Source organism: Gymnogyps californianus, chromosome 1 (assembly GCF_018139145.2).
Source record: "Gymnogyps californianus isolate 813 chromosome 1, ASM1813914v2, whole genome shotgun sequence".
NCBI lineage: Eukaryota > Metazoa > Chordata > Aves > Accipitriformes > Cathartidae > Gymnogyps > Gymnogyps californianus.
In genome coordinates, this window is record NC_059471.1 from 133,494,136 (window position 1) to 133,616,031 (window position 121,896).

General features: G+C 39.4%; 1 protein-coding gene across 1 annotated transcript; it reads left to right on the plus strand.

Annotated features, from left to right (window-relative positions):
- The first annotated feature begins 50,406 nt into the window (after positions 1-50,406).
- Positions 50,407-121,544, plus strand: PRMT8 (protein arginine methyltransferase 8). The gene is made up of 11 exons (XM_050911277.1): positions 50,407-50,505; positions 51,141-51,553; positions 87,757-87,942; positions 94,045-94,200; positions 100,192-100,255; positions 103,811-103,953; positions 104,344-104,431; positions 108,023-108,138; positions 115,055-115,205; positions 118,142-118,263; positions 120,105-121,544. The coding sequence occupies exons 2-11, from the start codon at positions 51,479-51,481 to the stop codon at positions 120,186-120,188; spliced, it is 1,185 nt and encodes a 394-aa protein (XP_050767234.1). The 5' UTR covers positions 50,407-50,505; positions 51,141-51,478; the 3' UTR covers positions 120,189-121,544.
- Positions 121,545-121,896: the final 352 nt, after the last annotated feature.

The following is a 121,896-nucleotide window of genomic DNA, read 5'->3' on the forward strand; positions in this document are numbered from 1 at the left end:
ATGTACTTGAATTTTTACATACCTGCTCACAGGTACGTTAACTGTGCACAGCTGCAGTTCTTCTGGGGAACTGCAAGAGGCATTGTGTCTCAGGAAACAAAAAGTTGCACTGTCAAGGCACAAGATTTGCAGCCAACAGTGACCAGCAACAATAAACTTTAACTATGAAGAATAATAATAAAAAAACCCAAACAACCCAAACCAACAAGCCAAAACCAAAACATAAAGAGCTACTGGATTTCTAAGTTGTTTCTTTGATTAACAGTGGCTTAGGGAGAAAAAAAAAAAGCTCACCTTCACAGACACCCCTGAAAGGTTTAAGAAACAGAACTAAGAAAGAGTTAAAAGAGACAAAGCCTATGTGTTTCTGGATGAAAGTCATCTTTCATCCAGGATGAGAGACAGAAAGAATGAGAGACATCTAGGAAATTCCCCTTTGAGAAAGTCATTCTTTAGCTGTTTAATCTGAGGCTTCTTGCACCTCCCTTTCAAGCATCTGGTACTGGCCTTAAGGCCAGTCTACTACTTCTGTGTTACCCTTAGCATGTGACAAACTCAGTGTCTGCTTGGCTGTATGTTTGGAAAGAATGGGAAGAAACATGCATTTTATTCCTGTATCTTCCCAATTACAGCAGAAATAAACTGTCTTTACTGACACCCTACATGTCAAACTATGAGTTAAGGACAAACAAATGCCAAGCGTATTTTGCTGCAAAATTGTATTTATTCTTGCCATATTTATCTGGATATGCCATGTTCAGTTTCCAGTGAAGGAAGATGAAAACCATGATGTTGCACTTCAGATCCATTAACCCAGGGGATGTTTAGAAAACACCTGTTCTTTGATCCCCTCCAAAAGCTCCGCATGTCACTGTGTCGTCGTGGTTTAACCCCAGTCAGCAGCCAAGCACCACACAGCTGCTCCCTCACTCCCTGTCCCCCTCCCCCTCCCCCCCCCCCCCCCAGTGGCATGGGGAGGAGAATCAGGAAAGAAGGTGGAACTCATGCGTTGAGATAAGAGCAGTTTAATAACTACAGTAAAATATAATATTAACAACAATAATAATGAAATATAATAATAATAGTAATGAAAAGGAATATAACAAAACAAAAAAAAAAGGGGGGGGGGAACCCCAGTGATGCACAATGCAATTGCTCACCACCTGCTGACCGATGCCAGAGCCGTGACCCGCCCCTCCCGGCCAACTCCCCCTGTTTATATACTGGGCATGACATTCCATGGTATGGTAATACCCCTTTGGCTAGTTCACGTCAGCTGCCCTGGCTATGCTCCCTCCCAGCTTCTTGCACACCTGCTTGCTGGCAGAGCATGGGAAACTGAAAAGTCCTTGGCTTAAGATAAGCGCTACTTAGCAACAACTAAAACATCAGCGTGTTATCAACATCATTCTCACACTAAATCCAAAACACAGCACTGTACCAGCTACTAAGAGGAGAGTTAACTCTGTCCCAGCCAAAACCAGGACACACTGATGAGATTATTTTATGATCTCCAGAATCACATGCTCTCTAGCAGTGGCAGTTTGCAATTGTCCAGCCACATAGGATTAAATGCATTCACCAAAAACAGGAGGATCCTTTTGTGCCTTAGGTTTTCTTGCCAAGTGAAACAGAGAGACCTCACTAAAATTCATTTTCAGCACATCACTAATGAAATATTTGCCTGGTAGCTCCAATATTTGTTTTTTAATAGCTAGTTTCTGAAGCCAAGATAACTACCATACTTTTTATGCAGGGTTGTGCGTTGAGACTATGCTTCCATATCTTTGGCAACGTATGTTTCCCCATGTGTATTGATGTAGCTTTTTATCCCATGCTGCTGCTTCCTTCATTCAGGATGGTATGTTTAAAAATGAAAATTTGAGAATAGCTATTTCCTTCCTCTAAACCCTGCAGCATATAAACTAGACTGAAAGGGCCATGTGGCTGATTTCCACACTCTCCTTGTGCTATAATTCAGAAGTACCAGGAAAGAATGTTACTGCAAGAAGAATCTGTATCCACATGCTCTCCTTTCTTCCTGTTTGGTATTATGTTCCAGTCTTGATAGGGTAAGAGAGGGGTGCAGCAAGCAAAAATATGTTTGCCACAAGCTTCTTTGATAAAAGTCTGAGAAGGTCCCAAGCTTAATTTTTTGCCTTGAGTGTCACTTCATTGCTCTGTGTAGTTCAGCAGAGACCAGAAGCCACCCCTTACTTCCAAGACGTAGGGGCTGACTATTACTTTTCACACTTGGGCAATTCTTAATCAGGGCAGAGTGAGGTGCAAAGAGACAGGGGATCAGAGAAGTAGCATTTTAATGTAAACACTGGAGATAGGTGTAAGGTGATGGAAAAGCAAACCCCATTACTGTGTAATTTCCTCAGCTATTTATTTGCTTTTCTTTTGATTTTTATATATGAAAATCATGGAAGGTATATCCCAGCTCTAACCTGCTATACTTCTTGAAAAAGTTCCAGCCCAGGATCCAAATAAATGCCTGCAGTGCCTTTCCCACTAAAGGTTGAGTTCCGCACACCGAACAGTTGTGCAGTTGTGCCTTGTGGTCTGCAAGGTCCTGTCATCAGCTACTGTTTGTGAGCAGTCCTATTTAGGATAGTGGTTGGGGGTTACAGGTTCACGTGTGGAGGCAGATGTGGAATCTCAGCAGGCTGAAAGGGACAGCAAGGCTGCCCTGGCAATGGCAGTAGCAGAAGGGAAGCTGCTGTGGTCATTTTGCTATACAAAAACTGATTTTTTTTTTAAATAGAAAAGTTTTTGCCAACAAATTGGAACAGGAGCAGGGTGAGTGGGAGGCAGGGAAGTGGCAGAGGACTAGTATGGCATGAAGAGGAGAGGAGAATGAGGAAGCTGATATGTTCAGGCAGCAAAACAGGTCTGCCCAGAGCCCATGTCATTACTCTCCTTCCTTGTTTTCCTGATAGGGATGCATTTGGGCCCAGCTTTGTCTTAGCAGCCCTGGGAGGGGATCTCCGTATTCTCTGGGGCACTGACTGAGTGCTGTCAGTTTCATGAGATGACCCAGCCCTTCTGTTTGCTGTTGTGCCCCAGGTGGTGCTGCCCACCCCAGCTATGCCTTCCTCTCCTGGCAGTATCCCCACCAACGCCCTGTGCCCCTCAGCTCCCTCACTTCTGCAGTGAGGAACATTTTCCCATCCCCTCACTAGCTCTTTGGCCTGGGCCAAGGACTAAGGCCTACCCTGTCCTTTGCTCTCGCAACTTCTCCCTAGCCAGTCTATTCCCATACCTGCCCTCAGAAGCATTCACAGTTTTAACAGTCCAGTTTCTCAGAAGTGGTCTTGAAAAGGATGGGTAGCCCCTGGATGCTTTCTTTTCCTTGCAGTCTGCCTTTTCAATGTTGCCTCCCCACTTCCCTGTGTATATATCCCTTGGTTTTGGCCCTACTGCATGCACTGTAACTGCAAGCATCCTCTTGTCAATGGCTAAGAATGACTGCAAACTCCCCATGCTCCCCGAAGTGCCAGTGTGCTGGCAGTACCTCAGCAACATTTGGTAAAAAGCCAGTTTCAAAATGGCATCAATACTGCCTTGGACATTTATTGGCTTTATCATAAATATTTTGGCTGTTGAGAATTGGAAGGCCCTGTTAGAAATTAAAGGTTATGCCTAAGGGTCAGCTCTGTCAGGAAGAGTTTGTGAAGCCCAGATTCCTACAAGTCAAAATAAACAAGGAACCTTATAGTACTGGCCCTTGCATTGCTCTGTGAATACTCACAGAGTTATGCTTGATTTGCATCAGCCTCAGAACCAGGCTTACAGTCTTAGAAAGCATGGGATAGTCCTTATGTGTGAAAGGAATGACATACTGCAGTCTTCAGAGACAAGCACAGTTCTTTCTTATTAACTTCAGTGGTGGAAAATGACCCTGTTGGTATTATTTTGTCATTTAAAAATAGGCTAATTTAAGAAATAACTTTCTGGTAATATTTTTCTCGCCATTTAAGTAATTAATTGTTTGCAAGCTTTGAAAACAAAGAAACATCACATCAAACCATTTCCTTGCTGATGTTTGTAAGGATGTTTTTCAGCAAAGGCGCAAGTAACACAGGCCATGGTCCTGCAGGAAGCATCTGTTCAGTTCAGACCCTGCAAGGGCACTGAACAAGCAAGGGAGTGGCATTGCGGGTACAGAAGTGGGCCACAAAAATGGTCAGAGGGATGGAACACCTCTCCTATGAGGAAAGGCTGAGAGAGTTGGGGTTGTTCAGCCTGGAGCAGAGAAGGCTCCAGGTAGACCTTATTGTGGCCTTTCAATACTTAAAGGGAGCTTATAAGAAAGACGGGGACAGACTTTTTAGTAGGGCCTGTTGCGATAGGACAAGGGGTAATGGTTTTAAACTAAAAGAGGGTAGATTTAGACCAGGTTTAAGGAAGAAATTTTTTACAGTGAGGGTGGTGAAACACTGGAACAGGTTGCCCAGAGAAGTGCTAGATGCTCCATCCCTGGAAATATTCAAGGTCAGGTTGGACAGGGCTCTGAGCAACCTGATCTAGTTGAAGATGTCCCTGCTCATTGCAGGGGGGGTTGGACTAGATGATCTTTAAAGGTCCCTTCCAACCCAAACTATTCTATGATTCTATGATTTTCAGAATTGGAGCAAAAGCCTGGTGACATAGGAGGCAAGGTCATGACACCAATATACAGGCCCGTCAAGTGCTCAGAATGAACTGATGAGAAATAATATTTTTAAAAGGTGACATTTTCTTTGAGTTAGAAACATTTTGAATTTTACTAAGAGCTGGGATACATTGCCAATTTGATTTTTCAGGATAATGGTTCCCCTTTGTCTGAAGAAAATATATACCTGAGCTTGATGTCTCCTCTTGCCACACCTTTACCTGGCTTTTCTCCAAATTGTGTTGATGGCCCTTCGAACAGAAGAATTCTGGTATTCTCCAGTACATAGCTCCAAAAGCTCTGATGGATTTGCCATGGTGTCAGGTCCCCCATGTTTCTGGCCAACCTATGCACCTGGATACAGTGATGATACTCCTTTTTTGAGTCCAAAGGATGTGGTTCTTGCTCTGTCGTTACGGGCATTGATAAATCTGTTGGGCTTTTCTTAAGAATCTTCAGTTTGCAGCAATGGGTTGCAAAAAGAATCAAAAGCAAGAGACAAGGGGGGACAGCATGAATGTCCTGTGGATACAGGAATGTTACAGAGTGGGAATGTCTAGCATTGTTGGGAATCTGCTGAGGCTGCAGGCCTTGTCTGTCTCTGAGCATCTCCTGCTTTCACTTATGGTTCCTTCCCCAGCTCATTCTCAATGAAGTCAGGGTGATTAAAGGTAAAATAAATGAGTGTAAAAGACTGTAGACTGCATGACTCATTCTAAGCAAAGTTTGTTTTATTAAGGGCAGTAAATGTATTTTTAAAGCTGTTTTTGAGGTGCTGTGTGTTAAAATTAGAGCTCTGTGTCTGGTCTGTCAGCAGAATAATTAGTGATTCGTCAAAGCTGTTTAAAACACTGGCTTATCACAATAAGTGACTGCTTCCACATTGGTCTTAAGGTGAAGTTTCCCCTAAAGCAGAAGGAGCTACGTGAAGCTCTGTGCACCACATAGGCATTTTGGTTGTGTCTACCTGTAAGCATATGAACAGTCTTTTTACCTACATTTGTAAGTCCAGCATGGATTTAAACTAATTTTCAAGTCCAGATTTGTCTAACATGCATATTGCACACATAAGCACACTTCAGACTTACACCCAGTTCTGTAAATGTTTGGAGGGTGTGCTGGCTTTGGCTGGGAAAGAGTTAATTTTCTTCATAGTAGCTGGTATGGGGCTACGTCTGGGATTTGTGCTGAAAACAGTGTTGATAATACAGGGATGTTTTCATTATTGCTGGGCAGTGCTTACACAGAGTCAAGGCCTTTTCTGCCTCTCACACCACCCTACCAGTGAGCAGGCTGGGGGTGCACAAGAAGTTGGGAGAGGACACAGCCGGGACAGCTGACCCCAACTGACCAAAGGGATATTCCATACCATATGATGTCACGCTCAGCAATAAAAAGCTGGGAGAAGAAGAAGGAAGGCGGGGACATTCGGAGTGATGGTGTTTGTCTTCCCAAGTAACCGTTACATGTGATGGAGCCCTGCTTTCCTGGAGATGGCTGAACATCTGCGTGCTGATGGGAAGTAGTGAATGAATTCCTTGTTTTGCTTTGCTTGCGTGCATGGCTTTTGCTTTATCTATTAAACTGTCTTTATCTCAACCCACGAGTTTTCTCACTTTTACTCTCCTGATTCTCTCCCCCATTCCATGGAGGGGAGTAAGCAAGTGGCTGCATGGTGCTTAGTTGCCGGCTGGGGTTAAACCACGACAGAGGGGGAGTGAGTCTGATCATACTCAGGATCCTGTTGTCAGTCATGTGGCCTGCATACTTGAGGTATAGCAGATCTCAAGCTTGTTTCTTATTAGGAAGAGTATAGATTGCTTGGATGTGAGTTGCACCCAGACATGTAGACAGGAAGTATATTGGTCACTTCTCAGCTATTCTTCATCTCAAAGAGTACATGTAGTAATAAAAGGCTTTTGCTGATTTGGAAGTTTTTTGACAGCTCATTCCACTGTCTTTGGCCATCCCTTGGCAATGGATGAATTTCACCTTATAGTTCAAGCTTTGGGGAGCTTTTTCTTTTTTTCTTGTGGTATTAAAACCAAGCTGCATATGCATCTTTTGTAGAGCAACTTAGCTAATTTAGGTATAAAGTTGGGAATGCAGTATGATACAATTTTATTCAAAGGTCTTTTTGTTGGTCTTTATTGTCATTCATAGCCTTCCTGTTTTAAGGTTATGTTTTCCAAAGCCTGTTCCCATCTGTGAATAAATAGGAAGGGAATATCTGTTTGGATACGTACCTGTGTAGGCTGCAACACTTTGAGGAGGTTATACTTCACAGTATCACATAAACAATTGTTTGTCCATTAATAATCTTAGAAGTACCTCAGGGTGATGAAGAGTAAAATCCTAACTTTATATAGCAAATGATATGTACATTTTTAACATGTGCTGAGCTCACATGCAGCTTGTTCCATAAGACTCAAATTCACTGCTGTGTTAATGGGACCATATAAGCCCTGCAAAAAATGCTCATATATAGCTATTTGCTATAAAGTTAAGTAGGCATTTAAGCAGGTTCTTTGGAGTCAGTGCTGTGGCATCTGAGAAAGGTGATACTTCATTCTCTGTGTACTTCTCATGGAGTCTTTGCTCTTTGCTTGCTGTGAGGGTACCTAGGAAGCTGCCATTTTGCATTTCTGTTAAGATGAATGATGTTGCAGAACAAATCAGCACAGTTCATCTGTGCACACTTTTCTTTATTTATCTTTGCCTGAATTGTTGTTTTTCATCCTTTGAGACAAAATGGGTCTAAGGGAAGAAATACATATTTTGGGCTTTCAAGAACAGGTAACAGGCATTCTAACTTAGTTGATTGAATTGTTTACATTGAGCCAGCTGAAGCTAGCCATAGTTACTTTTGGCTTCATGCAGTATGAGATTCAGTCCATAACAGTAGTGGAATTTGAATAATTTGAATGTGAACCTCTCTGACACTTCCTTTTTTTTTTTTAATTCCAGTAGTTTGTTCTTACTCCACCCTAATCAGAAAGGGCAGTCAGACTCTTGGAATACAGTCAGATGAAAAGGCAGGAGACTTCTGAAAACTGTCTCTTCAGTCTGTATCCATCCCTTTTCCTTCCAAATAATTTCTGTTGTTTCTTATATTTGCTCTTTTCAGTCAAGACACTTGACTTGGAAGGAATTTAGATAATTGATCCCATGATGCCAATCAAAGAAGTCCAGCTGCGGATTCCCATGGTGCTGCAGCACCATGGGGAGATAGCATTTTATAGTCCTAGTTTGAAGTCACACCTGCTAGAATATTTTTTATTTGTACAGCAGTATACTTCCTCACTTCTGCCAAACTTGATGCTTTGCAGCCCTGGTCTCCCTGATGCTGAGAAACACTGAAGACAGTTCGCCTGCTTTACAGTGTGTCCTGGTTTTGGCTGGGACAGAGTTAACTCTCCTCTTAGTAGCTGGTACAGTGCTGTGTTTTGGATTTAGTGTGAGAATGATGTTGATAACACGCTGATGTTTTAGTTGTTGCTAAGTAGTACTTATCTTAAGCCAAGGACTTTTCAGTTTCCCATGCTCTGCCAGCAAGCAGGTGTGCAAGAAGCTGGGAGGGAGCATAGCCGGGGCAGCTGACGTGAACTAGCCAAAGGGGTATTACCATACCATGGAATGTCATGCCCAGTATATAAACAGGGGGGAGTTGGCCGGGAGGCGCGGATCACAGCTCAGGAAAGAACTGGGCATTGGTCAGCGGGTGGTGAGCAATTGCATTGTGCTTCACTAGTTTTTTTTCTTTCCTGCCCCCTTCCTTTTTTTGTTATATTCCTTTTCATTACTATTATTATTATATTTCATTATTATTATTGTTAGTATTATATTTTACTTTTTTTCTTTCCTTTCCTCCTCCTCACCCCACTGTGAGGGGGGAGGGGGAAGCGGCTGCATGGTGCTTAGCTGCTGACTGGGGTTAAACCACGACACAGTGCTTCCTCATGTAGGAAGCTGAACTTTGGATAGAAAAGGTCATGTTTAGAAAGAGAAGGAAGAATGAGAGGTAATAGGGAACAGATGCAAGAATAGTGGCATTTCAGTCTGCCTTTTGTCACCCTTGCTTGTATACCACAAGTTTTCCGCTCTGCAATGAGCTGGAATGAACCTGCACAAAAAGAAAGGAAGAATATTTAGGATGACTTGCTCTTACTCAGTCTTACCAAACCCATCCCTGACCTCCCTACAAAGCATTGGCTGATCATCTGTGTCCAAGAGGATACTGAAAATCCAGGCTTGGCCTTCAAGGTTGCTGAGTGTTAGATATATTTTTTAACTTCCTTTTGTTCCTGTACTTTTCATAACCGTTATTTTTCAGTTCAGTGCCTCTAAACAAAAGTAGAGTTCACGAGCTAGTACAGAATCCCTTTGTGGTTCCAGTCTTAAGACCACTGAATTGTAAATTGCCCACTTGACCATAGTGGGGCCAGAATTGCATGGTTTGTGTTTAAATAAAAAAAGGTACAAAGAAACAGAAACCAGAGAAAGAGATTCTTCTGCCTGCTTCTCTGCTCACCCATTTATCTTGACAGTCAGGGTTTAACATAGCCTAAGAGGAAAAAAATTGTATGGTCCTTTATTAAGTTATTGCCAGCTTGTATTTGCAGCCGACCTTTATCACCACTTCCTATTTGCTTCGCGCACCAGTATTATTAGCCTTAATTAACTTTATTATTGTGAAAGCAGCTAAAAGCATGAACCAGGTCAGGACTCTTTTCTTCCTAGGTACCGTGGATCAGATTCTTGAAGAAAATTAAATGCCTGATTTAAGCAAGTACTTCCTATTAGAAATTGTTTATATACATGAAAAAACCAGAAGAAATATTGTGTAATATGTTAAATATAAAACTAAAGGGATAATACTAGAAACAGTGAGATGGAAGCAGCTAAGTAGGAAGTAGATGGTTGATACATTACTGGATCTGTCTTAGTTGAAGCACATAGTAAATAACTGTTCTTGAATAAAGGCATACGGTTTGATTTTTTTGTTTGAACAAATCTGTAGGGTTTTTATTTAAAAAAGAAAAATACAGAAAATGGGGTGAAAAAATATTAGGAGTTATATTATAATGCTTTAATAATAATATGCAACAACTGACCTGAAGTTAGATGTGTCTATTATAAATAATAAATAAATACAGCACTTAAATTAATATAATGTATTTATTATTTTTGTGGTGAGGTTCTAGTGATTGTTCCTTAGCAGGAGCATCCCTAAAGTATCCCAACCAACCAATCAAAACATGGCCTTGGATGAAAAAACCTTCTCACTCAAACACTGCTTTGATGCAGTGCATCAAAGAGCTGGTGACCAAATGCAGCTGTGCGGAATGTTGTGATAGAAGAATATATGTTTGCTGTGTGAATATGATTATGAGTATGTAATGAAAGACTGAAAATAAGAGTTTGCATTGAGAAGAGAAAGAAACAACAATAAAGTAGTTTGGAGTTTAGCCTTTTAATAAACGTTGGACATATTGTTCTGTTTTCTTTCCCATTCTCTTTAGGGAAAGGAGTGCAGGAAATCTTGCATTATATTTCTGCTCTTGGCACTTCTTGTTTGATCTGCAGCGGTCACAGAACTGCAGGGTTCCTCAGTTTGTCTGTAAAACGATGCTAATATTCCTTGAGTAGGCTAGGACTATTGATCTACTGGGATTATTTTCAGATCTCATAAATTTACATATGAAATATTGTCTGCGTATTATGGTGTCCTTTTATTTCTTAGCATTGTACCAAACCTGACTAGCCTGACAAATAAGCCAGCAGTCTGCTTATAAGTTCTGCCAAATTTTTATTTTTATTCTTTCCTTTTCCAGAGATCTTTATACGTGTGATTCCTAATAGCTAGAGACACGGTAAACCTTTACTGGATTGTTTCCTTTTGGAGATTATAGTTTGATTGTAGTGAAAGTCAAGTTTTGCAGCAAATTGAAAATATACAGAATATAGGACTGAATATATATTATTCTAATGTAACTTCTTGAAGGTCTATTGACTGAAAGGCAGCTTTCATAAAGCCATATACATAACTCATTGTAACCTGTGCAGGGGTATTTTCTAGCAGCAACTGGGTAGCTTTTTATACTGCTTTTATGTACTTCTGTTGGTTAAAACAACATACTTTTTGTGTACCTCTATTGATGTTGATATCTGTTGATACACTTTGATGCCAGTGCCTGTGTTTTGGTATTCCTGCCTATTAAGTATTCATTACTTGACCCAGTAAGGTTGTAATATTATCCCTCAAAAACTGAGTTACAGTCAGCTACCATAAATCTGTTCATGATCTTCAGAATATGAATATATTCAACCAGCAGTTTCAGCCAGCAGACTTTAATGAGTCATATGCTTTGGTCTACTTTTTATGGTTGTATAAGGTATATTAATCAACAATGCATGCATGTTTAGAAAATACTAGGCTCAGTCAGGCTTTGCTTTGAGATTTTAATTTTTGACATTGCTTTGATGATTTTAACATCATTTGGTATAGAGAGCGGTTTGCTCATCATAGTCTGATGATTTGCTTATGATTTAATCAAGCACTGAATTCAGAGAGGAATGTGACTTCATCTGGCTCCCCTGAGAGACACTACCATTTTTAAAGAGATAGGGGGCAGTCAGTAATCCAGGAACATGAAAGCTTTGCAATCATGTTGCTTATATTTAAATTTATTGTAAATAAGTTCCTTATTTGAAGTATTTGTGCTAAGGGTGATTATGAAATCAATGGTGAATAAGGGACTGCCTTTCCCATTTATGAAGCCTTAATGAGACCCTGGACCACTCTTGCAACATCCAGCACTGCAGAGTATCAAGACAGTGGCAAGGTGGTCCTCTGACAAACTTCATATGCCATTTGAGGAGCTGGTAGTGCAAGGTGTCTGCTTAGAAGAGATTAGATTAGAATTTCAGTGACTAGTGTTAGAGAGAAAAGCACTCTGGCCTGACTGGTATAGAGAGGAAGGTGCCTTAACCTGAAAGATCCTACAAGAATTTACAATATCAGTATACAAGTTTTTTAAAACTTTTTCAAAGTATTGGGAAAGGATTTTTTGTGTTTACTTGAAATGTAAGAGTAATATGAGGTTGTTCATACAAAATCAATGGTAATCTCTGCATATAGAGCTAGCTAGATGATACATTGGTGATGAAAATGAAATTGACTTTATAAGGTTTTTGTTTAAAGAGGTTGCAAAGTAGAGTTGGCTTTATGGCTGTTCATCAGTTGCCAGTGTAGCTTCTAGGTTCCTTATTTAGTATCCTATGTAACATTTAATCTATGCCCAGTTTCCATTACACATAGCAGCTAAAAGTCCAGACATCATTGATCATTTTTTAATGACCTCATTCCAGAAGTAATTTTCTGGCTAATTATCACTACTTTGACTTCAGCTATCAGGTGTGATCTTACTAAAATTGCTATCTTGCCAAGATAAACAAGACCAAAAGGTACTTTTCTAATTCTTATGAACAAGCTGTGACATGTAAATTGTTATACTGCCCACACGGTGCTCCTCTGACTGAGATTAACATTCCATAACAGAGTCTGCAGAAGTGGATGGGCATAATTTTTAGTCACTTTGTCTCATAGTCTACCATATTGTCTTAAAACATAGCTTAAAATGGATTTGTGTTACAATACCAGACCACAAACATGAGTGTCTGAGGCTCATAACTATCCTGGTTACTCTACAAAGGACATGAGAATCTCTGGGAATCTGTAGTAACTAGCAAATAGAGAGTAGTAATATCTTGGAACAACCAGTAAAAGTGAATCAGTCTTGGGTGTCAATTGAATTGGAACAGTCAACTCCCAGTGAACACACTTAGGCATTTTGCAATTTTACCTTATAAACTTTCAAACTTGAAAGTAAAAGAAAACCTGGTTGAAAAAAAAATCAAAATCTTCAAAATAGTCAATTTTTTATAGGTTGTATATTATATTTGAAAGCAATATGGACATTCTCTCTTAGGTAGAATAGTGTAATTTTTCTGCTGAAAATGTGATACATTTGGCTAGTCTATTTAATTGTTGTCAATTATTACCTCCAACTGGCATCATTATGTTGTATTATTATTAAGAGCCTGTCAGGTAGACAGTCTACTCTGAGAAATGTCTACATGAAAATGGCATCTTCTTACTGAATGGACTTGTTCCCTGTGTATATTCAGAGATTCATTTCCTCCCTTTAGTTACTGAAACACCTCTTTTTGCTAGTTTTTATCTCTGTTTCTCCTTCAAAGCCTGAAGAGAGCAATGAGAGCACTTGGAGAGAGTGATGATATGCTTTCTTTCACATTATCTGTCTTTTTGACCTAGTAGACAATCATTTACAGCAGAAACTCAATAGAATTCCCTGGCAGTTGTTACAAGAACATGACTGAGGTGGTACATTTACATAGATGCCAGTAACTTCCTAATTTATTCTGCAGAACTTTGTTGCTCGTGGCAATAGGAAGGAAACTCATTTTGGCTCAGATTCCAGATTGTATTTCAAGGTATGACAGCTAAACTGTAAGCAAAAATTTTTTTGACTATCCTTTCACCTGAAGCTTAAGCTTGGTACTTCATAAAATTGTTTGTGCAATTAGAATACAACAAAACTTTATGAGCTATAGGTCAAACAATCAATTGTTGTTAATATTGTTTAATATATCATACTACCAATACACGTAGCCTTTTACAGAGTACAAGAGAGAACTCCTTACCTTTACATCCCATTCTGGTTGGGAATGGTAAAAGTAAAAGAAGAACACTTTACAAGTCTTTTCACAAGAATGACACATATTCAGACAGCTGACTCTTGGACAGGTCTAGCAGTGGAATCTGCCCATTCCTTTCCTGCCTTTATTACCTTCTAGTAGACATAAAGAAGTGCAACGGTCCCTTTTTTTGTTCAAACTTCATGATTCACACCTGAAAACTTACTCGCATATAGTGAATTTTCTATACCTTGTGGTGAAAACAGTGGTCCATCTGTGAGAAAGCAGTGTGCTGACAGGGAATAGCTATCTGTAACTGTCGGTGTTGGCACTTTAGATTATAAGAGTCTCTGAGCCCTGTAAGGAGTGTCTTTGCAGTTTACTTAACTATGACCAACAAAAGAATGAGACAGAAAATCAGCAGAACAAAAAACAAGAGCAGTAGTGGCAAGTACTAGGATTTTGAACATGATGACTGACAATATGAGGAGGTTGTAGAATATGGGACAGTAGCAAGGAATAGAGGTCTTTTCCCTGTGATCTCTCTTCAGAGAAAATGTCTCTTTTCCACCATAGTTTCTATGTAAGTTTGTATCAGAACTGCTCCTGATAGGGAGCTGAAACAACACATGTTGCTTCTCAAAGGGTCAACAATGAGCAGTTGACCATTCTTAGGTGTGTGATATTCAGCTTGGTGCTGCCTTCATCACTCAAAAAATTGATACTTGTTTATCTCAAGACTTCCTTGGATGAGCTATTATGTGAAGATGGCAACAGGTTGACTAGAGAAAGACTGAGCTTTCTTAGCATCTTAGATGCCTTCTAGTCAGTATTCAAACTTGAATGTGTTGAGAGAAAGCAGTTCTTAGTGTCAGTGAATGGTTTACATGGGACTGAAGATCTAGGCCAAGAATCCAGCTGACAGTGTTAGATTTGACATAGAATAACACAAATCAGACATGAAAAACCCTAAAACATGAGGATGTTCACTCCATGTCCACAATGTTACAGCATTGTTCTCTACAGTATACTTCCTATTAATGTTTTCAGTACTAGTGACCAGTATTTATTGACTTGCAAGGATTTTTAGTAGTGGATAAGATTGCCATTGTTTACTCATCTCTGCCAAATCCCAAAGGTTGGTGATTGCAGCTATGCTCTTTTTTTTTTTTTTTTAAAGTTATTCCTATGATGTGCAGAGCTTAGTTTTATCATGTTATTAATTAAATGTCTTCAGTTACTCAGAAACACCCCAGTAGTCTGTAGCATTTTGTAAATGCATTCTGTACGTTGAACACATCCTGCTTTCATACCCCTTCTGGTGAATACAAGCCCTAATGTTTCCCAGTTCAGTCCCTGTAAAATGAAAACAGTTTCTAAGGTAGTCGATTAGAAAGAATCTTAAAGTAGGAAAAAGACAGCAGTTGCATTTTTAGGACAGCAATGTATTTAGGTTTTTTTCTGTTTCTTTTCCGTTTCTTTTTCTTTTTTTTTTTTTTTTTTTGGTTGGTTTGGTTTTACTAGAGAGGTAGTATATCTTCAAAGATAAATGTAATCAAGCTAAAGAACAACATTTTGTTAAACTTCAGCCTCTTTCTGTATGGATTTTAAACAGAACTATAACAACACTGAATGGCTGCAAGGTAAAGCAGACCCTAACTCTCACTGCCCTGTTTTTATTGTCTAAGCTGAGTGCTATGAAATTAGTAAATGCTTGGTGCTGACAGTGAAAAACTGATTAAAATCATCACCCTTTTTTATTTCCCCTAATTCATCTTAGGGTTATATTAAAATGATCAGATTCTGTTTTGATTATGGTATCGGAATCATATTTGTTGTTCTTACCCTGCTTCTGTAGCTGTCTCCATTCAACAATATTTAGTGGCCTTACATGTTGTTGGCAGTTTACTGTTTAGTTATGAGATGTTTATTAGCCCTGTCCTGTACAATTTGGATCTATTTTCCTCAACTAGAATATCCTCTGAGTTCACAAATTATATTTTTTGTTTAAAAGTCTATAACATAGCAGGTATAAGACATTTTTATTAAAATGTATTATGGTCTTAATGGTCCCTCTATGTATATGCGCTCTTTTTACATGGCCTGAAAACTTCAGCAGTGACAGAATATACCATGCTACATAGGATATTAAAAAAAAAAAAGAATGGATTGGATTCTTAGCTTCTGGTATAAATCACCATATCTGCAATGACATCAGTACTGCTGTTCCAGTTTACATCACTGAAGCTCTGACCAATGGTCTTTTAAAATATGTTTAAAGGTAAATTCAGACACATTTTATGTGAGAGCTTTTTAATACAGGTAGTTCATCTTCACCCACTTTGACCCATATAATTTAATTTCCTTATGGATTATATCCAAATGTCAAACATTCTTTTTAAGAATTACTGGATGGATCTGTTTGGTTTCACTAATCAGGATAGATACATCGTTGCTTACCATGCATTTCTGTACATTTGTTTTATTTCTCATAGCAGGGAAGAAAGACATATTGTTATTTTAGACTCAAATAATTCTTCATTTATCACTTATCCTTGCAATAGTTTTCATTTAGAAGTCCACAAATAAGCAGGCTTACTTTCTTTTTATTGTCTCAGTTTTCATTGATTTGTACTTATTTAAAATGTATACTCTCAATTGCCAGCACAGAGCAGTTTTGGAGCTAGTCAAGGAGTTGACGAAGGCTTGCTAGTAATATGTGTTGATAAATCTAGAATTGCATAAAAATTGAAAATACTAACAATATTATTCTCAAAATGCCAAATGCAGATGCTTGGCATTCTAAGTTTCAGTACAGACAATAGTCTGTATCTATATTTGGTTAAGTCTGTATCCCATGACACTAGCTCCCTTAGGATTGACAACTCAGCAAACAAAGCACCCATGACAGAAAAAGGTGATGTTAATGCCTTAATTAAGGTTTTGTAACTCACAATGGTAAGTAGGGAGATGAAAGCAGATAATTTTTAAGAGCTTCCTATATGATTTGTTGGAGCTTTAAAAATGCCACATACAACACATTTTTGACCATATGCAGCTGACTGGAATTACTAAGCAAGGGAAAGGAGGCTTTCAGTTGTTGTTATCTAGGTTTAGCTACAGCAGATTTCCATGGCATAATTCCTCTCATGCCAATACTGCAGTGAAACTCTTTTGACCATAATGAATTTAATCTTGATGTCAGTGAGAAGAAAATTAGGCCCATAATTAGGAGGCAACACTTGCCCCCTAAAGCAAAACATTTTAGTGCTGACCTGACAATCCTATTGGAATAACTGAACATTTTTGATATTGCACGCTGAATATCCTCTAAAACAAAGAGGAATCATTTAGTATTAAACTGCTTTTCTAGTAGGGTCTTTAAAATAATGAGATGATCTATCTCATGTCAGAATCAAGTAACTACTGCAGAAATGGTTGTGGTAGCATCCCTGAAAATCCTTAAAACCCCTTACCATCCTTGCTGCACAGCAAGCAAAGTAGAGCATCTGTGTGTTCCTCATTATTTCAGTACAAAAGTGGAAAGATCCAGAGCTGGATGCAAGGCTTCCTCGGCAGGGGAGGCAAAAATGTTTTCCCTGTATTTAAAGGTTCAGTAGAGCTTCCCAACTAGCCATGGTACTTTTGAGGTAAATGTTGCATTTGCTTTAAAGATGACTATTTCTGGAAACCTCACTGAAATTTTCTGAAACTTTCTTTACTGTTTAAATTACAATATTTTTGGCTATAGCTTTCTTTGAAAGAGTTAGCTGTACTGCAATGTTGAGGGAGAGCGGGTTGTTTGGTTTTTAGATTTGCTTTTGGGTGAGGTTTTTTTGTTGGTAGGAAAAAAGCATAGGGAAATTAATACTGTTTTTTGAAAATAATTCCTGAGTTAAAAATGTGCATGAACAACTAGATTGTATTTGCTGATTTTGAAAAATGAAAAAAAAACCTTGATATTTCATATTTCAATCAAAGATATGGTTGTCAATTTCATAAACTTCAGCTCTTTCCTGTTTACTTCTCTCCTCCGCCAGCATTATTTGAGCAAAAACAGTTTATGAGGCTTCTCTCTATTTTTTTGCATATAAACAGAGGTTTGGTCCATGCACTGTATGTTAGCCGCAGTTAGGAAATTGCCTTTATTAAAGTTTGAGGTTTATGTCTTAAGTGCCACTTAGTCAAGTATTCAGAGTTCATGATGTTAATGGGATTCCTATTCCCAGCTCTGTCATTTTGCCTCCAACCCATCACTCTGAACACAAAATTTGCTTTTTTTTTTTTAGCTCTCAGAAGCAGTATTTTCAGATACTCTTTATTTGCTCTATTTGACCTCAGTTCTGACTTATGCAGATGTTTTTGTCTGAAAGATTCAAAATTTGTTCACCTTCCATGTTAGCCTACGTCCTGCTACCAGAACTTTGTGTAAGTTGGATATTTTCCTCTTGCTATATTATGTAACATGGACCACTTCCACTTGCAGTCTACACCTTTTGACTTTTAACTTATGCATTTCAGATGCTGCTCTCATCTGGTTGTGGCCACTTTCTGTCACATTTCCCTCCATAGCATCTCCACAGTAGTACATTTCCTAGAAATCCCTCTTTTATGTCCTGAATTCCTTGGCCTTTTTCTTTCTGCTGTTAATTTTCTCCCTAACATCGCTACTTCAGATAGTGTAATTGTTTTGATCATGTCTCTCCCATCCTTCCCATTCTGCCCACTTCCCTCTTCTTCAAAACATCCAGTTCACACTTTTTGTGTTCATGCCTAGATCCTTCTCTATCCTGCTTTGAGTGCATCTATGTTGCAATCGAAAGGTGTGTTTGCAAAATGTGCCAACCTGCACAACCTTCTCGGGTGCACAGAGCAGGAATGTAGGTAGGAGGCCAGTACTGCAGAAAGGGCCCAAATACAATGTGCAGTTATTTGGCTTACACAAGGCCTCAGCCACTGGGGCCTATTACACCCTGAATGTTTTGGGCCTGGCTGCTGGTAATGATCCAAGTCTCAGTGTGTGTGTGTTCCTGACCGTGGAGTGAAATTTGGCTCTGATTCATACATTATGCTAGACTTATTTTTGAGGTTAAGTGGTACATAGGCTTTCTCTAGGATTATGCAGTTTTCTGAACAGGTTTTCATCTCGTGAGACTCTTCAGCTGGAAGATGGAAGCACTTTACTCATGTTGTCTTTATTTTGAACTGGGAAATAATCAATAACATCAGAAATTATATTGTCCATTTTTTTTCTTCTTCGTGATGGGGCAAGATTTGGAGTGGGACTTTCTGTGCGTTTTATCAGGAGGAGTAGCTTGGGATGGCAATAGAGAATTTTAATGAGGCTAATCAATCCCAAACCATCTTTTCTAAAATTTAATACATTTGCACTGAATTGAAAAACTTCACATGTCAGTTTGGGAAGGCTACAAGACTGAATGGAGAATAATGGAGAGAATCAAGGGCTGAATCTCTATAGTTCACATTGCATAGGTAATTGGAGTACTTATATCTTATCCAGTTTTTAGTTAAATATGAGAGTACAATCTGAATGTAAGTACCTTGCTGAGATGTCCATTCTAGATCTTTTCTGTAAATATATACCTTTGTATAATATTACAAACAGTGAAGGATGTTTGAGAATCTGGAGAAAGTCTCTTTAACAGCTATACCGCCAACCAAAGAATTTAGTTTGCTGGAGGTCAGTTGCATTCAAGCCAACAAATAACAGAAAGAGATTGAGAATTAGTTTATGTCTGCATATGTTTAGGTTTGACTGAAAACAGTGGTAAAACCCCATGACTTTTAGGAAAGTCAGTATTTTACATGCAGATTTTAAGACCAGGAGGAACCAATAAGATCTTTTCTGGCCTACTCCACAATGCAGACTGTAAAATATAATTCCATAATATTTGCACTGAATCCATGTTCTGGTCGCTCTTACAAGTATACTTGGTTGAAACTTGCAAAGCAATTTAACTGTTGCACAAGAATGAATAACATCTAGACCCCTGGCTGAATTGTGTGGGCTCTGCAAGGAGACAGGACAGGAATAAAAATTTGTAAAGGCATATTTTTGTCTTTGAGGTAAATAGATCTGACTCTGAATAAACATAGCAATCAAATCTGTTGAGTAGGAAGGTGCAATTTTTATGTAATCATTTTTGGAACAGAACTTCCAATATTCCATACAGTTATCCAGTTTTTAGTTAAATAAGTGAGTACAATCTGATTTTAAATACCTTTCTGAGATGTCCATTTTAAATCTTTATTGTAAAATAATACATTCACCTTTCCCACTTGACCTTTTGTGCTGGTTTCGGGTGGGATAGAGTTAATTTTCTTCCTAGTAGCTGGTATAGTGCAGTGTTTTGGATTTGATAGGAAAATAACATTGATAAAACACTGATGGTTTTAGTTGTTGCTAAGTAGTGTTTATACTAAGACAAGGATTTTTCAGCTTCTCATGCCCAGCCAGCAAGAAGGCTGGAGGGGCACAAGAAGTTGGGAGGGGACACAGCCAGGACAGCTGACCCAAACTGGCCGCACAGATATTCCATACCATATAATGTCATGCCCAGTATATAGTGGGGGGAGTTGGCCGGGAGGGGTGGATCGCTGCTTGGGAACTACCTGGGCATTGGTTGGCGAGTTGCAAGAGCAATTGCATTGTGCATCACTTGTTTTGTATATTCTAATTCTTTTAGTATTATTATTGTCATTTTATTATTATTATGATCATTATCATTATTTTTCCTTCCTTTCTGTCCTATTAAACTGTCTTTATCTCAACCCACAAGTTTTTTTTTCTTTTCAATTCTCTCCCCCATCCCACTGGGTGGGGGGAGTGAGCGAGCAGCTGTATGGTGCTCAGTTGCCAGCTGGGGTTAAACCACGACACCTTTCAATTTAAGCCTGAGTGCTCTCCTGGTCTTTCCTTGTTCTCACAGCAGCAGTTTAAATTTTATTGTCACCTTTTGAGGGTTTCACTACTTCAGCACTGTCATCTCTTCTTAGGCATTTCTCAAGACTATGTATCTCCTGATTCTAATGTGAAGTATATATCTTTCTTTTTTGTTTATCACTTTATTCGGCTTGCTGTCTGTTTTTTGTTTGCCCACTGGAAATGCATGTTGTCTTTCAAACAACACATAACTCATGTTATGCAGAAGAACAAACTGTCATTGAGATTGAGAGCATTGCGTTCTTAACTTACTCTTTGCACTTGCCTTCACTACTGTTTGTGTGCCTTAGATCAGAAGTTAAAAATCTGAGTGTACCACTACATGCAGATTCTTCTTCTTTCCCACTACATTTGACAGGTAGCAACTGTTTATGTTTACCTTTGGGCATTTATTTTGTTCAAGCATACAGCTTTCAATAAAATATTATATTCCACTTCTGAATCTGCTTGTCCAACTCATTTCTCTACACTTGGTTAACTTCACCTGTTTTCTATTAACTGCAGCATTAACTGATTTTACATGGTCTAATTTGCACAAACTGTTAATGGAGTTATAGCTTGCCCCTCACAAAATTCAACATAAAACACCTGTCTGCAACTTCTAGACCACTTTCAGGCTCTCACATGGACTCCAATCAATTTTATTATTTTTTTCCTTACTCCTAAATTTGCCAATACATGCAGTAATACCTGGGTGAATTTTCTTTAAAGTTTTCTGAAAGTGCAATTCTTATAAGGACTCGAAAGATCCTTTGTTCTGTAGTCGGTGACTTTCAGCACAGATACCAATTTTAACACCTCCTACCTTCACTATAAACAGCCCAAATCTTTCTTGTACCACATATCACATCAGGATTTTAAAAAAATCTCAAAATCTTAGTGGTTTAGAGTTAGCAAAAATGTTAACATTTTCCCAGCATTTGTTTTCCAGAAAATTCTCCCAAAGGTTTGGTTTTGTTTTGGTTTGGTTTTTGGTGTGAAATTTCTAAGCGATACAGTGAATTTGTTTTTAGCCAATGTCTCTCGTGCAGGATAACAGTGCCAGTGGAAAGGAAGGGAGAACGACAGTATATTGCAATCAACACACAGTAGTTTATTGTACAGCAAATTCTGGTTTTTTTCTAGTGTAGTTTTCCTGAAAAAAGCCGCCAACCCTCCCACACACACACACACACCCCCCACCACCTTGTCTTATATCAACCTTTGAAGTGTAGGAGCTGCCTTGCTCAGAGATAAGGTATCTCTGCTTGTTGGTAATGTTTCCCAATATGAGCTGACATCTCTATATGCTTTAAAGCTTCTGCAAGAACTCAGATGGTGCTAAACATCCAGACGAGGAGGGAGTGGTGATGTTGAGGCAGAGAGCGATATTGCAGACATGGAAGCAGGGAAGCATAGGATAAAGAACTGAGGAAACATAGCAGTGCAAGGTGGGGGTGAATATGGTTAATTCCTGTTTTGGGTGAGATGAGTGGCAGTGACAGGAACATGGGATTGGATTTCTGATTTGGAGGTGTAAGGATATATGATGAAAGGGTTTGGGATTGATAGGATGGGAGATGTAGGATCACCCTATGTTTCAGGTCAAATTTCTACTTCTCCCCTCTCAAAGAGACATAAAATAGAGGATCATCTGTAAGATCACCTTATAGTCAGCAGTATGTTTTCTTTGTAGTATGGTGGTGTACATTTCTCAGGAATGCTCTGGTCACTCCAAAATAGCATATATATCGGACATTTCTAGAGGCATGCAGTAAAAATGATGGGAAGTTGAGAAGCATAGGCTGAATATTTCTATGTGAGAAGCAGTTAACCTGCTAGACCCACTTGGCTTAGAAGAGGAAGTCATAGAAGTGGTTTTGAAAGCTACAGTATTTAATACAATAAGCATGGAAGGCGGCTTTGGGAGGATTCTTGTTTTCATGATAAAATTTCAGTAGCACAGCTAACTGATTTAACTAACTAGTATTTGTGAGTCTCCTTATCCAAGCATATGTGCTATACCAAGAATATTTGGTACAAGAACATAATGCAGGATTGGGAACAGTTATGAAAGAAATACTGGTGTTGAGGAGGAGGAAATAACTAAAAATGTACTGTTGTGGTTTAACCCTCGTAGGCAGCTAAGCACCACACAGCCACTCACTCACTCCCCTGTGGTGGGATGGGGGAGACAATCGGAAGGGTAAAAGTGTGAAAACTCATGGGTTGAGATAAAGACAGTTGAATAGCTAAAGCAAAAGCTGCATGCACAAGCAAAGCAAAAATAAGGCATTCATTCACTACTTCCCATCAACAGGCAGATGTTTTGCCATTTCCAGAAAAGCAGGGCTTCATCACACATAATGGTTACTTGGGAAGACAAATGCCATAACTCTGAACCTCCTCCCTTCCTCCTTCTTTCCCCCAGCTTTTATTGCTGAGCATGACATCATATGGCATGGAACATCCCTTTGGTCAGATGGGGTCAGCTGTCCTGGCTGTGTCCTCTCCCAACGTCTTGCACGCCCCCAGCTGACTTGCTGGCAGGGCTGTGTGAGAAACAGAAAAGGCCTTGATGCTGTGTAAGCACTGTGCAGTAAGAATGAAAACAGTGGTGTACTATCAACGCTGTGTTTGGTCACAAATCCAAAGCATAGCACCAGATGACCTGCTATGAAGAAAATGAACTCTGTCTCAGCCAAAACCAGTGCAATGAGTACTGATAATTCTTTTAGTCCTATTAGTTGTTCATGGAACATCTGCAAATAATAAATATTCATAAAAATCATGGACTTTTCTTCTGGCAGTTCCTCAAGAATGAAATTCTTCTCCCATGCAGAAAGGAGACTGAGCTGATCAGATTCTGCATTTTTAGCAGAATGAGATACTAACGGTTGAACAAACCTAGTCTACTGCTTGCTGATATCAAAGGAAACTACTATATTGTACCTCAGAGCCCTTTGGATAATGATACCTTTAGAGACATTGGCTAGTTGCAGATGGTTCATTTTATTTAGAATGTAGAAATAAAAGGCATTCATTTAAATGCAAATTTGCCACTATGTCCTATGGTATCTCCTCTCACTGAACAGTGTTGTGGCATACATTTAGTATGACTGGAAAAATACTGTCCTGGTTTCAGCTGGGATAGAGTTAATTTTCTTCCTAGTAGCTGGTATAGTGCAGTGTTTTGGATTTGATAGGAAAATAACATTGATAAAACACTGATGTTTTTAGTTGTTGCTAAGTAGTGTTTATACTAAGACAAGGATTTTTCAGCTTCTCATGCCCAGCCAGCAAGAAGGCTGGAGGGGCACAAGAAGTTGGGAGGGGACACAGCCAGGACAGCTGACCCAAACTGGCCACACAGATATTCCATACCATATGATGTCATGCCCAGTATATAAAGTGGGGGGAGTTGGCCGGGAGGGGCAGATCGCTGCTCGGGGACTGGCTGAGCATCAGTCAGTGGCTGGTGAGCAATTGCATTGTGCATCACTTGTCTTTCTTGGGTTATATTTCACTCTCTTTTTGTTATCTTCCTTTCCATTACTATTATTAATACTATATTTTATTTTTTATTTCAATTATTAAACTGTTCTTATCTCAACCCATGAGTTTTACTTGTTTTCGATTCTCCTCGCCATCCCACGGCGGGGGGGGTGGGGGTGGGGAGGAGTGAGCAAGAGGCTGCATCGTGCTTAGTTGCTGGCTGGGGTTAAACCACAACAAATACTTACGCTCATGTATGACTATCTCTCTTTTCCTACAGTAAAGTGCAAGAGCTGTTAACCATCATGGTTCAGGACAAACAACAACCAACTGCCAAGGAGAAATCTTGCTTTATAACCTGTTGACATACTGATGTATGAGTAGGGGATATAGGTCTGGCTTAATGCTTTAATTAAAAACAGAACACCAGACTATTAGCTTTTTGCTAATGTCCATGAAAAATTCATGCATGTTCTCTCCATTTTTCTTGACTGATGCAAAGGTTTCCAAAAGATGATAACCAAATTTAATATTTCATGACAGTTAATTTGTAACTTTTCAATGTCCCACCTTCTAGCATTGTTGCTTCCAAGCAATGTCATGAGTCTGATTGCTATAACAAATATTAACAAGATGACACCGAGTCATTTGTTTCTCTGTTTATGTGGTGTCAGGACTGCAGAATGAATCCCTGAACCTCAGGTTATTTTGACATTTATGCTTTCAAGGCTGGTATCAATGTGTCTGGGATTTTTGTTCTGTCAGTTTGGCCTGTATTGGGTTTTTTGTTTGTTTTGTTTTGCTTTATTTTTCCTTTGAAACAGTAATTGGGATAAGACAGCTAACAGCTTTAGGACAGGTATGCTCAGTATCTTGTGTGATGTCAATATTGGTTCTAACTTCATTTTTCTCTTTCTGTATTTTACAAAAAATAGGATAAGAATATAAGAAATCATGCCAACTTCATTATGAAATGTGTCTAGTATGTGGTGGCTTGGGTTCTAACAGTCACTCTTACTATGAAGTGTTTATTTTGCTTATTTATTTAGTGTGATTTAGTTTCAATCACATGAGATTCCTTAGTTCTTGAACAAATTAAACACTTAGTCCTGCAGTTAAATCTAAACATACCACTTTAGTCAAAGCTATACTGGGCCTTGAAGTTAAGCATATGTTTAAGAACTTCACAGAATAATAGCCCTTAATTGTGTAAGAAATAATGCTTTGGAAAATGCTGTTCAAAAGTACATTATTTCATCCCCTTCCCTTTATATCATATTTCAAGCATATATTCAATTTGCTGTCCACAAAACCTTTTAGGTATCATTTGGCATTATTGTTTCCCTGGTTTCTTTGTCCATGGAGTATTTGTAAGCTATAATGCTATTTAGAAAATGCCCCAGCCCTGCTCTGAGAAATGAAGAATATAGAATGCAATAAATCATACCCTAATTAAAATTCAAGCTGTTAAAATTAGCTAGATGTCTCCAAGTTCCCCAGTTTTCCCTCCTTCTGCTTTTTTTTCTCTACTGTAACATCCTTTTCTTTAACCTGTGAAGTCCTGTTGTTGTTTGATTTTGCAAGCCATGTCCTTGGGGATTTTTGATGTAAAAGCTCTAAATTCCCTTTTCCAAATCAGTAGCAAGTGTAATAAATAAAGCAGTGCTTGGCACCAAACCTATGCTCCCCCATTAGAGATTTTTCCCTCTGTAACACTCTTCAGTCTGGATTAGAAAGACCATGGGCACTGTAGTAACTTCCTAGGTTCTCCCTCTCCCTGCTAAGTATAAAAAGAACTCTCTTTCCTCTGCCAGCAAGTGTGCCTTTGGACTCTCTTCCAGTCTGTCATGCACCTGTTTAAAATAATCAGTGAGGGAGTGGCACATGCTTTATAAAACGCTCACTGTATTAGCACCTAAGCAAGCTACGCTTTACATCAGTGTACCTGTTTATGCTTATTATTTATTCTAAATTATTATTTAGGAAGATCAGATGAGATTAGTGCACATTGTCCCCAGAGAAGAGAAAGCCCATGCTCTGAAGAATTTACAGTCAAAATAGATAAACCAAAGTGGGGAACAAAAGAACTCTTTTTTAGCATGTGAACACAAAGGCACATGTAGAATCCACGTACAAGGTCCACATCTCCAGCTCATTTTCCTATTTTGTAGAGCACAATGTGTCACATTGTGTCAATCTATGGCAGTGTTGTCATTGCTCTGAACACAAGATCATATATCAACCAAGATATAGACTTCACCATTATTTTACAGGTACCTGTTTGCTTAATTAAGTGTCAAGTGTGTGGTTGTAATAAACTATTTTATGTCAGGACAAAACAGATCAAAGTGGAGTGCTTTTGCAGTGTGGATGATTTCAATGCACTCATCTTGTGATTAAGGTTTGTAGATCAAAGTCTTTTCACTTAACAGTGGCAAAAACTGGGGAGAGATCCAGTTTGATTGCAAAATGCAGCAGGATCAAAAATTCAAGAGGTAACATTGCTGTCCATGTTTGCTGTAAATGTTGCTTTTCAGGGAAAGGAAAAATTATTGCAAAACCTGATATTTTGACAGCTAATTAAGCTACAGAGGCAAGAAAATCCAATAAGAATTCTATCATTTAACAAACAAATTTATTCTACCACCACAGAGTCTTTGAATTGCTGGAGCATATATATTGGTTCTTGAAAACCATCTTGAAAGTGAAGCATCTTCAGTAATAAAACATGCAGATCTGTCTATGATAAATTCTAACAGCCCTGCAAGGCGCCGCTTTGCATCTTTTAGCTGTTATCAGCCTATGAAAATGCAGTCTTGGGCTATGCTCCTATCATAGCTAGAAGACCTCCTTTGCTCATCTGACTTTGGATGAAGTACAGCACCTGGTTCCATGTCTTGGAAGGCTGGGTCCCAAAGATCTTGCCTATCTTTCTTAAGAACTTAAAACATATGTAATTAGGGTAATGACTTCACGAAACTTCAGTCAGTCATGAGTTGAAGAACTCATGATAAAAGAAGGATGTGGAGAAACTTGAAAAGGGTCCAGCAGAGGGCTGCCACAATGGTGCGGGGCCTAGACCACATGATCTACAAAGGGGAGTTGAAAGAGCTGATGTTTAGTCTGGCAAAAAGAAGACAAAAAAACAGTATGTAGCAACCCATAAGAACTGGGATGGGATAACAAAGATGATGACACCAGATTACTTTTCTCAATAGTGCCAGACAACAAGAGGTAACAGCCAAAAAAACTGTGGCTGGGGAAATTGAGATCAAACATTAGGCAGAATACTTTCACCAGGAGGTTAGTACAGGACTGGAACAAATAACCCAGAAAAATGGTGACATTTACCTCCATTGAGGTTTTCAAGTGTCAATAGTGAATAGTTAAGTGTCAAAAGGGCACAGTTAACCTGATCTAGTGTTAGCGATAGTCCCGATCTGAGTGGAATTGTTGGGCTAGAGACCTCCAGAAGTAATTCCAAACAACTCTTCTTCTTCTTGTCCAGTAGATGTGATGTCAACTAACCACTATCTTCAGTGAATTTTTTTTTATGTAAGGGAAGACTTATAACTTTCCTCCTTAGTTTTTTCTTTCCCAGATGAAACAATCCAAATTCCTTTGGTCTTCCCTTTTAGGACAGGTTTTCTCAAACTCTTGGTCACTTTTATAGTTTATCTTTGAACTTTCTACAGTTGATTTACCATTTTTTGAAGTCTGATGACCAAAAATGGTCACGTCAGGGCTGCAATCTCAGTAGCACCTCATCAGGTGAAAAATGAATTCCCATGTTTTCCTTATAATTCAGACAGTATTGCATTTTGGAATTATTTTGCCTTTTTTTGCAAGTGTCAAATTAAGGACTCAAGTTTAGCTTGTAAAACTTTGCACTGTAACTGGCTATTTCCTACTTAGTTTTTACATTTGTTTCTTCTTCTGAGCTGTAAATAACTTGTCCTTTTCTTTTTTGGAATTGCATTTTCTTGATATCAGAGTACAATTTTGTAAGATCATTTTGAATTCAGAGTCTATTCTCTAAAATGTGTATATACACTTCCTAAGAGGCAAACGCTGCCAGTGCATTTTCTATTTCAAAATGAAATGTTAAATAGAACTGGATCCAATACAGATGAACGCAGTATACCTTTAGATTGACAACAGATCACTGGTAAAATGTTCTTTGAGTCTGATTGTTTTCAACCAGTTTCCCAAGTATAATCTACTTTCAAAATAAGCTCAAAATCTGTATAAACTTCTAAGAAATGTGCATGAAGATGTGTCTGTGTGAATAGACAAGATAGTTAGAAATGTCATTACTGTGACTGGTAAATCCATCCTTCTGTCTGCTTACAGGAATCTACATTTCTGTGGAGGGAAAATTTAAATTATTCATACATTTTAAAATTGCTGTGTGTAGGCAAAGAGTAGTAGAGTCACCGTGAAATACACAAAAATAAAAATTGTAAATGCAATTACTTGTTTCTTATTTAGTTTTATTTATTCTGTGTAGTATTTCTGATTTCAGAAATGGATATGAATTACATGGGGAACATTCTGCAAAATTAGCACCTGCAAGTCAGTCCTTCTGGGAAGGTATTTGATCTTTCATATGTTAACAAGTCATTTTATAGGCAAAGCTCAAAACCATGCTTGTATATTTTACACGTGTCATGCACACAGTAGTTCATGTATTTATTAGCACACAGAGTTTGGAAAGGTAATTTAACTGCTTATGGTTGTGAACACTGCCATTTTTGTCTTCATTGTCTTTTCACAGTATCATGTAGTGGGGAATTCCTGTTCTGTTACATGTTTTGTATTCTGTGAGGTCTCCTTTTTGGAACTCCAGTCATTGTAAGTCATTTCTGTTTCACTGTAAGGTCAGAGCCTACTTTGAACAGTATTTTCTTACTTTGATGACTGCTTCTTTGTTCTAATATGCTTGGTCAAAACTATCAAGTATGCACTATCAAGTATGGCTGATACAGCTATTGCTGCTTCTTGAAAGATAATATTGTGAAAACAACTAGTGTAGTACTACTAGTTCAAATAGTAGTAGTTGAACCCTCTTAAACTTAGTGCTCAGATTCTCATTGAAATGCTTAGAATACTTCTGCTGATTTTAATGGGATTTTGTGTGATAAGAATAATTGGCAGTAATACTGCAATATTTCCATCAATAAGCACCATTTGATCATGCATATGAATAAGACCAGAGAAGAAAACAGATTATGTGGAACTTCTCTCCTAAGTGTCTTTGTCAGCATTATGAAAATGTGGTTTTTTTCTTAAGACATTGATAAAGACCATCACTATCACCTGCCCTTGCTCTTACCCTTTTTTAAAACTGATTCATATTTTCTGTATTAATCTGTGAGAGAGATTATCTAGTAGACACAGCTTTTCTCAAATTTTGATCATTTACATTTCCTCTCCTTTTTCCAATTGTGTAAATCTTTGTTGCTACTACAACAATGGGGACTTGGATGAAGTATATTGAGAAAACAATGAAAATCCAGATTCTGATTTTCCTGGGCCAGAATAAATCCTAAATTGTCCAGTAAAATATCAGGATTATCCTAATATAGATGGGTAGAATCTAGTGTCTTTTTTTATTTAATGCTTTTTGTTGTGATATGTAATTTGCTCTTCTGACAGGAAAAAATCATAGGAAAAAGAACTTAGATGCACATATAAATAAGAATAAGGAAGTGGAGACAGCATCATATTACCTGATAGCCTAAGGACAACAACATGTTCCGTTTATCACAGGAAGTTCTCAGACTTAGCTGTAAGGCTATAAATTGGATAAGTATTAAAGAACTGTATTTTAAGTATTAGAAAGAGATAAGGAATTTGAGCACATCTTTTAGTACTAGTGCTATTTTTGACCAGTTTTGACCCTTTTGTGGGGAAATGCCCGTTTCTCCATTATTAAAGTGGAAGCTAACCTAAACCTAATTTTCATCTGCAGTGAAGTTTGTCTAGTTCTTTGGACTCATGATGCTATTAAACAATTTGTAAGGATAGAAGCCACATCAGACATTGTCGTACAAGTATTACAAGAGTATTACAAGAACCGCCACCTTTCTTTAGATACAGTTTCTCAGCAAGTCTCTTTCCCCTTGATACACCAACTGGAACATCGTTTGCTAATTATAGCCAATTTCCTTCCTATTTGTCTTGTATCTGACTGGCAGATGCATGCACATGAGCATCATGCTCCCTGTCAAATTCTCATTGGCTTAGCTGGTGCTTCATTCATTCTGATCAAACAGATTTTTGCCAGACAGACACAGTTTTGACTACTTTGGCCCACTAGTGTCATACACCATATTAAGTGTATCTATGCTTGGATGTGCAACGTGGACCCTATTGCACTGCAAAACATGGAATTGACTTAATTTTCTTTTTTTTGCAAATTTTTGAGGTTTGGGTTATATCTTTGGGCTTTTTTATTGCTCTTGCATTGCAAAAGCTGTCTTGCTAACTAATCTACATGAGTTAGTGCAGACCTGTTTGCTTTCTCTTCATTTGCAAACCACACATGGAAACTACCTGAAGGCAATGCCTTTGAAAATGTTAATGTTTCATAAGGTCCTCCATCAAAGTCAAATGCCACAGAATTAAACTGAAGTGATTGCTGAGGGAGTCATTTATTTGACTCCAGAAACTGGATGCTAGTGGACATGCAATCCACTTTGGTAAGGTTTTACCTTAATACTTTACCAAAAACATGAGCAACATTTCTATTCTTGCAGTTACTGTATTCCAAGTTTCTTTCAAATTATACACTTTCTTACCTTCTTCATTCCTTCTGGCCTGTATTCCATCCTGACTGGTGCCTGGATCTGGATTCATACATTTATGTGTATTGTTTATATACATTCCCTTAACCTTCTGATGTCACTCTTTAGATTTTAAATTACATGTTGTCTGAGGTTAAACAAATTTAAAATAAGCAGCCAAAGGTTTTCTTAGTCCTAAAATTATTAACCTAGCATATCTTTAATATTCAGCTATCAGGGACCATCTATTAGTTACTACCGAGCAGCCTGTAGTTCCCTTCTTGCCCTTGTTGAAGATAATAGTGGCATTTACTTTCTTCTAGTTCTCAGGAATCTCTCTTGGTTGACATGACCTTTCCATTTCAGGAATGAACTCTGAAGAAAAAAAATCTTCCCATACTTATCTACTACATTTTGAATATTGAGAAGCTTTATTTCATTTTCTCCAAATGAAAGAATTAGATTGTAAGAGATAAACAGTCTTTAATCTTTAACTTGTATATCAAATATTCAGCTTTGCTAGGTGCTCTACCTGCTGTAAAGATGAACTTACTCAGCTCTAAAATTTTTTGTGTTAGAAGGACTGTTCTAGAAAAAGCAAGAAAGCTCTCTGTTTGAAGCAGGGAATTTTTTTTCCATTGAAAGCCAAAGAGGTTCATGGGAAATCTCTGAGCCCGTTTTATTAGAAGAAGCAAAAAAAAGACTCAAGGTTGCAGTATTCACATGACCTAGGGTATTAACCAGGATCTAGAGTTTCTTATTTTAGTGAGGTTTTCAATTTTAATAACAGTATTTTTTTCTGGTTATTCTATGTACTAATAAATTTGTGGTATGAGAATCTAACACAGATCTCTTCAGTGGACCACCTACTTCATCTGACTGAAAGAGGAGGAGCAGAAAGGATTGGAAGAAACTGCTGCTGCTTCCTGTGCTCTAGACATAGATAATATAGAGCATTATGATCATGGCTAGAACTGCCATTCAGAGGGACCTCAGCAGACTGGAGAAATTACACAAGCCTCATTAAGGCATATGCGAAGTCCTCCATCTGTGACTGAAGAATCCTGTGCAGCAATACATGCTGGGAGCTGACACGATAGAATGCAACTTTGCAAAAAATGAGCTGGTGACCTTGGGGATTCTGCAATTTGCTTTTGTGTAGAAGGTGACCAAGGACATAGCAGGGCTGTGTTAGCAACAATGTAGCAAGCAGGTCAAGGGAAGTGTTTATTCCTGTCTATTCCACAGTTGTGTGACCACATCTGGAGTACTGTGTTCAGTTTGGGGCTCCACATTGGAAGAGTCATTGACATACTGGAGCAAGTCCAGTGGTGGGTGATTGAGATGGTCAGGGGACTGAAGCTTCTGGCATACAGAGAGAGGCTGAGAGATTTAGATTTCTTCAGTCTTAAGACAAGAAGGCTCAGGGGACGTGTTATTGCACCTACGTACCTAATAGGGAGGTACAGAGAAGTTGGAAGCAGACTTTCTTACAGGTGCATGAGACATTAGCTGGAACATGAGAAATTCTAATTAGATGGCAAGAAATCTTTTCCTCTATGAGGTAGTCAAATACTGGAAGATGTTGCCCCGAAACATTGTGGAATTCCTGGAGATTCTAAGAATTTGTGTGGATAAAGACCTAAGCAAGCTGATTTAACTTCATAGCTGGATCTAACTTTGCTTTGAACAGGAGTTCCTAACAGCTGACCTCAGAATCATAGAATCATAGAATGGTTTGGGTTGGAAGGGACCTTCAAAGATCATGTAGTCCAACACCCCTGCCATGGGCAGGGACATCTTTCACTAGATCAGGTGTTCAAAGTCCCATCCAACCTGACTTTGAACACTTCCAACAATGGGGCATCCACAACTTCAACAGCCTTCAGAGATGTCTTTCAATTTACATTATTGTCCGATCCTGTTTCTACATAGTATTCTGATTAGCATGTGGAAGGCCACTGTAGCATGCAAAAGTTCCCAGGCTGCTCGCTCTACCTGCCTGCCCCACTCTCTGCCTCTACAGAGTGAGAGCCCACTGGAGTCTACTGCAGCAGATCAAGAAACCACATTATTATTGTGTGTCAGGGTTCTCAGTGCATCACCAGGCTCAATTTGCCCTGACCAGCTTGTAACTTTCTCTGTAATCTTGACAGCATTTTCCCCACCATCTGTTAGCTCAGACCATCTTCAGCCATGATCTGAGCACCATGGATCCTAGTCCCTAGGCTAGACAGGAGCCTAGGGCTATCCCACAGCTTTAGAATGACCTCCAAAACCTGCAGAAGGCTGTGGCCTATAAGCAGGTCACAGCCATATAGATTGTATGCTTATACCTGCTTATAGGCCACAGCCATATAGACTTTTTTGATACCACCTTCAGCCGCAGTGACCCCAGCGCCCACCATAGCTCCCAAAACCCTTCACTAGGGTGATGGCAAGGGGATATATTTGTCAGATATGGCTGATCTTTGCCACTTCTCTGGGGACTACCTGACAGATGTTAGTCACTCAGCAGTAATAACCTCTTCACTGTCAGGGATGGCCCTGGCTTGGGTCACCCTGTATGATCACAGAGGGTCACATACACCCTGTGCATCACAATGATCCAAGGCCCTGAAGGCTTACTAAGTTCTCTGCAGTTCTTTAGAGACTGCATCCACATGGCCATTATTGACAGTGCCTTGCTAGAGCCCTGACTGAGAACAAGTTGGCCTCTACCTACTCAGTCCAATTCACTAAGTGGATTGTGTAAATGTGGGTGCCTGTTGATACACTGTATTGATTTTGGCTGAAACAGAGTTAATTATCTTCGTAGTAGCTCATATGGTGCTATGCTTTGGATTTGTGACCAAAACAGTATTGATAATACACCAAAGTTTTCATTATTGCTGAACAGTGCTTACACAGCATCAAGGCCTTTTCTGTTTCTCACACAGCCCTGCCAGCAAGTCGGCTGGGGGCATGCAAGACGTTGGGAGAGGACACAGCCAGGACAGCTGACCCCATCTGACCAAAGGGATGTTCCATGCCATATGATGTCATGCTCAGCAATAAAAGCTGGGGGAAAGAAGGAGGAAGGGAGGAGGTTCAGAGTTATGGCATTTGTCTTCCCAAGTAACCATTATGTGTGATGAAGCCCTGCTTTTCTGGAAATGGCAAAACATCTGCCTGTTGATGGGAAGTAGTGAATGAATGCCTTATTTTTGCTTTGCTTGTGCATGCAGCTTTTGCTTTACCCCCTTTCTTTTTCCCCTTTCTTTTCAATTTTTTTCTTACTCATCAGGCCTGTGATGAGTAAGAACCATCTTTTGATTCCCATGCATTTTGCTTTTTGTACAGTGTGAAAAAAGTCTTTTGTATCTACAGTTGTTTTAAAGACTCACAATCAAAGCTTTGTAAAGGGAACTTAGTGTACATCCAAATCAGACAATTTTTTTCTGAGAAAACTTTAGCCTTTGAAGAAGGAACAAATTTCTCTTTTCCAAGTATAGCCACTTGTGTAATGAATGGTGCTTGCCTTTGGTTAAGTAGTCAAATGTTAGAACAGAGGTAACTTTAAGAATGAAAGGACACATATTCATTGAAGTGTTATGAAAAGTAAAGACTAGGAGGGAAATGCAAGTAAAATGTGATTATGTTCATTTCAGCTATCTAAAATGTATTTGTAATTGCAGAGACAAATTTATGTAGCAGATAACCTTAGGTAAATATATCTCTAATTATCTATTTTTATTAATGTCTCAGAAAAAAATTTATATACCTGCTGTAATGATCCTGACCGGGAGACTGCTATACATTGAGAAATCCACATAACAGTTACCTGAATAGGCCAGGTTTGTGCTGTGCTGTGCTGCACATACAGTGCGGCCTTCAGGCTTGTGTTGTACTGCACAAATTCCTTGGACGCAGGATAAACTCAGTACTGGCTACTACGCCACCTGCATGGCCTTGCTTTTATCTAAATGTACAGCAAGAAGTTCTCATGTGAACATCCTTCAGGAATATAGTTGTTTTCTTATAAGAAAATATGTAATAGCTTGAAAGACCAAAAAGGAGGTATCGCTCTCGATGGATGGAATCTGAGTAGCGTGCCGTGGGGAAGAAATCCATCTGGGATTTGTCTAACACTGTATGAATGCAGGATGTCCAGCATCTGAAGGGATGCAAGATATACTTGCTATCTCTATTCCTCTTTATATTCTGTCTTATGAAAACAGCCATTTTAGTAAGCCATTTGCTGTTGGGCCTTTCTTACTGAGATCCAGAAAGAACCACCTCTCTCTCACTTCACCACCCCACAGGTGCAGAACATCTGCCTTGTTAATCATACATTATAGAAAAAGAACCATTCCTAAAGACCATGAACTTCAAAGGTTTTAAAAAGGCACCAACAGCTTTTGTATAATTTTTCAGCATCTCACAGTGATATGGTCTCCTTTTCCTCTTGGACCTGTGTTTTGTTATGTCTTTTGTGTCACTAGTGAAGGGTAGTGACCAACACTTATTTTAGCCTAGGATGTTTCAGGTATTTTTATAAGCACAACAAAAATCTATGAGATATACAGGGTGACTGGAAGTACCCTCAATCAGTTACACCTTCTGAGAGGAGTGGGGATTTGCAGAAATACCCTGCAGAATTATGCTCTTAGAATTTTGGGGATCCTCTGAACATTCATTAACTTTGTGAGATCACTGTCTCACTGGAGTGTCTACCAGCGTGGTCCACATCAAATAACATTGTTACTGTAAATTCGGTCGCAAAAGAATAACCCTCTAAGACTTAGTTTGAAGTTTTAGAAGGCAGGCGTTCTTTATTACAGCGCTGGATGCACGGGGGATCGCTCCACCTAATGTGCATGCCACATACAAAAATTACAGAGTTTATATCCAGTTATCTAATTAACAACAATTAGTAAAAACACACCTAAGTTTATACTTATTGGCTAGTGATAAACATTTCACTCATTACTGGTCAGTCATATTTAAATTAACTCCGCTTGCGATGTAGATTAGCACGCATGCTCCTTACAGCGGGGGGGGGGGGGGGGGGGGGGGGGGGCGAGTTTCTTCGGTCTTGAATTGAGTTGATGGTTGTGCTTCCCCCTGCCATTTTTACCTTTCCCCTGGTTATGAAGGACTTCTCTGGGTTTTGGCTCATTTTGTAATTTAGTCAGCAGAGCCGGGGGTACAATACTGATATTGAGGAACATCTTGCCATTTTATCACATATTGTTACTTGCTGAAGCCTACATAGTTTCTAAGTACAAGGACATCCTTCCTCTTATCTACTGAATAGGACAATGCATGTCTTATTTGGTAGCCTAGTATTTGGCAGACAACACTTAATTACTAAATAGAGTTTAGTTATGGTATCAACGTCAGCAGTCCAATTTTAGTTGCTTCTGAAAAACTTTGGAGAGTGAATCATAAAGGTTAAGACATATTAAATAGAATTGCTAGTCAGACACTGTAGAAATACTTCATAGATCTTTTGTATGCTCTTTATTTGAAATCTTACCACATAAGTATGTGTTCTGTCTCTCAAGAGCTAGAATTTAAAGTTATGTCCCTCATGCCTCTCTCATATTGTTAGTCCAAAAAGATAAGCACAAAAAGTACTTTACTTTTGTACTTCATTGCATTGCTGTCTTTGTGAAACCTGACTTTGGTCTAAATCGATTCAGTCTAAATTCTGTCAATAACAAGAGATTTTTGCCTCCAGACCTTTAGTAAAAATCTCCTTTGAAATCAATTACTGCAAATCCTGTGATTTTACTTTAGGAAAAACAGAGCACTCATCACTTCCCATTGGCCATATCCCAAACTTGTTGTTCAGCTCAAGGTACTCTGAAAAGACAGAATCCAGTGTCTCAAAAATTGTTAATGTTACTTCCTTTAATTAGTCTTGCTTTTGTACTTTCAATAAATAAATCATGATTCCTATTTTTAAAAAAAAGAAAAACCCAGTAAGTAATATAAAATAATAGAAATTATATTGTTTTGACATTATTTTTTGCTTACCAGAAGCATCTCAATATCTGAGTAAAAATTTGAAGAAAAAAAGGGAAGCAGTTGCTGAAGAAAAAAAAAAAAGATGTGTTTGGAGAAAGTTCTTGTTAAAAATACTGACTTGCTAGAGCTTTATGGAATTACATGAAGATGGAAGACTTTGGGTTTTGATGCATTGACTTTAGCAAGGATTGCATAAGCTCAGACACTTTCCAGAAACTTTCAAGGCAGCCTGCAAAACAGCTTCATTCAAATGCACTGAGATCTAAATAAGCATGAAAATTCTGGTACGTTACAAAAAGCAAGTTAGATATGTCATTCTGTAACTTTTTAAGATCATTAGTTATGCATGATTACATAAGTTTGTGTTAATTAATGACTGTATAAGACCAAATGCCTAAGAATTTCCAAATAGAAGTGCTTAATGAAAGACTTAGATTGTATATATTTTCTAACTGGGATCACTGGCACAGCACTTTGATTAGATGGTTTTACTTCTGGATATCAATACATTAACATCTTTCTAGCACTTCTTGTTCCTAGATATCGAAGAGTGTCCTTAAGACACAATCAAGAAGATTCTTGACTCTTAATCTAAAATTTTATTACCCTTGGGGGAGAAATTTTGGTGCATCTCAAAGAAATTTTAAAAGATAATGGCTTCAGAATTCCTAAATGCATCAAAATTGAATCTGTAAAAAGAAATAATAACAAAAAACAAAACCCCCAAATATGTGGAAGAGACTCAACTAATGAAGATAACATCAGAGGCTTCTCACAGTAGAGTATGTTTTTCAGTTGAACAGTTGCTTACTTCTTGATGATACTTTCACATTCCTAACAAAACTGGAGGAACTATCAAAAGAAAAAATGGGGTCCTTAGCCTCATTTTCTTTCCTGTCCTCATGTTCATGTCCAAACATGCATATGACAGTTAACTCTGACACTTCATGCATTACAAAAGAAAAAGAACTGACAAACAAACTATGTAGGAATGCTGAACGCCAAGATAAAATCTATAGCTAATACGTGTAATGCAGTGTTCAAAAAGGACTGCCATACAAAGCCAATGATTATCCCAACACATTTATTGTAAATGCAGAGAATGGAGAGGAGTTGAAATGAAGACTATGTGCCTTTAATGAAAAAAATTACTGAATAACTATTAAAATGGAAGTCACAGTGAACAAAATGCTTCTGGATTTTCCCTAGTGAGAGACACTTTACAAAGCAGGTGTCAAAAAAGCATAGGAGGTTTTGTATATCAAAGTAATTGTCCCTCTTAATTATGAGACTCCCTCAGAACTCTCGGCAAGTCAAGCAAAAGCATGCTTATATCAAAATCAGCTGGCTGTTTTAAGTGGATTTTAGAACTTGGTCATGTACTGGCCTGACAGCTCTGGAGGCTGAAATCATTCAATAGTAAAGAAGGAAGCAGCTATGCAGACTTTCCTACCTCCCTCCTGCAAAAGTATCTTGTTTCTATTCTGTCAGAGCTCTCTCAAGATAGTTCCATTTACTCTCTCAGCCTGTTTCATCCAAGGTCTTTCTGATAACAACTCAAGGTTTAGTCCTGCCACCACACAGAGTCATGCTGCACTTAAGCACGTGACTTAAGTAGGGAGTAGGGAGTGCTAAGTTTGCCGCTGAGATAATCAGTTGTGTTCTTGAAAATAAAGCAATATGCAATTTCTGAAAACATGCAAATGGATTTTTATCTGCTTTTACTCTGTGAGTGATTACTGTTTGACACTTAGATAAGAATCATGTCTTAAATTTAAATGTAGTCTGTGTTCCTGTGCAAACCCTGGATTCCAGCTCAGAATTTGTGTCCCCACAGATTTATCAGGGGCTTGCACACGGAATTTTATTGGCCTTTTTCCAGCTTCCCAAAGAAAGCCTAAAGCCATTCTTAATTTTAAACAGCTTCAACCAATTGTAACACAGTTTTTCTATCTAGCATTGCTGCTGATTCACAGCTACAAATGGTCAAATCTAGTTCATGTAAGAATTGCAACATCAGCATAAATAGGCTCACATAAATCACCTTTGGAAATACCTTAGTGAGATCTGTAAGAGAAGACTGTTTCATCTTGGTTTGCAGAATAGAATAAATTAAATCCAGATAAATGAAACAACTCATTTTGAGTGTGTCTAAAATATCTGGAAGAAGGAAACCTTGATTCACATGATCTTATTGTTAATTTTTTACTGTTTAGCTACTTTCTTCTATAAGGATGGTTTCTTCCTAGGTTTGTACAATACAGTCCTTTCTTTCACTAGTCAAGAAGTCACATTGTCTCTGTAAATTTGCGAAAGCAATCATGCATTAAAACATGATTGTTAAAGCACTCAGATCAGATTCTTTCATCATTTTTACTGTCTTTAGAAATGGTAAATTTCCTATTTGGTAGATGAAAATTTTTTTTATTCATCATATACGTTAAGCAACATATTGAAAAGAAATGGAATTCAATTCAAAATTCAAAGAAAGGATTTTAATTGATTTTATGCTTGAGTGAAGCTGCTGTAAAGATGTTGGCTATATAATAATAAAGTAGTTTATCAAATTACCTGCACTGAAAAGGAATCCTTTAGTAAGAAAGATAACTATTAGCTATAGTTACAGAATAGAAATACATTGATTTAGATCACCACGCCTGATCTAATGGAAAAGAAAAACTAGGTTTGTTTTGGGGTTGTTTTTTTGTGAACAACATCTGTCAGTTTTTCCATTTTGGATAAATCAAACGTTAAGCAGCCCTAGATGAACCAACTCAAATGAAGTGACTGTACTTTCTGTATCTAGAGGATATAGAACTAGTTGCCAAAGGCAACTGATAGATTGATGGGTACAGGAGAAACCTGAACAGAAGACAGTGAGACACATGAATAGTGCATTTGCAGTTGATGTATTCTACACAGAATCTGATAATTCACTGGCTTTGATGGATTTTTATGAGGTTGTGAGAAGCTCTATCTCATTTTTAAAACATTCATAAGCAGAACATAATACTCATGAAGAATGATTAATTTCAGAGTTTATTTTTAGGGGCAAATTCTCAGAGTAAATCTGGAAAAATTATGATCAAAGCTCAATTTGCCTAGCTACACCTGAAGAGAAAATACATTTTCCAATGGCATTGAAAGCCAAACATTATTTGGATTATATAATTTCAACCTCTTTTTTTTCCTGACAGAAACCTAATATTTAACTTTTGGCTTTTATGGTTTAGGTTTTTACAATTAAAAGAGTTACATTTTCAGAGATGCACATATAGTCAATAGCAAAAGTTCCTGTTGTCAAAAAGAGAGCCCATCCCAACATGTTTTCCCAAGGAAAGTGATTTTCAATCAATGACTTTGTTTTCTCAAAGAAAAAAGGTTTCTCTGATTCACGTTAGTTAATGCCTGCACATTTGGAGTCACAAACAGTTACTAACAACAGTAGTTCTCCAGGTAACAAAGTGCTTAGATTTATGACTGACAGCATATCCTGGGATTAGACTTTTTAAAGCAAAGGAGTACATGCATATGAAAAGGCTACCCTTTTTGGAGATGTACGGAACTTGGCATTATATGAGATGAAAAACTCTGGAAACTAGTTTTTGTGGAGTTTGAGGCCTCTGACAGAAGAATCTGCTAACTATTGCTTTGTCAGTTCAAGAGATTCCTGTCTGTAACTCTCCCTCTTGGCCATTACCCTACTAGCATCTGACATGGGAGTAAGCGTGATGAAAGGGAACATGAGCCTTGATATTAACCACTTCAGTGGAAAACCTTGTAGCTTAGCATACTCTGCCAAGAAAAGTGGTTTAGTCTAAAATATCACGCTGTGAACTGGAGAGTTTGAGAAACGGACATGTGTTGTCTTCTTTTTATTCCGTGGTTGAATGAAAAGTTTCTAGCAGCAAGGACAGAAGGCAGTTGGGTAATGCTATATACTCCTTTAGAAAGGAAACACCAGAGCTTGCTTATGAAGACCCAGGTTCTTAACCAAGCTGTCACTGGATGTCTCTTTGCATTGTGAGGTTCTGCAGTAACTTGAAAAAGTAAAGTAATCTATTATGGTTTTGTCTAGCTTCTCCTTTTCCTTAGCTGATGATTTTTATGGCATGTAGGTTAATTAATTTTATTATTTTCTGGGTGTTTAATATGTTAGATTGCACTTCCATTCTTTAAACAGAACTCAGACAAATAAAGCTGTGATCAGTGGTTTTGAAAGCAAAGAAATATATACTTGGACTAGGAACAAGCAGAGTGCTTTGAAATTTTTCTGAGATTCGCTTATATATGACAAAGTAGGGTGTGTCTAATTTGATTAGATCATTTGTGTTAATAAATTACTGTTCCTTTGGGGTCATGTGCTTTCTCTTATGGAATGATCTGATGAAAACTTGTACTCTTGAAAAAGACCATAATAAGTTGCATCTGCAAAAGCAGGTTGTGTTCAATCACCAGCTGTAGAAGTCATCCCATTGACAGTGATGCACAAACCATGTTTGTATTCATAATCCTCACAGACTCCAAAAGTATGATTCTCTCCACAAAAAAAATGCCTTGTCTTAGACATTCTTTAGCATATTTATTCAGATGAAAAACTAAGTGAGTTTTGGTGGGTTGGCCTGTTTTTTCTTTCAGAACCAAGAATTTAAATTTCACCTTGAAATCAAAGATGCAAATTTACAATAATGCTGAAGTTATATTGGGTTTTAGTTGGGTTTAAAATAGCCCAAAGCATTAATGAATCTTTCTGATAGAGAGGCTTGAGGGATGTCAGGAGCTGAGAATCTGATAGTCTCCTGTGTGCATTGTATCTGTGCCTTATGTATCACAGTCTCATTCTTTCCTGCAACATCCTCAAGAAGAATATGCTGCATAAGAGCCATTTTTAGATAGCCATTTCTAGAGCAGAACTGCATATTAATATGTTATTTAAAATTCCTGTTTGCTCACTTACCTGCAGTGAGTGATGATTTCTGACAGGTAAGTAAAATATCATTACTTTCTTTTAATTTTCTTTTTTCCATGAAAAAAAGGGAGGGGAGTGGGTTTTGTCCCAACCTACAGCATTCCATGTGTGCTCAAAGTGAGACAGCAGTGAGACCCTTCTAAGTGCACTGCAAAGCAAGTATTCAAACTGTGGGAAGAAAAAGCGTTCCTTAGCACCTAACAGACAGTGACAGTATTGGCTAAACTTCCTCTGCTGAAATCATAAAGTCAGATCTACAAGTTACAAGGTTCAAAGACCTGGGAAGAACAACCATCAATATGTCATCTCAATCCCATGAAAGCATAAACATTGAGAGAAATTTCACTTATAGCTTCCCAGCTCATTGGACTAGCATTGGTTGCCAAAACTTTATCATTAGCAGTAGAGTGTAGAACCCTTAGAGTCTAGAATTCTTCTCTGCCATGTCTGTATTTTCCTTTGGGGCAGATTTTTCTGCATGGTTCTTATTTAAGGAGCAAATCTCATTCAAATGGAGATTAAGATACAGAAAGAAAGTACTGTAATGGTGTGGGAAGGAAACCTAAGAGGCTCTGAAACGAAACATGATAAGGAGTCTCAGAGTTGCTTAGTTTTCATTACCTTGGTTATATTCTTCATTATCCTTGATTATGTTTGTAGGAAAGGGGTTAATGGATTCAGTCAAATTCAAAAGTAAGTCTATTTTATGAGGTGTTGCAAAACATCCTTACGTAACCAATATTCACTGCCTAAAAGACTGCATTAAGATGTGTAATCCTGAAACAGAGTAAGCATTCTCACCTTCCTCTAGTGGAAGGCTTTTGTAGCCCTACCTCTTATTAGCTCCAATGATAGCGATTCCTCAGGAGTGGTGTATGTGAAACATTCTGGGGCTGTCTGGCCTGTGCTTTGTACCTTTAGCTCAAGGGATTTGAGAATCAGGCCCTTCATGTTTAATTAGGATTGCTGCATTTGTCTTTTTTTTATTTACAATTCACTGTTAAAATCAACATTTATTTTTGATTGAAGTAGTTCATCTTTAATATCTGTTCAAGGTCAGCCTACCCACACTCATCTGCCTTTGGAGCAGAAATTGTAGCAGGTGACAGAGGTTTTGCGTGGAAGAAGGGGAGCTTGGAGAAAGGAAGGGAGCAGATGCTGACACCGAGCAGAAAATACCTAGCAGGTCTTAAAGAGAAGTGGCAGGGCTGAAGGGAGTGAAAATTGAGCTGCACCAACATTTAGCAATTAAAACCATATCCTACTGACTTAGATTTAATCAAGAAAAAGATCATAGTAATAGAATTAACACAAATAATACTATTTGGCATGGTACAGCTCTACTTTGCAGTGCATGCGGCATGATGAGTAGAGTTAATTTTTCATTGGTTTTGGGAATGTGATGTTCTCTTGTTAAGGTGCAAACTGACTTTTCATCAGTTCTGTGATTGAATTCAGCTATAGTGGTCTGGTATTATTCCCTGGGGTAAATATACAGTGACATTACTTAACATACATTGGCAACAGAATGTGCCTAGTTGTGAAAATGCAAATCCTGAGTTTTAAGACGTCAATATGGAATATCAACTGCAACCTGGCAAATAAAACTCCTAAATCTTAATTGGTGAGATTGGTAGATTTTTTATTCTGTCATAGGAACTGATAACTCTTTTTACTTGGAAACTTTTGAAACTGAAATCTTCTACAACAAAAAGCCAAATTTTAAAAAGTTTTGTGTCGAGAAACCAAAGAAGATAAAATATAGTTAAGAGTGATATTGGAGTCTCTCTCTTTATTAGTCATATTTTAACAGATAGATACTCTCCGTGGTATTCTATAGCAGTTTGTTAGATGACCAGAACAGTTTGAAACATACTTATCATTCCACTGTCCATACTTTTGTTTTTACCTACATTCTGCACTTCACTGTATGTGGACAAGAAGACAAAGGTGATTTATTTAATTGGCCTTGTGGTCAGTGGATCTGATGCTCACTAGAGTCTCACTAACAAACCTGTTACATCATTCTTGCACCATGATAGATTAGGAGAAGATTAAGCCCATATCCTTAAACTGTTTTTTTAAGCCTCAGTTCAGAAGAACCTTGCCAGGAAGAACGCTTAGGCACATAAATTAAATGGGACCAAAGCTTAACGTTAAAGTGTGAACTTAATGGGTTTTTTGGATCCCAGATATTCCTAATACTCAAAGGTATTTAGAAATTCATTCACATACACACTTAAAAATGAACTATTTCCATTTCTTTTTCTGTTTATTTCTGTTTCATAAACACCATTTGTCTATACTACTGTCTACCAAATATGAGTTTTTGTGCCACACTAAGCTCAGTGGACTAGTGTTCTGTCATGAATTTGTGATGCAAGTAAAAAAATTTTAAGCTCGAAGCCACTAATAATATTTGTTATGTAACAAGAAGATTCAGTGAAATAAAGAAGCACTTAGCAGCTAATGATGCAAGAATCATAGAACCACAGAAGCAGTGAATGGAATGAACCTTATACGAAGAGTATAATCTTCTCTTTTCAAGGCTTCAGGAGTAATATGGAAGAGAAAGCAAAAAGACAGATGGCTATTTGCCAGACCTGACAGAGCCATCTAAGTGATTTTCATATATCTTCCAGAATCACACAGAATCACTGAGGTTGGAAAAGACCTCTGGAAATCGTCCAGTCCAACCCCACACTCAAAGGATTGTCAACTAAAGCAAGTTGCTTGCGGCCATTTATAATCAGGTTTTGAATACGTCTAAGGAAGAAGACTCGAAAATGTCTTCGGGCACCCTCACAGTAAAAAAGGATTTTTTCTTATGTTTTTATGTCCTGTATTTCAATTTGTGCCCATTTCCTCTCATCCTTTTGCTAGGTACCACTGAGAAGAGTCTGGCTCCATCTTCTTTACCCCCTCCCTCATCAAGCGCTCTCAGCCTATCTTCATATGAGAGAGCTCTCCAGTTACTTAATAATTTTTGTGGCCCTTCAGCAGACTCACTCCAGTATATCCATGTTTTTCTTACATTATATTTCCATATTTCCATTATATATCCATGTTTTTCTTACATTATATTTCTTACATTATATGCATAATATTATGCAAATATTTTGCATAATATTTCTCAGGCTCTTCATAACTTGAAGATGACTTTGCTATCAAACTTCAGAGGTATTTTGTTGTCTGTTCTGAGTGCATGTGATTTGTAATGGTTCAAAAAGTTAGGTGGGAATTGTGAACAAGGTTGTATTATCACTTATGCAGGTCAGCGTCTAACATACTATGATATTACGCCCATTTATCTCTGCCATTGGAGTAATCTCAATTCTCAATAGCCTGCTTAGCTCCTCTAATCCATAGAGGATTGGAGACCCACTTTGGTGGCCTTTATAGAAGTCGTCAGAATAGCACTTTCTTCCACCTGACCCAGTTACAACGTTTCAAGAGTTTAGCACACACAATGAAAAAAAATGTGGAACAGGAACATTTTGGTTAAATTTAGATTAAGTTTTCAGGTTTTTGACTGCAAAATAGAGTTTCTGTTGTTAAATAAAACGAAGTCTACAACCTTAGAAAAATATAAAAATTCTGGTGATGAATCTGCAAGGGACAAGATAGTTCTCTGGTGTTTCATTATCTGTAAGCACAGCTAAGGGTTCAGTTCATGACAAGGTTTCTATAATTTAACACTGAATTATCTGAGTCCTGGACATACATTCTTGGCTTGTGGCAGTGGGTATCTCAGATCAGTTTAGCTTCTGATAAACCCTTCCTCACTCAAACCCAGCATCAATGGTTGAAAACTGCAGTGATTCCCAGGAGATGATACATGGGGAAAAAAAGTTAATGAGGAAAGCTAAAGGACCAGGAAGGAACAGCATAAATAAAATAAGATGTTTAAATCCACAGTGTCAATTAGAATTCACTTCAGAATCTTCAGAATTAACATGGGCAAATTGCAGGAAATAGGAGAAATATTTGAACTACTGGCATTTTTTGAGAGACATAGTGGGGATAGAAGACGCATGAAGAGGTTGGAGAGATTGCCAAACATAATGTATGTTTGGAGGCAAAGGAAATCACTGTGACTTTCTGACCAATAATATTACCTTCAATAACAGGTAAAGAACTAACATCACTTAAAACCAGTAAATTTCTCAAGATTGCAGAAGAAAAAAAAGAAAAAAATTATGAGAACTAGTTAGCCTTAGCTCATCAGTTATGGCAGTTTTTCACTTAAAGGGCAAAAATCACAGCTGTTATCAATTCGTACAGTGCTATTAACTTGAAGGAACAATGCAAGGTGATACTACAAAAGGATCCTGCCCCATGTCTTCGTTTGATCAGATAACAAACAAAATTTGGTGGGGATTTTGGAGCAGGAATAAATTTTTGCTACAGTATTTTCTCATCCAGCTAAGAAGTAGATTTATAGCCCAATGGTTGCTCCCAGTCTCTGTGTAAAGCCCTTCCCCACTTTTCTAAACAAACAACAAGGAAGAAAGACACCTGATGCCCAGTCTTTCTGCTGAAGTCTGAGGTCAAACAGAAGGACAGAAGTCTTTTCCAGGCTGATTATGCCCTGTCTTCTTCCTTTCATCAAGATGCAAGGTATTAAGGTGAAATTTCCTTATGGCCTGTTTAATCTTCCTTATGACCTGTGAATAAGTGACTGGCGAAGAGATGGCCAAAGCTGCAGAAATGGGAGTGGCAGGAGGGCTTGGAAGACGCAATGGAAGGACTCTGTTTCATGATACAGAACACTCCAGTGTAATAAATTTAACAATTTAACATTGATCCAGGCCATATGAATATTATCTGTGACACAAAGTGCTATTCTATTTTACCTTCTCCTGTCTTCAGCATTTTCATCGCTGCTTTTCTTTGCCTATTATGGCTACCCTAGGCTTCCCTATGCAGAACTTTGTTACACATTTTTTCACCTTCTCTGCCAGTCCTCTTCTGCCAGTCCTCCACCTGACCTCCTTCCTTATTCATATTTTCTCTTACTCTCCTTATTCATCCTTATATTTGCTGTCCATTGTTCGACTGGAGCACTGCTATTGCCTCCTACTTGAAATGATGCCAAATTGTCAATATTTGAAGTAAGTCTCACCTACTTCAACTGGAATCATCACTGCAACAACTTCATTCCATCTTCTTCCCCAAAATAATTTTTGGGGAGAAAGTTTTTATCAGAGGAAAAAGATGTTCTCCTGTTCATGTATGTCCTTAGCTTCATCTTTAGCAGATCCCATATTTCACTGATGTGAAATTGCACAGATGTGCAATTGAAAAAAAAAAAAGGCTTTCCTTGATGTATAAAGCACAAAGAAAGGTTAGGCTTTTTTATATGGAGGAACACTTCTTTTGCTAATATTGAATCCGAACTTCCCAAGCCACAACTTGCAGATGTTGCCCTTTTTCATATCATCTGACTGTACCAAGAGGAGTTTGGCTCATCTTAGTTACAATCCTTAAAGCTAGTCATAAGCCACTATTGGGGGTCCCTTGACCTCTTCTTCACCAAACCCAAGAAGCCCAGCTCTCCTCGGAGGTTAGTGCCCTAAGAGACCATCATAGTAGTCTTTCACTGAATCATCTCCAATGTATCCATCTCCCTCTTGAACCAGGGGACCCAGCACTGGACACAGAATCAAAGATGTGGACTCACCAGTGCCAAGTAGAGACAAAATCATAATTCCCTAACTCTACTGGCCACTTTCCATTTAATGTAGATAATTATACAGTTTGCCTTTTATGCAGTGAGAAAGCATGATGAGTCATATTCAACCTAGCTCCACCCTCACCCTATAACCCCCAGATGCTTTCCATCAGGGCTGCTACACAATTTCTCAGTCTGTACTGACGCACAGGATTATCCCACCTCAAATGCAGACATTTGGATTTCATCCAAGCTAATGACAAAGCTGGCAATAAGTTTGAATCTTCTGAGGGCCGGTATGGTATTATTGCCACATTCAGCAAGTAGCAAAGCAGCCTCAACCACAGCTGCTACTATTGGAAATCTGAAGTAATAAATGCTTCCCTTTCCATTTTCTCTTCAGCACCACCCTACTCCATTTGTAATGCTTTGTGACCTTCACATGTACTTATACATGATATATTTAAATTCAGAAGATGCTTTTGACATCTCCTGGCTCTGTTACAAATGCACTTTTACTACCATGACATTTTCTTCATGACAGTACTCTTTTTCTTGAAATCTAACAAAACAGAGGATCAGAAATATGTTCCCAAGCTCAGTTCCAACGGCCAGCTATCACCCCTAGGTAACCACAGATGTCAGCAGGATTTGTACTTACACGTCTGAGGGCAGAATTTGTCCCCTAAACAGCATGAAAGCTCATATTCCTCTAGTTCAGTGTTCCTGTGAATTTCAGCATCAACAGGAACTTGCATTGAGGCCCATATTCAAACTGAAGGACTGGCCAAGCATCTGTGTGTGTGCACAGACATCTGTATGTGTAAACACGCTGCTTTCAGCCTCTTAACTGATATTGCTAATTGATTCTTGCAAGGAGTAACTTCTATCCATGACTGATTAAAAAAAGTCCTGAAGGACAAATTATTTTCCCTTTGGAATAAAACAGATTAGAGCAAATGGTGTGTGTTTTCAAAGCAGTTTCCTCAATCACATATGGAACATAAAAGGAGGAGTGAGGACACCAACCATCTGGCAGATTTCCAAAGGAGTTCAGGACCAAAACATTCATCCTTATGCTGGAAACCATAAGACTGGAAGATTTTCCTGGTATCTGTAAAAGCATCAGCACCACGTTCAAGGATGAGCAGTCAGGTATCATCTGTGTTGACAAAGAGGTGGAGGAGGACAAGAACAGGTTGCCAGGGCAAGTCATGCAGTATCTGAAGCAGAAGGAAGGGTATATTAAATCTCTGCCTGCCAGTTTTGCCAGTTGCTGAGTGCTTTTGAAAATCTGATGCCTCATTTAGCTGACTAAAGAGTGATTGAGCTGTACCAGAAATACAGACCCAGCTGTCAGAGAAAACTGGAAAATATGTCCTGGAGTAGTTTTGAAAAATCTATTCTTTTTCTCTATATAGAACACTGGTTTATTTTAAAATATTTAATTAGGCTAAGTTTAGCTGTGTGTATCACCTGAAAATAGAGAAGACACACTAAAACTGTGTAGGTTAGCCCAAATGCATGCTGACTGAAACTTCGTGCACTTACTAACCACCAGATATTTATGACATATAACAGAGAACAACATTGTGACAAAGGTTGCAGAGACATTAAATTTTTATTTGCAGATTTTTTTTTTCCTTATCACTCCATCTAGAAATCAAAGTACTTAATGAGAGTTCCATAGCCCAAGACTGTGAGGGGAGCTTTGGAATACTCTAAAATAGCTTCTACCAGGATTGGCTATAAGGGTTTTCGTGTTTGAAGGGTTTTATGATCTTCAAGATCTCTATGAATGTCCCAAAGAAAAGAGGGAATGGCCAGCTTCCACTTCTGTCATTATTTGAGCCTCATGCCTAGAAGGTGTGAAATAAAATTCTGCTTTATAAACAAAGGAGGTGTGGATGATTATTGAAAAAATTAGCAGTGGTGTGGAGCTAATGAAAGAACTTGAGGTGTTAGAATAAATGTAATCTGAAAGGAGTAGCAGGAAATCAGAGGCTTGTGAAGAATTGCATCATCAAATGGCTCTGCAAAGTATCTCACAGAGGTCCAGTCTCAAGCTGTATGGCATGTGTGTCTATAACATACTCTCACATTCTGAAAGCTTTTCATATGGTACCATTATGCCCTACATGGCACACTCATTGTCACTTGATATTTCAGCATACCACACACCTTCTGCTTCCTTGAGTTGCTTACTTCCACGTGATTTATTACAAATCCCTAAAATCTATTGCATATCTACTGATCTGTTTCTGAACAAGAATTTGTGAGGGTCATTCAAGTAAAAGGGAGAAATTGGTTATTTAATTTTCTTGGCCCCACCTCCTCATCCCCGTGGGGTAGGAGAATAATTTTGCTCTCTGCTTTTTAATTCACATTCTGTATCTCCATTCCCCCACCCCCAGGAATATTTCAGCCTCCTGTGTGTCCAGGGACCTCCTGTTGTTTTGGCAGTACTTCATGGTATGTCAGTATTCCAGAGGTCAGCTGAGGAAAACTCTTATTAAAAGACATTAAAATAGGCTGCAGGGGACAAACATTCAAAACCCCAGACCTATCATAATCTGTTACTGATGTAGCATCTGAGCTGGCTATGTGCTTAAAATATGCATCAAAAGTAATCTTTCAAACCTCTTCTTCAGGTCTTCATTGGCACCCCCAGAGGAAATTATTTCAAACTGTTCAGAGAGCAGCAATCCTGTTCTGGTCCTTGAAAACCTTCAAGCAACACACACCCACACACTAGCATTATTTTCTCACCTCCTCCGTATAAAAACAAAACAGAAACGTGAGAACAGTGGGCTGGAGATGGAGCTGCAGAAAGTGAAGTTGGAAGGATTAATTATGTAATACGCCCCCTCTCCCGCCCTTACCCACAGCAACACGAGTGAGGTAAACCTAATCCTCCCAGCTGACAACCTAGAACTAGAAAGTACCCGGAGGAGTGAAAGCAAGACAAGTGTGTGGTGAAGGTGGCAATGCACTCCCACAAAGGAAGATGTCATCAGGAAAAGGCTAAAAAGAAATTCAAAACACCTTTGCCCCTTCTCTCCCCAGAAAGACCTCTCCCTCCGCCCCTTCCCCCCACCCCTTTTCAGCAGGAGCTGCATCCGGATCGGGACTATATTTCTACAGTTCACGGCTATCTGACGGAGCGTGGATCCTGCTGAGAAACTTGAAGTAAAACGGAAGCTGGGAGCACACACACAAGAAGATATATTAAGAAAGCAGGTTTGCTACTTAACTGGAGGAAAGAAGCTGGAGCAGACTTCTTCGGTTGCTCTCTAAGAGCCTTGCTGAGAGTCCTTGCAAAGAAAAGTGTCGCTGATTCAAAGGAAGAGGAGGGATGGGGAAGAAAAAAAATTGTGCATGTCTGTGTGAGAGGGAGACAACGTGTGTGTGCGTACGTGTGAATGCATGCTTGTGTGTGAGAGGGTGTAGGCGATGTGGGGGGGAGCTTGATATAATGGTTTTTTCTACGAAAGACATGTGAATGCAATTCCTAGAGAAGGGCACCAAGCTCTGCCCAAGAGCAGAAGGGGTGGGGAGAGGGGAAGGGGAGAGGGGAGAGGGGAGAGGCAAGAGAAAGGAAGGAGGAGGGAGGAGGAGGAGGGATTGCTATTTCAGAAGACATTCATAGAAAGAGGGTGGGAAATTCTGTGACCATCTTTAAAGGAAGTTTCCTGGGACCTAGAGAGAAAGAAAGAAAAGCCCAAAGAAGGAAAATAAAGGGCTATGATTTCCTTGTCCTGTTGCTTTGTCTCTGGCTCCTTCTGCCTCTGGAAGAGTAGCCACAGGACACAAAGATGCCCAGCTGGTCACTGCACGCCCAAGTTCAGTTTAGCTGGTGCTTCTCTTCTGTTTAGCCCGACTGCTTTCTCTGAAGGGGAGGACTCGCAGCTCGACAGCCTTTTAGTTTAACCTGAAGAGTGTGTGCCGCCTCTCTTTGCCCATCCCAAGAGCTCGCTGGAGGTGGAGGAGAGGAGAGAAAGAGGAGGACTTGAAAGTGCCCGAGGAGCTCCCGATGCTAAGAGGAGACAAACATTCCTGTGGACGACGCAGAAAGGACAAAGCTGACTGATTCATTGCTGCTTTCCATATTTTTTTTTTCTCCCTATCCTTTGGCGCAGAGCAGTGTTTGGAGAGCTTTGAAAACACAAAACAAAACACCAGCCCCGAAGCCCCAACCCCTTGGCTAGCTCTTATGGGAATGAAACACTCCTCCCGCTGCCTGCTCCTGAGGAGGAAAATGGCGGAGAACGCTGCCGACAGCACCGAGGTAAGGATGCGAGGTAGAGCCCGGCGCCCGAGCTCCCCCAGCCCCGAGCATAGGTCCCTTAGCAGAAGCAGCAGTAAGTGCAGATAAACTTTCCTGGCTCCTTCGGCTAGCCCCTGCCTCCGTTGCTGCCGATTTCCTGCATGCGCCCCCCCCGTTCCCCCTAGGCAGACAACTTTGCATCCCGCTGAACCCTCCTGTCGCCCGGGCTGCTTCCCGGAAGCCGCCGCTTTACGGCTGGTTCCCCGAGAAGTTGGGTGGGCCGGCGCGGGCCGGGTGGAGCTGAGGCTCTGTGCGGGGTACGGGGGACTGGAGGAGGGGAGGTGTGTGCGGCGGTAAGGAAGGAAGGCGGTTATTTGTGTGTTGGAGGAGGCCGAAAGGGACAACGAAGGTCTCTTGCGACAGCACCTTGGCCAGCTCTGAGTGCTTTTCGCCTAGAAGAACGCCGTGGAGCCTTTGCTAAGGATTGTTTGGGAGACTTTAGGAGTATCCGCGTGTCTGCGGCATCCTGGATACTACCAAGCGGAGCTGCTCGAGGCAGGGGCGGCGGGCAGGAGGATCATTCCCCCTTGCGCCTGGCTGGCCTGAGCAGTGCCGAGAATAGCTTTGCATTGCCTTTGGGCCGAGAGGGTACCCTGCGAGCTCTCAGGTTTTCTGCAATAAATCCGCTCACCCCCACACACCCCGTTACCTTCGGTTTCCTCAACATTGGGGTTGAGCAGCCCTTGTTTACTTGTCTAGGGCTGTCTTGACCTCACTGAGACTTCTCAACGGATACAGCAGCGTGTGAAGTCTCAGATCTGGAAAAGCAGAAGGAAGCACGGTGCAGTCCCAGCTTCTCTGGGAGCATGTGAGAAGGAGACAGGCGAAAGTGCGAGTGTGTGCCAAACTCCCCGTTTCTATTAATAGACTGTGCCTAGCACTCTGACTGAACACTTAACACATGGTTAAGCGATATGCAGCACAGCCATGTACAGACCCCCAAGGACATTGCACCCCAACCAACTTCAACAGCTTTGCCCTTACATGCACGGGCGGCACTGACCCTCCTCCCTAGTTGCCCTGCAGAGGTAATAAAGAACAAAAGCACCACTTCAGTGTGAGTGAGCACGTGACTATTCCCTCTATTCGTTCAATGTCTCTGCCAAATGTCTGCTCCTTTCATATAGTCCGCCCAGTAGGTGTCCTGATCCCTCATGAATTCCACATTTCTCTTCCTAATGGTGTTCTCTGCTTAACCTTCATAAATATGCCTCCTTTGCTATGCCAGATGAAGAGCAGAATTTTCTTAAATGAATGTGATGTAAGCAGTAAATCAAAGAACATGCCTGCTACTGCATTACAACCCCATAGAGTACTGTTTGCAGAAGAGGCATCTATAAATAGCAAGAAGTCTGGCTGCACATCTGTAAACTGTCGTAGTACTGACAGCACATACTGCATTAAAGGTCCCAGGATCCTGGGCAGTATTGCAAGGAGAAATGTACAAGCACAGCCAGTTCCTTTCAAAGCCGTTTTTCAATGGAAATTGTCTTTAGACAGGGAAAATAGGTGAGAGGAGCTCTTTAAATATTCCTCTTCTATTTCAATTCACTATTAGTACATTTTTGTTGTTTAACCGCCTTTGTCTTCCTGCTTGTGCAATACTGCACAGACTGCAATGTCATTTTATGAAGAAGGCTTTCTTAACAACAACAGTTTCATTCCAATGCTGCATACAGGTTAGGAGAATATTAGAATGCTGTGCTTCCTCTCCTCAGAGTATCCATCAGTGACAGATTTGTGAAATGAGAGAAAATATTGCAGATTAGGCATATCCTGCTGCGCTTCTACCTTAAGAAAATCAGAAGGGATGCGTTCATAACACTTGCCAAGATATTTTCTATTTTATTAATTTTTATATTTGTGATGTTAAGATCTCTTATGTACTGAGAGAAGTAGTCTGCATATGTGCAGACTTAGAAGTGCACCAAGCAAAATATGCCAAGACCTTTGAAGGTCTTTCACTCGTCAAGCATCTATATTTAGCAAAGTGGTATGATACTAGTTTGACCTTCAAACCTGTATTTCTCTAACTTTCTCCTGAAGTTAGCAAATGTTGTGTGACAGAAGGAATACAGGACAAAGCATCTCACTTTTGGACTTATCACAGTGTCAGAGAAAATTAGGAATTGGTATAAATTTGCTTCATTTGAAACCAGTGGGGTAGCGGTAACACACATGATTTGATACTCACTAAATTTCTGAAGTACTTTGCCATGGTGATAGGCATGATGTAAAAAATGTCAGCTATAATGAGATGAAGAGTTAAAACATTTAACAAATGGTCAAAATGCCCCACTTCCAAATCATTCCAAAAACCTTCTGGTTCTTACTCAGATTGATTTGAGCCAATTACTTATGTTACAGCTTCATAGTGTATATATATATATATTTTAAATCTACCACAACTAAGAGCATTAATCAAACTTTTGGTCAAATATGGCAAGTATACTGTTTCAGTAGTAAGGCAGTTTAAAAAAATACATTAAGACAAAGAACATGGACACTGTATGAGAAACTTTTTATTCCCTTAACTACCCTCTGATGACCATAGTGCTAGCTCATTAGCCTAAAGAGCTTGAAGAAAGGATGACAACAAGTACAAATAAGGGAAAACCAAAGCTACAGTAAGACAATACGCACTGTTTCCTCAAACAAGAATACAATAGAGTAGAAAAGCAATAGCTCACTAGCATTACTTTCTAGTCGAGGAAGACACCTCGTGTTACCAGGAAACTTACAGAAGTGTGCTCCCATGGTACCAGATTGTACAGACATTTACATTACCAGTATCCCTATAGCCTTATATCTTGATACAAAACATAGATGAGTGAGTGGAAGTGTTGCCACAGGTGCTGTTGGATCTTGGATCAGGCTCAGAATAGTTTTGTAATTTTATTGTGCTGATAACAGCCTGATACCAGTCTATCTGCCAGAGATTAAGTGGAAGCAGGGGGGTTTTTATGTGTTTATAGCAGCCTGAGAGTACACAGTGCTTTGTATAAAAAAAAAAGTCAAGGGGAATAAAACCATAAGTCTTTTCTATTTAGAGCCTCACTGAAGGCCATAGGGGTCCCACTAACAGGAAGCTTGCTAGAGTGGTTTTGGATCCTTGTTTGGAGTGCACAGGGAAAAAAGATTCAGAAAATCTTTATTCCCCTTGGCCATCCCATGAACTTTAAGAGAAGTTCCATTGGAACAAAAGCTGTAGAATCTGTCCTCAAGATATAAAAATGAACCTCTGTATCTTTAGTCATGAAAGAAGATTTGTCTAAATAAAACAGGACTGTTTGCATAAATAACAGATCCAGAATTGAGTTATCCACAAATAATTAAAGGCACTCAGACAGAAAACAAAGTGAAAGAGAAACTGTTCTTTGTAGAACATATGCACAAAGATTCTGCAAAATTCATGGTGCTGACCTGCTGTAGATTTCGATTTCTGGGTCTTTTTATTTTAAGTGTATTAAATGGAAGCCATATTAATAGTAGGCCTGATATCAGTGATGGGAAACAAATTGAAAGAAGTGAGATTTCAGAAGCAGTGTGCCTGAATGTAGCTTGTGAACCTATGCCAGGTGAAGGGAATAGAATCATAGAATCATAGAAGAGTTTGGATTGGAAGGGACCTTTAAAGGTCATCTAGTCCAACCCCCCTGCAATAAGCAGGGACATCTTCAACTATATCAGGTTGCTCAGAGCCCTGTCCAACCTGACCTTGAACGTTTCCAGGGATGGGGCACCTAGCACTTCTCTGGGCAACCTGTTCCAGTGTTTCACCACCCTCACTGTAAAAAATTTCTTCCTTAAACCTGGTCTAAATCTACCCTCTTTTAGTTTAAAACCATTACCCCTTGTCCTATCGCAACAGGCCCTACTAAAAAGTCTGTCCCCGTCTTTCTTATAAGCCCTCTTTAAGTACTGAAAGGCTGCAATAAGCACAAAGTGCTGCAATAGCACAAAGTGCCAGGGTTTATGTGCACATCCAACAGACATACGCATCTACACGTAACAGGTTAGTCACTGACTGAAACAATTCTAGAACCTGAAACTGGGCTGGTTTTGTACAATGCAATTGCACAGTAACTTCATAAAAGGCAGTTCTTATGCTGAAGACTTCACAGTGTCTGTGGAGAGAAAATATCCCTGTTTAATTGCTAAGAATAGAGACATTAGGTAATTTATTAATAGTAGCAAAATAGAGTCGTCCTGAATGTCCTATTATACAAAGCTTGGGTTTTGGTTAGGAAAAAAAAATTCTTTTCAGGATTTGGGGTAACAGGCATAATAGACGTGCTTCCCCATACAGATGAATATAACTGGAGCAGTATCATGAGATCCAGGTCTGTGAAAGTAACTGCTCTGTTATCAGAAGTGGTGAGATTACAATATCCTATCTGCATGAAATCCAGCCATACCACTACTGAGGGGAGAAGAGATTATAAAATCTGTTGAAATCATGACCTTCTGTTTGTGATTCATGAGTAGGAAGAGGGGTTTCTCCTTAATAAGTTATCAAAGTACAAATGAACAGAAGCAGAGCAAGAGTGTGCCTAACAGAGAAGAGTGGACTGAATTTATTCATTAAACGTAAGTTTTGTTCCTGGCTATTACACTGGATGATCTTGGAGATATAATTTAGTTCCTCTGAGCTTTCCCATTCATACTGTTGAATTCAGTGATTTATTGGTGAAAGGTGCTGTAGAAGATTATTGTTTGGTGTTATTAAATTTCTTAGAACAGCATATATGAATGAACATTAATGAGTGGGTGATGTTTACCCAAGGGAGAAATAGCGCTGCTATGTGGTGTACTTCTTAGGCTAACAGAAGTCACAACAGATTTGGCATGGTGTCAGATAGCTAGCTGAAGAAGCAGCTTATGACATACCTTTCAGCCTTACTGAGTGGTGTGCCACATGCTTATGTCACATAACTTTGAACTGGAAAAGTTGTGATAGCTAGTGTGTGCAAGTAGTATAGGTGAGGTATAGAGACCAGACCAGTGGCCCATGCTCTAAATGTTTTGCACTGCTGACAAGGCAGTCAGAAAGCTGACCCATGATGTCAGTGAAAGAATCTTTCACTGTGGGTGTAGTCAAATCCCTAAGAGCTATAGAGGCAGCTCTGAGTTAAAGCAGGGAGTATTCCACTTCACCACATTTTGATCCTGTACAATGCTCCTACTAGGACTAAGCAGGCAGTTCTAATATAGTCATGGGGGCTTTTTTGGTTTCTAGCCAATTCAGGAGTGGGGGAGCAGAAATATGGCTCTGAGCCATCTTCTCCTACCAACTTCAGCTGTGCAGAACATTAATTTAGCTCAGCTGAAGCTCTCAGTGTAGTTAAATGCATTCCATTCTTTTCTCAAATTCAATACTAAAAATTCAAGACCTTGACCATAATATTTTGGCCCCGTTGAAGAAATAACTTTTGGTTGGCATTAATAATATAAATAGGATCAAAAAACATTTATGCTTAAGTAAAGAATAACAGCAGTCACGCAAAGCAGAATTTCCAGATAAACATATCTTTGCGTGGATCGTCGTCTGCCCAGCATAGGGTTGTTCTAATGATGAACAGCATTTTAGTATCAAGAAGACTGGTATTTTTTAGAAAGGGTATGGTTCATCTTGGTGACATCATGGGCCAGCTCATATTGTGTCATTGTGGCAATGCTAAAAGAGAGGCTCCCTGCTAGTGAGCACTTTGCACAGAAGTTGCCATAATGACTCTTTTTTCCAATCTTAGTCTGTGAAAAGCACCAAGAGAGTGTGAGAGCACTCAGAGAAGAGTGCAAGAAATTCTGTAGATGACCACCTTTGTAATTGTTCTGCCTCCACGCTGAAAGTGAGCTTAGCAAGACTGACTCGCGTGCCTTCCAGAGCTTCACCCTCAGCCTGACTGTGAAAGATGAAGGCTTGTGCCCTTACTGGTACAGGCAGAGCAGAGAAATACATAAAGGTAAAAAAGCATTGAGCCTAATCTTTTCATAAGATTTTGCCTCAGCCTTTCTGAGTTTGCAACAAAGTTCAGTCCATTGACAAATGAGGTGATGAACACCTAAAGGGGGTGAATGATGAAACTGGTTGCTCCTACCTCTGATTCCACAGAGAATCCTGCTGTTTGCTGTCTTGCTCACTAGCTTTAATGCCAGCTTTATTTTGATCTAGAGTTTAGGATAAAATGGGATTGTCCTTTCCATAATTTTCTTTCTTCTTTGGGAATAACCTCTAAACAACAGAAACAAGAAGCACTCATCTCAAGGAAGCAAAGAGGAGATTGCCCACTAAGTGGCTGAGTTGATGACCACAAGGGTGTCTTCACCATGCCATAATGGAGCAATTGCTGACTAATCACAGCCTACCTGGCTCTTTCCTGTGTTCTTGAACAGGTACTGACTGGCTCCATGGAGTCTCTTGACATGCTATTGCTTTCAAGCTATTGCACGGGAGCTGAGACAACTTTCTCACTTCACAGTGACTGTGACAGGATGAGCACTATTTCACTCTTAGTATTTCCATTTTAAACTGAGATTTAAGAGGTGTAGAAAGATGAAGGATGATGGCTTTATTTATTTCTTATAAGCTAGGTTTTTCACGTCCCAGTTGTGAAAAATCTATCTCAAAAAATCCAAATTTTAAAAGGTAAAATTTTGTCCTTTCCATAATCTGCATATTTCTAAAAATAGAAACTCAGTTTGAAAATCTGGAATAGAAAATCTATTCATCTTCATTTTTTTGCATCAACAATTTGAAGATTTAGAGACCAGACTTGGAAATAAGGCAGACTCACTTGAAGAAGCACTCACTGCCAAGTTTGCTTTTCTGAAAACTCCGTTAAGTGCAGAAATTAAAGGTAATTTTGCTTTGTATCTTGAGTGTGAAAAGTTAGGTGATCATAAATAAAATCTCAATGTCTTCGCTTCCCAAAATGAAGAGAATGTTTCAGTAACAAAACATTTGCAAGGAAATTATGGTGGGAATAAAATGTTTAGCTAAAATTTTAGACAGAGACACAATAAAGAAGGTGAGGAGAATACTATTCTCCCTCACTTAAAATATCCTGTCCTGCAGTTAAGACATGCTCTTGGAAGTTTGCGTGTATTGAGGACTGCATTGCACCTGGGTCTTCTCCTCCCAGAGTGAATTATTGTTTAAAAAGGGGCATTACCACCTTTTCTAGCCATTATTCACAGAAAAGGAGTTCCTTAAGCTTTTCTGAGAAAGGATGGGGAAAAAAAACAACTTTGGAAGAGGGGGCATGGAGGTGTGTGTTTTCTAAGACATGATTTTATACCACTGTCCTCCTCAGCTTTTCCTAGTGGCAAACTCTTCATCATAGTGCAGTTGGCAAGCTTCACATTCAGCGTACTGTTTGGTCTGGACCATACACTTAAGTTCCTAGTGCTCTTCTTGTCCTGTCCAAGGGTCCAAGTATATCTGAACCATTCTGTCACAGTTCCTCCTCCCCTTTTTAAAAGAAAAAGTAGCATTTCCCTCTCTTGCAACAGTACCATCAAAGTAAACATATACTGGTTGGGAAGCTGTGGTATATAGTGGTCTCCAAGGATTAGTGTTGAAGTGTTCCTTCAGTGCCCATAATGCACACTTGGGGTCACATATGGCCTCGCAGTTCTTCTGTCCTTCTTGTCCTTTTCCGGCCATACAGCTTATGTTTCATCACTTCTAATAGCACCAGAAAGCTCAAACCCAGCCTCAGAGCCTAGAATAATGTGTGACCAAGCCAGGGCCTTCCAACAACAATCCACCAGTCCAAACTTATTTCTGTTGTGGACCTTAATTTCTCACTTAGAAAGGAGAAGAGGAGACCCTGCCATCTGTTCCAGTTTCTAGTTGCATCCTTGTACTATTCATCAATCCATTGCCCTGAAGCTTGACCCCAGCTTGGGATGAAGACCAGCTCCTGATTTTCTTTTCCTTAGTCACAAATAGGGAAGTAATTAACCCTTCCCATAACTCCTTCTGAACTACTGCTATTTGAGGACCATATACCTCATGATTGTGCCCTATATTAGACATTACCCTGTCTGAAGTGCAGGATACGTACTTGGTTTTTTTTTTACTCTAATCTCAGTTACATTGTGATATATCAGGAGTAACGCCACTGAGTCCTTTATAAATAGGGATCACACTCAGTGGCATTGCAGAAACACAGACGTGTTGGTTAGAAAGGACTTCTATAGAACCTCTCATGCAACCTCACACTCAGGGTAGAACAGTCACCCGCATTAGATCGTGTTGGCCATTGCTGTGTCTAGCCAAGTCTTGAAAATCTCCCAAGCACAGAGATTCCGCTACCTTTCTAGGCAACCTCTTCCAGTGCTGCACAGACCTCTCAGTGAAAAAGATTTTCTCATTGTCCTATCTGAACCTTCCAAACTGCAAGCTGTGATCTTTGCACCTCGTCATCTCATGTGCCGCTATTGAGAAGAGTTTGCCTCCATATTCTTTTTGACTATCTTTCAAGTACTTACAGGCTGCTATTAGATTGTCCCTTAGCCTCCTTTGCCACAAATCAAACAAGTTCAGCACACGCTTATCTCTTCTTACAGATCATCTTCTCAGGCCCATGACCATTGTATTGTATAGCATCTTGCTTACCTCCTTTTAACTTAAAAGCTCTGCAGAAATGTTATGAGAATGGAAAGGAAGAATATTTTCTTAACTGGAAGAACTTTATAGCAGAAGACTGACTGATTAAATGCACATGGCCAGGTAGTGTCAATAAAGTGTATTCTGCAGAAATCCCTTGTTGCTGAGCCCAGCTGTGTATTTGGCATGTTTTACTTTGGTATTTTGGGTTAGTTGTTTCTTATTTATTTCCCCTAGAAAGAGAGAGGTCAAATCTGAAAAGCAGCACTGCTTCTTACCCACAGTTTGCATCTTGTGTAACTGTACACCTGGAACAGCTGTTTCAGAAGGAAATCAAATGAGATAAGTGTTAGCCACATCATAATATAGTTGCCTCCTTAGGAGTCACAGTGTTTTAAACTTAATTAGAAGTAGCTGAGTTTACAGGCAGCAGGGGGTATTCAACAATTGTTAGGGATGCTCTGCCTATTGTATTGTTGAGCCTTAAAAAAAGGTAAAGGCCATCATTACCCTTTCAGTTCTGTTGGCTTTGATATAACCCACTAGATCCTCTGCAAACCTGAAGCAGACCAAGGGTGTGAAATAATAAAACTGAGGTACAAGAACAGTTATTGGGCAGAGAAGACAAAAAAGGGAACATATTTTATTGTGCAAGAAAGTATGTTGCAGACTAAAATTTCAGCTAAATCTTTTTCAGCTCTGTGTAAGTTTGATGATCTCTTAGGTTTCTGGGATTAGAAGTGGCAAACGTGAAGTTGCCCTCAAGTAAAAGCCCTGTTGTGGAAAATACTATATTTAGTCATGAAACAGAATGTGCTTTGTAAATTTATGGGAGGTCAAAGGTCATAATGAAATTATTTTGTGAAGGTGGAAAAGAAAAGGAAGGAGGGAAGGGAGGAGAGAGGGAAGGAGGAAAGAAAGGCAGACAGTAAAGTGGGTGGGCAGGTGGACAGGGAGGGAAGAAGGGAGGGAGGGAGAGAAGAAGGGAGGAAGGGAGGGAGGGAGGGTGAAAAGGAAGGGAAGGAAGGAAGGAGGGAGGAGGGCAGGAAGGAAAGACAGGGAAATATAGTCAACATCCAGAGAGGCTGCTCATCTCCATAAAAGCAGAAACAGTAGAAATACATAAATTTGCTGTCAAAAAGTCACAGAATCACACTGTGACTCCTGAAGCCTGGTCTTACCAGTAGAGACCAAGGTGAAGAACACACTGTGTACCTTGGCCTTTTCCACATCCTTTGTCACCAGGGCCCCTGCCCCATTTAGCGATGGGCCCACATTTTCCCTAGCCTCACTTTTGGTGCCTGTGTACTTGCAGAATATTTCTTATTGAGCTTTGTTGTCCCATTGTCGGATTCAACAAATGTCAGGAATCAAGGAGCTGTAGGTGGAGGTAGCAGGAGGCCATCAGGAGAGTGAATCAATTCACCCTTTTACAGCTTGTAAATAAGGAAATAATAGAGGTTTTTGCAGCAACTGGTAAGGTCTAATGCAAGCCTCAATTTCTCTGTAAGAAAGAGAGAATAAAAAAAAAGTTGACTGTTTTTTGACTACATTAGTCAGTCATGGAATGAGATAGTATGTAGTTCTAGCCCTGTGATTCACCCCAACCAACCATGAATGAGGAAGGAACATAACACAGAAAAAACACAAGACTGTTTTTAATTAGTTATCAAGGTGGGTGTATTGAAGCTTCCTTGAAATCCTCCATTGACATTTGCTTTTACCAGCATTGTCTCACAAATAGTTAATCAATGGTTAATCTCACAAATAACTGACTTACCATACTGTGAGAGAGAGAGACTCTGTCAGTGAAAGCTCTTCACCCACTCTCATACCCTTGCACACACACATACTGTTTTCTGAGACCCACCCCAAACACCACTCCAATGAGTAGAGCCAGGAGAAAATGCGACACTCCTCACTAGTCTCTGTGTCAGGATCTTGAGCGGCAGCTCAGCTCCAACTCACCACAGTTCCACCTCAGGCACTCACATTGGCTCTCACCTCATGTTTGATCACAGTCACATTGTCATTGCTGAACTTCACATATTACTGAGAAGATCATTTTCCTAGCTTGCTGTTTTAACTACATTACCCTTCTATTAATATCTAATTTGCTGAATCTTTATATTCTATTAAATCAAAAAGCTGATTGTCATTTTCAAGGCCATTTGAAGCATGTGTCGTGCTACCTATCATTTCTCATTCAGTACCAAGAGGTTAATTCAAACCACTAGTGCCAAACTCCATCTCACACTTCTTAGATTTTTCAAACATACTTTAATGAATTATAATACTAGTACTGTGACAGTGTGTATACAGTTTTAATAAAGGTTAGCCTAGAACTTGTAAAACTAGGCCAATCCAAAATTGGGTTTATGTTTCTGTTTTCTCTGTATTTGACATTCAATTTCTGTCCTGCTTTTCTAAGAGAATTTTTTTTTAAGCAGATAAACTTAATGGGAGACAAAGATAGATAAGGATTTTAAGCAAAGAAGGTGCTTTCACTTATTACTGCAAGATTTTCAGGAAAATGTGAAACTATTCTTCTAGGATTTTTTTTTAATAGAAAACATGCTTTCACGTAGCCTCAATACGATTATTTTATTGAAGAAAAAAGTCTCTGTGCCATCTTTCTATCTGATAGGTCTGTTCCTTTCTCAACAGAAAGCCAATAATGCTTCTTAGTTCTCATAGAATATGTCTTTGTCACTTTGTAAAATGGAAGGCAAAAGTATTTATGCTTGCAAGATCTATTTCCACCAGGTAAAACTGAGTATTCTAACCATGCCTACTGGAAACAAAGGCATTCTGATCTGAAGACAGGTTTACCCTCATGTAAATGCACTGGTTTCAGCAGAATTATTTATGATTTATATAGATTCAAAACCAGCTCACATCTATACATAAAATTGTATTAGAAAGGATGAATCACCAGTGGTTTTGCTCAAGAATAGAGTTTTCATCATTCTGTTTCATGATTGTATAAAAATGTTAGGAGTATACTTTCGCATATCCCTTTCTTAACTGTATTTAAAAGATGGGTCTGAAATAGCAAAAGCTTATTCTCTTGTTAACACAAAGCTATACAAGCCTGATTTATATCAACATGACTATCAAAAACTGCTTTTGAAATACACTATGTAGATATCTTTTTAACAGGTGTAGTTCAGAACCTATTGGAGTTAACATAAATTGCTGAAGATCTTTGAACACTTCAGTAAATGTTCTATTAATAATGCAAGAAATGCTGAACACACTGGTTTGCTCATGTGTGTCAGTAGCACTCAGCATGATTATTTATTGTAGAATCAAGTTCCATACTGGCAGAATATTTAAAAACACTCCTCATCCACCTTGTATAATATGGAACAAAAGTAATTCCACTGGAACTAGTGGGATTACCTGTGTTCTGAATGTTAGATACATATCCAAGTTTCTTAAGTAACTGCTGAAAACACACTGAAGTCAATTGTGGTATTTGCAGCCCTCTTGAGAACAAATATGCCACCCAAACCTGGAGTTGATGGGTTATTAATCTCAGTCTCTTACAATGAAATTTCTCAGACTAGGTAAACCGAAACCAAATAATGTTTAACAACCAAATATGAGCAAATGCACTTCATTAGGCTAAATTTACAGAGTACATAAGGACATATATGTTGTCCTTGCTATAAATGAGGACTAGTCAGTCTCAAAGTACACACAATTGCCTTTACCATCTGAAGAAAGATTAATATTTTTTTGTCCATTACTAAGCAGACTTATGAGAAGTTTTCCTTTACCAGGGTTTTTTAAACTTGAGATTTAAGTTTAATTAGCTCCTTCAATGCACTTACAAAATACCATCACCATTAAAAAAACATTCATATCCAGTGTAGTTCCAGAGCCTGGCAATTAATGAATTACCAACAAGATATCCAGTCACACTGACATAAGTTTCTACTCGCAAATTGAGAAAGTTACTCTACTCCCCATCTTAGAACTAAAATGCAAATGCAATACACAACACTAGTTCTGAAAGAGCAAGACTATGCTATTTAATAATTCAATAACTGCCTTAACATTGTGATCATTTGTCATTTCAGCCACACAGAAAAGTATGCAGTTCTTTAAACACACATTAATATGCTTACTTACAAAATTACTTATCATGTGTATGTGTCTTTATACATATACATATACACATACATATACACACAGTTTTATATTTACATAAATTCAAACTGCACATTATGCTGTGACTTTCATTTCTTTGTGCACCCAGGTTGTCAGTGTTATTAAAACTATGTCAGAGAAGACGCTACTGTGCCAATGTGGGCTCATATACTGTAAAATGATAAAATCTTGGTTAAAGTCTTATACCACATCAAATGTTTATATACATATATAAAAACATATAGTTTTTATATATAAACATAGTTTGACAGACAAACTCTATGTTTAAAAAGGCAGTTTGACAGAAAAGTCCTAGCTTTTCATTCAGTAACATCCTTTATATTCACTGTCTTCCTCTGTATGGGTGTTCTGACAAAATTCAGTTTAGTTGTGGAGAATTACAGGAAGATAGAGCCTTCCATTTCAAGTTGAAATAACACGCTCACATTTCAGATATAGTGCTAACAAAGCTATAAAGTAAGTTTAAATTCAACTAACTTGATGAGCTGTTAGGAATATAAATTCCCAATTCAGAAAGGGAGTATTTAAAAATATTTGTCTGTTTCCGTTTAGATCGCTTCCAATCATACACACCTTTGATTCAGCAATTAAATATAACTGGTCTTGTTTTCTTAAATTCTGTAACACCTACACATCTCAGAGGTCAGAGAACAAGACAGCACACTTGCAAGTCAGACCAACTCAATTAAAATGCATAAAATGCAGTTTAGTTACTTTCACAGAGGTCATTGATTTGAACATTTTTGCCAGTAAGAATACATTGAGAAATATGTAGAAGCCTGGTTCTCAAAAATATTTTTTCTTCAAAATCTCTTCAGAAATTTAGGCACTGTTACTATCATTCCCTCTGAGTCACTCTGTTCAAGCACCTTTCACAATGCCCAGAGAATCTCTTGTAGGCAGAATATATTCAACTCAAAAGTACAAAGCAATTATTTATTGTCTAACATATCAAAGGCAGTTATGATTAACAAGTTATTAGGTAAAGCACTAATATGCTTATCATTGCCAACATAAGACACACAAAGAGTCTTTGCCGGCCAGGTAATCATGAAGCAAGTGGTGAAGGGTCAGATTCTGCTGCTGCTGGGGATGTTCATATTGTTTCATGTTGCTTCATGTTCATGCTTCATGTTGCTGTTGCCATCTTTAGAGTCGTTTAGCATGTTATATCTCTTCACGTTACTGTTTTTCTTCCTGAATCCTTGAACTTTAAGTTTTTATTTCACCTTATTTTATCTTTCATGGCTCTATGCTACAGGCTTTGTCAAAGCTCTCTCTTACAATTTAGGATTTTTCTCAAGAGTCTGAGCCAGGGTTACACATCTGGGCAGTTGATCATTGCTAGGCCTTGAATCACACTGCTGAACCCCTAGGAGGAGGAGTTGGAGGCTACAGAGAGTGGGATGCAGCAACTAGGAAGACACTGAGCTGAATGGGTACTTCTGAAAACCGTAGGTGTAAATTTCTGAATACTTCTTTGCCTACAGCTCGGCCCACCTCCTTCAGCCGCTCCGGCCCAGGACCTCTCCTACCTGGCCACTGGAGCCCAGCCTGGTGTCCCAGGGACCCAGAGCCTCTGCCCAGGCTGAGGGACATGGTTGACACTTTCCTGTTTGCAGGTTCAACCGGTGACAAGGCTGTGCAGGTATCCCAGACACACACACACACATGCACGCACACACACAGAGGACACCGACATGGCCAGTCACACAGGCTGCCACAGAAAAGGCACTGCCTTCAACAGCACCTACATACAGGACTCACATAAAAGACAATCCACAGACAGCCAAGCCCCCGCTTCTTCTTCAGTGGGCAGAGGCAGAAGGTTACTAGTTGTGCTGGTTTTGGCTGCGGTAGAGTTAATTTTCTTCATAGTAGCTAGTATGGGGCTATGTTTTGGATTTGTGCTGAAAACAGTGTTGATAATACAGGGATGTTTTAGTTATTGGTGAGCAGTGCTTACACAGAGTCAAGGCCTTTTCTGCCCCTCGCACCACCCCACCAGTGAGTAGGCTGGGGGTGCACAAGAAGTTGGGATGGGACACAGCCGGGACAGCTGTCCCCAACTGACCAAAGGGATATTCCATACCATATGACATCATGCTCAGCATATAAAGCTGGGGGAAGAAGGAGGAAAGGGGGGACGTTCGGAGTGACGGCGTTTGTCTTCCCAAATAACTGTTACGCGTGATGGAGCCCTGCTTTCCTGGAGATGGCTGAACGATGGGAAGATGGGAATATGGGCTGCCGATGGGAAGTGGTGAATAAATTCCTTGATTTGCTTTGCTTGCACGCATGACTTTTGCTTTACCCATTAAACTGTCTATCTCAACCCATGAGTTTTCTCATTTTTACTCTTCTGATTCTCTCCCCCATCCCATCGGGGGGGAGTGAGCAAGTGGCTGCGTGGTGCTCAGTTGCCAGCTGGGGTTAAACCATGACACTAGTGCAGACACACACACGCCACTGTCCAGGTTCACAAGCACACACACATTTGCAGATCCCTTAATTACCAGCATGGCCCCTCTGCCCACCCAGCACCCCCACCTGGATCCTGGGCCCCCTTACCTGTCCCACAGGGTCCCTGACTTGCTGGGTGGTCCAGCTTGGTGCTCACTGCAAACATGCAACACTTACACACTCGTCCCTCATGCACTCCACACTCACAAGTCCCCCTGGGCATACCAGCATGGACCCCCTGCCTGGGGGACCCTGGCCCAGACTCTAGGCCCCTCCTAGTCACCGGCTAGTCCAGCTTAAAGTTTGCTGGTGAATATGCATGTGCATCCCAGGCACACCAGAATTGGGGAAGACACAGACTCTCCCCCTGCACCAGACCCATGGTCCTGCTGCAGTGGTGCTGAGCTCCTTGCTCACCTCGCTAATGCTGTCCCCCCAACAGCTGGCTTTGGGAACAGACACTGTTCCCGCCCCTGTGGCTGGGGACTCAAGATGCCCACTGGCTCCAGTAGCTGACACGGAGACCCCGCTCGCTCCAGTTGCTGTCACCACAGGCCAGGGGTGCCCACCCCCCCCCATCTGACCCCAGGAGCTGGCACCAAATTCCCCTCACGCACAGGCACAGGTCTCACCAGTAGCTGGCACCCAGTCCTTGCACCACACATTCACAGGGGACAGACAGTGAGCACATGCAGAGAGATGCTTAAGGAAAAGATTTAATAAAAAGATATAAGAAGCTAGGACAGACTGCAGTGATCAGGCAAAGGGCTCGGCCAGACAAGCGTACTGACCAGCCCTGTTTTACAGCCAACCGGCCCCTCTTCCACGTCTTTCTGTCTACCCCACTTTGTTCCCTCCTGCTCCCCCTTCCCCTGTGCATCCCCTGCCCCATGGGTCTGTACAGCTCTGTTCATTCCCGCACCACTCACAGTCCGGGGTCCCCTGGTATGCAACATTATCAGTTGCAAAGTCCAGGCTGATCTTCGTGGAAGTGGCACCTGTGGTTTCTTGATAGCCCATCAGTTAGTGTGAGTGGTGAGGTTTGTTTCTTGCCATTGTCTCCATGTTTGTTTTGTCAGGTCTGTGTCTTAGTGTATTTTGTTTCTGGTTTCCAGCTTCTCCCCTTAGTTTGCCAACTGACAGGTCCCCAGTCAGATAACCTCACTGGAATAAACTTTCTCACACTCTCACATGCCCTTATCAATTGATGTGACTGACCAGGTTTGGTTCTCATCACTGCCTCCATTATCATGTCAGTCAGGTTTGTGTGTCCATATGTGCTTGTTCATGGCTTCCTCCTTTTCTTATTGCCCCTGTTGCATTGGAAAAGGTCTTCGACCAGATATACCCTTAAAGGAGCGACACTCTCCTTCCACATACTCTTCCACATACCTTTGAAATCTTGGCCCTCATCTTAGCTACAGTGTATGCCTGTACTTGCTTAGACATTTATTCTAGTTCTGCACAGATATTTTGTATAGGTTAAATCTAGGGATTTTGAAAGGTTTATCTGGGGTTATACTACAACTGGAATGGCCAAGTGAATCCTATATTTTTGAATGATGATTGTTCTGCACACCACACACATTTGTGTAATTTAAACCAAGTCTGGGACTTGTAGTATAATTTAAACTTGTAGTATAATTTAAACCAAATCTGTAGTTCATTTAAACCAAGTCTGGGACTTATTGTGCATATTGTACAGTAAGTTTGATGGCTCACAAATGCGCTGGATTTAGCACATACAAACCACAATTGTCTTTGAGCAGGTCTGACATTTCCTGAAATATATGCTATTTCTGTCTAATCATAGACAAATATGATAACCCTATGTTAAGTGGCTTAAGACTCTAAACGATACTGAAATACTTCAGATAACTATAGATCCACTAAGAGATGAATGGAAAAAACAGTTGTACCTTGTAGATTAACTGTGCCAAATACAGATAATGTATTAAGTCACTAAAATCTTAAAAAACAAGGTATCTTCATTTAGCATAAGATATGCTTCATTTAGGATCTCAATGTAATAGTAATCATGAAGTCGCTGTTATGATCTTCATTATGTATGATCAAGACCTATCTTTCTTGGAAGCCAAAGTTATCCCTACATAAACCCATGACCAGTACAATCTTGCAAGGACAGAAATAAATGCTACAAGTACCTAGTTATGGTGACAATTTTCAACAGGATTTAGCAATTCTGAATTGTACTGTGTCCACAGAGTACCTTTTGTATAAAGAATGAGAACAGTTCTCTAGCAGCTAGTTTCTCCTAAGTCATTAGCAATACATTTTCCTATAAGATATGTCATGATAATGAACATCAATATTAATATTCTATAAAGCACCATTTATATTTTTCGTGCCGTATGTTATATTTAGGGCCTTTTGACTGCATCTGACATTTTTCATTACTTGCAGACTTTTCAGAGGTGTGAAAGTCTAATCCCTATTAAAAACACAGAGGCCACTGGGGGTCAGTTTCTCTTAAAAGCCACTACCACGCTCAGCTCCACTAAGGGGGATTGTGTATAGGAAGAGTGAAATAACAACAGAGAATTAATATTTTTGCCAGAAAGAGGAAATCTGGTATGTGATTCCTGTTTCTACCCATTTCCTTGTTTGGTGATCTCAAATCATGAGGAAAAATAAAACCAGAAAATAGCTCCAACACTGATTTTACATCCAAATAAATTTGAATAAGCAAATCAAGGCTGGAGAAATGGGCTGACAGGAACCCCATGAAGTTCAACAAGGGGAAGTGCAAAGTCCTGCACCTGGGGAGGAACGACCCCATGCACCAATATATGCTGGGGGGCACCCAGCTGGAAAGCAGCTTGGCAGAAAAGGACCTGGGCATCCTGGTGGACACCAGGTTGAACAGGACTCAGCAATGTGCCCTTGCTGCAAAGAAGGCTAATGGTATCCTCGGCTGCATTAGACAGAGTATTGGCAGCAGGCTGAGGAAAGTGATCCTTTCCCTTTATTCAGCACTGGGGAGGCCACACCTGGAGTTCTGTGTCCAATTCTGGGCTCCTCAGTACAAGAGAGACATGGACATACGGGAGAGAGTCCAACAAAGATGATTAAGGAACTGGAGTATCGCTCATATGAGGAAAGGCTGAGAGAGCTGGGAATGTTTAGCCTAGAGAAGAAAAGGGTGAGGGGGATCTTATTAATGTATGTAAATACCTGAAGGGAGGTTGCAAAGAGGATGGAGGCAGGCTCTTTTCTGTGGTGCCCAGTGACAGGACAAGAGGCAATGGGCACAAACTGAAACACGGGAGGTTCCATCTGAACACCAGGAAATACTTTTTTACTGTGAGGATGACTGAGCACTGGCACGTGTTGCCCAGGGAAGTTGTGGAGTCTCCCTGCTTGGAGATATTCAAAAGCCATCTGGACATAGCCCTGGGCAACTGTCCTGAGGTGGCCCTGCTTGAAAAGGGGGGTTGGACCAGATGACTTCCAGAGGTCCCTTCCAACCTCAACTGCTCTGTGATTCTGTGAAATCAAACACAAGATATAAATAAAATTGGAAATCTAAGAGCTTTATATATATATTTTATGCATTCCATTATTTTTCTTTCCTTGGTTGATATTTAAAAAATCCAGTACATTTAGAAATCTGTAACAAAGGAACACAGTCCCTGGGTTTCCTCAAACATTCAGCCCTGTGAAATGCTGAGTATGTTCATATATCTATTGACTATGTTTTCTTTTATACCTGATGAACTGAGGTCTCAATAAAATGAAAAGAACAAATGATTTATTACAGTCACTGGATTGTGCAGTCTGCACAATCCAGAACAAAGGCAATCAAGACAATTAATTGGTTAATGTACTTGCCAACAATTCTGTATTTAGCTTTTATCACTTCGCATTAGTTTAAGTCTTTTAACTGCTGGATATGACTTCACTATCTCTGACACCAACTTAAGATCAAAATCCTAGTTAATCATCTGATTTTAGTGAGAAATCCTAGGTTGAATAAAGATAGTATTATTTATTTGGACCTTTTTAAGGAGGTAGGGGAGATGCTGTTGTCAGTTTCCTTTGTTCTTCCTTCATCTTTTAATCACTTAGATCCTTCTTCATGCTATGGTCTTCAAAAGAAAGCTTATTGTTTGTGATATACAATTTGTGTCAGTTGTGCTGCTGGTGGCAGTACAGTGCATTCCTCTAACTCGCATCTTGCTTCAGAATTCTGCTGAAAATTACTGTGTTGTCAGTAAAAGGAGAAAAATAAGCACTGTTTTTCATTTGGTGCTTAATGGTTTTACCTCCAGTGATTCAGTGTCTCAGGAAAACCCAATTTTACAAGCCTTTTGCAATGCTTAAGTTCCCGAAAAGGTTCAAGAGTTATTCAAGTCACTCTTTTGGGATCTTGTTTTCCATGCTATTTTAACAAATACACACAACTCATTGGTTAGGGTCCTGATGTTCTCTATCATTGGATCAACAAATCTTTATTATTTTCTATTGTTATTATTTTACTTTAAATGGGTGAACTAGGATCTGGATTCTGCTCACATAAATTCAAATGCTTTAACAAGGTGTCTGAGTTCGTGGCCTACTTGTCCTGTCTAATCAACAGAGACAAACACCTCTGAATGGCAAGTCTGCCCATCTCAAACCTGAATCATACTTTAAAGAAGCCTCTTTCTTTCTATTGATCCTAGACAGAGCCTAGGGTGGCTCAGCTGCCAACCTTCAGTAATATTAACAGACCAAACACTGTTTTTTCATTTGTATGACAGTCCTGAAAACATATTCTCCTCATTCATAGTCCTATGGAAAAATCTCATTTTTTCTGTGTTTTTCACATTTTCAGAATCTTCTTCCTGTCAGAAATCTCTCCCTCCCCATTAATTCTGAATGTGCAGCCAGTTCAGAAGTGAGAGCTGATGCTTCTTCTCCTCTGTCCCACTCAGCTGCCAATCATTCCATGAACAGGAGAAATATTTAAAGAAACAGGATCCCAAGAAGGTTGGTGTGTTCCAAAAAGGAAAAAAAAAAACACTCTTCCGTGTCAATAAAACCTTGAATCACCTTGAATCTTCTCCCACTCTCCATGTTAATTTATTGTAGCTTCCACAATCACCACTAGACAAACTGGGAAAAAGGTTTCTTTCTTGGGAATGAGGTATAAGTAGTACTGGAGTGAGCCAAATGCTGTTCTTGTGGTTCTGAGATTCATGAATCAGCTTTGGCAGATCTGAATTCAGTGACATGGCCAGCAGCAGGCTATAGGGAAACACTATTTTTGCTTCTATTATTTTTCTCTCTTCTAGGTTTTTTTTCCTGTTTCTTCAATCATTTTAATGTTCAGAAAACTAGCAAGCAAAACTTTCAGTCCTGTCCTTTGACTCACGGTTATCTTAGACAATGCACAGATTTTGATGGAAATTTTTTTTTTGGCCCATCCACCAGCAATATCAAAAGGCAAGAGAAACTGAAGGCCTGTTCCACCATTGGAACACAGATGGGGTTGATGCAATAAAGAATTTTGCATTGCTGTACATCATGCTGTTCCCATACTGTGGCTAAAGAACAGTAATGCAAACCTTGTATGTGGAAAGGTGATAAGACTGGCTAAAAAAAGACACTGAATTTGCATCGATGCATTCCTTTTATAGGCCTTTCAATACCTGGAAACTTCTACTCAGTGTTTTCAAGGTTTCTTCACAAGTGTGAATAGTAAAAACCTTTCTAAAGCTGAGATTCACTCTAAGCTTTTCAGGTTAAGAAAAGTCACATGAATCAGTGAAAATCACAGGTCAGAAGCACTTTAATTAGCTAATATCAGTCTTCATGCTAATCAACCTATTTACACAGCATCAATGCAAGATTAATTTGAACAGAAGCCCAGTTATACAGATCTTCCTACTGTCAGTTACATTTTCTGCTCATGTCGTATCTACTAATTTCCTTTTTGCTCTACAGTTCTTCTAAGTGAAGACACTTCTTCAGTCTGTAGTGATTCTACTGCAATCATTTGAATTACTTCTCTATTACTGCATAAGTAAAGGGAAAGATTAATCACTCCTGCACATACACGCAAGTCTTGCTGCCCATGTGTTCTTGTGAATGCACTAGGCAGAGCCAAAGCTTTTCACAAGAAGGGAGAATCAGGACCCACACAGGATGTCAACAGAAAAGCATGAAAGGGTGTGTGGCAGCTACAGAAATGGGGTCGCAGAATACAGGCTGCCCTTGCATGCCTGAGACCTGCAGGAAGGATTCAGCTTCAGCTGACACTGTGTGGTGCAAGTAGCAGTTGCTTGTTGCAAAGAGGCACTGACAACTGTCAGGAAAGTCACCGGTTGGATTTTGTGGACAAAGCATTCTACATTGTGTCCATAAATCAGGCAAGGATTTCCATTCAGTCTTAGCCAAGCATGCGCTCACTTTCAGCACACAATAACATACGCTGCCTTATGAATCAGCATCAATGGAAGTGCCGAGACAAAACACCCAACCCCTTATGAAAATGGCAACAGCAAGAAAGGGAAGGCAAATGGTAACAGCAAAAACCAGGATGGAGACAGCCCCTTAAATGAATAGCAATGGAGGTGGTTCAGGGTAGACTGTGATATTTTAACTAACCTGAAACCATTCAGTACAAAATTCATACATTCTCACTCCAAGGTAAACCTGGAGAGGGAAGAGAAGATGTACTCTTCATTGTAAATCTCGAGGGGAAGTGTCTTCCAGAACTTCCAGGTGCCCAAGAGAGAACAGAGTCAGAACTTTCCTCCCACCATACATTTAACCATGCTTGTGAGGCAGAAGAGCTACTATTTTTGTTTTAGCAGCTAGGGCTCCTGAGCACAAGTTAAAGACTTTCTGCCAGTTTTCTCCCCGATGATTTGTTCTGTGTTGGGCCTTTTACATCTGATAAAAATAAAGCTTTGAATGTCCTCACAAGAGTTTTATTGGAATGATTACAAATGAAAATACTAGTTGCAGATAGGTGTTAGAGTCCAATACTCTCTTGACCAGTTTCTTTTAGATATTCCATGCATGGAGGGTGTAACATTAAATATCAAATGTCTTATTAATATATTATTTGAAGACAGTTGATGTTGCATGGGATTTCTGATTTAGTAGAGTGGTACAAAATACACTGAAAACACAATACAAAGGGAAGTTACACTTTGCAAAACATAGAAATTGCAATTGCAGTTCAATCATAATACCAATGTGATTCCCATTACTGGTTGTTGTAATATGCTCACTGTCATGACACTGGGTGTCCCCAGTCACCAGGAAGGAATACGTGAGTTGAAGGCAGCTCAAGACCATTGCTCTCATTGAAATTATTCTGTTAGTTTTTCAACTTTTATACTTTATGTTGGGCTAAGCCATGTAATCACTTCCACCATGCAAGTCTGGCTAACTCAGGGAGACATTCGTGCTCTTTTAATGACCTCAGGGAGAAACATTTAAACCACCAGTTGATCCACTCAATTGTTGATAGCCACTTATCTGAAACAAAGGCCACCATCCAGTCCTCTTTGTGTTGAGATAAAGTCAGCTTCTTTGCAACAGCTGTGGTCAGTCACACTCTGCCTTATTTTCTGAGTTTCATGGGCACATCGCCCTTGAAGGCTCTAGTGAGCCATCTTCCATTTTAGGGATTGATTCAGAGAGTCACATTCCACTTCCAGGGGTGTAGTCAGTCACAAGAGGATGCAATTCTCTCATAACCCATGCTAAGAGATGGCTGACTCCTTCAACATCACACAGTGAGATGGACTTAAAATCAACACAGAGGACAAAAAAACTGCCAGCCTGGTTATGACAGGTGATCAAGAAAAAATCTGTGCTATAACATATTAAGACCCAGTGAGCTACAGCTCCAAAAGAAGTGTCTTTGCTCTGTGCAGGGAAACAGACAATAGTCTGTCAATTTTGCTAATTGACAAATGAAAATGCCAAATGTGGGACTTCTGTTCAATGTTGGTGCCTGTTTACTGGTAGCTCTGAAGTGGCACTGAACTGTGTAAATCAATGTGCTGATTTTCTTTGGCACTTCAGCTCAGGAACTGCCATTTCTCAGTCTGTTCTCCTTTCTGTCCTCATTTATCCTGCGGAGGTTAAAAAGTAATAAAGGATAAACCTGGATACTTCTTAGGTAGAGACCTCCTCTAGAGCTGAACTACATCTGAAACTACACTGAAGTGTAGATCAAAAGCTTGGCTAGGACATGGAGTAGGTGATCAACTGGAGATTTTTTTCCCCTCTACCATCCTAAAGCTCAGTAAAGCCTACAGCATATAATGTCTTCCTAGAACTGTTGTGAAACATCTGAAGCTCAGTGAGAGGCAGAGAAAATGACTGGGATATCAGATGCAAAGTGACTTTCAGGGATCAGTGCATTAGAAATTTGCACTAGAGGAGGGCTTCCATTAAATTTTCTGCTAATTTAAGAAAATAATTTTTACAAATAGAATACTCTCGTCATTTTTGTTAATAATGAGCCTCTAAAAATAGCAGAGCTCTACTTTTTCATGTGGATTTCAGCTTACTGCCTGATACTGAGAAAGGCCTAAAATTAACTGGTTTTATAGTTGATTAGCACTTTCTGGTTCTTGTTCCCTGTCACTTGAGTCAGTCAAGATGATGATGGGGTGGGGAAGAGGCCGTCCAGTAGTACAGCTACTTCCCCTACAATAAACACATCATGAGCATTGATAATGGGGGCTGTAGCCCTGCCCCCTTTCTCAACAGATATTCATGCACTTGCCAGGGTGATGTAAAGTACCTTTAAAGTACCAAGCTATTTTTGTTTCCTTTCCATTTTGTGTCCATCTTGAGGAGTTTCTCATAAGGGGGTATATCACTTGTTATTTATTTGTACATCACTAGAACCATGATTCTGTTCAGCAAGGCAGGCACTTATGCAGCAGCAATGATAATAGCAACCAATAAGAAAATCACCATGGCAAGTTCACACTTCTCTGGCTTTGTAGCTTCATAACTCTTTATGCGATGATCTGCAACAAACTCTTTCTCTTCACTGTGTTCAACTTTGATATTTTCAGTACAGGCTCCTGTAATTTCTGTTGCTATTTCTACAACAAGCTGTGCCTTGTGATGTGAGGCATTTTAAAGTAATCTGGCACATGAATATCTCTCTTCACTTGGAGATGAATAAAAACCATCAGTCACGTTTACATTTCTGCTCACTGCTTCCAGATAACAGTAGCATGTCTTCCCTGGCTTATAGTTGATCACAAAATGAAAACAACTGCTAACAGAGCTAGGGTTTCATGCCTCAGAAAATGACCTTGTCCTTAAATTTTTTTTTTTTTTTTCCACAAAAAGAGCTGAATTGCCTAGTCATCCCTGAAATACAACTAACTACTATCTGTTAACAGGCCCCTAAAATTCTGACTATAGATCCCTATGCACCATTCATGGCTTCATAGCCATGATGATAAATAGTCTGAAATTCAGAATTTATGTGGAGTTACATCAGCTTACCTGGGTGACCCACCACACATTATGGAGGCTTCTTTTATAGGGCCTTGCACGCTGAATGTTGGACTGCAGAGAAGTGAAGGGACAGTCTTTTTATTCATCAGTGCAGTCTATCTACACTGTGAGCTATACTGTAGAAAAGAAGTATGAAGGTGACACTGATGAGTCCCCTCTGATGCACATAGAAGGGAGAGGGCCAACAAGGGCAGAACAGTGAGAAACCTAGATCCTCCTCCCAGCTAGTTCAAGTTTGTGCAAAGGCAGTCCTAGAAAACTGCCTCATTATTTACCAAGCCCCACATTACACGAGGAAAAGGAACTGAATCATGACTTGCTAAATAACAATACAGGCTTTGAGCTACTCCCAGGGAAACATAGCATGGAACAATTTCTTCATCCTATTTGATTGCAAAGTGACAAATCTACCTAAGCAGTAGAGAACATTACTCACCAGGAACCTTGAACTATCAGTGTTCATGTGCACACAGGAAGAACTATTACCCTTGTTCTTGCTACTGCCTCATAGTACCCAGGTGCCCTAGAACTAGTGCTGGATTGACAGGACTTGAAGACTCCACTCAGACAGCCACACATAAATCTGAGGGTTTCCATCCCAGCTCAAAAAATGAGGCAAGACTGGTGCTATTTGACTACTTGTATTGCAGAATACAAGGGGAAGAGAAAGACTGTTCCAGCAATATGACACCTTTGCATCCTTCTCACTCTGCCATGCCAAACCTGAATGGGAGTTGGAAGTGGTAGTGTGAGTTTGGCCTCTGAACACCATAGCTGAGTGTTACTTGTTGTTGGTATAGAAGTGCTTGCCCGATCAGGCCAGATGGGACATTAAAATATCAATATCAGTGCAAGTAGTAAGCATTTAATGTTAACAATTGTCACTACCAAACATAGAGGTGACTCTGCAATGAATGCCCAGGAATGAAATTGATATGGTTTATTTTTAGATTCCTTGAGTTTGTGACCAATATTTTAAAATCAGCTGGAAGACCTGATGCATTTTATTTATTAATGCAGAGATATTTATTCCCCTTGTCCAACTCCCTGAAAGGCAAATCAGAAATAAAATTACACTAAACTTGGAAAAGCTCTTTATTTCCCAGAGGCTATAGCCTAATTCAAATGGAAAATTCTGCTATCAGCTTTTCCTCTTTTGTCACTTTCAACAATAGACAGGCAATAGACATACCTCAAACCTTCCCTCTGAACTACCACAAAATCTAAGCCTCTAATAGCCCTGCCAGAACAACAGGCTGTTTCTCCTTCTTATATCTGTGCATCTTGATTGCTTTTGTTCTAGAGTTTTGGATGTAGTACTGCAAAGAGAAGAGATCTGTCAAAACTGCTGAAAACCAGAAATCTCAGAAGGAAATTCTGTTGCAGGAAAACATACAACATAGTTTATACCTACTGCTTTTTTTCCTGGATAATTGAATGGAAGAGAAGGAAAAGTATTCCATGGTGATCAGTCAATTTAAGTGCTCCCTGGTCTTTAATGGCTATTTTAGGTATTAGGTGCACTTCAAATTTTGATAGAAGTAATATTAGTTATGTAACATATGGCTGGCAATAACATTCTTAGCTCTCACAATTGACCTCAGTTTTTAATTTTAAATTCCCATGATGATATCAGAATTTCAGCCAGTCAACACTGATAGCCTGAGGACCAGCTGTTAAGGCAACTTCCTGTTTTTCACTACTGGAATGTCTCAGCTTCTACCAAATGAATGAAGAATGATGAAATTAAATTAAGTTCTCACCTTCTTTAGTCAAAAAAGGAGAGGCTTAAAACAATAGGAAGGTAGGAAGGATTTTTTTTTTCATCATTTGGTTTTATTTGCCTTTCATGAATCCTTAAAAGGGATGGGATCCCCCAGTGGAAAGCAGGAACTTGAAGTGTTACCACGTCAGACGTAGCTGTAAATATGTACAAAACCAGAAGCTGCAACCTGAGAGAGCTGCTGGCCTTGTGAGGCTGCTGGTTGCAGTTTGTGCTGCTCTGTGATCTACACACCAGAGTCAACTTTTCCGACTGAATTCTGGAACAGGAGGAAGGCTGCTGTAACATACAACAACTAAAAAGCCCATACTTCTTAGCAAAGCACCAAATTCAGAAGAGCTCTATTAGAAAGCATGCTATTCCTAACTGTCCTGATATATGGTACTGAGCCAGAAAAAGGCTGAGAAGTCTGGAATGTCTCTCAGAAACACCGTAGACCTGATGGTCCAGCCTTTATTTCTCAGCCTGCCAGATTTACTTATAGGTGTCAATCTTGTGTCAAAATAACCAGCGTGCTTGAGTATATCCACCTCTTCCATTCCTGATTACACTGAAGAATGGAAACAAAATCACAGAAGATCTAGCCACAGAACATCACAGCTTGCCTCCTTCATGAGTTTTAAAATTCTCCTCTATTTAATTCTCCACTTTTCAGATTCTCAACTCATGTGACAGAGACCATTACACTGTAACAAATCCATATGCTGTATATTTGGAGGGAATAGCATGGTTATATGTGGAGATTCGTTTCCAGATGATTGATTGCAGTAACTTAGTCTCTACCTCATGAAATGAAGAATGAATTTAGCCGTCTGCCAGCTGTACTTCACTTTTAATATTATCCAGCAGAGGGCAACGGTTCTAAAACATGATTCCCCACTGAGCCGAAGCTGCGAAACTCTCTGACTTCAATAGAAGGAGGTTTGAGACTTCAGCCAGCACTTGAGAAACTCCTCACCGTGCAACTTAGCTCACTCCTCACGAGGCTTAAGGGGCTTCAAACAGATGGGCAACAGCGTCTAATGATAGACCATCTGCTCTACACAACAGAGTATAGGTGAAAGCACAAGGCATTACTCCAGCTGTTCCTTGTAACGGGGATCTTGTAAACCGAGAAGGTGTTGCAGTTAAATCTGTGACAAAAAATCTAGAACAATAATAGGCAGTAGGTCTATCACATGCCAAAGATAATCAAAATGCAACCTTCTCCTAAAGAAAGGTACCTCTCAGCACTTTTTAAATAACACTTTGCTATCCTTTCATGATGTGTTTTGCAAAGAGTAAATTTCAGTTAATAGTAATACATTTCTCTCATATTTCCTTCTGTTCTATGCTGAACTAGGACTGTTCATGCCCTGTACTGGACCTTGTACTCTACACGCATTGCAAAATCTCCATCTTTATAAAAAGGAACACACCTTCAATTAAACGTCAACATCCATAACTGCAATTTGTCACCTGTTTTTTGCTGCTGTACCCAAGCTGCACTGTAATGTGCAGTAAGCAGTCAAGAGGGCAGGTTGGATGAAGAGCATTTTTATTACCTGCACTGACACACAGAATGGTCTAGAACTGCTCAGACTTTTATCACTCCCATCCTTACATTCTGCCATCTCATTTCCTGTCATTTCAGTCCAATTCTGTTACATGTAGCTTCAAAAGCTTTTCATTCCAGAGTGTCTTGTCCTCGTGTTCTTCTCATAGTGTGCATTCTTTAATCTCATGAAAACAGGTTCTGTTCCTATTGTGTGTACAAATCTATAAACCCAAATTTATAACCCACCCCATAATCTACACTAGGCTCAGGTTTATAAGTTTATCCTGCCATTGCCACCTGTATCATCTCCTGCATAGTACAAATATAACTGTCCATGACTTACTATCATAGAATAATATGGGTGGAAGGGACCTCTGGAGGTCATCTAGTCCAGCATCCAGCTCAGATAAAAGATAACTTTTAAAGCTAGAGCAGGCTGCTAAGGACCTTCTCCAGCTGAGTTTTGCAATCTACAAGGTTGGAGACCCCACAGATACTCTAAGCATTTGTTTCAATGCTTAACCTCTGTTAGGGGGAAGAATTATTCCCTTATACCCAACTGGAAATTTGCTTGCTTAATTTGTGACCTGTCACTAAGAAGATTCTGGCTTTTCCCCAATACATACTCACCATTAAGAATCTTGACAGTATATAGTACCCTGGGTCAGATCCTCAAAGGTATCACAGTTCCTATCTTGTATTTACATTTAGATATCTGAATTCCTTTTTAACTTTCAAACAAGAAACAAATTTGCAAACCTCTGTGATCTTTGCATTCCTTCTTGCTACTCGGTGTTATTTCTGCTGCAGCCTAAATAGGCCAACCATGCCTTTATCATACTGAAGACCTTCTTGCATCTTTTACTTTGACTTTTTGAGGATTTGGACACTTAGTGTATAATCAAGTTCCTTGTATGACTGCTCAGTCTCAGGTGTTCTGGACAGAGACTTTATTCTAAAGCAAAAAATAGAGCCTCGGATTTCAGAACATGCCTCAGTGTTTTCACAATATTTTTACTATCACCATTACCTTAGGGATAACATGTAGCAAATGTAATGTACTCTAAGCTATACTTGTCTGTAAAGGACAATGAATTTCCTGCTGATAATGAATGCACACGTTTTTCTACGACAGGTTGATCTGGCATTTCAGACACTCCATGTAGAAAGTTCAGAGCAGTGCTTGACTTCAAAGTGGCTGAAAAAGGAGTAGCTTCAAAGCAAGCAGTTTTAAGAATCAGTTCTTTCTCCCAATTTTCTTACAGTCTGTCTGGCTAGATTTGCAGTATTAGAGTTTAGAGAGATTTGCAGTTGCATTGAACTCATCTGCAATTTAAAAGAAACTGAACCTAGTTTTTCTCAAGCAGAAAATAGATTTATAGCTGCTGAGGAACTGGCTATTTCATCCTGATTTTGAGAAATATCACAGCATAAAGCTTCCACTAAGAAAAACAAAATGTACAATGAAAGGCAAACATTCTTTACTGGTCTTTGATGGCCCTACTTCCTGAAAACATGTACCTAATGCAGACATATATAACATCCTTGTCTCCAAGCAGTAATGTCTGTCTGCGGTTGAATGTTTGTCTCATCTGGTCTCTGTTGGAACCCCTTGATTTCTGGCCATTTTACACTCCTTGTGAACTTCACGTCCTTAGCATAAAAGTTTTTCCATGAGTGGAGAAGCTAATGAAACCTTGTTTCCTGCAAGTATGTGCTTTTTATCCCATCATCTCCCAACTTAGTTCTGAGCTCTGCCTAGACTTCTTCCTACGTCTTCATTACTGATCATACAGTATGGTTAGTCTGGAGACTACACATTACACATGTAACACAAACCAGTTGTTAGCTTAATAAATCTAGAGCAAGTAGAAGGAATGACAACTGAATCTGGCTGCTTCAATTTCAATGGATCATCAAATTGGCTGTCCTTCTACCTAATTTCTGATTTTCAAGAAATGTATAGGAATACGAATGTGTTGATATTTCCACTCTTCTTTCAAATTAGACGGGGTTGGACAACCTCAAGATGCTGTGGCAGCTTCATTTCCTCAGAAAATCAGATTAAAACTTCTCTTCTCAGATAACGGACCAGACTCTTTGCTCAATCCAAAGATCACTTAAGATATGCTCCCACAATCCTGGGAAAAAGATTTATTTCAAAATGATACAAGATAAAGAAGTCAAGGGAAGTTTTAGCCTATACCATTGTGTAATGACTTCCAAGAAGCTGTTCTAGAAGTAAGCCTAAATTTTGGCAGGAGGATACCAAATACCTCTTATATTTGGCTATGCCTTTATCTCTGCAGCAGGAAGAAGCTGTATTATTGGAACTGCTATGGTGACGGCATATCAGGTGATAATCTCTTGCATGCTAAAGGTGTAGATTATTAAACTCACACTAATGAAAATGGTGCTAGGCATATTCTATTCTAGTAGTTCTGACACAGAAAGCTATCTGGCCCAAGAAATAAGTAAAATCAACGTTTAGATACGATAAAATAATTTGTTTAAAAATAAGAAAATGCTGAAATTGAATCATATTAAACTAGAATTCCATTCTTAGTGAGTGTAGTCTCTTAATGAAAGGGTAGGCATTTCCAGACAGAAGATACTGTTAACCTTTTCAATGCTATAAAAATGTCATAAATAACTAAGAATTTGTCAAGGAGAAAACACTGCAGCTTGAACAACAGTTTTACAAGGATTGGAATTTTAACCTCCAGCCCTGTGTCTCCAAAGTAATATCAAGAAATGAACACTGAAATTCAAGTTTATTTTTACTCTACACACCTCAGCTTTTGTCACAAGCCTCCTAAAAAATGAGTTGTGCATATTTCACCATCTTGCGTCTCTGTAGGCAAATGGATATATCTGAAAGGCTCAAATTTTCAAGATAGCCTATGATTTTTGAATACCCAGTTCTCTCTTGTATTGTGGGAATTGTACATCCAGATAGCCTCCTAAGTCCAGGTTGACTTAGGTCCAGTTTTCAAGAAAGAAGGATTTCAACAGTTTCCATTGATGCACATGGACAGCTCCACATTATCTGAAAGTCACATCCATCACTGAAGTGTGTTTTAGAAACCTATGTCAAGATGTTCAGATGTGAGATTTTGAGAAATGAATGAGAGCTATGAATCTTGCCTTTTGTAAGAATTCAAAGCTTTTAAAGAAGCGGTCCTGTGCTAATACCTTTGATGCATCTATAATCTACCATCCTTGTCCACAAAGAGGAAAGAAACTGTATTTAATTTTTAAAAGTAGGAAAATATTTCCATAATTTCCTTTGACTTAAGTGTTGAAATGGTACAGAGCAGCAGGACCGAGCAATGGTAGAAAAACTCCCATAGCAATGGTGGAAAAAGATTGCTTCTCAGATCCTTCAGACCCTCCAACTCTATCTTCAGTAGCAAATGGGAGATGGAAAAATAGAGGGCTGCACGTTTAGCACAGTGATAAATGGATTCTGAGGCAGCTGCTTGCATTCTTTCAAACTTCATCTGCATTAGCAGCGGCCAGTGTTCTGGAACTGTGTGCAGCTGGCTGGAATCCATATTTGTAATAAACATGGTTTATTCAGAAAGAATTTGTTAGATTCTTTTCATTGATGTGAGATTTACCCCCAGCCCAGATGCTTTCCCTTTTCAGGAGTTACTCAAAAGCTGAGTTGTTTCTGACAGGTAGGGTATATATGTGCTAAGCTTCTAAATTGTATCAAGGATTCTTTTCAGTTCTGGAAAGAATACAGGAGGCTGTCTTTCCTTGATAGCTTTTCTCTTGGAGGCATGTTTTCTCCTAAAGCAGTTATACCATATCCCTAAAAGATTAGCTGTTTCTAGTTTAGCAAGCACAGAGCTGTACCCCTGAAGACTTTATTGTTTCTGATACAAATAATAGCTTTCATTACATTTCTTTATTTTGTAAGTGTCCACTGTGTTTATATGTTTTCCCCAGGTATTTGTTGTCATAGGACATGAGTTACTCTTGACTGAAATTGTTCACAGTGTCTATAGCAAATCTATGACAGAGGGATTTGCTGAACCCCACTCACAAAATTATTCTTGTAATTGTGACCTTGCCTTGGAGTTTCAGAATTACAGTGCTACACACAGAAATTATAGCAGTGGGTATTACAGATTGTCGTGGTTTAACCCCAGCCAGCAGCTAAGCACAAAGCAGCCGCTCCCTTACTCCCAACCCCCTCCCCGCTCCCAGTGGGATCGGAGAATCGGGAAAGAAGGTAAAACTTGCGGGTTGAGATAAGAACGGTTTAATAACTAAAGTAAAACTTAATACTAACACTAGTAATAATGAAATATAATAATAATAATAATAATAATAATAATAATAATAGTAATGAAAAGGAATATAACAAAAAAAGAAGAGGGGGAAAAAAAGGAAAAAAAACCCAGTGATGCACAATGCAATTGCTCACCACCCGCTGACCGATGCCAGAGCTGCGATCCGCCCCTCCCGGCCAGCTCCCCCCTGTTTATATACTGGGCATGACGTTCCATGGCATGGAATACCCCTTTGGCTAGTTCGGGTCAGCTGCCCCGGCTATGCTCCCTCCCAGCTTCTTGCACACCTGCTTGCTGGCAGAGCATGGGAAAGTGTCCTGGTTTCGGCTGGGACAGAGTTAACTCTCTTCTTAGTAGCTGGTACAGTGCTGTGTTTTGGATTTGGTGTGAGAATGATGTTGATAACACGCTGATGTTTTAGTTGTTGCTAAGTAGCGCTTATCTTAAACCAAGGACTTTTCAGTTTCCCATGCTCTGCCAGCAAGCAGGTGTGCAAGAAGCTGGGAGGGAGCATAGCCGGGGCAGCTGACCTGAACTAGCCAAAGGGGTATTCCATGCCATGGAACGTCATGCCCAGTATATAAACAGGGGGGAGCTGGCCGGGAGGGGCGGATCGCAGCTCTGACATCGGTCAGCGGGTGGTGAGCAATTGCATTGTGCATCACTGGTTTTTTTCTTTCCCCCCTCCCCTTCTTTTTTTTGTTATATTCCTTTTCATTACTATTATTATTATATTTCATTATTACTAGTGTTAGTATTATATTTTACTTTAGTTATTAAACTGCTCTTATCTCAACCCATGAGTTTTACTTTTTTTTTTCTTTCCTCCTCCTCACCCCACTGGGAGGGGGAAGGGGGAAACGGCTGCATGGTGCTTAGTTGCTGGCTGGGGTTAAACCACAACAGAAACTGAAAAAGTCCTTAAGATAAGCGCTACTTAGCAACAACTAAAACATCAGCATGTTATCAACATTATTCTCACACTAAATCCAAAACACAGCACTGTACCAGCTACTAAGAAGAGAACCAGGATAAGATGCTGCAAAAAATTACATTGTTTTAATTTGAAAAGTCTGTGTTGTGTTAACATGCCTAAAACAGAAATGAAGTAGCTGATTTAAGGTCCCTGTGACAGAGTGCTGCTGGCTGAGATCACCACTCCTATCCGGTTTTCTGTTACCTCTTCTGCATAAGGCTATGATACCCATAGCACAGGATGGACAGTACATGATCTAATAGTATTCACAGCCTAACATTGTTACACAACCACCATCAACACATTTTACTACAGGCTGCTTGGCTACAAACTAAGACAGTTGAGAAGCAGACCTAATGGGCTTCTACTTCTGCTACATGGGATATCTACTCTCTGGCAGAGATGTAGATGGACAATTGAAAGCAGTAAGTCTTCAGGTTTTTTAGATAAACCTGAAAAGTACTGTGAGTCAAAGGTCTAATACTGCCTCAGTAGCTGAGTAAAAGTTATCTTGCCACTCCTTGGCTGTAGCAGAATTCAGCTGTCTTGCAGACTATGAGATAACAATGTTAATTCTTTTACAGCAAAAAAAATCATTCAGACAGCTTTCCTAGCCTGAGTTGCTGAATTTCATTCTGTATCTTTAGTCAGAATAAGCCTTGTTCTGATAACCCTGTCTAGACAAATTCCATGCAGCCAGGAGCAGAACTGATACTGCCTGAGATCCAGACAGAAGATTTAAGACTAGTCTCTTTTCCTGTAGAAAATGCTTTCTATTGTACAGCAAGCCACATTTGAATTTGTAGTTTGACAGCAATAGAAATACTAATACCTCTTTGGTTTCATTTACAAAAACTGACAGATCTTCTGTCCAGTAGGTAGCTTTTGAGTATTTGACTGTGATGTACTATCTTGTGTCTGGAGACCGTCTCACCTAAGACAGGAACAGAAAGAAGAGTTCAGTGACTGTTATATTTACATATTTTGTTTGTAAAATGATGCAGAGGACAAGATTTAGGAGAAAAGTGTAAGACCTGACAGAGTTCATATTGAATTAAAACAAAATTCTGAACATCTACAGTTTAAGTCTTCATAATCCAGCAGACAAATACAGAAAGGACTACAGGGCAAAGTAACTGCAAAAATTTGATAGTGTGTACACCAATGGAGAAAAATGTTAGGATATAACCTCAAGTATGTAATTAAAAGTATCAGGATTAAATTTGGAAGGGTTGAATATTACAAGCAACACCTTGACAGAATGAGCTGTCAAGGTGTTGCTTGCAATGAACAGGCGGTGAAATAGTCTTTTAAGAGAAATGACTGCAGATGGACATTTTACAACTAGACAGGACAGAAATACAAATACCAGTTGGGAACAATTGTATTCTGCGTGGGAGGTGAACTAGGTGAGGTGATAAAGTCAAAAACATCAAAAATAGAAAACACATATAAATAAAGCACTTCTGGATCTTTGGGGATGAAAGGTGTTACAGGAACATAAGCCACTAGTATTCATTTTTCACAGACGGACCAAAGACACCATCGAAAGATGACACATTTAAATCTTCAAATGAACAAAGGAAAAAAAAGTGGTCTTTTTTTTTATTATTGAAGCAAACTGAACTAGGCTAATTGATGCTATTCATAGAGACTACAAGGGATTGATGTCTCGCAGTATCAGGCTATAGAAGATAGAGTGAACTTTATGAAAGTACCTAGGAGAGGCTCAGGCAAATCTGGTCCCCACTGGGAAACTACTAAATCTGAAAATAAAAAAGAAGTACAAGAGGAGGTGACATATTTTAAGTAGGATTGACCTTCTAAACATATGAAGTTGTTGACCCATAATTTGCAGGTGACTTAGTGCATATGTGAAGCTGTAGCGTCTTGCTCAGTCTTTCTCAGTTTTCAGCATTTTTCTTCATGTCAAGGATGAAAAGTGTAGATATACTTATGGACCAGACCATGGTCTGTGTCTCATGTTTGTGAAATATTCTGTCTTCTCTCTTAGATGCTACAAGTGTCAAATCTGAGTCAAGGGGGTGTGAGCATTCTGGCTCTATTGAAATGTTGGTGTTGGAGATGCAATACTCAAGGAAAAATTAAGTGCAGTGAGCCAGAGGGCGTTGGTAACACATAACTCCTGCATTTCCCAACGACAGGAAACTAACTTAAGGGATCACATATTCCACACAGCTCCCTACAGTGCTATCTGGACATGCTGAGAGACTTTCAGATAGTGTCAGGGACTTTGAGATATTGTGAGCATTCTCAGACCTACCTCATCAATACAGCCAGGCACATTATCTGACAATTAAGAATTTATTGTGAATCCCGTCCTTCTTGTTGGCAATACTGTGTTCAGAATCCTTTGATTATGAGCTCTTCTTTGCAGGGGAACTATTTATTTATTACAACTTACCTCCCAACAAAGCTGTGGCACTTTGACAGAAAAAGACACTAAAGGAGAAAACCTATCTCTCAACTGCCTTGTGTCAATGTTTGGAGTCACCCACTTCAGTCAACACCAATAATTTACCATTGCTTTGCACTGATGTAGGTATCTGCAGAGGAACATCAAGGAAAAAGCCATTAAGGAAACTTTCCAAGACAGACCAAATAAGTTAGAGAGTCAGGAACAGAAGGCAGCCTAAATTTCACTTATGATACCCCAGGTGTATCTTTGGTACTTTGGTCTTACTATCTCCTAGCTAGTTACAATAATATCACTATGCTAGACAGAAAGAGAAATGTTTTCTTTTAATGATGCCTCTTAACAATATTCCATGTTCTCCCAGGTTTGCCCCAGCCCAGCCCAGCCTCCTCAGCCTACTGTTGTTCCAAAGCCAGTTCAATCTGTCATACATGTCCCATTGCAACCAAGCTGCCCAGGCCGAGGGAAGATGGCAAAGCTCATCAATCCAGAAGAGATGACATCCAGGGATTATTATTTTGATTCCTATGCTCACTTTGGAATTCATGAGGTAATAGTTAATTTTATTTCAGCAATTATTACATAATAATAATATAAAAAATAATAATAATAATGTTTTCTTTGATTTATTAGTTATTTATCCCCCTCCCACTTGCTCATGATTATATTCCTCTGCTTTTCCTCAGAATATTGTATAATCTGGTTAAGTGCCAAAGATATCACCCACTTCTCTAGAGACCTGTACTCAAAACCTCTGTCCCACTTAGATCCTTGCATATGAGTTCTCCACAGAGCTTATATTAGCTATCTGTACAGTGGTGATCTTCACAAGTGCATCAATTTAGTGCATTTATGAGGGCTGCAAACTAACCCAACCATACATGGCAACTACCTTAGTGCTAAGTTAGTTAGGTCTTTTGTTCTCTTGCATATTTGAGCACAGATGCCAGCAGAACAGCTACTCAACTGACATGAGAAGCCAAGTAATTTCTTGACTCCTGGCATGTTACTTGAATGCACAGGCTGCATTAATGGGAACATATAGCCCAATAGCCTCCAGTAAATACACTCCTGGAAAGAATTCAAAATACACAGTGGACCATATTTACTATCAAAAAGTTGACTGTAGACTAATTCTAAAGAAGACACTAATATCTTATATTTACGTGACCCAAGAGGATGGAAACTTAAAGACTAGGATGCAAAAAGGCCAACAATGTGAAATCAGTGGCACTTTTCACAAACCACATCGCAAACAGCATCTATTTCCATTACTCTAGTAATTGTTTGTGGGGCATATACATAAACAGATTTCTATCTGCCAGTTACATCTTGCCAGTGTAGCATTCAGAAGTTCAATCCAAGAATGGAAGAAGATAGAGGAACAATTGAGTGGGAAGGAGACCTAAGAGAAATATTGAAGACACATCAGAGACCTCAAATCAGATTGAGCTCCTGATGGAAGGATGCAGCTCTGTAGTTCTCAGGGAGTGCAGGGAGTACCTGGGGCGTCTTGCTGAGGCTGGGAAGTGGGAGGTTGCCTCCTTGCCTGCAGGAGGTGTGCACTGGTAGAGGATCTGTGTCAACAAGTAAAGGAGCTGCTAGAGGAGGTTGGCAGACTTTACAGCATCAGGGACATGAGGAAGAGACTGACTGGATCTTCTCCAAGATCCTGAAGGTACAAGAGCCTAAATCCCCAACAGTACTGAAAGGAGGGGCAGTCAGAGTCTGTACTTATCAGGTTTGGAAGTGGAGAATCGTCTGATGGTGAAGGCTGGAAACTTGTGACTTCTGGCAACAGGACAAAGGCTCCTGATCCACCTGCAGATCTCTAGCCACAGAATAGGTTCAGTGCCTTCATTGTAGATGAGGGGCAGGAAGTTCTGTCCAATGAAGCATCAGAGCCAGCTGGCCCTGAGTCATGCAGAAGCATTGGGAGGAAGCAACAAGTGATAGTAGTGGAAGGCTCTCTCCTGCAGGGGACAGGACCTGCTGTCTAGGCGTTTGGATCTGCGACATTGTGGAGAGGCTGCTGACATTTGTCCAGCCCTTAGACCAGCCTTGGATTACTACTGCTGCTCTTCCACATGAGCACCAATGAGACCTGGAGCATATCAAGTGTGACTACACAGCTCTTAGGATGATAATCAACAGCAAGGTGTGCCAGGTGTTTTTTTGCCTCAGTTCTAACAGTACAAATAAAGACTTGAGGAGAAGTGCTCCTGCAGGTCCACAACTGGTTGTGCAGCTGGTGTCAATGACAAGTTTTCAGCTTTTATGTCTATGGGACTCTCTTTGAGGATTGAGGTCTGCTAGAAAGAGATGGAATCCACCTGACAAATCAGGCCAAAAGTGTCTTTGCCAACAAGTTGGCCAACCTGGTGAGGAGACCTTTAAGCTAAGAATGGTAGAGGAAAGAGATGATGACCCACAGTCACATGGGGAAGTGGTGGATTGAGTCAGTAAGCAAAAGATGCAGAGTGGTGTGGACAAGACCTCATAATCAGTCAATAAAACAGAGCAGAAGGGGCCCACCCCAAGTGTAAGCACACAAAAAAAGGAAGTACCAAGAGGCAGCACTATGGAGGAAGGTCTCATACCTTTTCTGGAAAATCAACATGACAGAGAGCCTCTCTGAAGTGCCTGTACACTAATACATGTAGCCTGGGAAATGAAGAGGAGGACTTAGAGGTCAGTGTGTAGTTGCATGGCTGCAGTCTCACAGAGATCAAAGAGATGCTGTGAGATTGCCCACACGACTGGAATGCCACAATAGCTGGATACAGGCTCTTTAGGAGGGACAGACTGGGAAGGTGAGAAGGGAGACAGAGCAGCTGAATGCATGGAATCATGTCCACTATGGGACAGGTGATGTTCCAGCTGAGAGCTTATGGGTCAGGATTAAATGGCAGACCAATATGGTTGACATTGTTGTGGGTGTCTGCTACAGACCACCTAAGCAGGAAGAAGAAGTAGATGAGGTCTTCTTGAGATAACTGAAAGAAGTCTCATGTCTGCATGAGACATGCGTCTGATTTCTGGTCCACAGAAGACATTAATCACCCCAACATCTGCTGAAAGGCCACAGAACAGGACATAAGCAATCCAGGGCATTTTTGTAGTGCATGATGATAAATTCCTGGCACAGATGACCTAAATCAATGGCGGGGGGGTGGGGGGGGTGGGGATGGTGCTCTGCTGGTCCTGATACTTACTAAAAAGAATGAACCAGCTGGAGATGTGATGGTCAGGACAGACTTGGCTACAGTGACCATGAGACGGTGAAGTTCAGGATCCTGAGAGCATGGATGCTCTCTCAAGATCCATGCTTTTTGTCTTGTTGACAACCCTGCGTTTCAGGAAAGCAGTCTTCATCCTTTTCAGGGATCTGCTTGGAAAAATCTCATGGGAGATGGTCCTGCAGAGAAAAGGGGTCTAGGAAAACTGGTTGATTTTCAAGACTCACCTCCTCCAAGAACGGTCCATCCTAACATGCAGAAAGTCAAGCAGCGGTGGCAGGAGGCCTGCATGAATGAACAAGAAGCTCCTGACAAAATTCAAACAAAAAAAGCAGCATACAAGAGGTAGAAGAAGGGTCAGGTGACCCAGAAGTAATTTCAGGGTGAGGGTTAGGAAAGCTAAGTTGCATCTGGACATGAATTTGGCAAGGGATGGGAAGGGTAACAAAACAGGGTTTCTTTAGGTGTATTAACAGCAAAATGAAAACTTGGGGAAAGGTGGGACTGTTGCTGAATGAGGCAGGGTATCTGGTGATAAAGGACATGGAAAATTACTTCTTCAGTTCTGATTACTTCTTCTTTACTGATAAGACTTGCCTTCAGGAATCCCAGGTCCCTAAGATGAGTGGCAAAGTCTAGAATGAGGAAGACACCCTCAACAGAGAAGGATCACTTAAATTGGACATACATAAGTCTATGGGACCTGATGCGCTGTCTCCACCAGGGCTGAAGGAGCTGGTTGATGTCATGGGCACAAACTGAACTGGAAAAAAATATTCTTTACTGGGAGGTTGGTAAAATGCTGGCTATGGAGCCTCCATCCTTGGACATATTTAAAACCTGATTGGACAAGGCTCTGAAAAACCTGTTCATGTTATTTGTGCCTCTTATTCTTTAATTGGTTACCACTGAGAAGAGTCTGTGTCTGCCTTCTTTCCTCCCCCACTCGACGGATATTTGTACATATTGATAGGATCCCCTCGAGCCTTCTCTTCTCCAGGCTGAACAATCCTAGCTCTCTCAATCTCTCCTCACATGTCAGATTCTCCAATCCCTTAATCTTCTTCATGGGCCTTCACTGGTTCTGCTCCAACATCTCTTGTCCTGGGGAACCCAGAGCTGGACACAGGACTCCAGATGTGGTCTCACCAGTGTTGAACTACCTCCCTTGACCTGCTGGTGATGCTTTTTTTAGTGCAGCCCAAAATGCTGCAAGGGCACGTTGCTGGCTCATGTTCAAACTGCTGTCCACTAGGTTCCCAAGGTGATTTTTGGCAAACAGTGCTTTCCAGACAGCCAGTCCTCAGCTATGCTGTGCATGAGGTTATTCCTCCCCATGTGCAGGACTGTCGTGGTTTAAGCCCAGGTGGCAACTAAGCACCATGCAACTGCTCGCTCACTCCTACCCCCACGGTGGGACAGGGAGGAGAATCGGAAGAAAAAGGTAAAACCTCGTGGGTTGAGATAAGGACAGTTTAATAGGACAACACAAGGAGAGAAGAAATAATAATAAAAATAATACTAATAAAAGAATATATAAAGCGAGTGATGCACAAGGCAATGCAATTGCTCACCACCCAGAACCCGATGCTCAACCCGTTCCCAAGTCGCAATCCCTCTTCCCCCCCGGCCAGCTCCCCCAGTTATATACTGAGCATGACGTCATATGGTATCGAATATTCCCCTTGGCTAATTCGGGTCAGCTGTCCTGGCTGTGCCCCCTCCCAGCTTCTGGTGAAAATTAACTCTATCCCAGCCGAACGCAGGACAAGGACTTTGCATTTTCCTTTGTTGACTTTCTTGAGACTCCTGTCAGTTCTTTCTTCAGCTTGTTGAGGTCCCTCTGATTTGCAGCACAACCATCTGGTGAATCAACCACTCCTCCCACTTTTCTATCAACTGCAAACTTGCTGAGACTGCACTTTGTCCGATCATCCAGGTTATTATTGAAGGTATCCAACAGTATTGGCACCAGTATTGACTCCTGGGAGGACACCACTAGTGACTGGCCTCCAGATGGACTTTGTGCTGCTGATCACAACACCTTGAGAGCAGCAGTTCAGTTGGTTTTCAGTCCAATTCACTGTCCATTTATGTAGTCCATATTTCATCAGTTTTTCAGTGAGGATGTTATGGGAAACAGTGTTGAAAGTCTTGCTAAAACCAAGATAAACAAGCATCCACTCCTCTTCCCTCATTCACAGAGCCCATTATTTCACCATAGAAAACTATCAGGTGGTCAGTCATCTCCAAATCCATGCTGAACACTCCCAATCACCTTCTTGTCCTTAATATGTTTAGAAAGAGTTTCTGTGAGGGTGTGCTCCATCACCTTTCCAATGTTGTTGGACTGTTCTTCTGCCTCTTTGCCTGATACCAAACCATGCTTTATGATGATAAAAATAGCCTTTTATTCATCTACAGTTATTAAGTACATGTAGTGTCCTGCCAAGACAGGTAAGTGAGCAGCTGACAATGTAACAATCCAGTGCAGTAGTACTTCAGACTGCTGGGCAGTGAACTGGTTCTTTTTATCCTGAAATTCAAAAATTCATTTGCCTACTTGCTTAAACTACAAAATGATGGCAGTAGTATAAGCAAAAGTTCAGCCTTCTAGAGCTAACAACAGAAACATTTTGAGAAAATTAAAGTGTGCATTGAATGGCCTACACTTGTCTTAAAAATAGCACTTGGATCTTGACCTCGGTGCTCTTTGTTGATGTAGTTTGACTGATATATGCACATTTGAGAGCAAGATGTCAATGGAATGAAATGCATGTACTGCTGCTATCAATGAAGCAAAAATCAGCACCTAACAATGACAACTTAAAATAGTGACATAGTGGTCTAGGTTATACATTAATATCTTCTGGAAACTGGTCATATAAATGAGTGAACAGAAGAGCAGTAAGGGAGTACCATACAGCACAGTATCTCTAAGCTCTGCTGTGGACTTCCTGCATCACTTGGGCAAGGCTATCAAGACTGCTGTCTTCTAATGGTTTATGGAACGATTTCTTTTGTGTTTAAAGAAGAACCTTAGAAAGTCCCTCTGCTGAGGCTCTAGGTTGTGCATGATTTAGGAGAAAAGGAAAGCTTGGATTTCTGTATGGCTTCTGTCTATGCCTAAAGCAGTGCTGTGGTTAGACTACATTCTGGTTGTCAATTGTAACAGTGAAGTAATGTTTAAAGAAATAAAATTGTGCAAAGGACATCATGCTGCTTCTTAATAATTCAGTTCTAAGTAGCTAGCATTTTACAGTTGCTTTGATGTGTGCACCCCAAAGTACTTGAAAAACTCTTCAGCTTGTGTGTTAATAATGCGTAAATTATAATGAGGGAATGCATTCAGCAGCAGTGCTGAACGCATATAAGCACTTCAAATAATAATACAATGCTTTTTTTCATCACAGGAAATGTTAAAGGATGAAGTGCGCACATTAACCTATAGAAACTCAATGTATCACAATAAACATGTTTTTAAAGATAAGCTTGTCCTTGATGTTGGAAGTGGCACAGGAATCCTCTCCATGTTTGCTGCAAAGGCAGGAGCCAAGAAGGTATATGGGGTAAGAAGACTTTCTCTCATATTTTTAGTTTGTTTGTGCATTTTCATAGAATCATAGAATGGTTTCGGTTGGAAGGGACCTTCAAAGATCATCTAGTTCCAACCCCCCTGCCATGGGCAGGGACACCTTCTGCTAGACCAGGTTGCTCAAAGCCCCATCCAACCTGGCCTTGAACACTTCCAGGGATAGGGCATCCACAGCCTCTCTGAGCAACCTGTTCCAGTACCTCACCACCCTCACGGTAAAGAATTTCTTCCTTACATCTAATCTAAATCTACTCTCTTTCAGTTTAAAGCCATTACCCCTTGTCCTATCACTACATGCCTGAGAATTTGGCTTGGTGATTTGCCTTTTCTTACTTGTCTTGGTTTGAAATTCTTCTCTCCAAGCTCTTGTATGTCTTGATTTACAGTGACTTCAGTGGCGTTCTGTTGCTTTCTATGACTTGCAGTAGTGTCATTTTCCAAATCGAGATATAATGTCTTTTCTTGTGTGGAATCTTTGGTGATCTGGTACATATCCACATTTCTTCTTGTTTGCAAAAAAATGTTAAAGGGACTCACTCCTACTCAGAGAGGTCAAAGGAACTATCTTGCTTTTTTAAATTCTTAAGTTCTGCAACTTTGTAGTCTTGGAAACAAATTTCTTTAATATGCTTTTCCCTGTACATTACAACTCAGCAAGTCATGCAAGAAAGCATGTGCATGTTTTCTGTGCCAACAATAACGCTTTTCAGAGGCAGAAGAGAATGATTACCTTAAATACATTGAACTTTAGGAGCATGAATGTGCAGTTCTCTGCAGAGAAGTCATTAAAAAGAGCATAGATTTGCTTCCTAAATATATTCAGAGTTATTTGTACTAACTCTAAAATGACAAATACAATTTCTTTTTGCTTTGGATTTCTGTTTGCCCTGCAGACACAACACAACATAGAAAAGGGGAACTAGATTCTCTTTCTCTGTGTACTTCTTTGACAAAATTGTTTACTAAAACTTACTTGGCTACATCTGTGCATTTGAAAACACTGATGTCACTGAGTATCTAAACTGTGTGTCTTTATTACTGGTAATGATACATGAAATACAAGGACTCCTGTTCAATTCTCAGGCTTATATTTTCAAAATGCAATGTTAATTCTGAGGGCCTCATCTGAGTATCAGACTAGAGCATGGAAATATACATAGCTGAAATCAGAAGGTGCTGGCAAAAGTTCTGGAGTTTAAGCATGAGGCTTAATATACAGAATTGGCAGCTAGAATGTATTTCTTGTAAACCAAGTACACAATTTATTATCTCAAAGCCTCAGGGAGAATAAACCTGTAGCCTTCTCTGATGCAGGAATGCAGGTCTCACGCAAGGATGTTGCAGTGCTGTAAAAGTATAAGCACATACAAAATGATGATGCTGTGTTCCCACGTTCCTATCTCCCAGATCCCTGGCCATATGGTCTTCCTCCCTCCCTTGTGCTGGCACTGGGGATCTGATTCTACAGTGAGCCAGCTCACTGGCAGAAAATTCACCCAGTAAAAGAAAAGTAAATACTTTTCCACAGGTTTGTTGTTGGGTTTTTGGTTTTTTTTTTGCTTTGGACTTCTTTACGGTTCAGGCTGTACCTCAGGCATTTATAAAGCTTAGTGGCACACCAGTGTCAGCTGACACATGGACTGTTCAGCACTGAAGCTGAGGGGTGCGCTATCCAGGAAACTTAGCTCTCAAACGAACTCACTTAAGTGTGAAACTCCTCTGCTACGGCCTAAGAGTTTCAACCTTCTTGTCACATGAGCTACCTCACCATGAACCCTGTCACACAACAAGCTGCGGAGTTGTATTTGTGTTGGAAAAGCAGATATTTCAGACATCTGGCAATGGCAATCTTACAGTCAAATTCAGACTTTATGGTCCTATTGGCAAAGAGTGCCAATGGAAACTGCGAGTGTTCCTTTTAAAAAGCAAACATTTGCCATGAGTTATTACATGGAGCTTAGATATTCCAGTTTCTTCTCTACAGTTAGATGTGATTTTCTGTTGACAAATGCAGAGTGTTGGTTTTCTGACTACAGTGCCTCTGAAATCACTCTCCTCTTTCTCACTCTTTCCTTTCTTAAGGTTCAAATTCATCCACTACCCTGTCTGGTTCTTCTTATCCCCTTTTACTCACTGTTGGAATTTATTCCTTGCCACTACCTCAGCCAACTGCTAGAATCATCTCTGGGTCTTCAAGAGGTGTAAATCATAGAATCACTGACTTATAGAAAGATTTAGTTTAGAAGACCTCTGGAAGTATCTAATCCAACCTCCTGCTCAAAGTAGACTTAGTTTAAAGCTGTATCAAGGCCTTGTCCAGTCCAATTTGGAAAATCTCCAAGGGTGGAGACTCTCAATCCTCTCTCAGCACCTATTCCAGTGCTACAATCAGCAGGAATTTCCCTTGCTGCAGCTCATGATTACTGACTTTTGTCCTGTCACTGTGCACTTCAGAGAAGGGTTTGACTTTGTTTTCTCTGCAAGCACTTTTTAGATAGTTGAAGATAGCTATTGGATTGGGGGGATCTCTTCTAGAAGCTGAACAGAACCAGCTCCCTCAGTTTTTCTTCTTTCTTCATGTGCTCTGACCCCTAACTGTTGTGGGAGAATAACAGTAGATCGTGCAATGATCTTCATCTAACTGGGGAGCTGTTGTAAGACATGTAGAGATAGGATTGGCATGTGGCTGTTGGTGCTTGGGAGGGGTGAGTGAGGGACAGAAAAATACATTCAATTATCCCCTGAAACCTTGGTTCATCTGCTGCATTTAATCATACAAAATTCAGGACAATCACTGCAGTAGAACTATTTGAATTCTATGGTATTTTCAGAAAAACAAGACAGTGTAGGTAAGAAGGAGTTAAACAGACACATAAAATGAAGGCACATGTCAGATGTTAGCTGATTTGGATAAAAAGGTGGTGATGAGGACACAGCCCAGGGGAAAAGGAAATCTGGAAATGTGGTGACTGTTTCACAAAAAGGCCCCAGTAAAAGAGGAGACATTCACAGCATTAGATTGAAGACTGAGAAGTAAAATGAAAGTAGAGATGAATATACACACAGAACTAGATACAGCTGAAGAAACTCAAGGGTCCATACTGGGACCACTACTATTTATATCTTCATTAATGACATAGATAGTGGGATTGAGTTCACCCTCAGCAAGTTTGAAGATGACACAAAGCTGAGTGGTGCAGTTGATATACTTGAGGGAAGGAATGCCATCCAGAGGGACCTTGACAGGCTTGAGAAATAGACCAGTCTGAAACTCATGAAGTTCAAAAAGGCCAAGTGCAAGGTCCTTTACTTGAATCAGGGCAATCCCCAATGTCAGTACAGACTGGGTGATGAACTGATTGAGAGCAGCCCTGCAGAGAAGGACTTGGGGATACTGGTGGATGGAAAATTGGATATGAGCCAGCAGGGCGTGCTTACAGGTCAGAAAGCCAATTGTATCCCGAGCTGCATAAAAAGAAGCATGGCCAGAACGTTGAGAAAGGTGATACTCTCCCTCTACTCTGCTCTGGTGAGACGTCACCTGGAGTACTGCCTCCAGCTCTGGGGTCCCCAGTACAAGAAAGACATGGACCTTTTCAAGCGGGTCCAGAGGAGGGCCACAAAAATGATCAGAGGGCTGGAACACCTCTCCTATGAAGAAAGGCTGAGAGAGTTGAGGTTGTTCAGCCTGGAGAAGAGAAGGCTCCGGGGAGACCTTATTGCAGACTTTCAATATATAAAGGGAGCTTGTAAGAAAGACAGAGAAAGACTTTTTACCAGGGCCTATCCTGATAGGAAAAGGGGCAATGGTTTTAAACTGAAAGAGGGTAGATTTAGATTGGATATAAGAAAGAAATTTTTTACGATGGAGGTGATGAGACACCGGAACAGGATGCCTAGAGAAGTTGTGGATGCGCCATCATTGAAGTGTTCAAGGTCAGGTTGGATGGGGCTTTGAACCTGATCTAGTGAAAGATGTCCCTGCCCATGGCAGGGGTGTTGGACTAGATGATCTTTGAAGGTCCCTTCCAACCCAAACCATTCTATGATTCTATGATTGTAAACTGAGGTACAGACATACTTTATTGGAACACACAGTTTTCGTAAAATCGGGCAGATTTGAGCAGATCACTGACTTGAAAGAGAACTGGGGAAAAACCTGACAACACTGAATTTTTTTCCTATTTCTTCACCTACAGAATTCAGTATTTTCTTTTTCTGAAATGAGTTGCTATTTAAAATAAAATTGTACCACAGTACAGAGTCCAAGTCAAAATAGAGAGAAACAGCTTTAGCCACCCTAAACCAAGTTTATTTTCTGAAATATATATTCCTTCCTGGAACATTTGAGTGGGGTTTTTTTATTATTTTGCTTCTTTGAGAATGAAGCTGATTTTTGGAAACTCCTAGTCATTCATGGAACAGAACTTTTTATTTCTTTGCATCTTTTCCTTTAGAAACGTTGGAAAGCCACCTCCAAACACCTACATACCCATGCTTTATTTAAAAATCATCCAAAACAAGCAGAAAGAATAGGCAATGGAATTGAAAATGCCAGACAGATGTGAATAGAGACAGGAAAACTGAGTATAATGGCTATAAGTATAGACAAGGCATATAGTCTATACAGTTTACAATGAGGGAATAAGAAGCTGGATGGAGAAAAAGGAACAAGTTTTCCCCAAGGGATTTCTTCCTTGGACTCTCTGGACTGGCACTGTGGTGCTCCCTTCTACATGCCAGTTTTGGTTTATATTCAGGCCATTGAGTCAGACATCTTAAGGAGTGGTTTACATCCACAGGCAAGCTAAGTAGAATCAATGCTCATGTTCCCATGGGGACAGGGATTGATATTATGACTGCTATTATGTCTAGTTGTTTCATGGTCTATATAAAAAGAATAAGGGATTTGTGTGTCGTTCCATCTGCTGTCCTGCCATCTGTGAGTGCCATCACAGAGGTCAAGCACAGTTTGGCTTTTAGAGGTTAAATGGAATTCACTGGACATACTAAACACCTCACTAGAGGTAATGTAATTCTATTTGACATTCCTATAGGGGAATTAGAGGGACAAGGATTATACAAAGGCAGTTATTATTGGCAGTTTAATGTCAAATTTGGAAGAGGTAAATTAGGAACTGATTTGGTGACTACCAGCAACTTTGGCCCTCATGATTTTAAAAGGGCACAAAACCCAGAGAGATTCATGGAATGCAGTATATCTCTCAAAGATATCAAAGGTCATTGCAAACATGAGCTTTTATGCTAGAACTCAGATTTTAACAAATTTAAGGGCAAATCTAAAACTAGAAGGTACTTTGTAATTCCTTTCCTAGTAAAAGCAGAGAACTGGTCATAGCAAAAGACATGCAGATCTGGATGTTTTTGTAAATACAATAATTTCAGTCATTTCTTATGTGTAAAATGTCTGTATTCTTTTTTGATAGCATGCATTGCCAAAGATGATAGATTTTTCATGGAGAAAATTAATTGCTTCTTGACACAGATCAGTATTGGCATAGTTTGAATTTTAACATTATTCACAGTTTGAATGTATTTTGTTTTAAAATATGTGAGGAAATGTAGCACCATGCTAATTCATTCCCTTCAGCAGAATTTTCTGGGGGAGGAGACAATATTCTGAAGTAGCAGGAATATATTAAATAATATGATTAATAAATTATGTAATTTTGTAGTTAGGAGCTCTTTTTTCCCCATTTCAACAGTTTTAAAAACAATCTTTTCTATATGAGCCAGTTTAACTCAAACACAGACTGCAGTTTAAATATTAAGATATCATTGGTCATGATCCTGCCCACACAGGTTTGATTTACTTTTTATGAATGGTTACATGCTCTGTAGAGTCTTTGCTGCCTTCAGTAGATTTTGTTTTTATTCATATAGCTGAGATCTCTAACACATAATTACTCTTCCTCTTGTTTTTCTTTTTTTCTTGTTTTCCTAGATTGAATGCTCAAGTATATCTGACTACTCAGAAAAAATTATCAAGGCCAACCACTTGGACAACAGTAAGGCATATAAAAAAATATTTTCTTCAGGAGAAAGAGAAGATAACTGTTTCACTTTTTCTGATTAATTTATGTTGTGTGGTTTATATGTAAATTGTAGTTTTGCATAATTTACTTATGTAAATACAAAACTAAACACCTCATTCTAGGCACTACAACAATTCCTCACGGGAGAAGTTGCTTCTACATTTACTTCTAGGCTTACAGACAACAGAAGCAAATAGGACTTATCAGCGGGCAGTTTGATTTAGTAAAGCAGACAGAAGGCTGAACTTTTCAAATTAATTCTGCCATTTGAATTCCACCTTATCTCTTTAATAGAATCCACACACACAGACACTTTTACATTCAAATTGAAATAAGGTTCAAAGCAAAAAGTATTCCATATCAATACAGATTTTTCACTAAGAGTTTCTTCTGACTTCCAACTTTAAAAAAAGTATTTTTTTTAAACATATTGAAACACACACACACAAATAAAAATGTTCAATTCTCAGAATAACAGTATCACAGAAAACATTGTTTTTCCTTCAAAAGGAATCTTGAAATTTCCAGGGATATGGAAACACTTCAATTAAAAAAAATACTAAAAATACCCCCAACCTACTGAAAACCCTTAACAAAAAAATAATCTCCAACAAGCTCTATTTCATGTCTTCAGTCCTCCTCCAAATCACTGCACACAAGATATCTTTGTAACAACCTAAAAAATCAGGCTTTTTTTAACTGAGGCTGTGAGAGAGTTCTGGTTTAAAAGTGCTCTTTGTGAAGAGCTTGCCTTTGCTGCAGAGCAGCACAGGTCATAGCTGGCTAGACTGTATCATTTGCCCCTGCTTTTAGCTGTGTCTGCACTGGTGCTGTGCTAGCACATGTGCAGGAATAGATTTCTGTTCTGGTTTAGATCTGCTTTAATTTTTATTGCTGTCACTGGCAGCTTCTGACTAACACGGAGCTATTTGGGAGGAGAATTTATTGTACAGCATGTGTATTCAAGTGGTGTGGTGTGAAACAGCAGTGACGTGGGATATAAGAGGCCAGCCAGTGTATGCAGCTTTTGGTTCAGAAAAAGAAGGAAGCAAAGGACCAGAAGATACTCTTCTCCACAGTAGGGGTAAGGCACTAAAACAATGAGGTGTTGACCTCAGCTTGGTTATCCTGCATTTTTGGTGCAGAGCCTGTATATTCCCAGAATGGCCTTTCATCAAATAGCTACACAAACAGCGTACCACAAATCAATTCATGTTTGGATTTCCAGCAACAGGAATTGTGTGTGAAGGGACCATTGTCAGAATAAATAAGAAGGATCCAGTGTGCTCCAGAGGTTGCAGAAGGTATTCATCTCTGTTTCTTCCTCCTGCTTCTCCAAGGAGCAAGTCCTTGGAAAACTGTGGAGGAAGAAGCGGAGACCCCTCCCCTTTGGCAGGAGACTTGCCTGGACAGGTTCGGCAGTCTGTCTGACTGCAGTTTGGTCTCCAATATAACAAATTACACAACTGAACTAAAATTTACATTTACACACTTTACACTGACCCACATTCACTTTTATTTTAATGCAACCAGGTACAGAGCCAAAGGATCTTGTTGCTCACGGAAATTTTTCTTTTTTTCCCCCTAATTGTTTAGAGAAATGCAGAGTCAGCAAAAGGGGCTGAACCAAGAGAAAACCCACTGTTTCCAGAACAGATACAATACAGCTGGGGACAGCACAATCTGTTCCCACATGGTGCCTTATGAAGATGTTTCATCAAAGTGAAGGGAGGTGGGAGGAACTTGTGCTGCTGCTGCTGCTTACACTGTGACCGTTCTAGGTATAAACAGAGGGCTTCAAAGTCTGCAGGTGTGTCACTCTGGCAGCTGTCAACAGTGCTTAAATTCACTCCAAAAGAATTGTGGCAGTGAAAGTTCTCAGGAGAAAAGAGAACTAAAGAGAACTCGTGGCTGGAACTTATAGACATGAAGAGTCTTCAGTATAACAACAGATGAACTATTGAGCTACTAACTGTGAAAGGAAGGAGTTTAAAGAATGGGAAGGAGAAGAGAACTCTGCTCTTTTCCAATCAGGTTGCTCTTACCAGCTGATACTTTGTGTCACCAGTCTGAATCAGAGTGCTCCCAACTTCTTAGGGGGCCAGTCTGGATTAAAAGTTTGCTATGCAAATAAAGTGGCCACATCTGGTTAGAGTAATACTAGTACTGCATGTATTTTGGAAAGACGAAACCTCATTTTCCCTGGACTGAGTTCTAAAAATCACTCAACTCACACTTCCACTCTTAAACAGCTAACCTCGTTCTAGCTAAATGAAAGTACCTTCATCTTCCTCAAACTGAATGTTGACCACTTTCATCAATAAAAATTGCCATCATTAAAAATTGCCAGTTATTAAGAGTAATACAGTAATCTTATCAATTAATAATGGAAAGTAAAATATTCCCTACTCATTTTATTCCTGAATTTCAAGTGCATGAGTTACCTTGTCAAGGAAGTATCCAGAACCATAAGACTTTACCCACTGCAACAAACAATATAAATAGCAGACAAACCCAAGCTGAAAATTATGGACGAGCATTTAATTTTCCTTTTGAAAAATATCTGTTCTAGTATCAACCAGTTCTATTAATTGCTTGTTGATTTGCTTTTGTAGTGCACACCCAGTCTCCTGTAAGTAGTATACAGTATTGCCAGTAATTTAATGTGCTGTGTTGTGATAGTGTCTCTGAGGATCTGGTGTTCTACTACATCAAACTTCTAGCAACCTTTTTAATTTCCTTGAAACTAATTTGGTGAAAAAATGCCTGACACCAATGTTTTCCAGCAGTCACTTTAGATAACTGTGGAAAGTTATGCAAGTTTACACCAGATAGAAAATTCAGAGTGAGAATACCAGTATGTTATAAGAGATTCAATCATGAAGCAGAAAGGAATGAAAAATTATTTTTTATGAGAGAACCATGTTTGTACAAACTTTCTTGTTTGTATACTGTCAGGCTAGATCTGACTTTCTCAGTTGAGTCAGCTCCCCAGAATTCATGGAAGAAATAAGCTTTAGTTTCCTCATTGTGAAGCCAGTATAATATGTTTGAAAATCAGATGAGAATTAGGTCCTAGTTCCACAAATCTCTGATATCTCAGTGATGAGATCATGTATGTGTAACCCTGCAGGGATGTTTAAAGGATTCTAGGTGGATTCTTTGCATTACTTGGTCAATGATCTAGAAATCTTCCAAATTCCAAAGGCATGTAAAATGAGATCATGCAGGTAACCAGGTAAGGCCTGTTTTTCTGTTGCTTTTTATATATGGGTTTTATTTGGCCTGGGTTTTGGGTTTGGGTTTGGTTTTTTTTCCTTTTATACTGATACTAAAACATCTGCTTATTATACTTACTGCAAGTAGTTTTAAAATAGTGTAAAATCCATTGAGTCGCATGGAGTCCCCCTTATCTACAGGCATTCAAGAAGAGAATCATATCGAAAAGGTCAGCCTGACATGCACCAGTAAGGAACTTAGTCAGGTGTTTTATTATGTGAAACATATTTCTTTGGATTCTTTTTTCAGTAATCACAATATTTAAAGGTAAAGTGGAAGAAGTTGAGTTACCTGTGGATAAAGTAGACATCATCATCAGCGAGTGGATGGGTTACTGTCTGTTCTATGAGTCAATGTTAAACACAGTCATCTTCGCACGAGACAAGTGGCTGGTAGGTGCTCTGCATGTCAAACTCCTTGCTGGAGCTATCATCCTTTATTTTCTGACTACAAGCCTTCCCTCTCCTACTGTCACCATAACAAGACACAGTCACATCTCCAAGTGCCATTTCTTAGGCTTTAACAAAAAGATTAATGAAGGGAATCTCAGTGAAAGAGCTTTGCTTTTGATTAACTGCTGGTGAAATTCATAGAGACACTATCTAATGACATTGCTACAGGCTGCAAGAGTTGCTGAGATTAAAGCTGATGTGACAATCTGAAGGAAAACAATAAAGGCATGCAAGGGGTGCTTGTCTGGTTTTTGTATGTGCAGTTCAAAATGTGATGTCTTTGTCAGGTGAATAGATTACGAGATCCATTTCCCCACAATTCATCAACAGAAACCTGGAGGGCTAATGTTTCCAGACCGAGCTGCTTTGTACGTGGTAGCAATTGAAGACAGACAGTACAAGGACTTCAAAATTCACTGTGAGTAAATGCCTAACATTAACACTTTTCTATGGTTATTTCCTTAAAATATTTGATTCATAGTGGCCTGCTGTAATCTCTGCACTGGCAAAGTTTTGCAAAAGCCAAGAAATCACGCTGACCAGGTCAGAATTCCAATATAAATATGAACACTGAGAAAACTCTAGTCTGGTGATAAATTCAAGAAACTGGCAGTAATTTAAAGTGCACGAAGGAAAGATGCATGAATAAATTGATGTAGACCTTGCTTAGAGCTATATTGATACCTCTACCTCTATTTTAAAATGTGGATTTTAGGAGATTTAGTTTTGTTGTTGTTGTGATACATACCTCATCCCACATAACTGCCATTAAAATTGGTAATATTATTTTGCCATCCAGGTGCTGGTTTTTGTTTTTAAAATCACAAGAACAGAAAAATTAATAAGATGCAAATGAATTGTAAATGTTAAGAAATAAGCCTAGAAAAAATGATATCTCACTAATAAGCTTGTCAAGAAGAAAAAACATGTAGTGCTTTTTTAACTTTTTAAAACACTTTATGTGAGAATTCTTAAATTAAAAATAAGGATCAGAAATTTCTATTTTACGTAGATGTGAAAAAAAGTTCTAGAAACTTTTTTGTTTTACTTCATAGATGCACAAAATTGACTTGTCCTTTACATTTAATTTTTTTTTTCCCTTGAAGTTTCATTGAATAACTGGTGCTGTTAGTGACCTCTACAGGTCACCTAGTCCAGCCTCCTGCTCAAAGCAGGCTTTCACAGTTAAAGCAGGTCACTCAGGGCCCTGCCCTGCAGTCAAGAGATGGGGATTCCATACCTTCTCTGGGCACCTGTTCAAATGCTGAAACACCCTCAGGAGTAAACGTGTTTCTGAATATCCAGTCAGAATTTTCCTTGCTGAAACTTGCCTTCATTGTCCCTTGTCACCTGAAGAGAATCTGACTTTTTCTTTGTTTCTGTAGCAGCAGATAGATTAGGTCCCACCATTAGCCTTTGCTGTCCCAGGCTAAGCAAACCCAGTTTTCTTGGACACTCCTCATATCTTAGCATGTCGTTCACTTTCATCACCACAAGGTCATACTACTGGTTCATGTCCCCCAGGTCACCCAAGTTCAGATTTATTTGGTCATAATAGTTTTGATGAAATGAGTAAGTTCTACATTACTTCACTCTTCTTTTCTTTTTTTATTTTTTACTTTTTTGGCTTTTATTTATTTTTCAGATCTGGTCAATTTCACTTAAAGGCATTTTCCATTAGGGGGAAAAAAAAAATCACGAAATTCCCAAGCAGTTTTATTAATGAAGGATACATGCAAAAGCTTGGGTAAAATTAGTGGGTTCAGTCAACCTTTAAATGGAAATGCCTAAGTCCTCATTCCTTGCCTCTCAGCTCCTCTCAGAAAAGAAAGTTTGGTGTTTCTGTAATCAAATTCAGTGCCAATACACAGAACTGCCAATGTGTCAAAACTGCCGTTTTGGGTCAAAAGCAAGCCCAGTGCAGTGGGGCAATGACAAGAAGTCTGTGTAGGTGCCAGGGAGAATTATATCTACTCCTCAAGCACAGTCTAGATTTTTCTCCTCAGTTATGTGATGACCTTGACAGCTAAATTCCTTACAAAATTTACAGATTCAAAAGGATGTATGAGGCATCCATTCTGTAAAGGAATCAAAGCCATTTTGGCCTAAAAAAATCCCTTATGCCATCTTTCACCTTGCTTTTGAACCCCTTCCTTTCTAGGCCTTGAGCCTTTTTCTTTTCTCACAGACAGTACACCTGTTTTCGACTCGTTTATTTTTTCATCATTAAAAAAAAAAAAAGTTTCGGGTTCTTTTTCTCTTCTAAAATGTTGTTTTCCTTTAAGACACTTTCTTTTCTGATTTCACTTCCCCCCTCACTTTTTATACCTCTGTGTCTTCTTCAGTTATTTCCATCTCACTACCTATCTGCACCACCATCTTGTCTCTCCTTTCAGTTTATAAATCCTTGATGGTGTTGCCTTACATTTCAATTTTTCATCTTCCTTTTTTCTCTGTTAAGGTGGATAGAGTCTTGCCTTCATATGAGATGCAGGGCTGAGCATTTCAAAGGGCGCTCATGAACCATCATATTGATTAAGAAATAATGCAATATGAAGTTTCTAAAAAAATCTGACTTCTGATTTCTCAAACTTCATTAACACCACAGAGTACTACTATAGTCAATTGCTCTCATTTCCTGCAAAATGTAAAACATATAATTTTATCTTTTAACTCCTGTGACCGGTCTCTGTCTAATACAGACTGTGGCATATATTTCAAAGGCATCCCATGTAGGCTGAAGTACATCAAGTGATGGAGGCCCCAACAACACTGTTAATAAATTGTTCCTTCAGGGTTTCCTAGTTAATCTTTTCTGAGTAACCACGTAAAAACATATGGCTTCTATAAATATAATCTGAAGTTCCCACATGCTCATGATGCCTGAAATGGAACTTTTGATCACCAGCTCCCCTGAAATATTGAGAAACTCACAGCCCAATAAAGAGATAACATATCAAAGAACTGTTCATGTCCAGATTTGTTCCAATTTAGAAATATGCAGATTTTTTCCTCATACTACATTTTCAAACATAATCCTCTGGTAATATCAGTAGCTCAAATGCTATGCTCTGAAAAAACAAGACATTTCAAACATGCTCACTATTGCTGTTTGTCAGTTTACCTTGCTTGTGTTCAAACAATTTTTTAAAAAGTTCACAGTATTCAGTTTAGACTTTCAGATAGAGCACTGAATGGACCTTGACTCATATGACTCATAAGACTAAGATTTCACTTTTTTGGAGGTTTTTGTTTTCATTTTGTTAAGCAATCTTAAAAGTAAAGCCATTGTACTTTTCAATGTTTCAATTATTTCTTTTTGTTCAAGAAAAAAAGAAAAAAGAAAAAAAACCTCAACAAGATAAGAAGCATTTATCGGAACAATCAGAAGAACAGTTCAAATATAGAAGATCAGCATGGCTTTTAAATCTTTTAGAAAGTGGACAGTTTGCTTTTTTTGTCATGATGTACATGCAGATTAAAATTTGGATGCCCCAAATATTGAAACACACCTGTAATTCTGCTCCTGTCAGTAATTCACTTGCTGAAACTAAGACTACTTAAGTAATTAAAAGAGCATGGAAACTGCTGATTGAATAGCAACCTATAAAAAGAGGAAATATTAACCAGAATGGATAGGAAAGGATAGAATAACCTTAGCAGCTATTCCCAAGTCTCAACCTGACAAATTGTATGATTTTGGGCAACACTCTCAAATGTCTAAAGCCATGAAAATCATCAACAAATCTCATATAACACAGTTTTGGGGACACCAAAAAACAAGGGCCACTTGTTCAAAAATGTACGTTGAGGGGTTATTTGGCCACAACTGCATTATCTGTAAAATAGCAATGATGACATAGACAACTGGGGCAGGGAGCAAAGAGCTAAAGAGGAGAGCTGAAAGTTAGGGGACGCTAGAAATTCTTTCTAATGAAAGATGCTTTGAGAAACAAAAAATATTTTTATTATTACTGCTAATCTTTGACACATCCATTTGCATTGACAGGGTGGGAGAATGTGTACGGCTTTGACATGACCTGTATTAGGGATGTTGCCATGAAGGAGCCTTTGGTGGACATAGTAGATCCAAAGCAAGTGGTGACCAATGCCTGTTTAATAAAGGTTTGGTAATTCCAAATATACCTAATTATGAATGTTTACACCTAACTGTAGGATTCTTTGGAGACCTGCTGCTTATGTTTTACTACCATCTTTGTATGCTTCTAACTAGCTGCAGAAGCCATCATCATAGAATGCTATCACACTAAGAAGGAAAATTGTGCAGTTTTAAATTGGTCAGTACTAGTATGTTGCACATGTCCAATATTGTCACCTGAGCTAAGCATGAACATTGATACCTTGATCACTTATGGAATACCCAAAAGCAAGATGCTCCTTTTGACTCTGTCCTCATCTGGCTACTGCTAACTGTAACATAAGACTCTTACAAATTATACATGTACAAATACTGGATAAATAGACACATGGTGTATTTAGATATGAATTTTAACTGCTCTGCCTTCTTGTAAATAGAGGTTGGAAATTACTGATGGAACGCTGCTGAGAAGAAGGGGTAAATTAATTCTGTTTGCAGTAAAAAATACTGAAGCATCAGTTTCTGAATTGGTCAGCTCTGATGAAATAACTCCAATTTACTGCAGAGCATGAGATCAGAAATGGAACCTAATTTATTTATATAACTTCCTAATTCTTAGCCTTATCCAGAATGTTACTGTGCTCTCCCAGCCCCAACATCTGCAGCCAGAGGTTAGCTTGTACCCCGTTCTACCTATAAGACAGAATGGTCACTACTCCCTGTTCACAAGACCATTCTTAACCAATGTTAAGAATCCATAGCTTGGAGAAACACATCAAAGCTCTAGAATTCCTTCCATGTGAAGGAATCCTCCTCATGTGGGACTACTGTCATGAGTAAGGCTGTCCACATCAATAGCAGTCGTAGGATCAGGTCCATGAATCCAAGAGTGTGCTCATTTATCCCAAAGACTCAGTTCTAATTTTTCCCTTTCACTTTTTGCCAGTAACAAACACAGCATTAAGTATTGCCATATGCAAAAAGGAAAGACATACCTTTAGTCTGCAGAACCTTTACTGAAAGCAGCAAAAAGGAACAGAAGTAGAAACTCTGTGTGACTACGTATGCATGCACTGCACATTCAGTCCATCTGCACTGAGGAGAACGCAAGATGGTTGTGTCTGAAGACAGCCTGAGCCAGAGCAATTTAAAATTGCAATACACACAAAATAAACAGCTATTTAAACTGCATAAAATATGTCTGGAGAGTGAGAGATCAGGTGGCAAAATGGGTTGGCTTCTCTGGAATAAAAAGTTATAAAAGCTGCATGCCCTTAAATGAAGTGCAAATCTAACACTTTCTTTAGAAGGTCTTTGAAAGTAATGTGGTTTAAGAAGACAGACAAGATTTCTCAAACTGTTCCTATTCAGGTTTTGTATTTAATTCTACACGGCCTAACATCTTTTGTCCATACACTGAATAGTGCTTTACTATGTAATGGCACCTTGGGAGCAAAGCAGGTAATAAATACACAAGCAGAAACCACTCTCCATTCCAGAATCTCCCCCTAATCTCACAAATTGATCACTAAAAAAAGAGAAAATTGTCAATGAAAGGCAGGAAGGAGGGAGGCTTTTGTTCAAGCTAGCAATATGGGAGCAGGAAAAACTGAGGCTGCATTTCTTTTTTTAATTTAATTTACTTTTGCACATGGTTTATTTATATAAAGTGCATTTCTTTGATCCTGACAATATTTGTGAATTCAGAGAATAATATTAGCCTAAGAAAACATTTGAGAATAAACAAAGCAATAATGTTTAATTATTCAAATTATAGCATTTCAAGATGGCACAGCTTATTCATATTAGATTTACAAAGGGATTTTTTAAGGGTGTATTCAACCCGAAGCCAGCTAACCAGATGAGTCTGGGTTCCCTGTACATTAGTCAGTAGACGGACTAGTCACTAGATTCATTCCTAACAGACCAGTCAGAGCCCTGTGCTTCTGCAGTTATTTCAATTCCCAATTTAGATGCTCTGAATTGTTCTACAAAATCAGCAAAATAAGACATCAACCCCTGCATGCTAGGTAATACTTATCTAGAATGCTGGAGACTTGAGTAAAATTTCCTCATTTGTACTCTTCAGGAATTTAATGTAACCTGAGTCTTGAACCCTTCAAGGAACTTTAGCCACTAAGCCACTGGTGCCCTGGGGGTGGTGCATGCATCTTCTCTGTTGTGGAAGCAATTCCACTTTGAATGATCTCTTAAATATGTCCCAGGTGCATAGTTTTCCTGGCAAGTAGGAGTCCTCTGTTTAAATTCCAAACCAAATCAGCCAGGGAGGGTAGTGGGACCAAAGCATCTTCAAACCACTGGAGTCAATAACTGATCTCAGGAAAAGTGTACAAATGTCCTTCTGAGGGCTTACTGCTTTCAGTAACATTGCATGAAAAAATGGAAAAGTTTGTTTCAAACTCAGTAAAACAGTTGTGTTTTCTTCTCTGATCCCTTTGCACATTAGAGAAATACAAATGGGTTTGGGTTGACCCAAAACTTTTCTCCATGTTAATTTTGCTTTGGTGTCAGCACCAGAGACTACAATAACAATAAATCAATTGTTCACACAGCTGTAGAAAAACCTGGAATGAAAGAGTGGCAAAACCTCACAAAACCAAACAAGAATGAAGAACATGCCACATCCAGTTTATAATAAAAAATACTGTTGGACTTTCCTGAATATCCTCCCCTATCTAGCCACAGAGAAAGAACAAAAACAAGAAAAAAAAATCTACTTTTATGCTCCCATTTGTCCCACACTTTCCAGGAACAGTTTAAAGCTCCTGCAGGTCACACACCACTTTAAGATTACACAGTTCAATGCTACTTAAAGCACAAACTGCCTTCCCTACACAAAAAAAATTATGCAACGTTCTTGTTTAACAGAGAACTTAGCATAATAGCAAAAAAACATTGACCTATATGCTCAAATATCCAGTTCTCTGAGAAATTTCCACTGTTTTGGAAATATCATGATTCACCTGTATGAAGCCTTATTTCAAAGGAACCGCAGTATTTTCTGCAAAAAGGTACTGTTGCTCAGAGAGATCCAGCCACGCAGGTGAGGCACTTGTCTGTGAGCTCCGATGAGTCCCATGTTCTTCTCCCATAGTAATCTTCACCCATGAGGTTTAGGACATTCCTCATGAGACTTTTCTCTTGCTCCACTGCAACTTCAGTGAACTCCCTAATCACATTCCTTTCTCCCAACTTCTCCTAAAGTAAAGCAAGAGGCACCTATGCCACTCATTTTCCATCTTTCTTCAAACACTGCTCTCTTTTTCTCATTTTTCTTCTCTTCTCTTCACATGAAAATCTCCCTTCCATTTCCTAAGTGACTTTCCCTGTCACTCTTAATTTTCCAACAGTTCTCCCCAATCTTTCCTTTCAGCATCCTCAGATTTAACTCCTCCTATTCCCGCCCCCCCCCCCCCCCCCCCAAAAAAACCCAAACAACACCCTAGTAATTTTCAGGCATTTCCTTCTGTGCAAACAGGAAAAGATGGCAGAAGAGGGGCCCTAGCAGGAGGCTGAAGTCTCTGTTGTCTAGAAGCCATAGCTACACTTGCTTCCCTGTTATTTCATCTAATAGAAAACCAACATATGCTGCAATATCTAGTCAAAACAATCTCAGATACTTCGTTCTTCCTTTCACTGCTCCCACAAAACACCCAGTATTCAATGTTGTTTCTTCTCTCCCTGCATTAATACTGTTAGTTCTCTGCACTCTTTAAAAAAAAAGAAAAAAGAAAAATAATTTTCTTTTGGAAAAGTAAATGTTTTTTGGGGGCTGACTATTGCATTCAGTGCACCCCTCACATCTGTGTGCATGTCTGCAACTGACAATACAGGTCATTTTTCTCAATGCTTGTCAGAAAAGAGGATTTGGTTCTTTCTCCTTTCCCTAGCACTTAATTTTACTTCTCAGCCTTCAGATCAATCCTTTTCCTGAAGCTGGCAATACTGCTTGTACCAATGCTGCCTGTCCTCCAGCTTCTACATCAGTTCAGCACCTTTACCTGCTATGATTAGCACTGCCTTCACCATCACATCCTATGCTAGGGTGACCATTTCCCTCTCTGTCCAACCAAGACAGCTGGTGCAATGGAAGAGAGGAAGAGGGGAAAAAAACCAAATCCAAAAACAAACAAACAAACAACCCCACCAAAACCAGACATTCACTGAGATTTGAATCTTTAACTTATCTCCATGCTCACACAATCCTAGCTGAGTAAGCTGACCGGCTGAGAATGGGATCAGAAAAGAGGTGCAGTGGCACTCTAGAAGCATCCTTAATTACGATTCACATGAGGAAATGAGTCAGGCAGAAAGTCAGCATTTTTTCCATCAGCAAATTTGATTGAGGGCTGTTTCTCTCATTAGTTAGGTTGCCTTCAGCTAGGGTGATACCATTCAAACAAGAAACACATAGCAGCTGGCAACACTGCATCTCAACCTGTCATCATCCCTGTGATTATAAATGATCTTCTATACATCATTTGCTCATGCCTAAAGCAATTTGTGTCACAGGACAGCCCAAGAACTATTCTTTGTGCAGTGAATGTAAAAACTGGACCTCTATCTGTCTCTGCAACAGGGACATGTAGCATGGGACGTCTCATGGTCTTTCATGCAGTGTCAACCACAGTCTGGACCTCCTTATTTAGCTGATAATTCTGACACTTTTATTGTTGCTCAGCTTAACACATTTTATTTTTTTAGCATAATTAAGAGCTGTATTTTGATCAGATCCCTGCTTAACTGTGCCCATTTGGTTGCTGTTGTTTTTGAAATCTGAATGAAATGTGGTAAATCATGACTTTTCTACTTATTTTATGCAAAGATAGCATTTGTCCCCTGTGCTGTTAGCTGTAATTAACATTCAATAAGCAGTGACATTTAATATAAGAATATATAGTAGCTGGAGTATGATTCAAAGAGATCACCAAAACAGGATGAGGACAGTTTCAAAACTATATTATTAATAAAAAAACCCACATTTGTCTCATATCTTGCACAGTAAAAAAAGCACGTTTCTGTCCTTAAAAAAATGACTGCAAAAGTGTCCACCATTTTATCCAGCACATCTGTTCAATATTTCTGAGACATTTCCACTAACTTCTCTAATAAAAATATTTCCTACTGCTTTTAATTCCAGTTTACCCTGCAAAGCCAACACAGCTCAGAGAGAGGGAGCTAGATCCCCTTTGTGTGCCTCATCATCAGACTTAATTCACAATTTCCCCACAGTGATACCACTACAAAGCCACCAAAAATTATAGAAATCTGCAGCTATCACGCACCAGTCCAGTCTAGCTTGTTAAAGCAAATTTTGCAGGCTGCTATGGAAGTCTGCCAGGAGACTTCAGAAATTCTTTTTCCTAGTATGCTTTTTTCTTTTTATCTTCCTTTGAGGAAAAAAAAAATAAAAACCCCAAACCAAAAACATTTTAAGGCTATCCCAGCTTTAAATGACCACTTATAAGCATGGGTCACTTATAAACACTAGTGACTCAGGGCGCCATTGCAATGTAGTACAATAATTTTCATTATGGTTAAGTTATTCTTGAACAATATTGCTAATCAGACAGGCCAAAACTACAGCTTGCTTAAATCATCTCACCATAAGTTTTCTAAGTCTCAGAAACACATGACATGTGGTCCATGCAAAGACCTCAGTAACTGAAATATGGCTGCATCTTTTGATGTCTATTTTTGCAGACTTTTAGATTATAGAATACTATCGCTAAAAGAGCCCTCTATTGTGCCCTAAAAGAGGCTAAAACAGCCCTCTAATGGACATTCTAGACTCTGCTCTCCATTTTTGCAGTGTGAGTCTGAAGTAATGCTGGTGAGGTCAGTGATATGATTCCTGGCTTATGTTGGTAGAGTAGGGGAAATTTGTATTTCTGCCTACAAAGCTTCTATTTCTCTGTATGCATGAGTAGTTTTGTTGTTAATACTGACTTTCCAAATAATAGAGAGAAAAATATTTTGGGAGTATCTGGCTCTTGCCAAATATGTCCTGACAAGGACAATAAGGACAGTGAAGCCAGGTACACTTAGGAGGATATTAGAAAATGCACTGATAGGAAACATTTCCCATAGCATTAGAATACAATTAATAGTATTTCAGACTTAGTATGCTCCCTATCATGACCACAAGTTTTGGAGACAACCCAGATAAAAGCAATACCTAGCTGGGAAAATCAGATCCACCTAAAAAACTCAGTTTAATCCTTGAACAGTAAGATTTAAATATTGATGGAAATAAGCAGTCTTGGAGACTACGTCATTGCTCCCAACTACTGCGATCAAGCCATAGTACAATTTACATGATTTGCTTCTGTCTAGTTCAAGAGTAAGATCCCTGTGCTTACTATTTGGAACTGGTTATCTGACACAGGACTAGAAAGCATTATCAGCAAAAAGCAAGCCCTGTCATGCCTCAAATATTTTGACTGCTTGACACAGTCAAAGCACATTCCCTTCCAGAGATGCTCAAGCAAATCAGAAGTTTATTTTTATTGAAAACCCAATTCTGCCATCTTTCCTCCTGCTGACAGTCCCTGAGGATGAAAGGTCTTAGAACTGGGACCTATATCTCCATTTCAACATCCATTGTGCCTATATTTGTCAAAGCACGTTTTTACCTTTATTTCCTCCAGCTCCCGCAGCCCCTCCCTGCCATTCCCAAGGACACACACTCTTCTGTGAGTGGCCTCTCTTTTCACACTCTGTCAACTTAGTCAGATAACTGGATCATTTGCTGATGATTTCATATATTCAAATGTACCATTGATTTCTTACAGTGTTAAAGGGCTGCCAGTTGTCTTTGTTGCTGATCATTAAATAAAATGCTTAAGTACATCACTTAACACTTACCTTAGAGTCACAGACATCTGCATGTAAATGTCTTTTTCTTTCTCCTCAAAACAGGAAGTAGATATTTATACAGTGAAGACTGAAGAATTGGCATTTACTTCTGCATTCTGCCTCCAAATTCAGCGTAATGATTACATTCATGCCTTGGTCACCTATTTTAATATCGAATTTACAAAGTGCCACAAGAAGATGGGATTTTCTACAGGTAATCTGTATTTCTTTTAATTTCATTTCTATTGCTATCACTATATCAGTGCTACTGGTCAGATGGTACAGGAAGGTTTACTGTACCACCAGGTTTGAATTTCAGTGATAAAAATTATTGTCACTTTGGGGGAGATGAGCAGGATGGGGAAAGGACAATTGCTTGTAGGAATTCTGCAAAAACAGAGGCAGGATTTCACAATGGCTAGCAAGCTTAAGGCTCAGCGGGAATTATGACCCAGGAGTTTATACCCATCACCAGTTGTATCTAAATCCTGTGTCAAGTTTCTCAGATTAGACAGGGAATTGTCAGCTCAGTGAGAGATAGCAGCTCTGCATCCTAGTTTCCCCCAAGTCTGAAACTCAACAAAAGCGCTTGCTTGGCTCAGAGTCTAGAACAAAACCATCTTTTTTTTCCAAGTGACGGGGAAAGGTTCTTGATGATTAGAAAAACGCAGCTATCACACCCATCTTCAAGAAGTGCAGTAACCAGTCAACCTCACCTCAGTTCCTGGTAAGGTTATGACACAAATCCACCTAGAAACTATTTTCCAGCTATATGAAGGACAAGAAGGTGATTCAGAACAGCTAGCATGGATTTACCAAAGCCAATTATACCTGACAAACCTGATTGATTGTCTTCTAGACAACTAGCTGTGTGGATGAAGGAAGATCAGTGCTGTGTATACTGATAGCAGCTGTAACAAGCATAGCATCCTACAGCTGTATGGTGAGATACAGACTGGATAAGTGAACAACAACATGGGTGAAAAATTGGCTCAAAAATGGCTCAATCAGCAAAGTCAAACCAGAGGCCAGTTATTAGTAGCGTCCCACAGGTGACCAACAGTGAGGTCAATATTGTTCCACATCTTTATTAACAACCTGGATGGTGGGATAGAGTGCACTCTCAGCAAATTTGTTGATGATCCCAAATTGGGAGGAGCATAGGCTGGAGAGAAAGGGCTGCTATTTAGAGAGACCTACACAGGTTCAAAATGGGCTGATAAGAACCTTATAAAGTTCAGCAAAGCCAAATGCAAAGTCCTGCAGCTGGGACCAAACAACTCCATGCTATTGCTTGGGCCAACTGGATAGAAATCAGCTTTGTTGGAAAAGACCATTGGATTCTGGTGAGCAACAAACTGAACATGAGTCAGAAGTATGCCTTTGCAGCAAATCTGACCAGTCATCCCGATCTGTATTAGCATGAGTGTAGACAGGAGGTTGAGGGAAGTGGTTCTCTGCCTCTATTCAGCACATCATGATAAGGTAGGTGCAAAACAAATTACTCCGTAAAAAGATCATTTGGCCTTCTGTAACTGAAGGAATAGACACCACTGTCTAGAAGACTTGTCTGGATTCTCAGCTAGTGTCTGTTGGCAAAGCTCTACTGAATTCAGTAAAATATCCAAGTTTGTAGGACATGAGGAAGTGCCATTTCATTGATACGTTATTTTTTTAATTATGAAGAAAATAAGCATGTGATTTGGAGTGGACTTGAAGACCTATGCCTACATTCCACACACACACCCTGCTCATGAAGCACAAGTTTCCAGATATGTCATGCTTTTCTAAGAAAGATAGCTCTGCATAAGGGCATGTGCACATGTACATGTGTGTGTACAAGATTTAAAATATTAAGTTCAGTTTAGTTTTTGTCTAATATGTTTTCAGTTAGAAATTTTACACAGGCATGTCCAAATGGAAAACAGATTCTGGATCTGAACTCCTGCAAGAAGATCTCTCCATTTAGCAATTGAGATTAACAGTCATTAAAACTGTCTAGACACATAGCCAGAAATTATCTGGTAAAATACTTTTCCTTTGGAAGATATCAGTTTGCCAACACAGTTTCTGACAAAAGTTTGTTTATATCAGTCTTCTGATTCTAGAATTTTGGAAAAAAAGAACTGTTAAAAATTCCTGTTTTTAAAAAAATCTTCATTATTTCCCCAGTCACAAACAGTTTCTAAAGCTAAATATTTTTTTGAAACATTGATGTTGAAATGAAATGAGATCATTTTTTTATTAAACAGTGTTAAGATATTATTAGCATGATTCAATACAGTGGGCCCATGTCTGCATCAAAAAAGTGATTGAGGAAACAAATGGAAGAAAAATAAATATATCAGAGGCTTTTTTGCCAGGTCAGGAAGTCTCTGAACTTGTATAGCTATTCTTAGGTTCCTAGATGCTTTTAACTCCAAGAATGCTAGGAACAAAAAGTAACCAATGCAAGTTCATTAGGCACTGCTCAAAGATTTGAATTTAAATCAGAAATAAAACCAAGTAAGTAAAATAAAAACCTGAAATAACAGAAGGTCATCAAAGTGATTGTGCTAAGCAAGAATAGAAATTAAATTAATTTCCAGTATCAATCTCTGGCAAATTGCCCATAGCATATGCCTTTAAAAAGTGCAAAACCAGGTCAAGGTGCAAGTGCCCCTTCCCCAGCTGTATCCTTCTGGAAACTATAAAATCTGCTATTCTGGGATCATGAGTCAAAGGTTTCATCTGTGTCATTGTGATTAATAGTTTTTGATGAACCTTTCTTTCATGGTTTTGTGTAATTGTTTTTTGAACTAATTTAGACTTCTGACTTTCAAAGTACTTAGTGGTAAAGGTTTCCCCAATTTGAATGGGTGTGGGTTGAAAGGAAAGCATCAAAAAAGTGTCTATCATGCCCAGTAACCCCCCCCTGTGTAATCCTTCTTGCTGGGTGTGGTTCACATCTGACATATTCCAGTAAAAATCAGAAGACAACCCACTGACAGTCAATACAATTGTGTTGTCGTAAAGCATGTTTGCTAATATAGTATATAAGTTAAAGCATTCTATGAGAAGAAAGGCTTTTTTCAATTGTTCCCAAGTCTTAATTTGATTTGTAAGACAAAGATGAAATTTCTATAAATAATGCCCATATATGTTTTTTAGCACCTGATGCTCCCTATACTCACTGGAAGCAAACTGTCTTCTACTTAGAGGACTATTTAACTGTGAGACGAGGAGAAGAAATCTATGGGACGATATCCATGAAACCAAATGCAAAAAATGTGGTGAGTCAGCATCACTGATTCTAATTCCAGCTCCATTGATCACGAACTATAATCAACAGTAAATAAAATGCATATAAGTAAAATAATGAGCATGCTAAAGGCTCTAAATTCATGTTTATTAGTAAGACCTCTAGTCACAGCTTCACCAAAGCTGGTGACAGCAATGATAATGCAGTGCTAATGTTACAGAACTCAGCCTGCAAACAAGCTAGCATGGGAAGGAAGAAATTATTCAAGTACATCACCAAGTCAGCTGCCCTCTGCAATCAGCTTGGCTCACATTTAGTGACACAAGTAGGCAAGGGTCTCTTCATATTGTCACTAAAATCAGTGGTAAGATCCCTTCTGCCAACACAGAATGATCAAGAGTAAGTAGTTCAGTTCCACATCTATAGGCAGATTGCCCACTCAGTGCCCAAGAACTCTCCTTTAGGAAATTAAGTAACAGATTTCAGCTGAACGTCTTTATGAACTCACTGATCAAATGTACTTGAACTCACTAATCAAGTGATATGGTTGTTTAAAAATTGTGGCTTTCCACAGAAAATACAGATGTTTTATTTAAGGCTAAAGCTAAAGTATGATGGATATCACACTATCATGACTGGTGAAAACTTCCTCAATTTCTCTGCTACGGGCTGAATCCCTCACCAAGTATGTCAGTTATTCAGTGCTTCTTTTAACTTGTAAGAAGACTGTAAGACATGGTCTGATGGACAAGGCATGCCTTTATAGAATAGCAAGACATGAGAAGTATAGCTTCTGGGAGAAACAGTGGCACCATTTTCTGACAAAAACCTTGAGTAGAATCTCTTAATTTTCTATTACAACACACAGCCATTAAAATAACCTGGTTATAATCTGTCCATGCAGTTGTTGTAATTGTTGAAATATTGCATTTGTTGACTGCAGCAAATCTTAACATTTTGTTGCCTTCCTTTTTTGCATTACTTTTCCTTTTTTGTACCAAATACAGCTTGGATATGGTTTTCATAGTAGTGTTGATACAGGGGAAGAAATAAACACAAAATAAACTTGGCATTAAAACAAACACATTCACTCCTGAAGCTACCACTTGCTGTGAAAGTAGAGGAAAACAGTCTGTTTCCCACCTTTATGTTGTCCTTGGGGGAATGGAACATTTCCTTTGGGTTGAATGTACCAATTTTCTTTTGAGGGAAAAATTAAGAAAATACTTCAAATTTGTTTGCACAGCAGTAAGCACCTGAATGCAGATTTAGGTGCTAAAATTAATGAGTTCTTGATAGTTTTCATAAGACAGAGAGACCACCTTGGTTCAAAAGGATTTGTTACTGCTTTGTTCTTCTGAAACATGAAGCCTTTCAAAAGCTGTAGAGAGACAGCTTCATCTTGTAGGGCTATGTAGTGCCTCTTCCCAAAAAAACCATGTCATTATAAGATAAAGAATGACTGAGGGCTTCTCTACAATGGGAAGTTTACTAGATCTATTCTGGAATAACTCCTAGTGTGAAAGCCCTTTACCCTAGATTAAGAGCATCTCAATGGGGGATACCATTAAAAAATTGTTATAGAATACGTATGATAGCACAGCATTTCAGAAGCTTCCTAGTTGTAACCAGGGCACTAAATCAGCCTTAAGAATACACAAATATGCCCTAGACATAGATTGTATGGTGAATGCTACTACACATCCTATATCCTGCTTTTTCAGTTTTAGCAACATTTAAAAACAAAAGAAGTTAGAAACCACAGTAGGTATCTCTTGAATCTGCAGGTCTTTTCAACCAGAGCAATGATAACTGAATTCATACACTAAACTTACGTTCTTACTTACATGTTACGTTTAAATCTTTTTACAGCGTGACCTGGATTTCACAGTAGACTTGGATTTTAAAGGACAGCTATGTGAAATGTCAGTATCTAATGACTACAAAATGCGCTAGCAAGAAACCTATCAGACAGATGAAAAGAATTTTATCAAGTCCTGAACCGATGAACTTCAAGCTAGGAACAACTGTTCACAAGATTATAATTTTAAATACTAGAATGTTTACTCTGATGGAAAGTGGTAACCTGATCCTTCTTGCAGATAGTACAGGGGGCTGGGATCCCACTGTGAATGTACAGTATACAGAACTGTAGCGTTTGTCAAACATATAGGAAAAATAAGCAACAGTCTTGAGTGTTCTGGTTAACTTTAGGATGGCAAAAGATGCATATACAAATTGTACTACTTACTGTGAATTTCTGGTTCTTCCAAGCTTTGCATGTTAAAGATGATTAGGGCAGTTTTCTCACTATGAAAGACCACTACAGCACATTACTGTGATAGTATTACTGGACTTATATTCAATATAAATGAATATATATAGTACATGAGAAAAAAAGTCATTTCATCATAGGAATTTGTTTTGTGATTATTTAATTCTCATTATGGACTTATGGAAAGATAATGATGTTACCTCTGGCACTACTCTAGGCAGTGATATATTCCATTAACTGTCCAAAGTTATAGCTTTGGTAAATATTCCATGCAAAGTGTAGATAAGAGCTGGGCATTTACAGAAAGTTCAACAACTATCTTTTTGAATGTCCTCTGGAAAATGTGGACCATTAGTTTTAAAATTCACCTTCACAACTGGATGTCTGTCAGAGCTTTAAAAAACATTAGCTTTTTATCCTTGAAAATATTCTGTGGTGAGTTTTTATGGCTGGATTTTGCATGAGACCTTCTGAAATCAGACACCTAGTATTTAAATGTGATGAATGCAAAGTCTCTGAAACGGTGGGTAATTCATGTTTCTTGATCATGCCATATTTCAGTTCTTTGCAAGATTCTTAATGCAAAATAATTTTCAAAAAAAATAGGAATTAGTGTTTCCTTTTGGTGATGTTTTACATTAGTTTTAAATTGCAAATACTATTCTCAAGAGTGCAGTGATTTGCAGGAACAAGCTAATGTCTTTAAAAAAATGTCTATGGCTTCTGATATTACTAAGATGTCTGTAGCTTCCCCATCCCCTTACACCCCTTGTTTTTCTTATAATATCTCCTGCTTATAGTTAAAATATTAACTGCTTATAATTCTTCATACGTATGTATCAAGTCTTTTTACTATATGAATGTTGACCATTTAATCACATGTAATTCATCAAAAACTGCATCATCGGTCCTATCTACCCATTTTCCTGTCTGTCTGGCATTAGGCACTAAATCATGTTCCATCATGTATTGGATGAGATTGACTAGTTTTTTGCCTAAAAATCTTTTTAATCACCTGCAAATAAAGCATACTTGAAGATGTATTTTGCCAGTATTTGTCAACTTTTCACTTTTTAGAAACCTATTTCTATTGGTTTTCCCTTCACAAAAACTGTACAGTGCCTCCATTTTCTTATGGTCTAAAGATTATGCTCTAGGGATTGTATCACATGGTATCTATGTAGAACGAAATTAGACTGTAATTCAGCAGTAAAAGATACTGTTTGCAGTATAGTTCATCACTGTTGTTTTAAAGCACTTCTCTTTCATTTTCTTGGAATGAGGATGAACAACCTTCCTCACAAAATGACTAGGATTTTATCTGTCAAATACTGCTGTCATTTTCAAGGGATCAGTTCATACCTAGATCAGCTACTCTTTCAGTAATGG

What these genes read in the sequence shown, in the direction of transcription:
- PRMT8 (XM_050911277.1), top strand. Translation starts at nt 51,479, where the DNA reads ATGGGAATGAAACACTCCTCCCGCTGCCTGCTCCTGAGGAGGAAAATG. An exon ending in TCGCACGAGACAAGTGGCTG is followed by an intron (nt 103,954 to 104,343) that starts GTAGGTGCTCTG and finishes ATTCATCAACAG; the next exon opens with AAACCTGGAGGGCTAATGTT. An exon ending in CAAGGACTTCAAAATTCACT is followed by an intron (nt 104,432 to 108,022) that starts GTGAGTAAATGC and finishes TTGCATTGACAG; the next exon opens with GGTGGGAGAATGTGTACGGC.